We start from the raw sequence: 105,934 nt of genomic DNA, 5'->3' as shown, positions 1-105,934 counted from the left end.
CCTACTTCTTTCCCTTTGAGGTCTCCTGGGCTCTGATTATAGATGATAGAATCAGTGTAATCCATGTAAAAACCAAATAATGGAACACAGCAGGTCCTAGGAAGTGAGTTGAAACTGTGTTCTTTTTTAAAAAAGTGATGAGCCTGAATGTAATATTTCCAAGTGACAGGTGTCCACACTTCCACGGCTGCAGGCCACTAAGAGTTGAGGGTAGCACCTACTTGGCACTGTGGTCAGCTTTGTGACCCTGAGAGCTGGTCCCTTCACTAAATTCATCTTGAGTGGTTGGACCGTTGGATGTTCAAGAACTCTCTGCAGCCACACGCCTTCCCTGTGTTTGCATCACTACTGCCAAAAGCCTAACCTCCTTCTTCCAGGCCACCAGAATCCCATCCCAGCACCAGAGCCAGAATAGGCTCCCCCCCAGGAAACTGAGGTAAAGCCAATCTCTCAAAACTACCTAATCAAGGAACAGCACTGGCACTGGGGAATCTGACCATTGGGTTATTCTTTGGAGGAAAAAAGTCCTCAGGCCAATAGTGCATATGAAAGTGGCCTCCAAGGAGATGGGTGAAGATTCATAGGGGTCTTCAGGCTGTAAAGACTATGTCCGGGGGAAGACCAGATCATGGCCCATTAAACAGAGAGGAATTGTGTTCACCAAGAACCCAAACAGTAAACCCAGAGACACTTCTCAATGAGACAGCAATGGTTTTAGGCCAAACCACATAAGAGCGCTCATGAAAATCATTGTCTAAGATGGGGTAAAGGATGAACAGATAAAATCAGGATGGACCTGGAGATTATCATACTAAGTGAAATAAGTCAGACAGAGAAAGACAAATATCGTATGATATCGCTTATATGCAGAATCTAAAAAAATAATGATACAAATGAACTTATTTACAAAACAGAAACAGACTCACAGACTTAGAGAATGAACATATGGTCACCAGTGGGGAAGGGTAAGAGGGAGGGACAGATTGGAAGTTTGGGATTGACATGTACACACTGCTATGTTTAAAAGAGATAACCAACAAGGACCTACTGTAAAAAAAAAAAAAAAAAAATTAAAAATTAAAAAATGTCAGCAAGTGCATGCACACACACACACACAAAGTGGAGGTTGGGAGAGAGAGAGCTGAGCAATGTAGGACATGGAGATTGTTCAGGGTTCTCAGGGTTTGAGTTGAAGGCCATGGGCACAGTGAACTCTCCCCCGCACCACCACCAAGTCCCTAGTCAGGTCTGAGGCCCTGAGGTGTGGCTCAGCTGGGTTTTTAATTAGCACATTCTCTATCCAACACGTAATTGTTTGAAAGCCTCCGTGTAGTTAGAGTGTGCTTTGTAAATTTGTTTTGTTGCTGCTCTGTCTTATTGTATATGCACTGAGTACTGACCGACATGTTTTGTTACTTAAATATTAAAGATACTGTTATCTCACATTCGAACAGCTTCTGCTCTTTTTTCCTTAGCTTCAGAATGTGGAGGTGGGAGTCTCAGCACCTCAAAGCTGAGTACATCTCCCTGGGGTGTTTCTGTTTGCAGAATCTCTGTCTTCTCAGCAGCAGCCTGGCTCTCTGGAGGCCAGCCAGGGCTGATCCAGCCCAGTTAGTAGTTTCTGCAACTTGGGAAGCCTGAATAAAAAGGGATTCCCAGAGCTGCCAGGCATGCAGCGTGGGATCCAGAAACCAAGGTTAGCCTGTCTGACCCTGAGTGTGCCAGCCTGAAGTGTCTAATGTCATTGGTAAGCCCATGAGCTAGTAAAACAAGAGAGTCAACGCCTGTCCCCTTGAGGACATCAAGGTCTGGCTTGACCAGCTCGATTAGCCATACTCACTGAGGCTGCATCAGGCTATGGAAACAGCATGAGCTATAGAAGCAGAACATCCCAATCTCAAAGCCAGGCCGCACCCTTTCCCAGCTGTGTTTTAGCTTGAACAAAACACTTAACCTTTCAGAATCTCCGTTTCCTTATCTACAGAATAAGGATAATAAGGTTAATGGAATTATGTGAGTAAAGGATCTATTTAAGTGAAAACACCTGACTTGCACACCTTTAAGACAAACAGGGCCTTGGCTTGTGTAGCTAGCATATGAGGCCAGGATTGGTTTCAGGCACAGAAGGATCAAGGAATATGCTCAAGACTCTACCTTTTTCTGCTCACATCTCAGTTCTGCTTTCCTCTCAGTTGGTGTGCTTCTCAGGCAGGTTGTTCCCACAGGCTAGCACTGATGGCTGCTCATATTTCCAGGCAGAGACCATCTTTCAGCTAGGGAAACTTGCCGAAAAGGACGTATCTCTTTCCTGATATCTGTAGGAGAAAAAACTCCTGATAAAACTCATTGGACTATTTGAGTCATGAATCTATTCCTATCCAGGTATCCATCCATCATCTCTTCCTATAGCCAGAGCAGTGGTATTTAGCTTGGCCAAGCCTGGGTCCCACAGTCAAAACGTGGAGATGGGGACTTCCCTGGTGGCACAGTGGTAAAGAATCCGCCTTACAATGCAGGGGACGTGGGTTTGATCCCTGGTCAGGGAAGTAAGATCCCACATGCCGCGGGGCAACTAAGCCCACGCGCCACAACTACTGAGCTCGCGTGCCTGGACGACAGCCCGCGTGCTGCAAACTACAGAGCCCACGTGCCCTGGAGCCAGCGGGCCACAAGTAGAGAAGAGAAAATCCTGTGCCACAATTAGAAAGAAGCCCGCGCGACACAACTAAGACCCGACGCAGCCAAAAATAAATAAAATAAACAAATAATAAATAAATCTTAAAAAAAAAAGTGGAGATTTGTCATATACCACAAGACTATATCCTAAGGACCCAGAGTCCTTAGCAATCATGCCGTCATTGCTTTGCCTTGATTTTATTTTTTTTACCCCTTTGGTTGAAACTGAACTCCAAGAAAAACTTCAGAGGCACAACCTCTGAACCTCTCTGACCATTTACCAAATAGCACAGTAGTTACAGTACAGAGAGGGAAGATCTGGGAGACTTCTTTGGTTCTCACAGGAAACTGATAATTACAACCTAAAAATGGCAAAAAAAAAAAACAGACTTCACATTCAATCTTAAACAAGTGGGATTACCACACTGGATAGTAGAAAACTAAGGTTAAGGACATTTTGAAGACTCTGTGCAAAGACAGTATGTGCAAGTCATAATGTACAAGCTCAAAATGTGACTCATCACTGTTATCCATAAAAATCCCTGGGGAATCCCAAGGAGTGGGCTAGTGTTTTGCTGTCATTCATGTTGAGGTCCAAAAGAAAGAGGGTTAATCAATGTTTCCATGGGATGCCCAATTCTTTTACCTTTTTTCTCGGGTAATATTCAGCCCCATCCTGCCTCCACAGATATTATACAGGGTCAACCACTGCAATGACCACAATTTTTGCCAAAGTGCCTGGCATCTCAGAGTTGGAGCATTTCATTGGAGAGAGCACTGGACTTGAAATCCAGTCTTTGGGGAAACCTGAACTTCTGGTCCCAACTCCATGGCCAACCAGTTATGTGACCTTCAAGGATCAATCACAATGATTCACCAACATGTTTTCATTATTTTGTTTCCCTATTGAGTCCTTGGGATCATCAGTACTGCATTTAGTGCTTTACATACTTTATCTCTAATCCCCCAACAACCCTGATCTCTCCTCATCAACCTCCATCCTGTGACCAGTCTGAGTGGCCCAAAGCTCCCAGATACTTGTCAGGAACCACACACTCGCAAACATACACTCACTGATACTCACACAGATTCAGTCAGCTGTATCTCTGGGTGCTCAGCGGCATCCACAGTTTCTTTGATTTTTCAGTTCTCAGGCATTTGCATACACCTCAGAGCTGCTTTTGAACTATTCCATTCGTCCAGCTGAAGTCAGGCTGATTTATCATCCTTCCCAATCCACCCTGAGGAAGGAAAGGGATTATTTTCTTCAGAATAGCCCAAATTAATATGAAATGAGTAAAAGAGGAATTAGGAGTAGGGATAAACAGAGTTTCCTTTGGGTTTAGTATTTAGTGTAAGACACTATATCATGGAGACAAAATGTCACTAAAGTTCTTCAGAAGTATTCAAATCCTATTCTGGAGCAAAAGTATTTAATTTAGATACAGAAAAAAGGGTCTAACAGTTATGGTTTTCAGTATGCATACCACCACAATACTCAGTACTAAAGGCAGCTACTACCTAATGATCAAATAAGATGAAAACCCTTAGCCACCCCTACTATCGGATTGCTAAAAGAAATCAGAGATTTCTTCCTTGGAGAACCTTCCAGGGAGAGTTGGGACCTGCCTGGAGATGAGGAACGTACAAGTCCCTTCTATAGAAAATATCATATTTTGTCTTATCTTTTAACTTAGATTTTGGGAGGAAATGTAAAGATAATGTAAAACCTAATATGAAAAAGGCTAAAAATATTTGTTCTTTAATCCAGCAATTCTCTTTTTTTCACATCCTCTAAGGAAATAATCATAAATATTTATGCCCAAAGATATATATCAATTGTTTGTAATAGTGAAACTGCATCATCCTAAAATCCAGCTAGAGGAAGACTTAAATAAATAATAGTTTATACATGTAAATTAATACACAGCCATCAAATTCTTAAGATTTTTTAAAATATTAATTCTTTTAAATAGTGCATTGAAAAATGCCCTGGAAAGAAATATATTCCAAAATATTTTAAAGTGGTTGTTTTTATAGTGATATAATGATTCTTTTCTTTATTTATACTTATCAGTACTTTCCAAATTTTCTTCAATGAGAATATCTTCATTTCCTATCCAGAGGAAAAAAACAAAACTAAGAACTTATGGAGGATCAAAAACTTGAAAATAACATCCAGAAATGGCACAACAATATGAATATACTTAACTATACACTTAAAAATAGTTAATATGGTAAATTTTATGTTATGTGGGGGTTTTTTACCACAATTTAAAAATAATAATAACATCCAAGCAGGAAGTCCACAAGGGCAGGTGCAGCCTGTTACCTGGAGACCAGACCATCTCAGACAGCTTGGAGGGAGGAAGCTGATAAGTCCTGGCTGAATAGAGCTCTCTGTTTATTCTGAACCAATAAAATAAAATGCTTACGAGCCCAGAAACTGGACCTCTACTGAATTGTTTTAGTTTTTCCCCTTTGGAGACACTTTGGCATTCATTTCTCCATTTCATCACCTCTACTCAAACTTGAAGATGGGAGACAGAGACCAACACCCTGATAGTGGGCAAGGACCAGAAAAGAGTCAGGGGGAGCTAGAACAAGTGTTGGAGTCCACACGCAGGTTTAACCTCTTTCTTTCTCCCCAAGGCCACACGTTTCCACCCCATTGGCCTCCCTGGTTCCCAACGCCTTTTTCTGGACAAAAGGACCAACTCAAAAGAGCAAGGACAAGCTTGCTGTGGGGCAGGTGATCTAATGTTGGCAGGTGGCCTGGACCTCCACTCTCCTGTGTAGGGAAGTATCCAGAGCAGACCATCAGTTCCCAAGCCTTCAATACCTGACACACATCAGACCTGCATCTGGGAAAGAAAGGGCTTGGTAAAAGCCATATGTCTTGTATCTAAAGAGGAAGACTTTAGGGGCCTCAGTGACTTTCTCAGGGTTTCTAAAAGATAATCTGAATCTCAGTTGGTGTGTTACCCTTAGACTCCACTCAGAGATGTTATGCAAAATTTAGTAGCCTTTTTTTAACTGGGAAAGTGAAGTTTCAGAAACCTAGGCTTACATAAAACTGAAGAAAACAAACTAAACTCCCCTTTCCTGAACAGACATTAGAAATTAAGAGAAAAGCATTGATGGCAGAACTGAATGATGATGAAAGATCTCTTCGAGCCTTAAAAAATATATAGAAAATTACTAATATTAATACTACTATCAGTATCATCTACTGAGATCTAGTAGATCTCAGACATAGCTTCAGGCCCTTTTTGTACACTAGCTCCAATCCTCAAAATAACTCAAGAGACAAGTATCATTATCCTCATTTCACATATGAAGACACCAAGGCTCAGAGAGGTTAAGTGTCTTGCCTAAGTAAGGTGATCAACTGTCCTGGTTTGTCCAGGACTGTCCTGAGTTTAGCACTGAAAGTCTTGTCTTCCAGGAAACCCCTCAGTCCTCAGCAAATTAGGACATCTGGTCACCCTATGCCAAAGCTACATAGCTAATAGGAAAGCATGGACTCCAGCCAAGGTTTGTCTGGCTCCACACCTCACTCTCTTTCCACTATGCCAGAGTGAATCCCACTAAGGCAAAATACATACATAAATACAGACAAAGGAGGGAAGGAAGGAAGGGAGAGAGGGAGGGAGGGAGGACTAAGTCTACTTTAAAGGAAAAAGTATTTGCCTATGAAGCCAAGAAGCATAATACTTAAAACAACATACTGTAAAATTTCAATCTTTAATTCTCTAATTTTAAACAAAATGTCAAAAAAGAGCAAATCTATTGTAAATGGTGGACAGAAGATGGTGGGGATGGAGGAGGACATCAGGCTAGCTGTTCCCTCTGAGCTGACACATTCAGCCTCTGCAAAACTCTCAGTGTGCTGTGTGACATGGGCGCATTTTTAAGGCTGAGGAGACCTGTGGTGTGATGCCAGAGGGTCAGGGAAGGCCCAGGGCCCCCAAAGGGCACTCTCTGCAGGTGAAATCCCTGATCCCTCCAGTGGTGACAGCCAAAAGCCACCCAAAGGTCACCGAGATTGGGTTTGGGCTGAGGCACATTTCACCTCAACACTAATCTTATGTTAGAGCTCCCCAACACACTGGGTTCTGAGTCAGTTTCCATCAATCGAGAGTTTTTCCATTCCTTTCTTGTCTGAATTGGAGCTGGATGTGACCTGCTCACTCTGGTCTCAGGTTTGTGACCAGTCCAGGCTTTTCCTGTTATCAAAGCTGCCACCCTTAGCCCTTGTTGACAATAAAAAGCTTATTTATTTTGTTCAACAATCCAACTTGAATTTCCCCAAAGAATTTTTTGAAAGGTAAAATATCAAACATATTAATCATGTAGGACTTTGCCGCCCATACTTATTGCCCAAAGGAGGACAGTTGCCATGGCAATGGCTCTGGTAAGGAGGATGGAGTCTGGCTGAAGGGTGAATAAAATACAATAATAGGGCATAGGCCACCCAGCTAGCCCCCCTTATGGTACTGGGAGTGTTTGCCCAAGTCTTAGGAGTTAAGTCATAATTAAGAGAGAATGAGAGAAAGAAAAATGTCCAACAAGCATTTTGAGGGATGGGGGTGGGGCGTCAGAATGGGTGGGTGTATGTGACTGTGTCTTCTCCTGAGGGCTGGCAGAACCCTCCCACCACTAGCCCTTGTGCAGACAGACCAGCCCCATCCATCTGCAAAGGGGCACAGCCAACGGGGCAGAGAGAAGCCAGTGAAGGGTTCACTGGAGAGTTGGCATTGGAATGACCCTCCTGGCCTCTCTGGCAACATACTCCAAGTCACTACCGGGTTCATTCTCTGTGACCCAGTGGTCCCTTCCTGGAATCTGCCCAAAGGAAATCATCCTGACTCTTAAAAAAGCTTGTTCTGTGGCTAAGAGAACCATCAGCTGAAGGTACTTGGTAGTACTTTTGATAGTATTATCACACCAGATATATGTCTTTCCATGTGCAAGAAATGCTAGTGAAAGTGGTGGGAGAAAGCTGAACAAAAATAAAACTTTACCTTCTAAAAAAAGCAAAATTCAGCCCCTATGGAGAGAATAAGTTCTCCACTTGCAGAATTTGTAACATTTCCGTGCACCAACCCGCATTCTCATTACTGCCAGGGCTGTGCCTATAAAAAGAATATCTGTGCAATGTGAGGAAAAAGGGTTTGTTACCAAAAACCACCAGCAAACATCTGTCTAGATGTATTGATGCAGTTGCTGGCTTTCAGTATGATTTTACTTTCTTCTTGGACTTTTCAAGGCATAACATAGATGTTCAAGTTACAAAATAACATGTTTTAAGGCAAATAAGTAAGTTTAAAGCAGGGGAGTTGATAGGTATTCATTCTTCCGCCCTTAAGAAGTTGAATAGCAACAATGTAACTAGCCTTCTGCCTTAAATTGTTATTTTCCTTACAACCATTTTATTGAACTTGAATAGGTGGCAAATTTAATGGAAAAAATTTCCTGCTTTATTTGCACTTTTTATTTAACATTATTCATATGATTCTTATTATCCTCTCCCTCTATTATATTTACAGATATGGCAGATGTGAGCAAGAGACTATTAATATTTTGCTCTGAACTTGGCATCCAGACTTAATATTCTCCCCTCATTCCCTTGTTGGTTGCACAGTTCTTCAAATCAACAGTTGCTAAATTAGTTGCAGTTTCACAGGGTGTTTAAATATTTGAGACCATTGTTGCTGAATGGTTGCTTGGTAATCAGTGCAGACCCAAATCAAACACAAGTTGTATTTATGATTTTTTAATTTGTTCTTGAAGCCAAAATGTCAATACCTTTCTTTCTTTTCTTTTTAATTTTTTTTTATTGAAGTATTGTTGATTTACAATGCTGTGCCAATCTCTGCTGTACAGCAAAGTGACTCAGTTATACATACATACACGTTCTTTTTTATATTCTTTTCCGTTATGGTTTATCACAGGTTATTGAATATAGTTCCCTGTGCTATACATTAGGATCTTATTGTTTATCCATTCTAAATGTAATAGTTTGCATCTACCAACCCCAAACTCCCAGTCCCTCCTTCTCCCTCCCCTCTCCCCCTAGGCAACCACAAGTCTGTTGTCTACGTCTATGAGTCTGCTTCTGTTTTGTAGATAGGTGCATTTGTGCCTTATTTTAGTTTCCACATATAAGTGGTATCATATGATATTTGTCTCTCTCTGACTTACTTCACTTAGTATGATCATCTCCAACATGTGGCATCCATGTTGCTGCAAATGGCTTTATTTTGTTCTTTTTTATGACTGAGTAGTATTCCATTGTATATATGTACCACATCTTTATCCATTCATCTGTCGATGGACATTTAGGTTGTTTCCATGTTTTGGCTATTGTGAACAGTGCTGCTATCAACATAGGGGTACATGTATCTTTCTGGTTTTTTGTTTTGTTTTGTTTTGTTTTGTTTTGTTTAACATCTTTATTGGAGTATACCTGCTTTACAATAGTGTGTTAGTTTCTGCTGTATAACAAAGTGAATCAGCTATACATAAACATATATCCCCATACCTCCTCCCTCTTGTGTCTCCCTCCCACCCTCCCTATCCCACCCCTCTAGGTGGACACAAAGCACCGAGCTGATCTCCCTGTGCTATGCGGCTGCTTCCCACTAGCTATCAGTTTTACATTTGGTAGTGTATATATGTCCATGTCACTGTCTCACTTCATTCCAGCTTACCCTTCCCCCTCCTTTCATATGAGATCAAGAACACAAGAAACACCCCACATAGGTCCAAATGAATACACTGGACTTCAGAAAAACATGACACACATTACCTTGAGTTCAAACTGTCATGAAGACCAGGAGAACAGTGTTTATCCATGAGGATGTACAATGTAAATGAATCCCACTCTTCGGGAAAGTTCTTTGAAGTAGAAACCAAATTTTTTTTTCTTTGCCTCCTCCTCTCTCCCACCAAAATAGATGATAGATGATTGATTGATAGATAGATAGATAGGTAGGAACAAAGCGGGGGGAAGACTTTGGGCACAAAGAAGTTCAGTGCAGCATTGTTTTTAATTCTGTAAAACTGGAAAAGGGAAAACAAAAACCTTAATCTTAACAGCAAGGAAAAAGTTAAACTATGATGCAGTAGCACAGTGAAATATAATGCAGACAATAAAATGATGTTTAAGAAATCATCGTAACATATGGAGAAATTCTCATCCCTTCATGTTACAAGAAAAGGTAAAATTCATCATTGTAAATGCAATATAATTTAATCATAGGGAAAACATGTAAGAATCTGGAAGGAAATGCATCAAACTATTGACAGTTCTTGTCTTGAAGTGCTGAGACCAGGGTAAGTATATTTTCTTCTATTCCATTTTTTCCAAGTTTTCTATAACGGGCATGTAATTTTTATGTTTGCAATAACAATCAACTCTTTTAAAAACCCAATACCTCTCTCTTACCTCATAGCTATTCCCAACCCACATTGCTCTTGTCTACTTCTACTACAGAGGCTGGAAAATGTGAAGTAGTCACTTTTCCAGCCACCTCTGTCTTAACAGAAGACACTTGACACAATTCTAGCCAATAAGATGTGAGTGGCAGTCTGAGCCCTGCCTTTCCCCCTTCCTCCTCCTTCTTGTCTAGAATGTAGTGTCTGAGGCTGCATCAAGCATCTGGGAACCAAGCTGGATAGGCCAAGAGACTCACAGATATGCTGGCTGTAACACTGTCCGGTACTGAACCAATGCCAGCAGCTGAGAGTTGTTAAGAACATGATGCAAAGTGTTGGAGAAAGCTGTGCAGCAGCAAGGCCAGGAGTAGAGGTTCTCACCCATTAGATTCATGTGGTGAGATTTTTGTAAATACGGATGCCTGGGTCCTGACCCTGGAAATTCTGATTTAATTGGTCTGGGCTGTGCTCTGGACAACATGATTTTTTTTAATTCCCCAGGTCATTCAGCCAGAGTTGAGAACAAAGTTCTGGAGGCATATAGAAGATGAGGTCTGAGACAACATCCCACTACCCAGTGGTTCAGACTTCCCATTATGTGAAACCAATAAACCCCACTGTCACTGGATTTTCTGTTACTGGAAGTTGGATGTATTCCTAACTGATGCAATTGTACTGCTTCTTAAGGCTGGCCCAAATGTGTGAAAACATGAGCAAAAAAAATTTCATAGCACATAATAGTCACATAGATATTTCTCCTTCTCAGTGTGGACTTTTCCCCCTTTGAAATCACACCCAGGTAGAGACAGATTTATGAAGTATGTAAAAGTACAGTTTCATTGCCAAGAGAGAGCCCCCAAACTTACAATTTCATGCCCTCTCATTCCTTCTATGCCTCCATTGGTATTGCCCCCACTGCGGAAGAGACCAGGAACTACGGCAAAAATCCCACATCACATCCTGGCCCAGCCCCCAGGCTCCCTCCCCTTGATGTTAGCACCTGGCTATACGTCTGAACTGTAATACCTTAATACTCAAAGTATGGTCCATGGACCAGCAGTTTTGGTATTGTAACTGAGCAGGACCCTCTAAGACCTTCCCAGGAAAGACCCCTCCCCCATATCCTTTAGCTTTAGCTCTTCTCTGAAGTACCTAGATAGTAGTATCTGACGCACATTTCCTGAGTTGTTTTACAGATGCTAAAACCACCACCGAACGGAAAAAGTTAACTACTTGATGACCATGAGCACATAGCCCCCTGACCTACTGGTACCTAAGGATTGATAATGTTAACTCCTGTGACCCTGCCCTGTTACCTCACCATCAATCACTCAATCAGAGAATTGTGCACAAACTGATCACATACCCTGGGACTCCCCTCCCTCACCTGGCCTTTTAAAATGCTTTGCTGAACCCATCAGGGAGTTCAGGTGATTTGAGCACTAGCTGCCCTGGACTCCTGGCTTGGCGCCCTGCAATAAACACTGCACTTTCCTTCGCCACAAGCTGGAGACAGTACACTGACTTTACTGAGCATGGGACATGGCAAGTAAATGGGACATTTACATGGCAAGCAGACCCAAGTTTGGTTCCATAACAGTATTACCTGGGAGCTTGTTAGAAATGCAGACTCTTGATGCCAATCCCAGACCTACTGAATCAGAATCTGCATTTTAATAAGATCCTCAGGTGATTCTTATGCTTGTTAAAATTTGAGAAACCCTGCTGTAAGAAAGCCCTAGAATTGGGCTTCCCTGGTGGCGCAGTGGTTGAGAATCTGCCTGCCAATGCAGGGGACACGGGTTCGAGCCCTGGTCTGGGAAGATCCCACGTGCCGCGGAGCAACTCGGCCCGTGAGCCACAATTACTGAGCCTGCGTGTCTGGAGCCTGTGCTTGGCAATGAGAGGCCCGCGCACCGCGATGAAGAGTGGCCCCCGCACCGCTATGAAGAGTGGCCCCCGCTTGCCACAACTAAAGAAAGCCCTCGCACAGAAACGAAGACCCAACACAGCCATACATACATACATACATACATACATTAAAAAAAAGAATGTAAGCAGACAAGAATAGCATTAAAAAAAAAAAAAAGAAAGAAAGCCCTAGAATTAATTATGTTTAAAGTAATGGTTCTCTCTCTAATACACTCTCCTTTTGGTTCCTCTTTTGCTGTTAAAAAGAAATGGAGGAGGGGAAGGAAGAAAGGACAAGAGAGAGGTAAAGCTATCACTGAGGCTGCTGTGAAAAAAAACCGAGTAGGACATGCTTGCCTATGTCACCAGTGGGCTCTCCCTCTCTTTCCCCTCCCCAGGCTAAGAGCAGGAACTTGAGACCCCTCACTCTCAGCCCTCTCCCTACTAGGGTCCATCCCAGGTGAATACTCCACCTACCCACCAGAGGGAATGGGAAAGGAGCATATTAAATTCCTTCTTTTAACCTTTTTGCTGCAGCAAGTGTGCCAATCCCACAGCAAGTCCTTTAGGGAAGTAAAATTTCAGACAATTTTGAAAGGAAAAAAATCACCACTTTTTGTGTGTATATAGAAGAAAGTAGGACCCTAGGGGAAATGAAGGGACCGGGATGAGAGAGGAGAGGGCAGGAGAAGTGGAGCTGAGTGGAGCCTATATATCCATTGAGGAATTCTCACACAACAGAACATCTACCACGAGGGAGATCTGTTTGCAGGAGGATCTGGGAGAAAGATTGCAGATGTCTATGAGACTGACACTTAGTTCCTGGCACACAAGGTTAAGGCTTTAGCAACAAGAGAGGACAAAGTCTGTCTCCAAAGTTATAAAGGGAGGGGTTATACATGGAGAGAGGAAAGTCACTCTGAGGCAGGAGAGAGGCAAGATGTCCCGATGTGGTCCTGGAACAGTGGTTCAGCATATCTGGTATAGAACGTTTTTAAGTCAGACACAGGTTGGCATTGTTCACCAGCCCCTAGGAGCTTATGCCAAGTTTTGGGCAGAGGAGGCTAGAACTGGGTGGGTGAAGTTCCACTTTGATGAGAGCCTCTCCCCAGCTCAGACAGAGGTAGTTAAGCAAACTGATGCTTGTGTCAGCTGGAGTTATAACCCTTGCCTCTCAGTCAATGAGGCAAGCTGAGCTGACACAGGAAGCTCACCCCCACACCCAGTTCAAACACATAGGTATGCTCTATAAAATTAAACAAAAATATTTTGTTACTCTTTAGCCAAACTGTGCTGGAAATGAAAAAAGAACTCAAAGGCAGAGTGATGAGTGGGAGTTGATGGCTCCCAGGGGGGTTTCCACTAGACATACATCATGGGGTTTGTATTTTAACCTCCTTTGGAAAGTCTCAGCCCCCACACATTTCATATTTGAACTGAGCTCACTGCATAAAGGGGAATACTGCCCTCACTGGCCCAAAAACACAGAAGAGATACGTGCCACTGATTGTGGACCAAAGATGGAAAAGAAATCACCTGTGAGAAAAATGAACCCACATTCTATGTTGTATACAGAACTTCATGTCTACAATCTGTGCTTCTCCACGTTTTTCTTGGCTTGGGGTTTTTGCCTGGCACAAAAATTATTACCAAAAGTCGTCTGGAGGAGCTTCCAGTATGGCTTAGAAAGCTCCTTCCAGACTGATCCTCCTGCAGATAACAAATATAAACGCTGTAAAAAATGGAAAAAGCAACGACCTGAAGCCACTAGAGAGTGAACAAAGTCAGGCATATTCTGGAGGGTAGTTTACACTTGGAAGAAAGAAAACTCACACAAAGCAGGTTTTTGTGGCTCCTAGCCCAAGGGAAGAACAGAGTTAGGAAGCAAAAAGCAGCTAAAACTCTATTAGAAAATCTATAGTCTTGGGGCTTCCCTGGTGGCGCAGTGGTTGAGAATCTGCCTGCCAATGCGGGGACACGGGTTCGAGCCCTGGTCTGGGAAGATCCCACATGCCGCGGAGCAACTAGGCCTGTGAGCCACGGCTACTGAGCCTGCACGTCTGGAGCCTGTGCTCTGCAACAAGAGAGGCCGCGATAGTGAGAGGCCCGCGCACAGCGATGAAGAGTGGCCCCTGATTGCCGCAACTGGAGAAAGCCCTCGCACAGAAACGAAGACCCAACACAGCCATTAATTAATTAATTAATTAATTTTGGTTTTTTTTTTTTTAATCTATAGTCTTTATAGACTGAAGAATCAGAGAAAAGAGTCAGGGCAACTACAGCCACTCTAACGTGAGGGGAGAATACTGGAAGAAAGACACCCAGAGGTGTAAGGTCTAAATTTTGTATGTAATATTTTCCCCAAATCTCTGAGTAAACTCTACACGTGCAGGGCTGACTAAAAACAGCTGCCTTAGGTAAAAAACTGAATGGAGATTTGAGCTGCCCCCCAGGAAACAGAGTTTGCAGTTCAAATACAAGCAAGTTAATTGTCAACTCAAACAAACAAACAAATCAATACTCTGGAAGAATATAGTAAAATCCAATGTCTCTAGAACATAACATTTACAACATCCAGAATAGAATCCAAATTATTTTACATGCACATGACATGACCCATTTTTAATAGAAAAGGCAATCAATGGAGACTGACTTCAAGATAACCTAGATGCTGGAAGTAACAGACAAGGATTTTAAAGTGGCTATTGTAACTATGCTCAAATACATAAAAGAAAATATGCTCATAATGAATGGAAAGATAAGAAATATCAGCAGAAATAGAAACTGTTTTCAAATGAAATTCTAAAACTGAAAATATAATTTCTGTAACAAAAAATGTATGAACTTATAATCAAAGTGGAGATGACAGGAAACCATCAGTTAACTTGAAGATAGATCTGTAGAAATTACCTAAGGACAGAGAAAAAGAACAGCGACATGTAGGACAATATCAAAAAGAAACAATGGAGGTCAGAAGACGGTGGTATGATATAATTAAGGTGCTGGAAGAAAAAACTGTCCAGCTAAAATGATATACTCAGCTCAATTATCTTTTAATAATAATTAAAAGTGAGTGAAGGCAAAATATAGTTTTCTGATAAAAGGAAATCATGAGAATGCATTGCCAACAGATCTACACTACAAAAACTGCTAGAGAAAGTTCTTCAGACTACAGGGAAATGATACCAGATGGAAACTAGGATATTCAGGAAGAAATGAAGAGCACTAGAAACAAATCTTATTAAATAGGACATAGTATATCACTAGATATAATGCAAGGCTCAAAGCCTGAGAATTTGAGACAATCAGTGCACTACATCCATCCTTCCACCACCACAGCGTTTCTGGGCAGCTGTCAGTGTTCCCACGCTCCCCCACATGGCTGGGAGTAGCAATAGAGCCACATTAAGAAGGATATTTCTCTTTCTGACTTACTTCACTCTGTATGACAGACTCTAGGTCCAACCACCTCACTACAAATAACTCATATATATGGAATCTGAGAGAAAAAAAAAAAAGGTCATGAAGGACCTAGGGGTAAGACGGGAATAAAGACACAGACCTACTAGAGAATGGACTTGAGGATATGGGGAGGAGGAAGGGTAAGCTGTGACAAAGTGAGAGAGTGGCATGGACATATATACACTACCAAACGTAAAATAGATAGCTAGTGGGAAGCAGCCGCATAGCACAGGGAGATCAGCTCGGTGCTTTGTGACCACCTAGAGGGGTGGGACAGGGAGGGTGGGAGGGAGGGAAACACAAGAGGGAAGAGATATGGGAACATATGTATATGTATAACTGATTCACTTTGTTATAAAGCAGAAACTAACACACCATTGTAAAGAAATTATACTCCAATAAAGATGTTAAAAAAAAAAGAAAAATATATCTGCTGATGTACAAAGAGGAAACACAAGAGCACTGAATAAGTAATAGTAATAGGCAAACCTTGGCAGTCTTTAAATCCGATACTAAACCAGGAAATTCTTAACTTTGAAAACTTAATTGAAAGAATATTTTCGAAATTGTTACTTTACACATTTGATACAGAGGTGGAAACTTCCAGGATGAGAATTTCCTCACAATCCCCATATCTCAAAGGTATCACTGCGTAGGTCTTTAGGTGATAAACAAAGGCAGTATAGAAGACAAATAACAAACCAATGGCTATTCTCTGCATGTCTTGTCTCATATTAGGAGATAGTGTCAGCTTTTTAAAAATCTGTTTTCATTTTATACACATCACCAAGCTATTGGTCTGTTAGACATCTCTTCTTGTGTTTTGATCCCTCTGTTTTGTGTGTTAACACTGAATATTTTGAGCAACACATGGGTTTCTTTGTTTTGTGCTTATGGATGAAATGTGTATCAGTAAGAACAAAGTCAATTTCATAGTCCTTGGTTCTCAACCAGAATGTGCTAAGGAATGGGAGGCTTCTGGACTCCTAGAAGAATAACAGCCAAAAAAATGTAATTTTATGCCTAGTACATTGAGTTGATTGATTGAAAATATCTGCTAACATAATTTATTCACTCTAGGGTGATGGTGGGAGAATTATGTGTATATATGAAAGTTGTAGGGCAATAAGACTTTAAAAGAAATGAAACTAAATTCACTCTGCTTTTAATCACCTAGAAACTTTTTTTAAAAAGTATTACAAGTGTCAATTACTCATCATAATTGATGGCAAATAGTTGAACTCTCCTCTCCCTTTAAGCATATTTCTCTCCTGAATGTGGAAGAAAAGGCTTTCTGAAGCAGCAGTCCTTATGTTAGACACCCTCAAGGGAATTATTATAGCCCCTGCTGCTGACAGTTTAACCGCAGAGCAGTCACTGAGGAATATGGTTCACAGAGGAGGATGAGACAAAGAGTGTAAAGACACTATTGTGAAACCCAATAGCTGGCTGCCCTCTGGTTCTCCTGCTCTACCCTGATTTCATGTTGCAATGGAATGGAAACTCCAAAAATAGGCTAAACATGGGGCACCTACACTTGGAGAGGATGTGCAACACTTTAACATTCTCTTTCCTAAATGGAAGCTAGCTCTTCTTTCTATGAACAGGAGAATTGGCACTTAATTTTTTCTTCCCCAAATGGGTTTCATGTATATAATATACTTTCAAGATTCACTTGCATTCACTTATTGAACAAACATGTACTGAATATCTATTTTACACAAACATGTAGAAAATTTGCCATTAAAATAAAATAATTATAAACCATGTAGCAAAATATTTTTAAAATTTTGAAAGGAAGGAAGGAAGGAAGGGAGGGAGGGAAGGAGGAAGGGAGGAATGGAGAGAGAGAGGAAGAAAGAAAGAAAGAGAAAGAGAGAGAGAGAAGAAAGAAAAAAGAAAGAAAGAAAAAGGAAGGAAGGAAGGAAGATAATAGCCTGAAATAACTGAAACTATAAGGTCCCAGAGCAGGTACTCCATATGGATGCATCCACATCCCAGCATACACAAGCTTCCCTCACTAAAACATCTTTCACTAAAATTAAGCTCACTATCAAAAATTATAAAGCATGTGAGGAAATAAATCATGATGAGAAAGTCACCAGATTTGAAAACCAAGAGAAATCAAAAATCAAGATCTACAGCTAATAGAAAAATATGAGGCTGTAAAATAAGGACACTTTAAATGTGTCCCCAAAAAAAAGAATTGGGAAAAACGAACAGGTGGTATTTTAAAATGAACCAAATAGAAATGCTGGAAATTTAAAATATAGTCATTGATGTAAGAATCATAGTCAGGTTAAATAATGGACTAGATATAACATGGTATCTCAGAAGAATGAGTAAACGAAATGACTCAGAACAAGAAGAGAAAGAGATGTAGTGCCTAAAAAAGATTTTAGATACATGACACACAAGATGAGGAGCGTTAACATTCACTTAATATGGATCCAAGGGACAAGATTAGTCAACCTGGAGGAGAGGAAATGTCTCTAGAGCTGGAGAAAGACATATTCTCTGGTATGAAAAGCACACTGCTTCCTGAGGAGAATTAAGCTATACTTAGGGACATAGTCATGAAAATGCAGAATATTAGGAATAAGAAGAACATCTTAAAATAAGTAAAGAAAAAATTATTTATTATAAATCCATGGCAATGAGACTGACATCAGTACCAAAAAATGCCAGAAGACTTTGTAATCATATCTTCAAAGTTCAGAGGAAAAACAGTTGTCAAGCTAGAATTTTACAACCAGCTAAACTATCATTCCAAAGTAAGGGCAAGATGAAGTCTTTCCAGGGACCAGCATAGAAGATACTGGCCATTCCAGCTGTCATTGTGCTCAGGAAACACAATGTGACTGTGTGAGCCACACAGAATTCTCCCAGTGGAAAAGGGTCAGGTCTGAGGAACTAGAGGTCTTGTTGACTCTATCAGGTGGGTATTGCCAAGCCAATACTACTGAGGATTATATCCAGACACTTAAGAACAGGTGGGCCTTGAAGAGCAAGCATCATCTTAGCTTTAGTGCTTTTTACCCACCAAAATTACTTCATTAGTTTGAGAAGTACAAAGATAACACATTCTAGGTAGGCAGAGGGACCAGCTAAATCTACATTGTGCTCAACCTGGGATTCAAGCATATGTGGATATCCTGGTCAAGTCTTTTTGTATGCAAGGAGCAGAAAACCCACTGCATGATTTGGGGCCTCTCTGCCAGCTGCTTACTCCTCAACTAAAAATGGTTGCCCCACCCAGATCCAACTCTGCATGAACTTTTAGTTAAAGTATCTACTACAATCTAAGCAGAACCTATGTTTCTCTTAGTTTAAATTCTTCTCACGAGAGAAAATCTGACTGACCACTAACCAATGAAAATTTTGTCATCCTCTGTGAAGGGTGCACCTCTGATCCAATCAGTTCTGTCCCTGTAGTAGCCTTGGCTACTCAACATCCGTCCTATTACCATCACTTTTTCTTGCTAAAGAAGTATATCCACCCTCCATCCTATGGCCCTTTCCCCAGCTCAAAGGATATATTTTGATCGGCCTAAGTCAATCATAGTGGCTCATTCCCCTTCCCAGGGATTGGTTTAGGGAATGGAGAATATGATCCAGTTTTAACTAGTGATTTATAAAGGAAAGTCTGTTGGAGGATTCTAAGAAAAGATTTCTTCACTTCCTAATGAGAAGACAGCAAAACCTACAGACCCATCCCCCAAATACACACACACACACACACACACACACTCACACACACACACACACACACACACATTCTTCCTCCATCTACCATAACCATGATTATATGTGATGACTGGAAACACTGAAGCCAGGTTGCTACCAGCCTGAAGATGAAGGAGAGCAGAAGAGAAGCCTAGGGAAAGTGGAAACAGAACTCTAATTTTGCTCCTCATTTACAGACATTCCATCTCTGAACTCTTTGTAATGTATGATAGTTAGCTTCTTTATTGCATAATCAAATTTCAGTTGGGATTTACTACTACTTAAAGCCAATGTATCTTAATTAAAAGAAACATGGACACCCATGCCAGGCTTTCATCAGAGACCTTGAGTGGGTACAGCTCCCAAAGAAATATCCACTGTGCCAAGTGGGTTTGGTAGACTTGAGGAGCATAAGGAATGAAGTATGTCCTAGAAAATCCCATCTCAAGAGAAGAAAAATGACAAAGAACAGGTTTACTTCAAGCATGAGTAGGGATGATTCTGGATGCAGTGTGTAATTTTGATTGTCCTCTAATCTAGTGTGCATAGACTTGTGTCTGAATTCTAGGGCAAATGCACTGCAAAAAGAAGCAAAACATATTAATGGCTACAGTAGTCCCTCCTTATCTGCCGTTTTGCTTCCTGTGGTTTCAGTTACCACTGGTCAACTATGGTCCAAAATTATTAAATGGAAAATTCCAGAAATAAAGTCATAAGTTTTAAATTGTGCACCATTCTGTGTAGTGTGATGAAATCTCATACCATCCCACTCCGCCCCACTCCATCCTACTCTGTCTCATCCAGGAAGTGAATCATCCTCTTGTCCAGCGTATGCCACCTATTAGTCGCTTAGTAGCCATCTTGGTTATCAGATCCACTGTCATGTTATCACAGTGTTTGTGTTCAAGTAACCCTTGTTTTATTTAATAATGGCCCCGGTGGGAAGAGTAGTGTTGCAGGCAACTCAGATATGCCACGGAGAAGCCCTAAAGTGCTTCCTTTAAGTGAAAAGGAGAAAGTTCTTGACATAAGGAAAGAAAAAATATGCTGAGGTTGTATATTTATGGTTAGACTTATGGTTAGAATGACTTTCCTATCTGTGAAATTGTGAAGAAGGAAAAAGAAATTTGTGCTAGTTTTGCTATCATACCTTAAACTGCAGAAGTTACTGCCACAGTGCATGATAAATCCACTTTTATTAGTATACTGTTATAAGTGTTCTATTTGGTTATTAGTTATTATTTAACAACAATCTCTTACTGCATCTAATTTATACATTAAACTTTATCATAAGTATGTATGTATAGGGAAAATATAGTATATATAGGGTTAGGTACTCTCTGCGGGTTCAGGCATCCACTGGGGGTCTTGGAATGTATCCCCCATGGATAACGGGGAACTACTGCAGTTCACTAAAATCTTAATGCCATCCTGAGAGGTTCTAGTAGCTTTGGTGCCATGACCTAGCTGTGTCAGGAGACTAGAATGAAGCTTCCTTGGAGGGAAGAGGGGTCTTTGAATCTTTGTACCAAATGGGCACAAACATCTCCCTCTTTGGAGCCAGGGACAACAATCATTGGATCTTAAAAGTCTAGATTGATTCCAACTGGCTGTGCTGAGAAGGACTCAGGCATGAGAGACTGCCATGGTCAGTGAGCAGTGTCTGTCATGCAAGTGGCTGGGGACAAGCAGCACCCACGTCACACTCTCACCCTCCCGAATCCCTTCCGAGACCTCAGCCAACCGCTCCTTGCATAACAGGGAAGGTGCACTCCCTCCAACACCCCACATCACGCATTCAAAAATCTTATATTTTATTCTTTATGCTCTTAAACAAGGATACACTTACAAAAGTGCACTGTCTCCAACCAATTCAGGCACTGTTAATAATCCTCCAAGACCAAGAGCCACTCTCATCACTTTTATTGTCCCTTGCCAATCTGCAACTTGACACGCCTCAACTTGCTATTTCTTGAAGATCAACAGCACTCCAACCTAGCGAATTTTACTTCAGAATTTTAGTATTATTGTTATTTTTATGATTTTTCTTGTCTTCCTGCTTCATCCTAAAGATTTTAACCATGAGTAGCTTTGACATGCTTCAAAACTGCTTTTGTTCTTTCAGGGAGCTTTTGGAGAGAGTCCAACTTCACAACGTCCCTGTGAAACAAGGCCATGGAGAATCCTTTGAATTTACTTCCTCAAATATTTCTTGAGTACCTACTCTGTACCAGGTGCCATGGTAGACACAAAGATGAATAAAGAAGGAAAAGAAAGTGCCACTTGTTGAGATTCTGCTGTGCTATGTAATGTGCCAATACCATGCCAGGGACTTGGAAGTGCTTCAGCTCATTTCATTTCCATAGCAACCAGCAACCTCCCAAAGCATTATTATCACAATTAGAGCTGAGGAAACTGAGACTCAGAGAGGTAACATGACTGGTCCAGTCATTCTTCTAGTGATTAGAGGAGCTGGCATTTGAATCATGTCTGTCTGACTTGTGGACAAAAAATGTCACCTGCCATATCAGTAAACAAAGGATGTTGGGAAGACCAATCCATCAGCCACTGCAGTCCCCGAATGTGCACCCTACGGGGATTCAGGATGGAGAAAAATAGGATTACTGGCCCTAGATAGCTGAGGTGTCTATCAAAGGAATGATTTAAATGAGCCCAGATTCTTGCATCTTCCCATATATAGAAAAGTGCTAAATTCATTAACCTAAGATGTCTGGTTTTCTTTAGTGGTAATCTTTTGATGCTCGTCTACCTGGGTTTTTTGTTTGAATTTCTGTATATCCCGGCTCCTCCCTTACCTCTTCAGATCTGTCCCTCAGAGCTATCTGAGAGCCTGTCTCCAGGGCTTAAGTCCTCAGTAAAGCTAACGAATAAAACATAATTCTCAACTTTTAGGTTGTGCACTTTTTTTCAGTCAACAGACTCAAAGCCCATTGTGTTTCAATGCACCAAGACAAGGGACCAAATGAGAAGTAAGGCTTAAAGGAAAGGGGGAAGAGGGGTCCTGGGAAATTTGGAGCCAGAGAATTTCCTAGCAGGCTGTACGAAAGTAGGCCAGTTACTAACCTCTCTCAGCCTCAGCAGCTCAGTCAACACGGGCTAACACGTACCTTGCAAGGTTGTTGTGAGGATTAAAAATAATACGTGTAAAGCATCTAGCACATGGTACTAGTCTATAAAGAATAATTATTGTTATTCACAGCTATGCAAATTACCATTTCTCAGAGAGGCAGGAGCCATTTTCCTACACCCCAAGTTCTCAGAATTTGCAGTGGGTATGAAATCTAGGACCTAAGTTAACAGGAATTTGCTATATGGCTTTGAGAAGGCATATGTTTGTCTCAAGAATCTCCAGAAAGTCTGTAAGAAGAGAAAATCCCAAATCAGAGGCAAAATCAAGTCCTCATTCAGGGCAGACACTGGGCAGGAATGCCAAGAGAACCCACCATAGTTCAAGCCTGCTTGTGAATTTGCGTGAAAAGTGAAAAACAACATGACCATGGATCTGGCCCCATGGAATAGCCATGGGCATCTTCAGTGAGAAGAAGGCCATTATCTAAACTGCTTGGAGTCTCACCGCAAATCTTTACAGAAAGACACAAACTCACATTGGATCAGGCTTTTGTGGGTCTCCAGGGAATGCTGACTTTGTTAATGTCACCACAAATGTGTCCCTGAATGAGGGAATTGACAGGACACCTGTCTCTGCATTGAAACCTGATTAAAGCAAGTCCAACCCCTACTATTCTCTCAGGAGTCTTCACAGTTTCTAAGCTGTTTAGTCCTTTGTGATTTGGTCATTTCTATGGCAGGAAGATTTCATCCTTGATTCTTCTAGTGATAATCCATCCACAGCACAGCATGACTACTCAAGGAACAGGCTGCCTCCCAAATAGAGAGGATTGACTGGGTGGAAGGACTTGATAGGAACTGAAAATGCATCCGCGTGACACCAAAAGCCACCCTCACAAATAAGAATTTTTCCCTACCTCCTGTCACTGATGCTGTGAATTCTTCTCTGGAGGAAGAGAGGCAGGCAGGTGGCATCCCAAACTGTTTCATGAAAGAACCCCTCAAAAAGAGGGTAATAGTGGAGATGCTGAGCCACATTGTGAATATACTAAAAACTACTGACTTGTACACTTTAAAGTTGTGATGTTTATGTTATATGAATTATATCTCAAAAATATTTTTTTTAACATTAAAAAAAAAAAAACAAGAGAAGTTCAGCTTTGGGAAACTTGTCCAGGAGGCCTGGAGGGCCCAGACCCAATCAGAGCTCCAGATAGGGGCTCTTGTGCACGTCACGTTCTGCTCTGTAATACATCTGTATTTGCTGTAATGTTTTAAGGGTTAAAATTATTTGCCAGTTAAAATGCTTAAGCTTTATCCCCTCAGATATTTAAATAAAATTGATAACCCAGGAAGATGTGCCTTAGTTTTCCAGGGGTTTGGAGAACCTTGTGGCAACACCACTTGCTTGTGGGCTTAAGAAGCATGAGAAGCCAGCCAGGCTTACCAAAGTGTGATCCCGGGTGTGGATCTCAGGATGCTATCCCAGTGCCTATGAAAACATGTTGTCTGTCGTTCCAGTAAACAACAAATGCTGCCCACCATCAAGCCATCGGCCACTGCAGCCACCCCCGTCAGTACTCTATGAAGGGAATTCTGGATGAAGGAAAACAGGATACTGGCCCTAGATAGTTAAGATGCAAATCTAAGGAATAATTTCAATGAGCCCAGATTCTTGCATCTTCCCATACATAAAAAAGCACTAAAATCATTAACTTGAGTCGTCTGTCTTTTGTGATTAGCAGTAATCTTTTCATGTTCGACCCCATGTCTGGTTTGTCTTTGCTTCTTTATTTTTTCAGCAAAAACTCCTATATAACCTGGCTCCTCCCTTACCTCTTTGGATCCGTTCCTCAGAGGTATCTGAGAGGCTGCCTTCCCAGGCTTTAGTCCTCAGTAAGGTCCCCGAATAAAACATAAAACTCACAGCTTTTAGGTTTGCACTTTTCTTCAGTCGACAGTCCCAATATGTGATTCCAGGGTGTGGATCCCAGGGTAGAGATCCTTGCTGTGGACTCTGGTCTGGTCAGGTCACTCAGAACATTCATTTCCTCTTCTGTTAAATTAGGAATCCAGCACCTACTGTACTATGAAACACACCCAAACCTATGTATATATAAAACATATATATATGCTTTGTCACAGGAATAATTGGCAAAAGACAAAACAATAATGACCACAACAGCCCCCAAAACATCATTACACAGACATTCATAATCACTAGAGGGTACCTCCAGATTTGAAAGAGCTTATCCAAGGCAAGAGACCTCCCCCAGGTGAGCAAAGAACAAACATTTAATGGAAGATTGCCAGTTGAAGCAAGAAAGAAAAGCTCCTCCATCCAGTAATGGAGCCCTGTGAGGCCAAGGTCAGGGCAGACCTCTGCAGCTGGAAGAAACATCCTTTCCTCATTATGGGTTCAGGCTGTAAGTCAAGAACAAAATAGTTGCTTGTTTTCACAACAGTACAGATCAAATGGTAAAAGAAGTGATTATACCAGATAGAATATTTAAATTAGAGGTCCATCCTCATCCACCAAACCAGAACTCAGCACAACCTAGCTTCCTTCCTGTGTCCAGTGTGCAGGGGCCTAGGGCTGACGCTACAAGCGCAAATGTGGGTGTGGTCACCGTCGTGAAGAGGTGCGCAGGAGCGATACATGGCTTAGGCCTGAGCAGGCAAGCGGCCCAGGCCTCATGGGGCCCTGCTCCTTCAAGTGCCTTCCTGGACATTTTCTAAGCACCCCTCAGGGCCTGGAACTGGCTGGGGCCAGCAGTGCCGTCTGAGAAGACACCTCAAGCCCAGACCAGGACACAGAGAACTCCATCCCTGTTTCTTCCCTTCTCAGTGCTGACTCTGTACCCTGGATGTGGGGTTGGTCGGATGCCCAAAGTAGCTCTGGAACATGTGCCTACATGTCCCCAGTTTCAGACCAGCAGCCAGGCCAGCAGCTCACCCTTCCTACTTAGTACAGTATTTCTCTGTGAGATCATGCAAGATTGGGCCCCTAAAATGGTCTTAACATGCTGAGTTGGGGTGACACTCACATATTCCACAGAATAAGTTCAGGGCCCGTGTGTCAACCCTCCCCCCTCCCCCATGTTCTATGCTCAGTGCCGCCTCAGATCTACAACATCGGACAGCAGCAGGTGTCACAGCAGGATCCTATGTATCCCCAGCTGCTGGCACCCAGGGAGGTCTCCCAAGCCCTCACAGGCTCCATGCCACACGCCCAGCGGTCCTCTGGGGATGGTATCACCTACATCCCTGAGGCCTCTTGAGATTGCCGCTCTGCAACACCAGGGGGCGCTTTAATTGATGTCCTCGCTTGCTCCTAATCCATGTGGCGACACTGGGCTCTCCTGCTCAGTCTTCCCCCACGGTAGAGGACAGAAGGACATGCCTCATACAAGGTATGTGCCTCGCTTTTCTCACTCCCCTCACAGGCCCCTCGTCCATCCTCCCTGCAGGCAAAGGTGTGTCTATGTTGAAAGAGATCACATCCTATGAAGGCAGTGATTAAAGCCTAAAAATTTCAAGAGAAGACGTGGTCAGAAGATGTGGTCTAGGGACTTCCTTGGTGGCCCAGTGGTTAAGAACCTGCTTGCCAATGCAGGGGACATGGGTTCGAGCCCTGGTCCGGGAAGATCCCACATGCCGCAGAGCAATGAAGCCCATGCGCCACAACTACTGAGCCTGTGTGCCACAACTACTGAAGCACACGTGCCTAGAGCCCGTGCTCCACAACAAGAGAAGCCACCGCAATGAGAAGCCCGCACACCGCAACGAAGAGTAGCCCCCGCTCGCCGTAACTAGAGAAAGCCCGCACTCAGCAACAAAGACCCAACGCAGCCAAAGATAAATTAATTATTTTTTTAAAAAAAAGAAGATGTGGTCTACCTTCAGGTTAAAACATTCCAAATGGTAAAGGTAACAAGACCAGCGATGTATCATTCTCATTTTCCTGTATACTCTGGGTAAGATTTGTTTTTGTGCTCCTCAACCACGAAGCAGGCAACATTTGAGAGAGTCATTGGAAGCCAGTATTCACAGGTGGCCTGATGCAGAGGCAGCATCATAAGCAGTGATATCACCATCACTAAATAGCTGATATCAGGGAACTGCGGGAATGAGCAGATCTATACTGTTTCAATACAAACAGCCACAGCAATGGGAGCAATAACAGCATTGCTACCTTTTCCTCATAATGAGCAGTATGAAATTAGCCAGGAATGGTGCATTTGACAATAAAGAACATGAAGAATGTTTCCTGGACCTGAACAGGATGAGATGGTGCCAGAACACTACAGAGAGTCTTCACATGCAGCAACTGGACAATAAACAAATCCATAAGTACCTCTTCTCCACCTATTTTTCTATATTGCCAGCAATAAATCACTATGTCACACGAGCCCATGCCCGTGGATTTTAAATTCTTTAAAATTAATTTAAAATTTAAATTAACTGCAATTTCTTTGCCTTAATCAAATAGTTTTCGTAGACAGCTTTATGAAAAATATTTGCTCAGGGCCCTGTACACCCGAGAGGTTCCCTGGGCAGGAGTGCATCTTTCTAAGGTAGAGGAGGAAGGTTTGTGGGAAAGAGCTGGGCAGAAACATGCTTGGGAAAGTGCATTCAAACCTGAGGACAGGAGAACCTGGTCATGAGTGGAGACTTTTGTCCCCTTCAACTCATATTTATTAGTCCCCTAAGAGCCTCCCCAAATGGAATAAAAATAAATTTTAAAAAAGAAAAATAAGCACAGTAAAGGTTTGAAAACTTGAGGCTAATGTCAAGAGGAAGTATAGCAAGAACAGTAGTTGCTAAAGCAAATTGCCCGACGTTCAAACTCTCCCTCTACCATGTATAGTCATGTGACCTTGAACCTATCTGAGCCTCAGTACTCCATTTTGTAAAACGGGGGAATAACAGCAACTCTCAGCAAGGTACTTATTGTGCAATAAGTGTTCCATGAGTGTCAGCTGCTATTATTTGTTTGAGGAAGGAACTAGCCAACCATATGCAGAAAAAAAAATCCTAGATCAGTTTCTATAAAGTCCAGTTAATTATCTTTATGTTTAGAATACTGTAATTTTTAAAGTTTTTTAAAGATATAAATCCTCCGACTTAAAATCATACTGTATCTTAATAAAGATAGAAAAAAACAAATGAATCCAAACTTACAAACACAGTGATGAAAATGTAGAATTGCAGAAATAAAGAGAACATCTTAAACTTAAATCAAGAAAAAAGACAGATTGACTACAAAGCAATGGCATTTGGAGTGATAATAGATTTTCTAAAACACAGTGGAATCACATCTTTTAATGTAGTGATGGAAAACAATTATCCTACTTCTCTATACCTAAGTATTCTATCATTTAAGAATGAGAATGAAATCTTTTTATTTTCCATTTTCACCGACTCTAATGCCTTGGGGCCCCCAAATCAGATCGTCACCCTTAAACCCCTTCTACAGGGAAACTCTCAACCACCTATGTGACTAAAGAATGTATTGAGAATGCCTGAATCCACATCTAGAAAGAGAAATATATACACGTTCAGGGAGTATTAAAACCAAGTATAGGGCTTCCTTGGTGGTGCAGTAGTTAAGAATCCGCCTGCCAATGCAGGGGACACGGGTTTGAGCCCTGGTCCGGGAAGATCCCACATGCCGCGGAGCAACTAAGCCCGTGCACCACAACTACTGAGCCTGCACTCTAGAGCCCGCAAGCCACAACTACTGAGCCCGCGTGCCACAACTACTGAAGCCCGCACGCCTAGAGCCCGTGCTCCACAACAAGAGAAGCCACCGCAATGAGAAGCCTGTGCACTGCAACGAAGAGTAGCCCCTGCTCACCGCAACTAAAGAAAGCCTGCAAGAGGCAACGAAGACCCAACACAGCCAAAAATAAATAAATAAAATAAATTTGTAAAAAAAAAAAACAAAACAAGTATATTTGCCACCTAGCCTGCAGCAGCTGTTGAGCAGAAATCATGTGATCATTTATACACAGCCACACTCCAAATATTGATGCTCCAAACCCCTATGCCCTTGACTAATAGGAAGTCCCATTCTTTGCTGCAGTACCCTCCCTAAACTCTTCAGCTCTCTCAGAATTTACATGCGAAACCCAAATGTACCTAAATCTACCCATCTGTGGGTCCCAGGGAAGGGCCGTTCTTTCCTGGAGTGTCTGGAATGCCCCACATAAACGCAGAGCCTCCACCTGACCCGCCCTCAGCTCTCCCCCTCCCGGTGCTCTGTGATCTGCCGCCCCCTGCCGGTCTCACTGGATATAGTCATCCCTTCCCCTCTGAAGTCCAGACTACCATTTTCTGGCTTATTCCAGGCCACCTTCAAACTACTGTCTACACCACTGCAAATTTCTGGCACACCACCAGCCTCTGGCCTCGGCTGCTCCTTTCTCTCTCTCCCCAGAATGGGGCTGCTTTCCCTTCTGAGACCTAGTTCTCTCCAGTGCTGTGTGCCCCTAGTAATACAGCTGTGAACCCCATATTTCCCAAAGGGCTTTTTTAAAAGTCATTTTGTTTCTGCTATACATTAACCACAAAAGAACTAATTCCAAAGCCAAAAATAAAAAAGACAATTACGTGAAAAACGGCTCAGAACCATGAAATAGATGCTGATTATAAATATAGGCTTCAGGCATTATGAAATGAGGCAGCTCTAAATCTTCAAAGAACAAAGAGAAAGCAAGAGGCTTTTCTAAATATCAAAAGGACTTTCAGGTTATAATTAGTAAATTGACTAACCTTTTTAAAGGTAAAAGTGAATTTCTAAAGCCTAAGGCATTCATGGGATTATACAATACTGTAAGTCTAGAAGATCAGCTCTGCCAAGCTTCTCACTTCACAAGTGAGAAAACAAAATGTTACGTGACTTTCCCAAGGTCACAGAACAGGTCTGTGGCTGTCAGGATTTGAATCAGTGCTCCTAGCTCCCTTCTTCAGGCTCTTTCCACTCTGTCTACAATAGAAGCTGTGTTCACAAATGAGTGACAATCCCCAGAATTACATGGATAAATATACAATGGTGGTGGTTGTGGAGGTGGTGAAGGTGGTGATGGTGGTGGTGATGATAGTGGTGGTGGTGATGGTGATGGTGGAGGAGATGGTGGTGGTGATGGCAGTGGTGGTGGTGATGGCAGTGGCGGTGGTGCTGGTGGTGGTGGCAGTGGTGATGGCGGTGGTGGCGGTGGCGATGGTGGTGGCAGTGGTGGTGGTGGTGGTGGTGGCGGTGATGGTGGAAATGGTGGTGGTGGCAGTGATGGTGGAGGTGGTGATGATGGTGGAGATGGTGGTGGTGATGGTGGTGGTGGTGGTGGTGGTGATGGTGGTGGTGGTGGTGATGGTTTGGTGGTGGTTGTGGAGGAGGCAGAGGTAGAGGAGGAGGTCGTGATGGTGGAGATGGTGGTGGTGGTGGTGGTGATGGAAGAGGTGGTGGTGGTGATGGTGATGGCGGTGGTGGTGGTGGTGATGGTGATGGTGGTGGTGATGGTGGTGGTGGTGGTGGTGGTGATGGTGGTGGTTGTGGAGGAGGCAGAGGTAGAGGAGGAGGTCGTGATGGTGGAGGAGGTGGTGGTGATGGTGGTGATGGTGGTGGTGATGGAAGAGATGGTGGTGGTGATGGTGATGGTAGTGGTGGTGGTGTGGTGGTGGTGATGATGGAAGAGGTGGTGGTGATGGTGGTATGCATATGTGATGGAATATTGAAGAGTAGGGGACAGACAGTTCAAGGGCAACTCAAAGGCATGTCAGCTGAGGCTGAGATTCAGTTATGACTGGGTATATCTAACAGACTGATGGAATGAGGCCTGGGATGCAGCAGGTATAGGCAAATCAATTAGATGTATCTATAAACAAAATGAGAGACAGTACAGCAACTGAGGAAGCAAAAAGGTCATAAGGACTTTTCCGTGTGGGATTGCCCTGTGTGTTGGATACTTCTAGGATGGGGAAACTTCCTGACAGTAAGTCTCCTTGAGAACACAGGTTGTGGAAACCCATTGGTATTTGTTGATTGCCTTTTTGGTGCAAGACTCTCTGCTAGGCCTTGGCAACACAAGGGTAAGCAGGAAAGCAGGACAAGTCCCTGCTCTATACCTATCTTCAAAGGTTCTTGATTTTTGTTTTTTTAATGATAGGAGAGTTGCCTGGCTGAATAAGACAATTTGCCAAGTCCTGCCCACCTGTCCTGAGTGGTGGTGTAGGCTGGAAGAGCCCTGGTTATCTCTTGCGGAAAAGTCCACATGTCATTGAAAAGTCCTCATGAGCCATCCACTCTGGGCCACAGTGCCACTGTGTGGTAGGCACCCGTGGGCTGATCCTGCGCAAAATAAAACAAGCAGTAGCAGCTTCTAAGCCAACATACCACTTCTGGTCAGGAATTCAAAGCACTTTCTCTGAATAACTATTGTGCTGAACCAAGGCAAAGAAAAGGCTCTAGAATCTTGGGGCTCAATGGACCCTTAGTGATTGGCTATTGGGCCCAAGTTCTCCTCTGTAAGATCTCTGACTGTGGTCAAATCATGGCATCAGTAAGCAGAGGGCAGCAGCTCTCTACTCCTTCAGACCATCCATTTATTTGATCCATGATGCTGATGGGCTCTGTTGAGTATGGAACACATCTCCATTTCTACAAGAGCCTAACACTGATCAGCTATTGCAGCAACTATTCAGCTCATTACCTCATCCCGGTTCAGGTCCTCCCATTCACCCCCCTCAGGCCTTTATCCTGAGTCCTCTCTATCCCTTGGGAATATGTTTCTTTCCTTGCTTATGTTGGTTCTTCTCTCTTGTCTTGTCATCAGATGTGTCTTCATATGCTATGAAGACACTCCTGGCACAATAACTGACTTAGAATTGGCCCAGTTCGGCTTATCAGATGGGGAGTGTCTGCTCTCTGTAGAAACAGGTGATACAAGGATCAGCGACATGTCCTCCTCCCTAAAGAACTTAGCAAATGTTAGTGCCTGGCAGCTCTGTCTTCTTCTGTCTATTATTCTAACATGGAACCTGCACCGTTACCTCCAGGGAGACAGGTATGTAAATGAGACAGGCATGAGAACAGACATAGAATAGGCCATGCAGGTATGAATGATTCTTTCCACATCCCTTCCTCTTAGAGGGGACTTGGAGGATCTCAGTAGCTCCCCTCAGAAACTGGCAGGGGACACACACAAGGAAGAGAAAAAAGTGCAGAATCACAGCTGAGGTTTTGTTGACTTTAGAGTTTGCTTTACTTCAATTCCTTATAAACTTAGAATTGATAACAGTGTGTAAATCAACTTATTATAATATGTCATTTCACTTTAGATTTTCCAAAATTGAAAATGGTCTTATGTGTATCTCATTTTCACAACACTATCAGATTCCAGCCATGAGATCAAAGTATCTTCTACTTCCTAAATTGTGGGTTCAGATTTTTAGGCGGTAAAAACCTTTTTCAGGTTGTAGCCATCAACCTATTATAAACTTCCAATCATTATCATCCTTACATGCATAAGTTAAGCTCATTATTGAAGTTATCTCAGAAGATACAACTCATTACATTTTCTTTTTTTCTATTGAATCATGCAATCATGTAACATATGGTCCACAGATACAAACTGTGGTTCCCGAGTGCCAGGCTAGGGACCAGAGCTGGTCCGTAATCAGGTCTTCATTCGTCCACCTCGTTTTGAAGTGAATGAAGAAAATGAGGGGTGCGTGTCATTGTGAGGGGCCTATTCTTGGGAAGTTAGGTCTTCTAGTCTAAGAGTAACTCAATCTTATTCATCTGGTATTAAAAATCTTTTATAAAATAAAGGTGCTAGTGTGTTAACTGTTGCATACTTTCTTTCTGTTGTGTTCTTATTGGCAAAATAAAAGCTGTTAACCTCGAATCACCTGAAAAACATTTTGTTAACTGAGCCTACGGCACACTGCCACCCCACACTACCAGGTATTACGTTCCCACCCTACAAAGAACCAGCCTGATGGGAATCCAGAAAGAATTGTGAGATCCAGGAGGATTTGTGAGAAACGGGACGCTGTACTTAGAAGTATTCAAAAGACACCCAATTAAGGACCAAGTTAGAGCTTTGACAAGACCCAACTTCAAATAAGAGTTGTAATTAGTGTTCATGAAGGTGCACGTGGGAGCCATCCATATTTATTTGTTTATTCATAGATGGGGATCCGGATGCCTTCATAAGAATCTGATATAATTTCAACTTTGAAAAATAACTAATAATAAAATTCTGAGAGATAAAAATAATTAGGGTATTTGCATCCTGCTGGATGATAAATTTTAATGATTAAGAACTGTGCAATTCCAGTGCCAAAACCGTCAGATTAATGGAATAAATAAAAAGTCCAGAAACAGATCCAAGCACATACAATAATTTACATTTGATAAAGGGGATATTTTTAAAAGTGAAGAAAGGATAAATTGTCAAATAATGATGGTGAGACCACTGGCTAACTGTTTGGAAAAAAATAAGTACCATCCCTAACTCACAGCTAACACCCTCCCCCCACAAAGTCTAGGTATATTAAGTATTCAAACTTTAAATTTTTTAATAGAAGTAAAAGAAAATATAGATGAAAATGTATGAATATTGGAATGAAAAAAGCCTTTCTAATGCTGACAACCACCAAAGGCAGACATTATAAAGGAAAACATCAGTTAGACATATAAAAACCTAAAAATCTCTCTGTGGGAAGGAACCGATAAACAAAATTAAAGACAAAAAATAGCAGTATGACAATGGATTAATATTTTCAATATATATAAAGTCTTATTTATATAATAATATATAATATATATATTTTACTATATTTACATTTTATATATTAGCAATATGTATATATAAAAGCAATATGAAGCAAATTAAATAATAAAAATGCTATCTCTAAAAATCAAAAGTAAAACGAAGAATCAAACCAAATTATACAGCCATTCAGTAGCATAACCACAGAGAGAAACTATTGGAAGTGATTTTAAAACATAGTAATTTGACTGGGCATCCCTAGTGGGATACACCCTCAGGACCCCAAAACTCCAAAATATAACAGTAATAAATTTTAAACTGTTTTTAATATTCATATTGTGGACAATAAAGTTGGTGTTGCTATTCTAAGACTGCGATTGTGCTGTTAAGAGCCAAGACTCCTGGAGTGGAAGAAAAGAGATACAAATAGATATTAGATCAATGAAATAAAGTAAAAATCCTGTAGTCCTGAATTTGAATGGGAAATATCAGTAGGAACTTATAATACATTTTCTTACTTGTATTTCCTGTCTTTGCTCACTGAAAGGGCTTAGAAGTAATGACAAGACCAGTGGTAATCAGGACCCCACCGCACCCAGATGGTGTCTGTAAATATCATCTTCCTCTAAAAGAAACCAGGATTTCCCCAGAGAAATTACTAATTTCAGGTCTGATGCAGGAAATGTATGCTATGAGCCTGGATCTTCTTTCATAACAGATAGCAAGGAAGCTATCAGACTGCTAAGGTCATTCAAAAGGACCCAGGAACGAACAGGAAGAAGCACCCATTGGCCAAAGACGACGAGCTCAGCATCAATAAGGATAACAACCACATCAATTTCAACAGATCAAATATATTTAAATGTATGAGTTCATATGGTTCCCATGGAGTATAGAAGGAAACCATCTCATTATTTTGAAAGGAGAAAGAATCAAACCCTTAGCTTCCTTATCTATATAAACTGTATCTTAAGGCAACCAGACAGTTCTATTTGGGGAATTTCTCCTTACAGAAGCTTCCCAGCTAGTAAATGCCAAAGGAATGATAGACTATCATAATCTTGGAAATCCCTCATCAATAGATGGATTTAGGTAATGGTCCTCAATATATCATCAATGCCATCATCAACACCATAAAAAGAGGGAACCAGATGTTATGTGCCTGTTGCTGGAAGTGCACAGTGCCACCTACGAAGTGTTTTGTCTAAAAAGAATCGAAAAATCAAAAAAGTTGAACCCGATCAAGTATTTAGATCTAACTACAATTTACAGATAGTTCAGGGGAAAGAGGAATGCATTAAACACCATCACAGTGATGTAGTCAGCAAAATCGAGACCAGGGGAATTCTCCAAGGCAAATAACCAAATTTCTTTAGCAACAAAAAAAATAATAAGGATTGTGAGGGAGAAAAGGAGGGAGGGAGGGAAGGAAGGAAGGGGAAAGTGGAAATGAAATCTATGGATTAAAAGAGCCATAAACATGTATAGGAAAAGAGAGGACATGTGAACACAGACACTGGATGACGTTTAGAAGATATTACTGAGTTTTGTTTTAGTGGTGGTGGTAAAGTGGTTATTTTGAAAAGGAAGTATACTTTAGAGATACATATGGAAATATTTGTAGATAGAATAATATGATTATTCAGGAGGAGATTGGCAAGAGGTTTGCAGGAAATAAGTCTTCACGTGTTGATAATTGTTAAAGCTGAGCCGTGAGGACATCAAGGCCATTATACATTCTCTCTATTTTTATATATGCTTGAAATTTTCCACAATAAAAAGATAAAGAGGGACTTTCCTGGTAGTCCAGTGGGTAAGACTCCACGCTCTCAATGCAGGGGCCCTGGGTTTGATCCCTGGTCGGGGAACTAGATCCCACATGCATGCCACAACTAAGAGTTCACATGCCGCAACTAAGAAGGCTGCATGCCACAACTAAAAAGGTCCCGTGTGCCGCAACAAAGACCCAGCGCAGCCAAAATAAACAAACAAACAAATAAATAAATAAATAAATTTTTTTTAAAGATAAAGAAAAAACAACAAGGAAAAGTTAATTACATCAACTGACCCAAGAAAAGCACTAAGAACATAATTGGGCAATTTATAAAAGAAGAAATAGAAATAATTGATAGGAAAATGAAAAAAGAAATCCTTTCTTAGAAGAAAACTAAAAAATGTAAATTTTTTAAAAGGTGAGGTTTCGTTTTTCATCTATCACATTGTCCAAACATTTAGAGGTGAATGATATCCCCTGGTGGCAAGGGAATGCGAAAAGGAGCTCCCCAAACACTAGACTCTATGGCTCAGGTTTTCTGGAGAGTGTTTATGTAATGAAAATCCCGCTAAATACATGGTGAGGGACTTCCCTGGTGGTGCAGTGGTTAAGAATCCACCTGCCAATGCAGGGGACACAGGTTTGAGCCCTGGTCCGGGAAGAACCCACATGCTGTGGAGCAACTAAGCCCGTGTGCCACAACTACTGAGCCTGCGCTCTAGAGCCCACGAGCCACAACTACTGAGCCCATGCACCACCACTACTGAAGCCCTCGTGCCTAGAGCCCGTGCTCTGCAACAACAGAAGCCACCGCAATGAGAAGCCCGTGCTCCGCAACGAAGAGTAGCCCCTGCTCGCCACAACTAGAGAAAGCCCAAGCGCAGCAACGAAGACCCAACGCAGCCAAAAACTAATTAATTAATGTAAAACAAAAAACTTAAAAAGATTAAAAGAGGAGAAGAGAAATAGAAAAGAAAAAATATATATGAAAAAGGAATACATGGTGAGGAGCCAGGTCAGATCCCAGTCATACCGTTTACTGGAGACAGGATTCAAAGCAAGTTTAACTGCTCTGTGTCTCACCTCCTAGTCCTAAAATGACTGTAATAGTAGCACCTCCTCAAAGAGTTACTGTCAGGTTCAATCAGTGAATTTTTTTTTTTTTTTTTTTTTTTGTGGCCGCACCACACGGCATGCAGGATCTTAGTTCCCCAACCAGGGATGGAACCTGTGCCCCCTACAGTGGAAGCTCAGAGTCTTAACCACTGGACCGCCAGGCAAGTCCTCAGTCAGTGAATATTCGTAAGAAACTTGGACCAGTGCCTGGCATATAGTGCTGGCTTTCATTTCGATGTTGGTCCAGCAACCTCGCTTCTAAGTTCTTATCCTAAGGAAATCTTTATTTAGCTCACAAAGATGTATATACACATTTGTTTATCATTCCATGATTTATCAAAGGCCCAAAGTAGAAATGCCTGGCTAAATAAATTTTTGTAATCTTTACCTTGTGATACTATGTGGCCATTAAATATAATTATGTTGATACATGCGTATTGATTGTAAGGACATTTATAATCTATTTTCAAGAAGGAAAATCAAGTTAGAGAAGAATAAATATAGTTGAACTCTAGGAAGGAGACATATGTATGTTTTTAATCAGTGCATGCATACCTAGTAGTTGACTCTGGATTTGGGGGTTATTCAAATTTATTTTTCTTTTTGATTATCTGTGTTTTCTAATTTTTCTACATCAATCTTACTGCTTGGATAATTTTCAAATAATTTACTATGTTACATATTGTGATGGTTAATTTTATGTCAGGGTCAACTTGACTAGGCTAATGGATGCCCAGTTAGCTGGGAAAACTTTATTTTTGGGTGTGTCTCTCAGGGTGCTTCTGGAAGAGATTAGCATTTGAATCAGTAGACTGAGCGAAGAAAATCCACACTCACCAGCCTGGCTGGGCATCATCCAATCCACTGAGAGCCCAAATAGAACGAAAAGGCAGAGGAAGGATAAAGGACGATTTAGCTCTCTCTTCTTGAGCTGGGACGTCCATCTTCTCCTGCCCTTGAGACTTGCAACTCCTGGTTCTCAGGCCTTCACACTCCAGGACTGAGAAGCTTTCCTGGTTCTCCAGCCTGCAGACACCAGATCACGGGACTTCTCGGCCTCTATAACTGCATGAACCAATTCCTATAATAAATTTCCTCTTCATATATCTATATCTATATCTGAACCTATACCTATATCCTATTGCATCTGTTTCTCTAGAGAACCCTAATACACATATGTTCCAAAGTTCTTATAAATCTTGCCTCCCCAAAATTTTAATGTATTTGAAAGTAGGGAGGGGTAAACAGCATAGAAATGCAAAACTAATACGTGAGTCTCCAGAGTAGATAAACACATTTGGAGACATAGAACTTAATAATGCGCATTCAGGAACAGAGTCATTCTTTACAGGTGATTATCACCAGCATGTGTAAGCACATGCAAAACACATGGGCACTCACATCTATTTCACTTGGGTCCCCCTGAAAGCGGAGCCTGAGGCAAGGACTTGGGTACAGGTTTTATTTATTTCAGAGGTGTTCCCAAGAAGCAGAAGCGAGAGGATGAGAAAAATGAAACCAGAGGGAGAAAGGCCAATAAAGGGTGTGTTAATAAATTGTAACTGTCGCAGGAGACTGGGATTCACTCCCCCTGGGGACTTTGAGAAACTGCAGAATTAACCTCAGAACTGTCCCACCAAAGCATGGGAAGGCTGGAGCAATTACTCACCAACTCCCACTCCACCTTGGGTGTGGGCTGCCCTCGTAGAGACAGCTCTCCAGCATTTGCAGGCTGTACCTGCAAGTAGCCTGTGCAACCTCCCACCAGAGACAAGCCTGAGGCCGAAAAGCAGAGGTCCCAGAGCGCATTGTGATGTGGGGGACCGGCATCGGTAGTGCGCTCAGAGCTACGGGAAACCAGCATGTGGCAAGGGACCCCCCCAAGCACCTTTTTACACCTTCCTTGCCCAAAGCCTGTGAATAAGAAAGCATAACTTTGTCGGCAGAACCCTGAGAGAGGGATGAACTGCCCCCACCACTCCCCACTCACTGTCCCTTCCCCTCCTCACATGCCACTGAGATCCTGGTTGTACACCTTCTCAGCTGTTCAAAGGTATGAGATCCACAAAGGGAACTTACTCCCCAGGAGCTAAGGGGTGGGCTGGCCCGAGTCCCACGCAAGGCCCTTCATAAGCTGGGCTCTGGCCTCACTGAACAGCCTGGTACCATGATACCCCCAAGCCTCCTTTGCCCCAGATCCCCTTTGCCCTCTGCAGTGCCTTTCCTCCTCACTTCCCCTGGTTCCTCCTGCTAGAACTTCAGGGCTTAGCCCAGGTATCAGGACCATCCAGAGGTCAAAAGAAGCCTGGATGGAGGGCCGGGGAGAGGGACAGACCCGAGGTAGTGGGGAGAGATAGGTGAGGCGAGATTGGCCGCGAGCTGAGTTGATAACGGTTGAAGTTGGGTGTTGGGAACGTGGGTTCATCACGCTATTCCCTCTACTCGTGAGGCCTGGAGGTGCACGGCTGGGCTTCCCTTTAGGGAAAACAATGGCTGTTCAACTAGGTCTCACGCTCCTGGGCACTCCAGCCAATGGCCAAGCAGGCTGGGGGCACGAGGTCCTGGCCATTCCTGCCCAGTGTGGACTCCCTGGTGGGTAGTGCCTGCTCTGGAGCTCCCACAGGGTTGGCGGAGATGTCAGCCGCAAGGCGGTCTGGGGCTCCCCCTGCCCACTCCTGCTTCCCGCTCTCCCTTCTCCCACAGGGGTCAGACCTGCATTGCACGTGAGCGCTTTCCCTGCCCGATCCGGCTTCCTCCGCCGGTGTGACTCCCCAGCAAACCGACTGCAATCCTATCATCTCCATCCTGGCAACTGCACCCCAAAGGCCCTAAACTGACACAGTTGGGGTACACACGGCTCCAGCCCCCACCCAGCCCCTGCTAAAGCGCCAAAAACAGGAAGAAATACCAGAGAGTGAGAAACATTGTGCTGTATTTAAAGGTTTACAAATAATAAATTAATGCTTTTCAAATTAAAAAAAAAATACAGTAGTTATATACATAACCTAATTTTAGAGATAATATCAAAAATTTAATTTGTGGTCCTTTGGGGATATGAGGCCCTCCTTCCCTCCCACCCACGAGCAGGCCCTGCCAGACATCAGCTCTGGGAAGCTCTCCAAGGTCACCCCAGGCTGCACTGGGCGCTCTGTCTGTGCTCCCATAGCATCCTAATCTCTGTCAGCAGATTATGACCCTGTCCTTTTCTCCCCCCATCTCTGCCTCTACCCCAACTCTGCAGTGAGAGGCTGGAGACCTCAGTAAATGGCTCTGGGTCAGTCAGTGAATGACTGACTCAGGCAAAAGTCCCCAAAAGGACCCTATAAAAGACCCATCTCTACAGTGTTCCTGCAGGTTTACAAAACGCTCCGGACTAGAGACCAGGTGTTTCCTTTCAGTCTGGAGTGAACGTGGAGGTGGAGGAAGGGTGCTGCTCTGAGGTCCTGTTACAACCCTTTCTCAAGCCCTGGGACCCAGGGGCACTGCCAGGGCCCCTCACAGGGGGCGGGAGAGATCATATCCATCTTCTGCTCTGCTTCTCTCCAGGGGAGAAGACCTCTCGGTTACTGGTGAAGACAAGAGGCCCGGCAGCCCCATCTGTTGGGATGGACCGTGAGCCAGCCCCACCCAGCTGGGCGACAAGGCTGGTCCTCTGGCCGCCAGGCTCTGGGGTGGGATCACCAGCCAGGGACCCGGGGCTGACCAGGGCTCCAAGAGCTGGCACCAATCTTCTCTGGGAGCTTCGAGCGAGGCAAGGGCTTTGGTTTCTCTCTCTGGTTCAAGTCCTGGGGGAGATCTTCCAAGGAAGAGATCTCCAAGTCACTCTCATCTTCAGAAAGCTGCAGGGAGGGGAGGGGGAGAAGTAAATGCATCTGACAAGGGAGGATGGACTTGCAGGACAGACATGGGGACAAAATGCAGATTTGGAAGAAAGCAGGAGGGGGATACTTCTCCTCCTGCCTTCTCATTTCCCTGAGAACCTGCTTCAGAGACCTGGGGTCACAGCAATGCAAACACCCCTGAAATTCCACTGGCCACACCAAGGCAAGCTCCTTGGAGAGGCCTGTAGCAGACCAGGTTGCTCTTGTTGTAATTTAAACTTTGTCCAGAATTTTTAACTGCCCACAGTGATGGATCTGGAAGCCTAGAGCCTCAACTTCTCCAAATTCCTGAGCTGATGCGCCAGGGGCTAACATGTCCACCCCACCTGCCACAGACTTCTTGTCTAGGGGCTGGGGAACACTCTGACCATAGGAGAATGAGGGGAACTCGAAGTGCCAGGAATCTTTCAGCCTGGAAAGGGTCTGGGCTGGGGCCAACTGAGGAGCCCAGAGTGGGCCAAGGTCCCAGGCTGTCCTGGAACCAGAGCCACGGTCACCACCACCCCACTCCCCACCCCCCGCAGAGCTCTCAGTGCCCAGGCCATTTGCCTGGAACGTAAGGCCAACCAATCAGAAACCACCAGGGCCTGGGCGGCGAGCAGCGCCTCAACCTGCTGAGGGCTGTCGGTGTTCTTTCACAACATGGGAAAAAAAGGGATGAATACTTTTAAAATCATTTAGACTCATTACTCGCAAACACACATGGGCTGCATAATAAACCAAAACATATTATGTAGTACAAGGTAGGTATTTGGGGTTGGGGGAGTATGCTAGGGAGAACCAAAAAGTGATGGCCCACTCCTTCTGAATTTTAGGGCAATAGCACCCCAGGATGCACCTTTTTGATTGAGAAAGGAGTGTAAAGTAACAAGAGCTCGAAATGTTTCTGCCTAAGACAGCAACAGGAGTATGGAAGTTGTTCCCTGATGGGGGGCGGGCAGCGAGGAGGACGGCCTGACGGGAATGGTCTGGGAGGCTGAGCATCTGAGTTCTAGATCTGCTGGCAGCTGGAGCCTGAGAGAGGCAAGGCCGTCAAGACATTCTTAGTGATGAGGAATGGCCTTGAATATTTAGTCTAAATATCCCCATTGTGTGCTGTGGCCTACTCGGATGTGCTGTGTGTTGCTACTCCAACACCCCACCCTGTGAAGCTATCTGCTCTGCACACAGCCTTGCGCTGGGGTCCTCGGGGCACGACGGAAGGGGGAGGGGTTGGCTGTGGGATGAGGCGGAGCCGGCAGACAGCAGCTACTGCAGGAAGCCAGACACAGAGCTGGGTCCAGGCTCTATCAGAGGCAGGAAGTGGGAGCGTGAGTGGCCCGGAGACACAACCCACTGAGCGGTTGTTCGTATAATGAAACAACAAGCATTGGAAAGTGGCCAGCCCTCTACCCGTGCAAGGGCAGAGGGGGCAGTGAGGTCACCCGCAGGGTCGCACTAGGGCCCAGGCTGACGCTCGCTGGACCCTCCCTCAGCCCCCACCCCAGGCCCCCAAACTCAGAGCTGGCTCTGTAGGGAATTGCAGGGCAGCCTCCAAGGTCCTACAGCCTACCTGGGGCTTCCCTCCTGGCACAGCAGCCCTCTGTGGCCGGGCATTGGGCTTGGAGAACAGACTGACCTCTCCAGCAGGCTTCTTGGCCGAAGCCTCCAGCTGCTTCTCATGATTTCTGACCATCGACCGCACCAGTGTTCCTGGAAGGCAACCAGGGGGAAAAGCCCAGAGTCTGAATGCATCATCCTTATGGGTCACATCCAGGCTCTGGTGTGGATAAAGGGAGCATGGAAAAGGGTCAGGAGGAAGAAGGAAGGGCAAAAACAGTAAAAGAGGGGCAAAGAGAGAGAGGCCCAGGCCGGCGTGTGCTTGGAACATCCTGTAAGTGTACTGTGCACTTAAGGACACCGCCGGGTACCCAGGCTTAGGAAGCTGCCCTTCCCTCTCAACGGGAGGGAGGCCGGGAGGAATCCCTGCTCAGTTGGTACCTGAACTGCAAGACTAACGTGCAGTTCCTCCTCCAACACCTTCACAGAGAAACGAAGAAATATCATCAATATAAATTCGCACAGGAGGGCTGCGGGCCAGACTCGCTTTCTGTGAACTCCATGCAAGAAGGGGGCTAAGCAGTGACTACGTTATCAATGGACTCTGGTGACATGGGAGAGCAAGGTGGATGTCCAGACCTCAGGACTGGCCAAGAAGCAGGGAGCTGGCCACGGACTTCCAGGATTCAAACATCTGGGGCCTGAACAGAGGTCCGGAGCTACGACAGCCCTCAGCTCATTGATTCATTCAAAAACTGTTTGTTAAGGGCCTAATGTGTACCTCATCCCTCATTACCCATCTTGTCCGGAAACCTCATTTTACAACAAAGGAACCGAAACCCTTCACACAAGCACACGCAGGGAGCAAGTGACAGAGGCTGAAGCATGTCCGAGGACTCCAGACTCCCAGTTCCTAGATGTTTACACCCTATCATCTAGCCTGGCAGGTCGTCGGTACTTCTCCAGAGATCTGGTTCTGGTGGTCGATAGACTGGCAGGCTTGGAACACACTGTAGACAAGATGAAGTACCGCAGACTCCACGGACACTGTGGACGTGGCAGATAGAGCTGGGCTTACACCCCAGCGCTTCCACTTACTGACTTTGGAAAGACAAAAGTTCCATATTCTTTCATCTTTGGCTAGAAAATGCAACTGAAGCCAGAAGCTACAAGCCTCTTAACATTTTTATAAGAAAACCTTCCTCTCCTGAGGAAGCCAGCCCACCTGAGCCCTTGCCAGGCGTCCGGGCGCTCCCCTCCGAGGTCTCGGTGTCAGACCAGCCCCAGTCATCCTGCGGCCGGGGCCCCAGCCTCAAAGGAACTCTCGGGGGCTGGAGGGACGCATGAGAGCCAGCATCTGCCTCCGAGTCCTCTTCAGAACTGAACGGGGGCGTACTGCTGAGGAAGAGAAGAAACGGGCGGTGTGTGGGCCGGAACAAAGACGTTCAATGCCACACTTCACCACTTGCAAGCTTGTCTGGTTTGCCCAGAGCCAGCCCTGCTCCCTGCCTGGGCCCAGACGCCAGCCAGGAGTCATCTGGAGAGTGGCAGACCACACCAGCTCCGTCAGCAGATGAAGACCCAGCCCCTCCAGCGTGGCCACCGAGGCTTGGGGACAGGTGAGTAAGGGGAGGGGAGGTGTGTCCTGGCTGGGAGCAAAGGACCCCGGTCTCTTCATGGGAGCTAGGGCTGGACCGCACCTGAGGCCCTTCCTGTTCACTTCTGCCTCTGCCCCTCCCCTGTCTGCAGAAGCCTGTAGGGGGCCCAGGACAGGGCGGGAGCCACACCACAGACCCGGGGTGAGCGTAGAGCCCGGCTCACCTCAGCCCGGGCCCCAGGGAAGCCGGGGTGCTGGAGGGCCCAGGCGCTGTGGAGCCAGGAGTAGGGGTGGGCCCCTGAGCCAGGCCCGGGCCGTGGCTGTCGCGGCTCTGAAGAGGTGACACGGGGGACTCTGCCGGCTTGGATGACTGTGCCACGTGCAGGGTCCTGGCCTTTGGCTGGGCCTCTTTGGTGACCGGTGTGCTCTGCTGGCTTTTGACTAGAAACACAGGTAAGAGTGAGTTTCGGAGCATACCCATCTGGGCCCTCGAGCCCGAGAGGATGCAGAAAGAGGCTCCACACACGGGAAATGGGCAAGTCACTCTGTGCAGAGTACCGTAATAATCACAGCGGATTTAATAACTTCCCCCACCACAAGCGTCCTGCTGCTGGCCAGACCTGGGGCCGGGATCCACAGTTTCATCAGAGACCAAGACAGCAGCTGGTGTTCCAGGGTCATGGCATCGTTTCGGGAGACCCGCGGGAGGCAGCAGGTCTGAAGAGGGTCCAACATGTCTGCAGCTCCCCCGACACAATCCTAGAAGCTGGCCTCGCCAAGGCCACCTACTCCCCTCTCCACCCAACCCAAGCGGCTGCTGCTGGAGTGCAGGCAGCCCTGCAGGAAGGCCCTGCTGCCACCAGAGGGCGCCGGTGGACCACCTGGGCCAGCGAGATCCACACACCCTCCTCCCAGAACTCGGCTTGTGCAGGAGGGCTTAAGGCAGGCAATTAGATACAGTCCCTCCAGCTTGCGAATCACGTGGGGTGGGCAGTAATGCAGGATTGGCAGTTTTTTTATGGAAAGAGAAGAGGAGAGAAAGTGCATCACAGGGAGTCCGAGTAAGTACTGTTTCATCAAACTCTTACACGTGTGGATTGAGCCACAGCATAAAATGCATTTCTTACTGTAGTTCCAAGTTCGAAAAGACGTTCAAAATGCACAGCTCTCGGAGAATGCATTTACACAGAAGTGGGGTTTCTAGGAAAGCGTAAACTGAAAGGAGGGTGAACTTGCTGAGGGAAAATAACAACAGCTACAGTTACTATGCACAGACCAAGCTAAGCACTTTACATCCAACATCCATTTAGCCCCAGACAGGCTTCCAGGGATTCAGGAACTTGCTCAAGACCCACGATTCCATGGAAGTCAGCGGCAGATGCAAACCCAGGTCGTCAGTCACCCCAAATCTAGGGCTCTTGCCACTGCCTTGGCTGCATCCCGCAGCTTTGCCCCAAAACAAAAGAGGCATACTCTGAGCAGAGACGGGAGGTGAGCTTTCGTACAGCACTCATGGGGCCTAGAAAGAGAACATGTGGGTGCAGAGCTGGAAGGAGGCCTACGAAATGCCGAGAGGACAGCGCTCACCTCACCGGTCAGTGACGGGCCCTGGGGAAGGGAGGACCCAAGGCCAGGGAAGTGGAGACAGAAGGTGGGGGCCAGGGGAGGCTCCCACTCCAGGCTTTGGGACCAAGCACTGGAGGGGAGGGGAGCACCTTGAAGAGCAAGAAAACTTTCTCTTCTTTTGGAAACCAGGACTCAGAGGGGGCTTCCATTCACCCTCCCTCGGGGCCCGTCCCCTCTCCTCCGAGCGGCCCCAGCCCGTGCTTGGCCCTGTCACATCACCTAGTCCTGGCTGGTTTCCAGCTGAGGGAGCAGGCCCCGGCCCAGGTCAACCTCAGCAAATACTGCACTCAATTAAACAAATTAGGAATGAATGAGCATTTGAGGCAGAGGGTTATGTGAAAGGCAGGTTAGCAACCAGGACAGATACCCTTCACCCTGAGATTTCTGTACAAGACTAAAAACTATCCTTTCCTTAGAGCTTTTAAGGCCAGAAGTTTAAACCAAATATGACAGAGTTACCCAGATCATCGACACAATTTTTACCATATTCTCAAAGCAACTGTCCTGTTCTCTATTTAACATTTTTATATAAAATGACACTTTTAAACATAAAGTACCCACTTCATACTTATGCAAGTAATAATTTCCATGAGCTCTCAGGATTGCCATGCTAGTAATATTTTTCCAATGTACATGAAGATAAATAAAGATTAAATCTTAAAATTATTGATGCACGTACCAACTAAAATCAACCCTCATAGCCCCCAGAGGTGTGTGGACCACACTCTGGAACCTTCCTTTGCATACAGAGCTCAGGTTGGGGCCTGCCTGGACACAAGGAGACAGCAGAAGCGACGTTCCTCTGGCTGCACACGTCCATGACCGAAAGGAGCTGGGGCATCACCCGGCCTGTGGATCTGAATCTAGAGATGGGGGCTCCTGAGCCAAAGAACACAGTTGCCTCGCTCCCTGCGTGCCCTGAGGACAGAGCGCGGAGGGTCCTCGCCCACATACTTCAGCCCTCCACAAGACCCACAGGGCCTTTCCTTGTCACAAATTCCAGGGACAAAGCAGCGGCTGGACCCGGCCCAGGGGACGTCTGAGTTCTGAGGACTTGTCCGCCTGCCAAACTGGCCCAACCGCTGCCCCAGAGCCGAGTATTCACTTGATGGATCCTTGCCTCCACCTGCAGCCGCTGTGCTGACAGGCCTGGTTTACAGAGCCACAAACAGAATAGGCTGCTCTCTGTCACGGCAAAGCTCAACTTGTGGTCCAAGCAAGTAAAACAGTGCAGAGCGAAGCTGCTGAAGGGGGCAGCGCGTCGGAGCAGGGCCAGCTCAGGGCTGAAGCACAGCTCTGGTCCTCGTTCTCCTCTGCTTCCCTGAGGGACTCTGGTGCCCACCCCACCCCATCCACAGACTCTGTTTTTCCAACAGAAGACTTTTGGACTCAGCCACCTGGGAGGACCCTATCGTCTGGCCCTTCAGAGCAAAGCCCTGGATGTGGACGGGGGGATTACGCACCCCCTTATACGCAAACAAGCCTGCACCTTCGCAGGTCACAGCCCCGAGCAAACCCACTCGCCAGCTCACCTGGAGCCTCGCCGTCTGGCTGGGACACCGGGGCCCTGTTCCACTGTCTCTCCTCCTTCACTCTGCTGCTGGCTTCCTTGATGAGCTTCTCCCTCAGACTCAGAAATTCAGAAAACCTCCCCGCCTTTTGCTCCCGCTGGGCTCGCAGGAGGGACTCCAGGTGTCGGAGGGTGTGAGCAGGGATTCCCTTTGCATCCTAGAAGACACAGAGGTTCCCTCTGGAGATGGGCTCCCCTTCTCCTTCCCTAAGCCTCTCAAAGCTGCTGCTGGCCTGGGAGTGACTGGGATCAGTGCCGGTGCTTCTGGGAGAGGAGCTGAGCATTACAGCAGGGCGAGCAGGCTGCTGAAAGCAAGGTGGGCTAGGACGCGGGGGCCCCAGCAAAGCACACACAGCAGAATGGTGCCAAGGGGCTGCGCACCAGTCCATCGACATCAAGCATACAGGCTCAGGTGGGACATGCCTCTCCACCACCCGACCGAATCCTACAGTGGGGAGACCATGGCTTGCTCCTTTTTGTACCCCCAGGCACTATCGTTATGCTGGACACATTGTTCTCCATGGCTAACAAGGTTTGAAAACATCAACTGCAAAAAAACAAAGCCAGACACCCTTCCAAAACCTACTGGAACTTGCTTGGGCTTTTGACATCCACCTGGAGCCCATGAGAAATCATTTAAGATTAGAAAGAAATGGTTTAATCAAGTCTGAACGTAAGGCCAGAGTTAGATTGAGCAGTAGTTGAAAACAGTCAGTGACTAGGGGGCCTCCTTGCTAAATTAAACCTAGGGGTCTGGGGGTTTTTTTCTTATTTTATTCTATACACATAGTATTCTCAATGATGTGATGCTCAGCTGCTTTGATAACAAGGTGTGTTTTTTAATAATAGATGTCACTGGGCTTCCCCGGTGGCACAGTGGTTGAGAATGCACCTGCCAATGCAGGGGACACGGGTTTGAGCCCTGGTCTGGGAAGGTCCCACATGCCGCGGAGCAACTAATAAGCTCATGCACCGCCGCAGCTACTGAGCCTGCGCTCTAGAGCCCGTGAGCCACAACTGCTGAGCCCGCGAGCCACAACTACTGAGCCCACGTGCCACAACTACTGAATCCCGCGCACCTAGAGCCCGTGCTCCGCAACAAGAGAAGCCACCGCAATGAGAAGCCCGCGCACGGCAGCTAGAGAAAGCCCGTGTACAGCAATGAAGACCCAACGCAGCCAAAAATAATGCCTTTCATGATAATATGCATACTCTGGTTGAACACGGGCATGTAGGGACAACGGTGTTCAAATGCTAATTTGTACCAGCGTGTTCAGAGCCTGCTCCACTCACTGCCACCTGCTCAGTGGGCATGGCCACGTGTGCCACCGATGATGGACACTTCACCCAAGGGGCCCCTCCAAAGGCCACACTGAGCCAATTAAATTCCCTCTGTCAGAAACAGAGACACAGTCCTTTGGGGCACATATAGTCCCTTTGTCCAGGAGAAGATGGAACATCTTGTTTGATAGTTCCACTGAGACTCTATCCAATTGGAGAGGAGTAATCTGTCAAAGTAATATCCACATATTGCCCACCATCACACCTGGACCTTCAAGCTAAGGCACATCCCCTTATTATTCATTCCTATAGCATCCAATACCTCTCTTGCAGAGTATTTCTCACAATGGTAAGTTATTAAATTTCTGGACAATCACTGTTTAATATCTGAGTTCCCTACCATTTGTAAACTCCATGAAAAAAATTGTCAGTTCTGTCTAATTCATCATTGTATTCTCAGCATATAGTACACTACTTAGCACAACGGTGCTCAATAAATATTTGTTGAATATGTGAACAACAACAACGAAATAGAGACGCAGAAGAAAGTAGCCAATGAGTGGAGAGCACGGAGAAGTCAGGACACAGGGTGACATCTCAGGAAGCCATTGGAGGAAACAGAGAAGAGACCACAGTGCCAGCTGTGCAGGTTTATATTCCTGGATACCAAAGGTGTCCCACTGGAACAAATAAGATGAATAAGCTTACAATGTAAAGAACAATCGACCCTTTGTCGGTTTAAGAATGCCCTGTGTCTAAACGGTAGGTACCGGCCCTGCCACAGTGGCCCTGGAACTCACTCGCTTTATCCCCATGCTTTCCAGCTTCTCCTCCAGGGTGTCCTCCAGGACTGGCCTGAACTGCTTCAGCAAGGTGGGGTTTCGACTGAGAGCTGCCAGCAGCTTCTGCTGTCCACTGCGGGAGTCCTCCAGCTCTGCAGCACAAGACAACCACCGAGGTAAGCCTGGGTGCCCGAAACCTCTACTCCCAAAGCCACACGGCACCCAGCCAGGGATCCTGGTCTCCAGCCTGTGCACCCAGGGCCACCAATCCCCTCTGAGTGTCCATCCCCGGGTCCTTCTTCTCCTGGGAACCACTGCTGCAGACTCCCTACCCACCTTCAGGATCCTCATCCCCTGCAGGTCTGGACCTCCAAGATCTGGCTCAGTCCTGTCCCAGGTTAACCGAGAGATCTCAGGCTTTTGACTCACACTTGAGTCCTGACAGCAGTTTGTTCCCTGGGCTCTGGTCTTCACGCCCCACGCCCCCGCCCCAGTTTTATTGAGATATAATTGACATACAGCACTGTATAAGTTTAAGATGTACAACATAGTGATTTGGCTTACATGCATGATGTATGTATACATATACATACGGTGGACCGATAGCTCCCTGCTCCCCTTGGGCTTACTGCCTAAATCAGGGGCTCTCCCTCCAATTGTATACATCAGAATTGCCTAGGTTTAAAGTGCACATTCCCTGGCCCCATCCTCCAGAGAGTCTGATGCCATAGGTCTGGGGAAGGGCCCTGGAATCTGCATTTTAACTTCCCCAGATGATTCTGATGGAGATGAGCCACAGACTGCACCTTGAGAAATACCGACCCAGAGGGTAACAAAATAAGCAATTACAATAAAATGTGATAACTGCTACAAAGGGGCCATCCCGGGTGAGTCAGGGAAGGCCTCCCAGAAGTGCTCTTCAGGTCCAATGCCGGGGGCCACTGTGGTTACAGAAGGACCAGCCTTTTGATTCACTCAGTAGACTTTTACTGACAAGTAATATGGAGCTTGAACAGGCCAGTGCTGAAGACACTAAAGAAAACCCTCAAGGAGCTCACAGTCAAGGCGATGACCTTAACCCTGGCTGCTTATCTGAATCACCTGGGCTCCATCCCAAGCTAATTATATCAGAATCTCAGAGGGTGGGCCCCAGGCCTTAAGATCTGTTTGTGAAACTCCCCAGACCTAACAACAGCCACGCCTGAGAACCAGCTGTTCTAGAGCAGCGGTTCTCGAAGTGTGAGCCACGGCATCGGCACCACCTGTCACTTATTAGAAACGCAGATTCTCAGATCCCAGTCCAACCTACTGAATCAAAATTTCTGGAGGTAGATCCCAGCAACCTGTGTTTTAACAAGCCCCCCACTGCCCCTCAGGGTTGACGCTCTTCCATAAAGTTTGCACAGGGCATGAGCCCCAATTTTGGCTGCATGTTGAAATCACCTGTGGAGCTTTAAGTACTCCTGATGCCTGGGACGCCCCTCACCGTGTGCTGTGATTTAGGTAGCAGGGGACTGGCATGGTCCTCCAGAGAGCTGCAAGCAGCCTGGGAGATTCTTCGTGTGCAGCCAGTTGCAGAGAGCCACGGGCCCCGCAGCGGTCCTCAAACTAGAGCAAGCCCCAGAATGCCCTGGAGGGCGGGTGCAGACAGCGATGGCTGGGCCCTGCCCCAGAAGTTCTGATTCGGTCTGTGTGGCATGGGGCCGAGAATTTGAAAATTTTGCATTTCTAACAAGTTCCCAAGGGATGCTGCTCTGCTGGTCTGGGACTAGGAGAAGCAGACGAGCAAGTGAAGAGGCACAGCACAGCCTGACAAAGGTCTGGGTCCTGCCTGCAACAGGACGGGGCATGGAGGGGGCGGGGAGAGGTCTCCCTAACTCGCCCTTCTCAGCCTCCTCCTCCTCGAACTCTACGCCCCCACTGGAGGATTTGGTTCATCCCCACTCTGGACCTTGTGTTACTCAACGTTACATGGAACTCTAATTTTTGCTACTATATCCCAAGGTTAAACGCACTGGGTGGGGAGGGAGGTAGCAGAGGACCGATTAAGTAAATTTTGGTTCATCCATCCAATGGAATACTGAGAAGTCCTGAATAATTAATGCAGCAGCTCTATATAAAGGGATTGGAAATGACTTCCCAAATACGTTGTTAAGCAATAACCACAGAAAAATATGTATACTGTGCTCCCGTTTAGGAAAAAGCAAAAGAATGCATACATCTATGTGCCTGTGTTTGCACCAAGTATCTCTGGAAAGATGCGTGACAAACCATTAACGATGGAATCTCTGGGCGGAGACTGGATGGCCCGGCAGGAGGGAGACCTACTTCTTACAAAGTAAGAAGCAAAAAAAAAAAGCAAAAAAAAAAGCAAAAAGATGGCCCTTTTGCTTTTCTTTCCTTCTCCCTTCCTTCCTTCTGTCCTTCCTTTCTTTTTTTTTTTTTTTTTTGGTCAAAAGCATAGATTACTGTCTCAAAAGTAAACTATTACTTTAAAAAACAAAATAAAACACCCCCCAATGAACTCTTTGGTGACACCAATAAAACCCTTTCCTGGGTGCATCTGTTGGGTGGCTCTGGGATTGTCACATCACAGCCTGGCTGGGCAGGCAGGCCTGGTCAGCAGGTTGGCTGTGAGCTCTCTGATCTTTCCTGGGAGCTCCTTCTCCCTGACCCTCTCAGGAGAGTCTACTTTTTCACTTCTCCTTTGCATTCCCTGGAAACATCTGGTTGAGAGCTCGGCCAACGGAGTGAATAAAAGCAGCAGGGACCCCGGGCTCTGCAGAGGGCGCCGAGGAGGATTCCTGCACATCAGTTAGGTCCTGTGTGATCTGTCTGCAGCACGCTCGCCACGCAGAATAGAACCGCAGAGGTCATTTTAAGCCAGCGCAGGGAGGCTGCATCCACTGCTCTGGGTAGTACCAGGCAAGCGGTGGGGCAGGCACCAGGGACAGGCTATGCCGCAGACACCGCGCCGAATCCTGACTCCACCACCTGCTGGCTCTGTGACTCTGGGAAAGTCACTGACCCTCTCTGAGCCTGGGTGAACCAGCAGGCTGCACGTTAGTACCTGTGTGTAATGTGCCTGGCAAGCACAGAGTGCTTAAGAAATATTTATTTCATGTCCCTAGTTCCCCTGACCCAGACTCAGGTAGCCAGATCCAGTTAAGTAGGGACAAACTAAACAATGAAGAGGGCGGCTCCCAGGGAAGAAGATGGAGCCTCACCTTCCTCGGAAGAGTCCTTCTCCGTGTCCACAGGCTTCGGGCCCTTGCGGATCCCTGAGGAGAGGAGGAGCAGTTAGTGTCTCCAATGCCCGGGACACCCTCCCCGCCATAGAGGAAAGCACGGGGCAGCGTGTGAGTGCTGGCCAGACACAGCAAGCCCTCGAGTCGGTCCTCTAGCAGAGAGAGGCCGGATGGAGCAGCGGCCACAACCATGGACCCTGGAGGCAGAAAGATCAGAGTCCTCGTTCCAGCTCTGCCCCCCAACTAGCTGCACGCGACACGGTAAGTCCTTGATCTTCTCTAAGCCTCGGGCTCCTCATCCAGAAAGTGAGGACAATAATACCCGCCCCACGTTAAATCACGGGGACAATGGATTTGAAGTCCATGGCACACAGCTCCTATTAACGGCACACACCCCAGCCCCAGCACCCAGGAGATCAAGGCCATAGGAATAGTGCCTCTCTGAACTGGTTGCGAGGCTGGGGAAGAAATGTCTAGCCTCGAGGCAGGGGACGGGGGAGATGTGTGGGTCTGCAAGGAGAGGCAGAAGGGAAGCTACAGGCATAGGGCAGGGGAGGCGGGGTGGAGTAGGAAGGGCCAGGTTTCATAAGCAGTAGCGGTCCCCTGTAGGTTACTGTCGCCATTTAGACGCCAGCGCCTGTGTCCGTCAGACACACACAAGCACGCACACCAGCACGCCGGAGTACCCAGGAGCCGGAGGGCGTACACTCCAGACAGGCCACATTCACACAGATTCGCAGAGATTTGGGGTCAACTCGCTGCACGCTGGAAACAAGGTAAAGCTGGATGGAACTGAATCACAGGCATGGTGAATTAGAAAGAGCTTGTTCGGGAGCCCTGCCTGCTCCATCCGTCACTGCCCCCAAGATCCTCCCTCCCGGCTCCCACCTCATGTCTCCACCGTCCTACAGAGACGAGCAGGCCAGGCAAGAAACCCTGCCAGCTGCATGGAATGCCTTCAGCACAAACCTGGGCTGGAGCCCTGTCTGTCCCAGAAACAAACATCTTCTCACCCTCCCCCACCCAGCCAGAGAGCCTGACGCTACAGGTCCCTGAGCTGCTGCCACCAGCCTCGTCTTATACATTGACTGGTGGGGGACAAGAGACAGGAGAGGCCAAGACGATAGCCACGATTGTTACAAACCGCCCCGTACAGACTTACCCTCCACCTTCCTGAGAGACATGGTCTGGATCTGCAAAGATGTGGAACAGAGCAGGTTACAGCCAGCAGGGGACTCTGCTGTGAGCGGTGGCTCTGCCTAGTTCTGTGAAGAAGGGACGGCCAGTGTTCCCATGCCAACCACTGGGAACTGGAGGGAGCTCAGAGTACTCTGCCCCAGCCCCGCAATGGCACCAAGGGTGAACAGCAGCAGCCAAGATGGCACCATGCTCCACTTTCCCTTGGTGAGGAGACAAGAATGCCCCTCTTCAGAGAGGGACTGTGGTTTGAAGGGCAGGAGCCCCATACAAGCAGAGGGGGGCAGGCACACAGGCAGTACTGTCGGTATAATTGGTGGAAATCAGCCAGGGCAAGGGAGGCTCCCCTCCTGCGATGTGGGCATCTGAGCTGAGTGCCCCCTGGGAGGGAGGAGGCATGATGTGGACAGTCACCGACTCTCTGCTCAACCCCTCTTTTCCAGGAAGCGCTTCTTCTTCCTCCTTCCACATAGCTGCAGACAGGACAGCCCCTTGTGGCAACAAGCCCCCACACCACAGCCAGGTTCGGGCAGAGAATTCTGGACTGGTAACATGGGAATTCAAGAGCTCTTGACAGCCAACTGGTTTGAGTTTTGGTTGTCACTGTTTATTTGCTTGCTTGTTTGTTCGCTTGCCATGTAGGGCAGACATGGAGTGGAAGCTGACCTTCAGAGTAAAAGAAAAAATCGAAGCAGATACAGAGAAAGGAACAGAGACACACAGCAGAGGAAAACTCCTGACTACACTCATGTCTCTGGTCCCAGTTTACTCCTAGACTTGGCTGCACCCCTGCCTCGAGCTCTCTGAGACACCCTGTCTACCCTTATGACAAATCCCCTCTTCTGCTTAGGTTTGAGTTGTTTTTCATTACCTACTGATGAATGACTCATACAACGTCCATTTCTAACTATTCCTCCTTTGCTTACCTCTACCCTAGAAAGTATAAAGCTAATTATTCTCTTTCTAACCTTCCTTGCAACTGTAGTTGCCCATATAACAGCTTTGAACAGTAAAATATAAGTAGAAGTCTTGGGAAAGAGCCTTTTCATCAACTGCTTCCATTAGATATGACTGTGATGGTTGGGGCTATGGCAGCCATCTTGCAACTATGAGAGTCAAGCATGAGAACAAAAGTCAATATGCTGAAGATGGTAATTTAAAAAAAGAAAAAAAGAAAAAAAAACAGAGTCTGGGTTTCCAATGGCATAATCTTGCAGCTAAACCAAGGCCATCAACTGTCACCTCTTTTGGTGTTACAATAAAAATAAACCCCTGTTAACCTATTCTGCTATGTTTAGCCAGTGGGCTCCTAACTGAAACATCTGCAAACAAGCGTTCTGGGTAACATAAGGAGGAAACCTCCAGACTGGACCTGAGGCAGCCACAGCTGTGAAGAGTTAAGTGTGTTGGGGAAGAAACAGTAAAAAGAAAAGCAGCAGGGCCATGGATTAATAAGATATGTTGACGGTGAAGTATAGCTGGGAGAAAAGAAAGGCACAAATAGCAAGAGGTACAGAACAGTGGATTAGACAGTGACAGTGGGTGCTCAGCCCAGGGAAGCTGTGTGGAGGGTGGTATCAGACCCATGACAAAGGACCTGAGGCCACAGGAGGGCCCAGCTGGGGATAGATACACGTCTCCACCGACCTGGGGCTCAGAAGGGGGAGCTGAGCCCAGGCTGGGCAGAGAGTGATCCGCATTAGATGAAGAGTCACAGGGGCCAGTTCTAGGAGAGGGTGCTTAGTGAGTGACGCCTTTTCATCACACTAGTTTATCTGACAACTTCATCAGAGGCAGTCAATTTATGAAAAAGGAATTAGTTAAGAAATGATGCCTGAGAACACAGTGAAAGGGGCACACGCTTTGCATTCCACCTGCCTGGCGAGGGTTGAATCTCACCCCTGTCATTTATAACGTGCCCCGTGTGGACTCGAGTGAGGCGCTTAACTTCTCCTGCCTGTTTCATCATCTGTCAAATGAAGATGGGGAGAAGGTAATGTCTACCTTGAAAGGCAGCAGTGAGGCTTACACGGAGGAATAAGCAAAGTATCAACCAGGTGCTGGTCCTCACACGGTCTCTGGTGGTACCGTGAACCCACTAACACCGGACAGCAGGCACGTCTTCAGCATCCTCATCACTTTCTGCCCCTCAAATCTGAGGACTCTTCTCTCTCCTCAAAGAGTCTGACTAATGAGACTAGTGCCGATAAGTCCAGAAGAATCTAAGGAAATCCTCGCAGGGAAGAGGCCTAGGGCTCCAGGTCCTGGCTGGGAGGAGGGACACACCTACCATCTCCTCCTGGGAGGCGATGAGCCTGGTTTGTTCCTGGAGCTGGGCACGAAGGGCAGTGATCTGGCGCTGGGCCTGGATTGCTGCTTTCCTCTGATCCTGAGACAGGGAGGCCTGGAGCCTCTCGTTCTGCTCCTGCAGCTGGTGGCACAGGAAGGTCAGTCAGTCACATGTCTGCAGGGACCTCTGAGTGCCCAGCGCCTGCGGGGCCTGCACCTGTAGGCAAACGCTGGTCGGGGTTTCACCTGAAGCAGGTGGAGTGTCTCCAGACCCGGGCAGGTGGCTTTCTAACAAGACTGACTTCCTTCCCATTTGAGAACATTTCAAGTGGTGCCTGAGGAGAAGTGAGAATTGAATGCAGGTCCCTAAGGTCAGGGCCAAAGGCTCCCTGTCAGGTGTGCCACCCACTGAAGGACAGTCAGGTAAGTTGAGGTCATTCGAAAATCATCAAATGGATGTTTTTAGGTGAAGACAAAAGGTGAAGGAAATGCGGTCTAAGAGCAGAGAGAAAATGACACTATTTATTTTTAAGTAAAACCTCTGATGTAAGAGCAGAGAGAAAATGACACTATTTGTTTATCTTTGCATAAAGAACCTCTAGAAGAATACAAGAAAGCAATAAAAGTGGTCACCTGTGGGGTGGGTGTCGGGGACAGGTAGATGGAAACGGAGCGGAAGTAAGACTTTACTCCATGTACCTTAATACAGTTCTTCTGCTTTTGGAACAAACTTGAATGCATTTCCCATTTTTAAATGTTTCAAATAAGATAAACCCATCAGATGGGAATTACTGGAACAGGGGGAATCCATCCTGCGCCAGACTCAGACCTAAGCACCTTCACCTTCTGAGCTTTCTGCAGCAGAACCTGGGGCTCCTGTTAACCGGCTTCCTCCTCAACTTGCCTCCTTGTCAGGGACATTTTTAGAGAAGCTGTTTTCTCTGCCCTGGGGCCTGTTGCTCTCTGCCCACTGGTCTCAGTGTCTGAACCCTTCCATTTGAGCTGCCCGTGAACTATCACTGAGGTCCACAGCCACCAGGGTCTCTCCTGGTTGGAGTTTCAAAGGAGGGCCCAAACACAGAATGACCAGGCAGCTCTCTGAGTTTTACAGCACAACCCTCCTTGGAGCACCTTACGGGGTCACTGCAGAGGAAACCACAGAGAAAGGATGTGTTGGATTCAGAAGAGAAGGCCTGGAGGCCCATGCTCCCTGCCAGGGAAGCTGCTATCTGGGCGGCCGACCCCTCTGTGTATTGATGGGGGTCAGCAGCCAGGAACAGTATCAGCAAAAAATTATCTGCCAACCAGTTCAAGGTGGGGGCTGAAGGATGGGGAGCTAAAAGATGAGAGGAGGTCGTGGGAAACCAGGCTCCCCAAAACGGTCCAGTGAGACTTACCTCTCTCTTCTGAGCTGCATGCTCTTCCTGCAATGCCTTCATTTTTCTCTTCCATTCTGTTTTCTGAAAAAAATTAAATGCTTATCAAGTGGGCCCCTCTAGATATTAAAATATACTATAAAGCTACACGAGTAGTAGAAAAACCAGACAAAGATGGGGAAAAAATAGAATCTTAGTCTGGGGGAAGATGGATTATTGACAAATGGTGTTCAAACAAGTAGTTAACTGCCTGAAAAAAAATATGAACTTGGATCCTTATTTCATATCTTAAACGAAAATAAATTCTAGGTGGTCAAAGATTTCAACTTAAAACATGTAAGTGACGTCAGCAAGATGATGGACCAGGAGGTCCCAGCTCTCAAAACACCCACAGATGAGACCTTTTTATGGGAGCCTGGGAACCCAGCTGAGAGGTCCCAGCACCTCAGTGAAGCAAAAAAACCCAAGAATAGACACACTGAAGAGGGGAAGAAGAACAGTTTTCACCTCACCCGTGTCACCCCTCACCCAAGGCGGCACAGCTCAGCGCCAAGAGAGACCCCCTCAGCCCACAATCTCTCCCATGGGGACAGTGAGAGCAAGTGAGCACCCAACTGCCCCAGCCTTGAAGGATGCTGCCCAGGACGCCCACTTCTGCCTCACCCCACCCAGAACTCAGGGAATCAGCACAGCTGACTCGGCTTTTGGTCCTGGCATACGGATCTCAACACCAGCTTTAGACCCTACTGGCTAGCTTGTGGACAGCGGAAGGTGTGGAGGAGGAAAAGTAAAAGTGTAGACTATTTGTATGCAATCAAAGTTAAGTTGTTTTTGGCTTAAAACAGAGTGCTGTAATTATAAGATGTTTTATATAATCTAATACTAATCACAAAGAAAAAACCTGTAGCAGATATACAAAAGAGAAAGAGAAAGGAATCAAAGCATACCATGACAAAAAAATCATCAACTCACAAATGAAGACAGCAAGAGAAAAAGAAAGGGACAAAGTAACTACAGAACAGTCTGAAAACCATTAACAAAATGGCAATAGAAAATCCTTACCTATCAGTAATTACTTTAAATTTAAATGGATTAAATTCTCCAACCAAAAGATCAAAAGTGGCTAAATGGATTTTTAAAAAAAGATCCAACTATATGCTGCGTACAAGAGACTCAGGTTAGCTTTAAGGACACACATAGGCTGAAACTGAAGGGATGAGAGAAGACATTTCATGCAAATGGTAAACAAAAGAGAACAGGGTACCTATACTTATATCAGACAAAATAACTTTAAGTCAAAAACTGTTACTAGAGACAAAGAAGGTCACTACATACTGATAAAGGGATCAATTCATCAAGAGGATATAACGACTGTAAATATACAGTCAGCCTTCCATATCCATAGGTTCCACATCTGTGTATTCCACATCCATGGATTATAACCAACCATGGATTGAAAATATTTGGAAAAAAGTTCCAGAAAGGTCCAAAAAGCAAAACTTGAATTTGCCTCTTGCTGGCAACGATTTACATAGCATTTACATTGTATTACAATATTTACAACTAGTTACATAGAATTTACATTGTATTAGGTATTATAAGTAATTAGAAGTAATCTATAGATGATGTAGAGTATATGGGAGGATGTGCAAAACATAAGGGACTTGAGTATCTGAGAATTTTGGTATCCATAGCAGGTCTGGAACCAATCTCCTATGAATGGATACTGAGGGACGACTATATACTCACTCAACATAGGAGCACCTAAATATATAAAGCAAATATTAACAGAACTGAAGGGAGAAATAGAAAGTAATACAATAATAGTAGGGGATTTCAATACTCCACTTTCAACAATGGATATATCATCCAGACAGAAAATCAATAAGTAAACAATGGACTTGAACAGCACTATAGACCAAGTGTACTGAACAGACATACATAGAAAATCCCGTCCAAGTAGCAGAGTACACATTCTCCTCAAATGCCCAAAGAACATTCCCCAGGACAGATCACACGTTAGCCCACAAAACAAGTCTTGCCAATTTAAGCTTGAAATCATATCAAGTTAATCTTTTCCAACCACAATGCTATGAAACTAGAAATCAATAATAGGAGAGAAACAGGATAATTTACAAATGTGTAGATATTAAACAACACATTCCTGAACAAATAAGAAATCAAAAGAGAAACAAAAAAATAACTTGTGACAAACAAAAATGGAAACACAACATACCAAAACTTCTGGGATGCAGCAAAAGCAGTTCTATGAGGGAAGTTTACTGTCATAAAATTTTACATTAAGAAAAAGGAAAGATCTCAAATAAATAACCTAACTTTACACCCCAAGGACCTAGAAAAAGAAGAATAAACTAAACCCAAAGTTAGCAAAAGGCAGGAAGTAATAAAGAGTAGATCAGACATAAATGAAATAGAGAATAGAAAAACAATAGACAAGATCAACAAAAGTAAGAGTTAGTTTTTGAAAAGATAAACAAAATTGACAAATCCTTGGCTAGATTAAGAAAAAAAGAGAAGTCTCAAACATATAGAATCAGAAATAAAAGAGGAGACACTACAACTGTTATCATAGAAATGCAAAGGATTACAAGAAATGTCTATAAACAGTTACACACCAATAAACTGGATAACCTAGAAAAAATAGACAAGTTCCTAGAAACATACAACCAACCAAGACTGAATCATAAAAAAATAGAAAATCTGAACAGACCAATAATGAGTAGGGAGATTGAATCTGTGGTCAAAAATCTCCCAACAAAGAAAATCCCAGAACTGGATGGCTTCACTGGTGAATTCTACCAAATGTTTAAAGAATTAATGCAAATTCTTCTCAAATTCTTCCCAAAAATTGAAGAGGAAGAAACTTCCAAACACATTTTATGAGGCCAGTATTACCCTTGTCAAATGCCAGAGAAGGACACTACAAGAAAAAAAATTATAGGCCAATATCCTTAATGAACATAGATGCAAAAATACTCAACAAAATACAAGCACATTAAAAGGATCATACAACATGATCAAGTAGGATTCATCCCCAGGATACAAGAATGGTTCAACATACACAAATCAATACATGTGATACACTACATTAACAAAATAAAGGATAAAATTATATGATCATTTCAATAGATATAGAAAAATCATTTGACAAAATTCAATATCCTTTTATGATAAAAAAAAAAACTCTCAGCAAAGTGTGTATAGAAGGAATATACCTCAACATAATAAAGGCCATATATATGACAAGCCCAGAGGTAGCACCATACTCAACAGTGAAAAGCTGAACACTTTTCCTCCAAGATCAGGAACAAGACAAGAATATTCACTCTCACCATTCTTATTCAACATGGTACTGGAAGTCCTAGCCAGAGCACTGAGACAAGAAAAAGAAATAAAAGGCATCCAAATTGGAAAGGAAGAAGTAAAATTATCTGTTTGCAGATGAGATAACCGATGACCTTACAAATGGAAAATCCTAAAGACTCCACCAAAAAAAAAAAACTGTTAGGATAAACAAATTTGGTAAAGTTGCAGGATACAAAATCAGCATGCAAAAATCAGTTGTATTTCTCTACACTAAAAACAAACTATCCAAAAAAGAAATTAAGAAAACTATCCCATTTACAATAGCATCAAAATCAATTAAATATAGGAAAAAATTTATCCAAGGAGGTGAAAGAGCTATACAGTGAAAACTATAAAATGTCAATGAAATAAACTGTAGAAGACAAATAAATGAAAAGATATCCCATGCTCATGGATTGGAAGAATATTGTTAAAATACCCATACTACCCAAAACAATTTACATATTCAAAGCAATCCGTATCAAAATTTTAATGTCATTTTTCACAGAAATAGAAAAAAAAATCCTAAAATTCACATGGAATCACAAAAGACCCCAATTAGGCAAACCAATCTTGAGCAAGAAGACAAACTAGAGGCATCACTTCCTGATTTCAAATTATATTACAAAGCTACAGTAATTAAAACAGTATAGTACTGGCATAAAAACAGACACACAGACCAATGGAACAGAATACGAAATCCAAAATTAAACCCACATATGTATGGTCAACAAATCTTCAACAAGGGCACCCAGAATACAAAATGGGAAAAGAATAGTCTCTTCAGTAAATGGTGTTGGGGATAATGGATATCCACCTGCAAAAGAATGAAATTGGACCAATATCTTACACCATACACAAAAGCCAACTCAAAATGGATTAAAGACTTAAATGTAAGACCTGAAACCCTAAAACTCCGAGAAGAAAACAGGGACATTGATCTTGTCAATGATTTTTGGATGTGATACCAAAAGCACAGGCAACAAAAGCAAAAATAAACAAATGGGACTACATCAAACTAAAGTTTCTTTACAGCAAAGGAAACCATCAACTGATGAAAAGATGACCTATGAAATGGGAGAAAATATTTGCAAACCATGTATCTCATAAGGAGTTAATATCCAAAATACAAGGAACTCATATAACTCAATAGCAAAAACCAATCCAATTAAAAATGGACAAAGGACTTGAATAGACATTTCTCCAAAGGAGACCTACAAATAGTCAACAGGTATATGAAAATGTGCTCAACATCATTATTCAGCAGAAAAATGCAAATCAAACCACAATGAGATTATCACCTCATACCTGTCAGAATGGCTATTATTTTTAAAACTAACAAAAGATAACAAGTGTTGGCAAGGATGTGGAGAGAAGAAAACATTTTACACTGTTGGTGGGAATGTAAATTGGTACAGTCATTCTGGATAAACAGTATGGAGGCTTCTCAAAAAAATTAAAAACCAAGAGAGTTACTCATTTTCCCAGGGGAATCTCCCATGTATCCATGAGGTATACATGTTAATAAACTTGTTTGTTTTCCTCTTATTAAAAAAATTAAAAACAGAACTACCATATAATCCAGCAATCCCACTTCTTGATTTTGATTCAAAGGAATTGAAATCAGGATCTCAAAGAAATACTCACACTCCCATGTTCCCTGCAGCATTATTCACAATAGCCAAAATATGGCTACACTTACCCCCAAATTCAATGAGTTATATACATTAATATATACAGCTTTTTACATGTGAATTGTACCTCAATAAAGTGACATGTATGAATGAATGAACAGATGAATGAATGAGCAAACAAACAAAAAGAAAACACAGGAATATTTTCTTTTTCTCTTTTTGGCCACACTGTGCAGCTTGTGGGATCTTAGTTGCCTGACTAGGGATTGAACCCGGGACCCTGCCAGTGGAAGCATGGAGTCCTAATCACTGTACAGCCAGGGAATTCCCATGATTATTTTCTTTTTAAATCTCAGAGTGGCCATAAACAAAAGACTGATAATCTGATCATTTTGACCACATAAACATTATTAATTTTGTATGGTCAAGACCATGATAAACAAAGTTTAGGATGACTAGGAAACAGGGGAAAATAGCCACAACAACAGCAACAAAGGGTTGGTTAATTTCCATACGTTATACAAACTCACAAATTGGTAAGGAAATCAACAGAAAAAATAGGCAAAGGATGTGAAAGAGTTCATAGAAAAAGAACGGCTTTTTTAAATGTGAAACTTGAAACATCAAGCAGTGGAAACGCTTTACCTCTGCTAGTTAAATGTTAAGCTCTTTCTTAACAGTCTTGGAGAGCAGAAGCAGGACAACATGATTGAACGACTGTGCCAACTGCCCTTCCTTGCCATGGAACTATCAGTGATACAGACCATATGTAACTGGACTGATGTAAGGTTCATCCAGTGGAGGCCAGGCCACCCCCTCCCAGCCCATGAGAGCAGATTGTGCATAAGTCTTCCCAGTTCCATATCCAGTGACCTCACATTAGCAGCATGAAATCAGCCATGGTGGGAATATTTACACCACAGAAAATGGCAAATGCTACAAATCAAAGCTTTTTTAGTTCCAGACAACCGGTTGTTAAGTATTTAACATCACACCATCAGACCCATGCCAAATATCTTCAAAGCCAGAAGACTGTCACACTTTCTAAGAATTGTTTTCAACTGGGTTGGAATCAAAATGAGGGCAAGGGCATCCAGTAAGATACACGGCTGAATGTATTTTGAAAAAAATCCCAGGCAAATCTGACATTGCACACGTGTATGTCACCAGCCGCACCTGAGAACCCTAAGAACCCTACTCTATGCTTTCATGAATTGGCAGAAGGTCTGAAAATATAGAATTTTGATGTCTTTCAACTTCCCTAAAACCATAGAGCAAAACCGACAAACTCTGTTGGAAGACAGCACGGTTCCCTCCTGGCTCTGGGAAGAAAGGCACGGGGCATCGGCTCACCTGAATCTCCATCTTCTCCTTCAGGTCCCGGAGCTCCTGAGCCTGCCTGAGTCGCTCCCCGGGCTCCTCATCCTGCAGAGACCCGAGGTTGGACTTCAACACCTTGTGGGACTGCAGTGCCTGCAGTTTCTGAAAAGACCAGGGTGCAGTTTCATTCAGATGAAGATCTAATCGTGATGTTGTCTTTTATACCCAGAGCGGTGTCAGAAGGGCACACCTAACCCCAACCACAAAGCCCCAACCTGAACTCACTAGGTATCTGCATGCCTGCAAACATTCACACAAGTTCACACTCCCCTTCACTAGTGTTCTCCTGAGAGCTCAGTCCTTGTGCAGGAGAAGCAAATTCCCATGGAAGAACAGAATTTAAGACTGTCATTTCCATTGCGCTGAAATTCTGCTGTGCTTCAAACCCGGAACTTGCCTGACAGCTTTCCCATTTCTTCCTCAGTCTCGACTAGGCTGAAGAGAATCAGACTATCTGAGCCTGGAGGAGGGTCTCAGGCACTCCAGACCACTCCCTGAGGACTCCTGCCCTTCTTCCCACAAAGAAAAATCCTGGCTGTCACCAAGAAGGCCTGGCTTTTCACAGCTTGCAGTCATGTCACCAATGCCTAGTGCTTCCCAAGCTAATAGTGTATGGTGTGAAGGAAAAGGCATGGAAAAGTGGATCAAAGACAAGGTGCCCTTCCACCCCCCTATGGTTATATTTTTAAATATATCACTACTGCAGTGACAAAAGCAATTATCTCCATCTCTATTACTATATCAAACACATAAGCCCTATTAAAGCTTTAGAGAACAGTTAAGTCCCTGAGTTTAACTTCTCACTCTTGCTAATCTTTAACTCTTCTCAATTCCTGCTAAAGCAATATTGGGTCCAAGTGTTAACCATTTCTAAACCCCTTGAATATTTTTGTAGAGTCAAATGCTTTATCAGATGTATGCACAACTTTCGGCCCCTGATGTGTCACTTCTGTCTTCACACTGCTGCTTATGACACACCAGAGAGCTGGCTTTCTTGGCATCACAAACCTTCATGGTGTTTTCCTTTCAACTGGGGTAAAGTGGACTTACAGTGTTTTTCACAATCACTCTAAATGGAATCTTATCTGTTTCCCCATCCCCCAGAATTTTTAAAAAATAAATCAACAAGATAATTATCCAACTACACTGAGAATTTTGTATCCAGTTTGGTTCCTATACTTTAATAAAAGTGAAATAATAAAATGTCAGGTGAGAGGAGATGGGGGGGGGGAGACACACAAACACAAAAATACAACAGAAGCCATCCTATAGGGGAAAGGCAAAAAAAAAAAAAAAAATGGATGTTCCAGTTTAGGACAGTGTGATCCAAGTTAAAAGGAAACCATGGATGGTAGTAAGAGTTACATCCTCATTTACCACAACCCAGAATTCCCTAACCAAAAGTAACCTTTTGATTTTTGAAGACACGGTTTATGAACAACAACTCCAAATTCAAATCAATACCTAGGTATCTAACGTGTCTAGTCAGGGAGCACCATGTCAGGGGAAGCATGGGAGTCAGGGAGGTTCAGATGAGCTCAGAGAGGATGGGTGTGGAGCTGGGGGTTAGGAGTGTGGCGTCCACATGGCGGAGCAGCATCTCGTCCTCCACAGATCATCCCTGTCCACCCTGGGGGAACATTTAGGAGTGGGAGGACCTGGGTCGCTATCGATACACACACACACACACACACACACACACACACACACACACAGAGCTCTCACTGCACTCCCACCGCCCTCCATCCTCGGCTTTCCGTCTCAGATTGAGACCACCAAGGCTCCACGCATATCCTACAACAATCCCCTTCCAGAAAAGTTGTCTAGGTGTTTCTTTAGGCAAAACACGCAATGATCATGAGAAACACTATTACACAATTCATTTTCAAATCAAGAAAAGATTCTCCTTGATGTGCAGAGGACCAACAAGAGCTAAATACATCCTGAAAATACTTCTCCTCAAACATTGTCCCTGATACAGTTTTAGTTATACAGGTTTATATGGGAAGATACAGTCCACGGATAACTTTAATAAGGTTTTCTTGAATAAACTTAATAATATATCCAGTAGAAGAGCAGGGGCTTTGAAGTTTAAGGAGCTGGGTTCAAATCCCAGCTCTACCTCTTAACAGCTGTGTGACCTTAGGCAAGTTATGTGACCTCAGTGTCTTCGTCTGTAAAGGAGGAATGATAATAGCTTTTTTTTTAAAAAAAAAAAAAAAGAACTTTATTATTTTTTTTTTTTTACTTTTTGGCCACACTGTGCAGCACGTGGGATCTTCATTCCCTGACCAGGGATCCCTGCGGTGAAAGCGCGGAGCCCTAATCACTGGACTGCCAGGGAATTCCCTAAAAAAAGAACTTTCATAAAGAAATTAATAAACTAATGACACACCTACCTTTAGAATGTTATAGTTGTTTGGTTGTTATGAGGATTAAAAGTTAGTGTATATAAAGTACTCTGCACAGGGGCTAGAAAAGTTTCAGTAAATGTTAGCTATTATGCGTGACCTCCACAGACCCCAGCAGAGAGCCTGGCCTGTAGCCAGGGCTCAGCAAGTACTTGTTAGAAGAAAAATGCATTCATTTACATTTTGCCTCATTTCTTGTGCAGTGATGAAAGCCCTTTGCGAAAATAAGGATAATATCTCAGGAGCTCTTGCTATATGCCAGATAATGTTAAGTGCTGTCTATGTGTTAATTTAACCCTTTCAGAAACCTATCCTACAGAAAAGAAACTGAGGCACAGGAAAGTTAGGTAACTCGCCTAAGATCACACAGCCCGTATGTGATGGAGCAGGGATTCAATCCTGGGCACTGGCCTCTAGTATCTGGCCTCACAGTGTATTACCCACCCTCAACGGCAGATGACAGAGAACTAGTACACACAAAGAAATGAATTTTGAGAACAAATAAGCAGGTTTTCAACTAAAGAACTCTGAGAAGCCTTTTAGGTTGGGTACCTCTTCTAGCGTAGAGTTCTGGTTGGCAACACTTTTAAATTCATCCCAAAATAATTTTTTGAGCTTGTCTATTTCCCCGTAGAGCTTGGCCTGCTCTTTTTCTTTCCATTCATCAAATTCTTTCTTAGCTTCTGCTTCCCTCTGGCGAGTGACCTCTGCTTCCTACAAAGAAAAGCAAGAATAAGAGAATCATTAATTCCACATTATGACAAATATTTACCGAGAAACTGCTAAGGCTCCTTGTTTGTGCAAGCCACTATGGAGACCCAAAGAACATTCATCCCACAGTCCCCACCGTTGGGACCGGGAGTGGGATTAGTCTTATCTGAACCGTAAAGGCCCTTGAGGATGGGGATCACGTCTTTTCTCTCTTTATATTCCTCACAATGCCTGGCATAGTTGGTGCTCAGTAAATGCATGCTGAGGGAAGGAGTGATGAATGAATAAATGCCAGAAGGAGTGAGGTAAGTTTATGCATTTTCGTTCTACAAATATTTACTGAGTACCTCCTCTGGGCTGCCTTTGGGAGCTTATCCAGTCTTTGTCCTCAAAAAGCTAACAGTATATTGTAAGAAGTGAAAATTCAGGTTCAAATGCTCTCAGAGGGTGCTAATGCAAGAAGCTGCAGCTCTCTTTTGGCCATACAGGTCTGACCAAGTAATTGAATTTTCCTTGCCAAACTACCTAAAATCATTTAGCACATCCAGGAAGATGCCATCCTAGCTCTGACTCCCGCTCTATGAAAGAGCCAGAATTTTGGCCCTGTGGGATGCGAGTGCATCATGGGTCTCTCGGCTAGTCTGTGACCAAGCCCCCTGCCGTTTCCTCTCCACGCCCACCTGAAGCTGCCACTGCCTCTCCGCCGCCCTCTGCGCTTCCAGCTCCCCTTGGGTCCACTTCAGCTTGGCCCACAGCTCTTCCAACACCTCCTCCACTGGCTGCTCCTGCTTCTTCTGCTTTCCTGTGGGGTCCACTCAAAGAGAGGGTGACAGCGTAAGTCAAAGTCCGTGGAATGTATACCGTCACACCTCAGTCTGAGTACAGCTTTGCCACTTACATTGTACACTGACTTTGGGCAAATGACAGAACCTCCCTGACCCTCTGTTTCTCCAAACTGGAAAATGGACATAGTAATAGCACTTAACCCAGAGTTATTGTGAGGATGAAATGTGATAATGCAAAGGGCTTAGCGTAGTGCCTGGCAGGACAGCTCAATCCATGTGAACTATTGTTGTCATTTAAAATAACTATTTTGACAGTACTAACACATGGCAATGTGAATGCAAAATCAGCAGAGTAAGAGAAGCAGAGTACCAAATAGTGTGTACACACTGATTATTCATACAAAGAACATATCTACGTACCCTGACAGCAATCAGAGGGGAATTTAAAATAGTGATAATAATTGTAGTTTTAAGTTCACACTTTTCAGGAATATAGTGTAGTTTAAATGTGTGGTTTTAAATTTCCAATGAACAAAAGGCAGCATGCATTACGAAGAAACCTTGAATTACAGAAGAATATTCTAACTAAATCACATACTGATAAACTAAGAGTTAAGGGTTCATGAAAAAGACACCAATTGTACTTGAACATTTATTACTTTTTAAAGTACATTTAGAGACTATTAGATGGTACTGTTATTGAAACTTTAACCTTTTCTTTGAAAAGAAATATATGGCTTTTCTCAGATGGGACTTTTTAGAAACAAGCAACTTTTAGATGCAGTGTAAATTAATTTGGGTTAATTAAGTGATCTGAGGTGAGTCTGGAATGGGAGGGCTGGGTTATCTGAGAAGCCAGCTGCCTGACAATAAATTAATGAACATTAACGTAGCAAAAGTTGCCTTAAGAACATATTTTTCCTCTCCCTACAGCACTTTACATTAAGGAAATAACAAGGAATATGCACAAAGATTTATGTACAAGAATGTTATCATCATCTGATTTATAATAGGAAAATTTTTTAGTAGCCCACATAAATTGAGAAATAATTCAATTGTGAAATATATTATGATCACCACATGATGAAATACTATTCAGCCATTAAAAATCATGTTTTCAAAGATGATTTACTGACTTTGGAAAGTGTGATATATTCTTAATTGAAAATAAGCAGTGTCAAAACTGCATCCTATATGACTGTATTTGTATAAAGAAAAATAATGACTGCGAACATACCAACATATTAACTGCAGGTGATATTGTCCACAGTTTTTATTTTCTCTTTTCTACCTTTCTGTATTTAAATTTTCTATATCAAAGGCATATTTTTTCCAATTTCTTTATTGTGATAAAATATACATAACACAAAATTTACCACCTTAGCCATTCTTAAATGTATAGTTCGGTGGTATTACAAACATTCATAATGTTGTGCAACCATCACCACCATCCACCTTCAGAATACTTTTCATCTTGTAAAACAGAAACTCTATACTCACTAAACACTAACTCCCCATTCCCCCTTCCTCTAGCCCCTGGCAACCACCATTCTACTTTCTGTTTCTATGAATTTGACTATTCTAGGTACCTCATTTAAGTAAAATCATATAGTATTTGTCCTTCTGTGACTGGCTTAGTTCACTTAGCATAATACCCTGTTGTAGCATATTGCAGAATTACCTTTCTTTTTAAGTCTGAATAGTATTTCTTTGTATCTATATACCACACTTTGCTTATCCATTCATCTGTCAATGGACATTTGGGTTCTTCTACATCTTAGCTACTATGAATAATGCTGCTATGAATATGTGTACAAATATCTCTTCAAAGATATATATCTTTATCAGAAAAAAATATTTAATAAGTGGAAAATCTGTTTTTCTTTAGCAGCCTCCAATGCAGAACCAAGAAGAATTAGATATATAACAAATGCATAGTAACTAGGTGAATTGTGCTGTTTTAAAACTCTGTTCTTTGAAAAAGAAATTAAAATAAAGGGAAAAATATTTTATTCAATGGGATTTTTATATTTAATTTATATTACATTTTATCACATTATATTTTCATATCTATATTTATTTTACGTTTTAACAGCTATTTCTTATTGAACCTCAAAAAACAGATATAAAGTATGCAAACCTCTTAATGGGAAAAACATACAGCCTTGCTACTCGTTTTAGAATTTGAAACAGTAAAATTACAGTGATTAAGTCATAATAAGCTCATGACATTAAAAGAGTCAAAGAATTGGTCTGACTGCTCATTAAGCCCAGTTAAGCTTATTCATAGTCAGCACCAGAGGACAGCAAATTCCAGAAGGCTGGGAGGTAAGGGCCCTTCAAAGTCACTCTGTCTGACTGCCCCATTCACAGTGAAGGACACAGAGGAGGAAACACTGACCATGGTCACATAACAGAAGGGGACAAAGCTAAGACTAGAACCTACCTGTCTGACTCCCAGCCCTTTTTCTCTAAACACGTGGTCAGAAACCTTCCCCGCCCCACGTGGGATCCCCCCATCCTCAACTGGATGGTGAGGTTCTGAGGGCAGCTTTGGTGGTGCACATGCCCCTCACCCGCTGAACACAAGCCCAGGCCCTTGCACAGTCCCAGGAGGGCCACCTGGACTCACCACCTTCCACCACGCCCGTATGTCTGCGCTGGATGTGGCCCCGGAGAAAGGTGGCATTCATGAAGGTCTTGTCACACAGGTGGCACTACACAGAGGGAAGTAGTGGGAAGTGCAGGATTAGCTCACCTGAGTCAGCCAGGGATTCTCCCTCTATCAAAACTCTCATTCCTTGGGACTCCTGGGCTGCTTCACAAATGAAGAGTTTGATTTACTGAGTAAGGCAGTGACTGAACCCAAAATATATATACTATATATTTTATCCCCCCCCAATATATATATATATATTTTTTTTCTTTTTCTGAATTTTAAAACACTCCCAGTGCCGTGGGGAGCTAGGAACAATGATTAGTATCATCCTTAGATGATACTAAGGAATTTTTGTTGGTTTTTCAGGGCATGATGATGGTATTACGTTTATGTTTAAAAGTGGGATGGGAGTCCTTGCCTTTTAGAGCTACATAGTGAAATATTTACAGATAAACTCATATGACTGATACACTTCAAAATAATACAGGGGTGGGGAAATTGGGTAGAGGAACAAATGCGACAACATTGGCCATGAGTTCATAACTACTGGGCTGGAGAGTGTGAAGATGAGGGTTCATTTTATTATTCTCTCTACTTTCGTATATGTTTGAAATTTTCCACAATAAAAAGTTTTTTTTCAAAAAACACCAATGTCCAAGTCTCACCCAGAGTTGAGAACCACTGGAGCAAAGGGTAGTAAATATAACATCTGAAATTCCACTTCACTCTCCTCAAGCATTTCAGACAATGCCAATCTAGCAGATCATTTTTTCACTGTAAAACTTCAAAATTCTTCCAACACGGCTTTGCAGGCTGCCATTGCTAGTCAATTAGAGTAAGAGGGCAGATTATTTGCTGTCTTTACACAAAGGCAAATGTGACATAAATTGCCAATCGTCGCCCAGTACCAGTTTTCCCTTTTACCTTAGCAATAGAAACCTTGATTTTTAGCTGACTGTGAGGCTAATGAGAATATATGTCACCTCCTCCCTTACAACCAGGTGTGGCCATGTGACTAAATTCTGGCCAATGGCATGTAAACAGAAGTGGTATATGCAACCACTTTTGGGAGGTGTCATTAAAGAAAGAGCCATGCTATTCCTCACCCTCCCTCCTCCTGCTGAATGGAATGTGCACGTGAGAGGTGGAACTCAGGCAGCCATCTTGGACCAGGAGGCAGAAGTCACACAATGAGGCTGGAGAGAAACACATCCAGAACTGGGTCCGCGATTACATGCCACCCCTGGATTGTTTACCTCTAAACTTTGTTCATGAGAGAGAGAAGTAAACTTCTATCTGGTTTAAACAATTATAATTTGAGGTTTCCTGTCACCCACAGCCAAACCTAATCCAGATGGATACAGTCTGGGTTGACGGACTTTGCCCACTCCTGAGTTCTAAAGTGACACATGAATTTCTAGTTGTTTGAAGGAATATCAGCTAGGGGGGCAGGGAATATGTTACAAGGCATCTTATTACAAATTATAAGCCCGTCCCCTCATCCCACCCTTCCCTGCTTCCCCTTTTCCACCCCAAGCAGCACACTCACAAACCAGGCACCAGACTAGTCCCTCTACCATGCCAGCTTTGAACCTGGGAAAATGAGATGTTGGCATTGCAGTGGCCCAACTTGCTGCCACACGGACAGAGTCTTTCTGAGAATGGAATCCACACTGACAAAGAACTGTCAAGAGCTGCAGAGAGAGAAACTAGATTCTGGTGCCATCACCTAAGTCCCACCATAACCCTGGATTTTTCAGTTAAATTAACCAATAAATTCCTTATTGGCCTAAGCCAGGTTAGACTGCTGTTTTGCCATTTACTACTGGAAAGGTTCTGACCCTTTTATCATAATTAACATTATATTAATTATGTCAATTACCATTCAATCCACTAACATCATGTCCTAATGACTCCTTCTGTCCACCCACCCCCAAACTATGAATTTCTGTTAAACCTGAACCAGCATGATTTGCATCTTCATCCTCAGAGCCTGGCAGAGGGCCGGGCCACCGACAAGCTACTAAAGGGTAACTGTCCCCGATCCACCCTTTCCATAGAAAGAAACGCAAATGCTCAAATGCCACTCTGGGGAATGAACTGTCACTTGGCTGACTGATAGAGTCACTTTTCCAGAACGGGCCTGGCTCTACCAGTCCCCTGTCACACACCTCTTACACACACCTTTACACATCACACTCTCTACACACACACACACACACACAGCCTTCATATATACACACGCTCTCCATGAATACACACACCCTTATACACACACAACCCTTCATTCACACACACACACCATAAATATATCTTTACATGCACACTTCACATGCGAGCACGTTACTCACCACACACTCTACATACATACCTACACATACCACTCACAGATGTACCCTCCAATCACAAACACATCTTAGACACCATCCGTAAACACACACACACACCCTGCATACATTCACACATGCACACATGAGACATGAACTCATACACACACCTGCGACACATGTACAATCTACACACACACACACACACACACACACCATAGACTCGATGAGACACCCTGGGGCCCTCTGGCCACCAGCGGCATCTCTGAAATCTGCTCCCAGCCCCAGGGAGAATGGCCACAGCAGCCTCAGGGGCCAGGCAGTAGTGCCGCCGGGGGGGCCGGTGGCCGGGCCCACAGCCCTCCCGGCGGCCCCGCCCGCAGGATGCTCACCGCACGGTAGCTGTGGGCGCCCGTCTGCAGGAGCAGCTGCTGCAGGGCGCTGATCATCTTGCGCCGCCGGCGGCTCTCCTCCCGCACGCCCCTGAGCTCGTCGGCCTGGCGGCCCAGCTCCTGCTGGCCGCGCTCCTGCTGGCCCAGGCTGGCCTGCAGCCGCGCCTCCAGCTGGGCCACGCTGGCGCTCAGGCAGTCCTGGCAGTGCAGCAGGTACTCGATGCTGAGCTGCGCCAGCCGCAGCACCTTGAGCAGCGCCGGGTCCACGGGCTGCCCGCAGCGGCCGCACACCTCCCGGTCCAGGTTGCAGAAGGTGACGCTGACGATGGTCTCCTGCAGGGTGGCCACGTCCAGCTCCCGTGCCACGCGGTCCACGTCCAGGGCGCTAATGCGCCTCCAGTCCATCCTCTCACGGCGAGGCTGGAACTTGAAGGCGGGGAGAGTGTAGGCCGCGAAGAGGGGGTCGCTGAGGCCCTGGGCGGTGGTAGCGTGGGACTGCATGGACGGGGGGAGCCCTGGGCTGACCACCGGGGAAGGGTGCCACCAAGACCACGGCAGCAGGCACAGGAGCTGAGAGAGGGCCTGGAAAATGAGAAGAGGGTTGAAGTTAGGCCTGGTGCGTGTGGCTCCATGTACCGCGCTGGCCAGCAGGAGCCTGTAGTGTGCATGGTGTGCACTGACACAGCCAGAGCAAGGGTGTGGGCTTTATAACACACAAACGTGGATTCAGATCCTCAGCCTTGAGCAAGATCCTTTACATCTTTAAGCCTCCGTGTGTATTGGGGATCACGGGGCCTCCTCTTCAGGCTTGCGGTTAGGAATGAGGCAGCGAAACACCCAGGCCAATACCTGGCACATAGCAGGTCCTCAGTGAACCCCCCGCCACGCCCAAGTCCACTGTAAGAGTGCCTGCCAGAGGGCTTGGTCAGGAGGGAGCTGTCCAATGTACAAGCAGGTCTTTCTGCAACCCTACATTGACCTCAGGATGAAGTCTAATAACTTGCCACGGGAGGCAGAGTCACTTAATGGTGGACATTAAGTGGCTCTCCTTCTGTAATTGCAACACTTAATGGAGGGGTGCGCTACAGTTCCCAGTTTCCCCAGCTGTAAGGTGTCATCAGTATGACTATGTTCTCTCTAGTGGGATGTGAGCGAAATGATGTTCACCCCTGCCACGGGGTGGCGCTCAAGAGAGCAGCCGTGTCTCTGCACAGAGATTGTGCTCAGTCCACAATGGTCTGTTTCAAACCTCATGGTTTAGAAAACAGCTCCAGTTTGTTGTTAAATGACTCAGATTCTACTCACCACTCTCTTGTTAGACAAAGAAATTGTTCTCTTTGGGGAGTAACTTGACAGTAGCAACCGGAATTTAAAATGAACATTCCAGTACTAAGAATTACAATCTGTTCTACAGATAAACTCATACAAGTGTGCAAAGGTGCTTGTGCAAAAATTGTCATTGTAGTATTATTTGTAATAGCAAGTTACAAGAAAAGTACAAGAAAGCAAAGTACAAAGTACAGTGGGGATATGAATGGTATCTGTATACGATGAAATACTATGCAGCTATTGATAAGAATAAGGCAGTTTTTTATGTACTGATTGATATGGAATAATGACTATATATATACATATACATATATATCCATTTCTGTTTAAATAATATATTAATATGACATTTAATAATAATTAGCAAAAATAAAGGAGATACGTATATCTCACATATGTATGTGTATATGTATTATATATACACATATGCATAAATATATATATCTCACATTAGGATGTTGCCTATGAGGCAGGAGGGAAATGGGAATGTGAAATGGGGATAAATAAATAAAATAGACAGATGGTGCATGGGTAGGAGATGGATAGATAGACAGACAGATAGGTCTTACATAGACCAATGATGATAATGATATATATATAACATACACATATATGAATGATTCATATTTGTTATTCATATATAATCATAATTAAGTATACTGATTTATTATCCCTAAATATGGTTCATTATCTATATTTTTTAATAAGCATAGACAATTTCTAGAATAATAAACAAGCTGTTAGCAATGGTTATATCTGGGAAGTAGGAACGGAGATTAGAGGACTTTTATTTTCCACTCACCACCTCTCTATACTATTCAGTTCTATGCGTCATCACCTATTACTTTTATAATTTCTTAAAGAAAAATATACAATTTCTGCCCTTAAAGAACTTAGAATCTGACTGAACAGGAAATACATGTGACCCTATTCAATCAAGTTCTTTCTAGATCATGTGATTTACACTTTCAAGTACAGTAGAAAGTCAGAGAAGAAAAAGGTCATTGACCTCAGGAAGCTGAAAGGCCTTGAAGAAACAGTCAGGCTCGGTTTGCAAAGAGGGGAAGGCCTCCAGGAAAGGCCCCTGAGCGCCCTGAGCCTGTCTTCATCTGGGAAAGGCAGCAGTGGGAGGTGACAAGCCTGCCCCCACCTGCCCTGGGGTGCTCTGGGGACTGAAGGAGAGGCAAGGGAAGGGCGCTCAGTAAGAAAACCGGCCGCAGTGCGGCGAGTGCCAGCCTCCAAGCCAGACACACACTCTAAATGCAAACCTACCAACAGGTAGAACTATCCTCACTTTACAAACAAGGAAACTGATGTCTGGAAAGGTTAAGTGTCTTCCCCAGGTAGGGAGGCCAGAGCTGAAGTACAGCTGGAGGTGCATCTGGCTCCAAAGCTTGTGGACTTTGAACCATCCAACATCGATTCTTGAGGCTATTCGTCCTAAAACTTTGCTTGGATCAGATCAACAAACCTTACCCATCGAACTCATTCATTCATTCACTCTCCCCCTCCCCCGCTCCTTTAGAACATGCCTAGGTTGGCCAGGCCCGGTGCCAGGCACTGGGGCCACCGAGATGCATTAATCACACACCTGCCCCCCAGCCCCCTCCTCGGCAGCTTAGCATGGCTCCTTGCTGCCCCAGTACCAAGTGCAAACCCCTTAGCCTGGTCTTGAAGCTGCCACAGGATGCCACGGACCCACCTTTTCCGTTTCAGCTCCAATGTTTCCCTTTCCCAGATACTCCTCCCAACACATACTCCAGAAACAAAACCATCCAGCCACGAGCATCCCCACCACGGCCATGAGGAGAAGACCAGCTCATTCCTCTTAATATGTCACATTATTTTTAAAAAAGGAGGCAGGTGACATGACACTCACCATGCTCAGCTGCAAGCTCTGTGTCACCGGAGCCTCAGAGACAATTGCCACAACAAGCTGTGCTTTGGAGCACCAGCATGTTACCAGGTGTGCTGTGGGCCAGGGTAACAGGACACCTGCTTCCTGATCTCCCACAGACCAGGAGCTCACCTGAGAACTCGCTGTTTAACTATTTAACATTTAAGCTTTGGCCTCAGATGTTTGCCCACAGTCCCCTCTCTCATAATAGGGCCAAGAATGTTCCACCAGCCACTCTCTCAGCTCTCCTCCCACCTCTTCGAATGTCCCTTCCAGCCTCTTCCTTGAACAAGGAAGAGCCTACTATCCTTGCACCCTTCCTTTAAGGCAGGGTGTGCCAGTGCCCCTGTGACAGTCTGCTGTTCACCCATCACCCATCTCTCCCTGCACACTCTCCCTGGGGATGAGCTCACACGTACCCATAGCTTCAGCTACCACAGGCCTGCTACAGGCTGAGCCTCAGCCACTCCCAAATCTCCTTCTCACAGGCCTGTCTCTTGGGACCTTCAGACTTAGCCTTCCAATACTGATTATACCAGAAATTGCAAATCTAAATTCCACCAGGACCAGGAAGGTACTATTAAATGTAGGAAACATGCCAGGTGTAAGAGAAACCAAATACAAGCTTGATGATAAGTGGCAGCTGATTCCCGATCTGAGTGTCCGAGATACACGTGCGCAGTGGTTCTCAAAGTGTAGTCACTGACCAGCAGCATCAGCGTCAACTGGACACTCGTTAGAAATGCAGATCTGCAGACTAACGGCTTCAGAACCACTGCAGCAGGGAGTGTTGGGATAGGGAGCATTAAGGACTGTGGCAAAATGGGAAGTGCGTGCCCTGTTTACAAGGGGCAGCACCACTGAGCTTCAGCCATATGGGAAGTGATGTTCTGTGTTCCTCGTGGGCTAATTCCAAATTCACTAAGTAGATATTCAAGCAAGTATGGCCAACATGGTGAAGTAGGAAGACCCCAGCTCACCTCCTCCCACAGACACGCTAAAATTACAACTATTTACAGACTGGCTATCTATAAGAATGACCTGGAGACTAGCAGAAAAGGTTTTCCCCAACTAAAGATATAAAGAAGGAACCACAAGATGGGTAAAGGAAGTGGGGACGCAAATTAGTCAAGACCCACACCCCTCGGTGAGCGACCCACAAACAAGAGGATAATTACAACTGCGGAGGTTCTCCCCAAGGAGGGAGGGGTCTGAGCCCCACCTCAGGGCCCCCCAGCCCAGGGGGTCCTGCACTGTGAAGATGAGTTCCCAGAACACCTGGCTTTGAAGGCCAGCAAGGCTTGCATATGGGAGAGCTGGCACCAGCCCTGGGCCCCGCTGGCCCCCACAGCCAGCTGCCCCAGGACTCAACCCCGATCACCGGGGGGCTGGCAGCCACCACACGAGGCAGGGCCAGCCACGCCTACCAGCACACTCACAGAAGCCAGCCCAGCCACACGGAAGGGCCCACTCAGCCCACATGGCTGGCACCCATGGAGCTTATAGCCCTGGGGACCAGAGGGGAGTGTGGTACTCGGCTCCATAGGACGTTTCCTACCTAAGGCCACTTCTCCAAGATCTAGAAACAAAACTGACCTACCTAATACATAGAAATAAACACAGGGAATTAGACAAAATGAGGAGACAGAGAACTATGTTTCAAATGAAGGAACAAGACGAAACTCCAAAAGAAATGAGTGGAGATAAGCAATCTACCCAATAAAGAGTTCAAGGTCATGATCATAAAGATGCTCCACAAACTCAGGAGAAGAATGGATGAACCCAGTAAGAGGTTTAACAAAGAGTTAGAAAATATAGAGAAGAACCAAACAGATCTGAAGAATACAATAACTGAAATAAAAAACACCCTAGAAGGGAATCAACAGTAGATCAGATGATACAGAGGAATGGATCAATGAACTGGAAGACAGAGTAGTGGAAATCACCCAAGGTGAAAACTAAAAAATAATTTTAAAAAACGAGGACCGTTTAAGAGACCTCTTGGACAAGATCAAGTGTACTAACATTCACAATATAGGAGTCCCAGAAGGAGAAGAGAGACAAAGGGGAAGAGAACTTAACTGGAGAAATAATAGCTGAAAATTTCCCTAACCTGGAAAAGAAAACAGACATCCAGGTCCAGGAAGCACAGAGAGTCCCAAACAAGATGAACCCAAAGAGTTCCATACCAAGACACATTATAATTAAAAACGGCAAAAACTCAAGATAACGAGAGAATCTTAAATGCAGCAAGAGAAAAGCAACTAGTTGTGTACAGGGAACTCCCCTAAAACTATGGCCTGACTTTTCAGCAGAACTTTGCAGGCCAGAAGAGAGTGGCACAACATGAAAAGATGCTCAACATCACTCATCATCAGGGAAATGCAAATCAAAACCACAGGGAGATATCACCTCACACCTGTCAGAATGGCTATTATCAAAAAGACAAGAAATAACAAGTGTTGGAGGATGTGGAGAAAAGTGAGCCCTCATGCACTGTTGGTGGGATTGTAAATTAGTACAGCTTTATGGAAAACAGTGTGGAGGGTCCTCAAAAAATTAAACATAGAACTACCATACAATCCAGAAATTCCACTTCTGGGTATTTTTCTGAAGAAAACAAAAGCACTAATTCAAAAACATAAATGCAGCCCTATGTTCGTTGCAGCATTACTTACAATAGCCAACATATGGAAGCAACCTAAGTGTCCATCAACAGATGAATGGATAAAGAAGATATAGATAGATAGATAGATAATTACTCAGCCATAAAAAAGAATGAAATCTTGCCATTTGCGACAACATCGATGGACATGGAGGGTATTATGCTAGGTGAAATAAATCAGAGAAAGACAAATACAGTATGATTTCACTTACGTGTGGAATCTAAGAGACAAAACAAATGAACCAAACATAACAAAACAGAAACAGACTCATAGATACAGAGAACAAACGGGTGAGTGCCAAAGGGGAGGGGGCAGAGGGATGAGTGCAATAGGTGAGGGAGATTAAGAGGTACAGACTTTTAGTTATCAAATAAGTCACTGGGATGTCATGTACAGCATAAGGAATATAGTCAATAATATTGTAATAACTTTGTATGGTGACAGACAGTAACTAGACTTATTGTGGTGATCATTCTGTAATGCATAAAAATATTGAAGCACTATGTTATATACCTGAAACTAATATAATATTGTAAGTCAAATATAATTCAATAAAAAATAAGATAGTCAAAGACCTCTATGAACTGTTTCCAAACTACCTTTCTAGCTGCATCTCCCACCTACCATTTACTTGCTGTCCATACTTTCATATCTATGGGCTATTTATTCATAGGCACTGCGGTGAGGTGGGGATGGTGGTGTGCTGAATTGGGCGATTGGGATTGACATGTATACACTGATGTGTATAAAATTGATGCCTAATAAGAACCTGCAGTATAAAAAAACAAACAAAACAACTAATACTAAACTTTCATTGGGTTATTTGTATGGAAATACGTTAATATAAATGTTTCAGACATTACATGAAATTTCTAAAAATCTTATATTTGTATTTGTATGGAAATATGTTAATATAAATGTTTCAGACATTACATGAAATTTCTAAAAATCTTATATTTGTATTTGTATGGAAATATGTTAATATAAATGTTTCAGACATTGCATGAAATTTCTAAAAATCTTATATGTTCTGGTATAATGTTATAAGTAATAATCCTAGTTATTACTTTAAAATGTATATCTCAGAAATAACTAATTTTCTTATCAACTGCATTATTATGAACTTTCATCAAATCTTTAACCGTGGTCATTTTTAAGTCTTTTGTCATTTACAGACAGTTCTGGGTGTACTCTGATGATTTTGCAAATATGTTCCTATAAAAGGGTTTCATCTTCAAGAAATTCATGGAAAAGACTCTGACAAGTACAGGTTTCTGGTAACTGACTGTACTGCTGAACTGAATGAATAAGCATTTTAAGAACTCTAATGAAAAACTGATGAACTCATAAAAGTACTAACAAAAGATGAAGATGAAAAAAAAAATTAATTACATGGGACTGAGTGAACTGATGAGGATGAGTATAATTTGTGTGACTTTCTGTCTGAATTTTAAAAAAAAAAAAAATCCCACAAGGACTGAGAGGCAAAGAATATACAAATCAATTTTCACTGCAAAGTAAAGGAGCTGTTACAGTGGAGGATTACTGGACTGAATGTCAATATTATGACATAGTATGAGTGTGTTTCATGTTTGGTAATTGCAATCAGTGTTGCTTTTGTTGTGGTCATCCATGTACAATGCTTGGTGTCAGTCTATTTATCTCTTGTAAAAATAAAATACAGTGTGTGTGTGTGTGTGAAAAAAAAAAAAAAATAAGATAGTCAAAGACCTCTATGAACTGTTTCCAAACTACCTTTCTAGCTGCATCTCCCACCTACCATTTACTTGCTGTCCATACTTTCATATCTATGGGCTATTTATTCATAGGCACTGTTTTTAAATGCTTTATAAAGAATAACTCATGTAATCCTCACAACAACCCTTCAAGGAGGTACTATTATTATCTAAGCCACAAAGAAGTGAAGAAGCTTGCCCCAGGTGCAGGAAGCAGGATCCAACCTACGCAGCCTGGTTACAGAGTTGCGCTCTGAGCCACTATGCCATGCTGCCTCTTGGGATAGACGGCCCTCCGCCACTTCCTTCTGCTTCTCTTGCAGGTGAACTCATGCTCAAGGCCTTGCTCAGACATGAATGCCACCATAAATACCTCCCAGGCCCACAGGCAGAATCCCTGGCCTCTCCCCTGGGCTCCCAGAGCACAGAGCGTACACTCCTTTGGTCGCCCTCACCACACTCTGGTCTGTGCTGGGTGGCTGTGCAACATTCATTCACCCATCCCACCAACAAATGGCTCCTGAGCCCCTACTAAGTGCCAGGCACCGTGACTGGCCCTTGGGACGGATGGTGACCCAGGCAGCAATCCCTGCCATTGTTTTTGTTTGTTTGTTTGTTTGTTTGTTTGTTTGTTTTTGGGTGCGTTGGGTCTTCGTTGCTGCATGCAGGCTTTCTCTAGCTGTGGCGAGCGGGGGCCACTCTTCGTTGTGGTGCACAGGCTTCTCATTGCGGTGGCTTCTCTTGTTGTGGAGCACGGGCTCTAGATGCGTGGGCTTCAGTAGTTGTGGCGCATGGGCTCAGTAGTTGTGGCTTGCAGGCTCTAGAGCGCAGGCTCAGTAGTTGTGGCACACGGGCTTAGATGCTCCGCGGCATGTGGGATCTTCCCAGACCAGGGCTCAAACCCATGTCCCCTGCATTGGCAGGCAGATGTTTATGCACTGCGCCACCAGGGACGTTACCCCTGCCATTGTTAATAAAAATAGTGAACACTTCTGGAACTGTGTGCTTCACACACAGTTATAAGACTTTGCATGAATTATCCCATTTGATTCCCACAACAACCCAGCGGACAGATGAAGAAATTTCAAGGTGAACAAAGAGGGCAAATGACTTTCCCACAATCACACGACTAGTTAAGTGTCGGGGTCTGGCTCCAGATTTTGTTCTCCAGAAAGTCAGAAAAATACACCGAATTACCCCCCAGAGCATTAAGTGCCAGGGAAGGAGCTAGGACAGGGAGCCCCAAGGAGGGGCCATACAGGACATTTCTGTCTCCCTTCTGCCCCCACCCCTGTCCCACCACATCCCCAGCTGTGAGCTCCGCAGGGGCTGAGACCATGGCTTATTCACATCTGTTGGATTCCAGCCCTTAGCATATTACCCGCAGCCCAGATTGCTATTGACCTGAATGGAATTGTCAAAATCTTAGAATATCTGCTTCAAGATTCTATATTCTCGGGGTCTTGGGGAACTGAGGCTATGGACCAACAAGAATTAGGATAAAGAGTAAGAATGGACTTAGGGGCACTTAAGTTGTACTCCTTGGAGAGAAACGCCGTTTAGACTTAGTAAAATGCTTGATTTGTTGACCATCTGTGTCCACAGCCGAATCCTCCAGGCCGCTAATGAAAGCTTAGAGGGCAGGAGCCCTTGTGGTGGGCGCAGGTTCATCAGCGAGTGTCCCACACTGACTGTCAAGAGGTGGCAGCAGTGTGCTAGCTGGCTTCCAGAGCAGCCCATAAACCCTCATGTTTACACTCTGAGCACAGTCTGTAAATACCCAAGGTGGCAGCCCCACTCCCAGTTATACAGAATTCTGACTCAGGGATCTGAGTTCCTGAGTTTTTACTAAATCCCAAAAGTATCACCCATTTTTGTCACTAGGACCCCAAGAGTTCAATTCTCAGAAGTCCTAGGGTTCTGACATCAAATGGTGAGCAGAACTGTGGGAATTTTTTTTTTAATTGGAGTAAAATTGCTTTACAATGTTGTGATAGTTTCTGCTGTACAATGAAGTGAATCAGCTATATGTATACCTATATCCCCCTCCCTCTTGGACCTCCCTCCCTCCCACCCCCCATTCCACTCATCTAGGTCGTCACAGAGCACCGAGTTGAGTTCCCTGTGCTCTACAGCAAGTTCCCACTAGCTATCTATTTTACACATGTTAGTGCATTTATGTCAAACCTAATCTCCCAATTCGTCCCACCCTCCTCTTTCCCCCCCCATGTCCACGTGTCCATTCTCTATGTCTACATCTCTATTCCTGCCCTACAAATAGGTTCATCTGTACCATCTTTCTAGATTCCATATATATATGCGTTAATATACGATATTTGTTTTTCTCTTTCTGGCTCACTTCACTCTGTATGACAGACTCTAGGTCCATCCACATCTCTACAAATGACCCAATTTCATTCCCTTTTATGGCTGAGTAATATTCCATTGTAATCGTACATATGTACCACATCTTCTTTATCCATTCATCTATCGTTGGACATTTAGGTTGTTTCTATGTCCTGGCTATTGTAAATAGTGCTGCAATGAACAATGGGATACACTCTCTGACAAAAAACACAGTAAGATCTTTTTTGACCCATCTCCTAGAGTAATGAAAATAATGGGACCTAATTAAACTTAAAACTTAAAAAATAATGGGACCTAATTAAACTTAAAACAGCAAAGGAAACCATAAACAAGATGAAAAGACAACCCTCAGAATAGTAGAAAATATTTGCAAATGAAGCAAGGGACAAAGGATTAATCTCCAAAATATACAAACAGCTCGTGGAGCTCAATATCAAAAAAACAAACAACCCGATTAAAAAATAGGTGGAAGACCCAAATAGACATTTCACCAAAGAAGACATACAGATGGCCAAGAGGCACATGAAAAGATGCTCAACATCACTAATTATTAGAGAAATGCAAATCAAAACTACAATGAGGTATCACCTCACACCAGTCAGAATGGCCATCATCAAAAAATCTACAAAGAATAAATGCTAGAAAGGGTGTGGAGGGTTCCCTTTTGGAACCCTTTTGCACTGTTCGTGGGAATGTAAATTGATACAGCCACTATGGAGAACAGTATGAGGTTCCTTAAAAAACTAAAAATAGAGCTACCATATGACCCAGCAATCCCACTGCTGGGCATATACCCTGAACTGTGGGAATCTGAAGATGATGAGGATGATAGCAGCTATCATTTATTAAGTATCCGTGCACCAGGCACTGTGCCAGCCTTTAATATTTCTATTTCTAGCCATCATACAACCTTGTATGCAGCTATGATTTGCCTCATCTGATAGATGTAGAAACTGAGGCTCAGAGAAGCTAAGGGACCTGCCCCAAGTCCTTCAGTTACTAAGTAAGGAAGCCAAGATCCAAATCAAGTTCTGACTCCAAAACTTCTGAATTATGCCAAACTACCTCCCAATGATGATGATAATACAAAAATCCTTTCCCATTTTGTAAATTACAACACCTGAGATTTCTTGACCAAACTGCAAGGACTGAAAGAGTTTACAGCAAATCACAACAGGGTCTCTGCTGGAGACCCTAAAGTCTCCCTGTATCCTGGCAGAACTTAGCCAAACACAACTCAGCTCCACAGCTTGGGTCCTGGTTGGTATGCGCAGAAGACAAAGCCAAATGAGAATGCTGCTGGTTACCTGGAAACCACACATCCCAGAGGGCAGGCACGCCGTACTTTCTGCAGACTGAATTATCAGCAGACTTCTTTTCCCACATCTGGGAACAGAAACACAAGGCAAAAATGACTCACTGTGGGACTTCCCTGGCAGACCAGTGGTTAAGACTCTGTGCTTCCACTGCAGGGGGCGCGGGTTCAATCCCTGACTGGGGAACTAAGATCCCACAAGCCGCATGGCGCAGTTAAAACAAAAAAAATTAAAAATAAATAAATAAAATGACTCGCCGTCATTAGGAAATCTAGAACTAGTAACCATCTCTAGATGTTTTGATGGGTCCCAGGAACTTCCCAATCCTAGACCATTGTCACGAATTAGTGGGACCCAAAAGAATATTTACGCTAGCATTCCAAACTCACTTCATTATTGAAGAGACAGTTTCTACCTGGGGCAATCCCACAGCCAAGAAAGCAAGCCTGTCTACCACCTAGCTTTGCACACTCCCAGTGATGGGATGCTCACTACCTCACAGGCAGCCATTCCACAGTGAAACAACTCCTGGAAATGTTACAATTCTTCTGAAACCTGCCCACCTATAATCTGTCAAAGAGAACATCCACAAAAATGACCAAAGAGCTAATTTTTTTAAACAAAATTCTGGCTGATTTTTTTAACATAAATTAACAGATAGACTGCACCACCACCGCTGCCACCTTGCTGTCTGTTCTGCTTCCTCTAGAATGCTGCCAAGCCACGAGGAGCACTTGGAGGAGTCAAGCTTCCAAGGCAGCTGCCAGGCAATCATTTACAAGCCTGCCCTGACTCCCAGCTAACTTCAGCGGTGCTGTCCCAGGAGCTCAGGCGTGTCATTAGTGCTAATTGTTCTGGCTGCCAAGGAAACCCTCGCACAGTTTGCAAACAGGCCGTGCACACACCGTAGGCAAGGGAGCACTAGAGACCCCAACAGAGACAAGAGTGACCCAGGAGCTCTCCTGAAGCACTACCGTTACAGACCTTGTTCTACTTTGTTCTCTGTTTCTGCTGTTTTCAAAAGAAAGGAGTCCCTCTTTCCACTCTTTCTTACCCATAAAGTAGCAAGAGAGAGATCCACTCCACCAGGCTCACAGCTCTCCCTTACACCAGGTCTCCCATTTCCTCCCTAGAAACTTTGGAGATATTTTTAAGAGATGATGTCCTTGGTTTGGTCAAAAGCCCATTTTAAGTTTTTGCCACAAAAGGATTTTCTTAAAAATAAAAATGAGAGGTAGGGATTTGACTGATGTCTCTTCAAAGTATTTTAGAGACGACTACATACTGATAAGACCTATCTTCCCAGGTGCAAAATTGTGAAAAACCAACACTAGTTTTCACACCTAAAAGAATAGCAGTTTAGAACATACTGGTGTTTTCTTTCCCATGGAGAGGGCATTGCTTCTTGGTAGAGTTTCTCCAGCTTCGGAGCCTGGGACATCAGACCCCACAAAATCCTCCCTAGAGGTAGGAGGCCTAGTGACAGATGGCACGGCAAGCGGTTAACCCTGTTGACCAGGACTGGCCCTCCCTGCAAGGGGCCCACAGGGAGCTTCAGAACAGCCCACCAAGTTGTCCCCTTCCCTCCTCCTGTCAATGTCAGTTGAACAACAAGCCTTTGGACCAAATTCCAGCTCCCTGGCAGAACCCAGGTATGCCGCACAAGTGAGTTCAGGTTTCTGTGCCCAACCTGAAGCATGTAACTTCATGCGACCATTTTATCAAGTTGGATGGTATCCAAAAAGATTCCCACGTGAGGGAGAGGTCTCCAGAGCGTCGGTGCTGACAGAGACAGACAGAAGACCGCTTATCAGCCGCTTGACTGGAGAACCGGCCTTCTCTAGGTGGGGCTGTTCTCACTGGCCAGTCCTCAGCTCTAGGGGCAGGTGTGAGGGGCTGTGACAAAGGAGAGAGACCACCCACCTTGTCTGTGGACAGAAGTGTAGGAGGCCACAGTCAGAGCACCTCACACTCATCAGGCCTCTCTTCAAAGTCCTGTTAGATACCACATTTCAAGAGACCGTGCAGGGGCAGGCAGGCCCTGGGCCTTAAGGAACAGGCCTGGGTAATCCCTGCCCAGGCCCCCCAGACCCGTCCTCTGACCCGCCTTCCGGACCCTTGTCCCGTACCCAGCAAGTTCCCCCGGCCTTTTATCTGCAGCCACCTCGAAAGGAAAATACGGTGGCTGCCTCCTGCTACGCTCCAGCCTCGCAGTGCAAGGCGGAGGAACCAGAGATGCTAATCTGTTTGTTTTTCTCAATAACTCATCTCATTGCTAAAAGATCCCCCTTTTCCTACAGAACGCAAAGCAGCAACCCCACCCCCGCCCCCAATCATTTTACTTTTTTCAAAAACTGAAAATCCGAGGCCGTCCTCCCAGCTAAGGCCAGTCCTGCGGGTTCAGTCATTCTTGCTCCCCTCCGGGTACCTCGGTCCGGAGCCGGCCAGGCGGGAGGCCGCGGGTCCCGAGGCGCAGCTCCCCGCCTGGACCCCGCAGGGCGCCCGAGCCGCTGCTGTTGAACCCCCTGCGGCCCGCGGCTCCGGTCACTCGGACTGCACGACGCTCCCCAGCCGCGCCCCTCCCGGGCTGCATTCCTGGCATAGCTCTCCCACGCGGCGCGGCTCACCTGGGGGTCCCCGGAGCCTGGGGGGCGGGCAGAGGTCGCGAGCTGGCGGCTCCGCTCCGCCGCCCCGGCCCAGCCTCCCGACTCGCTCCACCGCCCCGGACCGAGGCCGTTCCCGGAATCCTCGCCGCAGCGCCGGCCTGGGCTGCTTCCTCGGCCCCGAGTAGCGCGGGCTCTCGAGGGCGCGTGACAGAGCCTCCCGGCCACCCAGTGCTGCCAACCTGCGGGACCCGGGACACAGAGGACCTTTGGCGCCAGCAGCTGGAGGCCCGGGGTCTCTGATGCCTCCCGCTCCCGCGACAGCCGCCCCACCCCACCCCAAAGAGGGGCGGAGCCTCTCCCTAGCCCCTCTGGGACGAGCTATTTTTAGGCCTGTTACTGAAGCGGGAAGGAGGGAATGCCATGTTTAATCCGTCAGGAAAATCCGGGATCCTAGTGAGTGGCTCCCAGGCCTTGCTGAGAGGCGGGGACGTCTTCCCGTACGTCTTCCCGTCTACACAGACCGGCCTGCTGAAAGCTGGGGGCAGTTGTAGCCTCCTGGGCAGACAGCCCTGCCCCACCCGTCCTAAACTAAAGGGACCGTCTTGGTTTCTGATCCGAACCCATGCTGGTCCTTTGAGTAAATCCCAGGTCTGTTCAGATGGCAACCACTTTCCCTCCGAACTCCCAACCTTCTGGCCAGCCTTGTGGATCCAGCTGGGAAACCCAGAGCCAAAGAACTCTTTCTTTCTGGATAACAGTCTCTGACCCCTTCCTATAACCATCTGTTGCTTTACTGAGACTCAGATTTCTGGGAATTCTTTTTTTCCTTAAGCCTTCCTCCCACCGCAGCCTTAATCTGCCAAGCTGTGTCATGGGGTATTCAAAACAAAATTGCATGGGAACAAGCGTTGGCAAGAATGTGAAGAAATTGGAACCCTTATGCACTGCTGTGAGAATGTAAAACGGTACAGCCACTGTGGAAAAGAGAATAGTGGCTCCTCAAAAAATTAAACATGGAATTACCATATGATCCAGCAATTCCACTTCTGGGTATATACACAAAAGAATTAAAAGCAGAGACTCAGACAGGTATTTGTACACACACGTTCATAACAGCATTATTCACGATAGCCAAAAGTTGGAAACAACCCAAGTGTCCATTGACAGATGAATGGATAAACAAAATATTATATATATATTATATACATACGTATATATTTCAGCCCTTAAAAAGGAATGAAATTCTGACACATGCTACAATATGAATCAACCTTGAAAATGTTATGCTAAATGAAATAAGCCAGACACAAAAGGACATATATGATTCCACTTATGCAGCGTACCTAGTATAGTCAGGTTCATAGAGACAGAAAGTAGAATGGTGGTTGACAGGGCTGGGGCGGGGAGGAGGGAATGGAAATTATTGTCTAATGGGTACAGATTTTCAGTCAGGGATAATGAAGAAGTTCTAGAGGTGGATGGTGGTGCTTGTTGCACAACAATGTGAATGTACTCAATGCCATTGAATGGTACACTTGAAAATGGCTAAAATTGTAAAGTTTATAGAATGTATATTTTACCACAATTTTTTAAATGTAAAAAAAAAAAAAAAAAGTGGGTGGACAGGGGCGAGGCCCAAGTAGGGATGACTGTCAGCCAACAGCTCTGATGGGGAGTCCTGTTCCTCCTCTGCTCTCCTGGTCGGGGCACCCCTTTCCCTCCAGGACTTCCTGCAAGAGGGCAGAGAAGAATCCAGGCTGTGGAGTCAAAGACGCATTTAAATTCCACCTTCCCAGGCGGTGTAACCCTGGGAAGTCACTTACCCTCTCTGTAAAATGGGGAAAATAAACTCTACCTAGCAGGTCATTATGAGAACCAACTTAGTTAAAAACATCTCAGCCCAGGGCCTGGCAGTCATGGGTGTGTCCTCCCAAGTTCAGTCAAGTGTCAGGGTTGGGAGCATTTGTTTCTCAACTCGCTTCCCTGAAGTATACAAAAAGTAGCTCTGTGCACGTGTGTGTGTGTGTGTGTGCGCGCACGTGCATGTGTCATTCCCACCAGCCTCAATTTCCCCATGTGGAAATGGGTGCCATCTTTTGCAGGGCTGTTGTGAGCAAGTGAACTTGACATTCACCCAGATCCACCTTCTCGGTAATGCCAAAAGCAAAAGTCTTTAGACTCCTTCTTCAGCTGACCCAGACCTCGCATGCGTGGAACCCGCACACCCTCCCTTTACTGGGCCACAGTTTGACATTTAATACAGCCAAGAGTTACTGAGTGCCTACTACGTGCCAGGCTCTGTTCTAAGACCCGAGGAAACCAAGAGTTTATAGAGGACTAGATCACTTAGCACTAGGAAGCTGTCACCTTCTGCTGTGCCACCTGTGCCACAACACACAAGATTTGGTGGCACGAGTGGGAACAGGTGTATCATCCAAGACACAGGAACAAGCCAAAGGAGACTGGCCCTAGTGGGCTACTCCCGGGGACATTCCTGTCACCCTGAGCAGCTGAGCCGTAACTATTGGACGGACAGAATGGTGGGTTCTCCATATCTGTGGTTTCCATTTTGCCCTGTAGCCCCTCACCTCTTTCTCAGGCCAGTGCCAGATACCAGATCTCTGACCAGCACAGACACCGTCACAACTTATCTCCTTCTTACACTTAGGGATGTGTCAGGAAACAGTGGGACGTGTCTGCTAATTGAGGGTCTACTTTACACTCTAGTGAGCCCATAGTAGTAGTGCCCTCTGCTGTCAACTGCTGGCATCACACCTTGGAAGTCAGCTCCTGCTCCAGATCCCACTTTCCTAAAGGGCATATGAGGTGTAGGGAACAGGTGTCTCAGTGCTGGGATGCTGGCCACTAATGGTCCTGGAGGTGATTTTAGGTCAAAGGTGTATTGTTGAGTTTTCACAGTATTGATGTATAGATAGGCAGACAGGCGTATAGTTAGAAGGGCATTTTACATAAAAACCTGGTTTGCTGGTTTCTTCTTGAAAAATCTGAGAATCTAGCAACAAAAGGCCCACATTCTCACATGTCAAGAATCAACTGGAACTGAGGGGGAACCTCTTCCCTAGGCAGAGCTTACACTCTAACCCATTCCCTGAAAAAGATCACTTTGAAGGACGTCTGTGCACTTATAAAAAGACCTCTTTCCTCCTCTTTTGCAAAATGAGAATGCAGGGTCATTTTAACCAGGACCCACGCTCTGAGTCTTGAAACAAACACTAGGTGGGGAGGGCTGAGACAGACTGCACAAATTGTGACAAAATAGTAAAATGTTTGTGCCCTTGATATACAAAGACTAGTTAAGTCACTAAGAAATAGAAAAACAATCCCATAGAAAAGTGAACAAAAGATTAGGCAAGTCACAGAACACAAAATTATACCAATTCAACATGTGAAACACTCAACCTCACCAAAAGTAACATAACAATTAGAGACATTTTTAAACAATAATATTGGCTAAAATTAAGTAGCCTTTTGGCACTGGTGAAGGATGGGAAAATGAGCGATTTCAAACAGGCTTTTTAAAAACAATTTTGCAGCACACATCACAATTTAAAGTCCCCAAAATGTGGTAATCAGGACTACAGTATTTCTTGTACGATTAAAATTAGAATCAATTTAAATGTTCACCAACTGGGGTTTAAGTAAATAGATAATGATATATCCTACAATGAAACACTCTGCAGCCCTTACGAAGAATATATCTTGGTATGTTAATGAAAAAAAGGTGTCCAAGACAAATGTATTGTTAAATTACAAACTGACATAATAATATGTATTATATTAATCCATTTATGTTTTTTTAAACTATACAAATGAGAAATTCAGGGGTGATATTCAAAATATTTAACCACTAAGCTGACATAAGCACTAGCACGCTGGGGCCGGTCTTCACGCTTTAACATATTCTTTTTTTTTGGCTGTGCGGCATGCAGGATCTTCCCCAGCCAGGGATCAAACCCGTGCCCCCTGCATTGGGAGTGTGGAGTTGTAACCACTGGACTGCCAGGGAAGTCCCCATCTTCACCCTTTAGTTGCTGCATTATGGGGGTCCTAGCGGGGAAGAACTAGGGCAGATGAGGCGATAGTGGGGGGCTACTTGGAGGCCTATGGCCAAGACTTTTTACAAATAGCATGGATATATATGCAGAGAAAAGTGAGAGACATACCAAACTTGACAGTGGTACAAGAGAGACTTTCACCTTTTCCTCCGTACAATCTTACTGTTTGAAATTCTAAGAACGAGTGTCAGATTTGGAAAAAAATTAACATAGGGGAAAACACCAGCATGGCCTATTTTCAAAATGTATCATGATGTAAACGTGTGGCTTAGACTCACCGAAGGCCAGAAGGAATCCAGGATCATCTGGAATCCCAACCTTCTTACCATTCACTACTCATTTTACTTTGCCCAATACCCCCTTCACCACCATGTTTTCTTTCCAGCTTTATTGAGAAATGATTGTCATACATCACTGTATAAGTTTAAGGTATACAGCATGATTTACATATATTGTGAAATGACAACCACAGTAGATTCAGCTAACATCCATATTCTCATACGGATACAGTAAAAAGAAAGAGAAAAAGGAAAAAATATTTCTCCTTGTGATGAGAACTCCTAGGATTTATTCTCTTAACAACTGTCCTATATATCACACAGCAGTGTTAGCTATAGTCATCATGTTGTACATTACATCTCTAGTGCTTACTTTTTTTAATCATATACGTTTTAACCTATGCATTTTTTCCCATCACCACCAAGTTTTGAAATATTCTTTTCTACTTAACAAACTGCATTTATTAAGTAATACATTATTAATTTATTCCCCCCATTTTATTAAACAAAAACATTTTGCTGCCAGGTAAAACTCCCTACAAATGTCAAATTATCAATATTGCCACAGTGAATTCATACAATCACAGCCCAGCATAAAGAAATGTGACATTCAGGTTGACCTATTTGGTCCCATCATAAAACAGTTCATATATTTTTGAAATATTGAAAATATTTCTAATTAAACCCTTCCAAACCCTAGGGACTGGGAATGTTAGTTGGAGGACCATTTGTCATGCATTCTCCAGATGTGGAAATTAGATCCAGCGTGTGTGACCCTGCTCCTCCCTCAGAGGGCTAGCCCTAGGAAGCCTCACCTGTGGAGACACTCAGGTGAGCTGAAACCCAGCAGGGGTTCTGGGGACACAGGTCAGAGGGCAGCCATGGGGAGTAGCAGCAGGCCTCAAAGTCTCACTCTGGTGTCAGGCTGGACCTAAGAATCCAGAGCAAGTAGCTGGGAATAAATAAAGCTGGGGCAGGAGACATGACTTGCGGGTATTTTTTAATAAGACAGTCAGAACAGTGATTCTCAAAGGGGGAAATATCAGAATGAAAGGGGATGGGTGGATGTCATTTGAAAAAGCATCCTAATTTTATACATGGAGAAAAATATAAACTTATGTTTCTGTTAAAGCAACTACCAAAAAGAAAGTTCTAGAAAATCTTGGTTGTTGAGTATTTGTAGAAGAAATATTAATTCTCATACCTCCTAGAAAGAGGAGGTAAACTTTTATGTGACTGTAGAAGGGCCAGCAGTTTTTAAAATGTGAATTTGTAATTTGCTTTTATAAGCCAACTGGGGTAGAGTAGGGAATAGCAGACACCCTGGGGAGCAGAGGACACTATCCCGGGGGGGATGTGGGCAGTCATTAAGATGTAAGTACTAGGGACCTGCAATGGACTGAATGTTTGTGTCCCCCCAAATTCATATGTTGAAATCCTACCCCCAAAGTGATGATATTAGGAAGTGGGGCCTTTGGGAGGTTTAGGACATGAGGGTGGAACCCTCATGAATGGGATTAGTTCCCCTATAAAAGGGACCCCAGAGAGCTCCCTTGCCCCTTTCCACCATATGAAGATTCAACAAGAAGTGTGCCATCTGCCACTCAGAAGTGGATCCTCACTAGAACCCAGCCATGCTGGCAACCTGATCTGGGACTTCCAGCCTCCAGAGCTGTGACAAATAAATTGTTGTTTTTTATAAGCCACCCGGTCTATAGTACTTTGTTATTGCAGCCCAAGCTGATTTAGACAGGACCTTGTCTGCTTGATCCAGCAGCATCTTCAGCATCTAAATCAGTGCTTGGCACACAGAAGGGACTCAATTAATATTACTGACTGAATGAATGTTTTAATGAATATCAAATTCAGGACTAGAAATCAAGTCTCTTTTTTCCCCAGCCAATTCTCTAACAGATCCTGTAATTAATTTTACAGAAGTAAATATAACATGTAGCAAAACCGTTAGCTGCCTATCCTAACACCCATTTTCTCTTCCTCCTTGAATGTCCCAGCCTCTCCTGCAGCTACATTCTGATCAATGAGATGTAAGGGGAAGTGTTATATGGTACTCGCAGGAAGTCTTCATAAGATAAGGGAAGTGCACCTTTCCTCTTTCCTTCATCCTGCTGCCTGAAATGCAGAAATGATGGGCTGGAGATCAAGCTGCCATATGGACTATGGGCAGGATGGCAAACAGAAAGATGGAAGAAGCCTAAGGTCCCTGATGACTGCAGTGACCATACCCACTCTGATCTGCCTGCCTTCAGACTACTTTTACGTGAGAGAGAAATGAACTTCTATACTTCTACGTCAATGGTCTTTGGGATTTTTCTATTATAGACACAGAAAGCCCACTCTTACTGACATGCGCGACCTGCACTTTCCCCCCTGCCAGCAGGGGGCGCCGAGCCCGCCTCTATGACCCGGGGCACGAGTGTCATCCTCGCTCAGCTACCGGGAGCTCCACCTCCTCGGGCACCTCTAGGACTTTGGCTTCCGGACAGGGGCAGCAGCGTTGCTGTCAGTGCTCAGTCTCCTTAGAACCCACTGGGGTTTCAGCTTGAGGACAACACCAGGCTGCATCCATGCGGACAGGAGCACAGTTTTCTCAGGACCCTCCCAGGGAGGTCCCACTGGGAGAAAAAGGTGAGGAAAAAGTGAAGAGAAGTGAGGAAAAGTGGGGAGAGACTTCCTGTGTGCGACTGACTGCTGGGGGCTGGGGGGATCACTCTTCAGAGGACCCAGGAGAGAAGGGTCTGGATGTGGAAAACTGTGGGGTTTTAGTCCCTGTTGTGTGCAGTGTAGACTGTGTCCAGTGTGGTTCTTTGGTGTGTGGTGTCCAGTTTTCCTGGTGCTGTTTATTGAGGGGACTGCCCTTTCCCTGTTGTATGTTCGTGGCCCTTTTGTCATAAATAAACTGATCACACCCGTGTAGATTTGTTTCTGGGCTCTCTGTTCTGTTCCTCTGGTCCGTGTGTCTGTTTTTGTGCCAGGACCACACAACTGTTTTGGTTACTGTAGCTTTGTAATATTGTTTGAGGTCAGGGAGCGAGATGCCACCAGCCTGTTCTCCTTTCTGAGAATCGCTTTGGCTATTCCTGGTCCTTTGTTGTTCCACACAAATATTAGGATCCTTTGCTGTGTTTCTGAGAAATATGCCATTGGAATTTTGGTAGGGATTGCTTTCAGTGTGTACATTGCTCTAGGTAGAATGGACATTTTAACAATATTCATCCTTCCAACCCATGAGTGTGTGATATCTTTCTATTTCCTTGTATCTTCTTCAATTTCTTCATCAATGTCCTAAAGTTTTCAATGTGCAGGCCTTTCACATCCTTGGTTAAACTTATTCCTAGGTGTTTTGTTCTTTTTGATGCAGATGTCAATAGGATTGTTTTCTTTTTCTTTCTGATGGTTCATTATTAGTGGTTAGAAATGCAGCTGTTTTTTGTGTATTGACTGTCACTTTACTGAATTCCTTTATTAGTTCTAATAGTTTTTTGGTGGAATGATGTGGAAAATTGTAACTGTAACTGATACGTGGGTGAGCCTCTGCACGCCTAGGGGAAGTGGAGATCAGGTGAAAGCCTGGCACTCCAGGGAACTGGCCAGTTCCACAGTGTAGCACCAAAGACCCAGCATTGGCTCTATTTGTTACCTGGGCCCTGCTCCCCAGTCACCGAGCCCTCTGGACCTTGAAGCAGGTCCCTGTAAGTCTTGGGACAGTGCTTATGGTAGAGATTTTCCACCAGTGTGTTGCTTCCTCTGACCACAGCCCTCCCTTCCTGGTTCATATGGTTCCACAGATGCAGCGCGTAGGAGTCGTTGAAGCTCGGCTCTGTGTCCCAGGCTTCATAGTAGCGCCTCCACTCTAGAAAGGAGATGGGGTAAAATCTTTGGGGGTGTAAGAAGGAGAAGTTTAAACACTTGAGGTCGCTCACCTCCTGGAAGTCTCTGAGTTTGCACCACACTCTCAAAATCCTCGTCATCAATTCGGGACCCTGGTGGCCCCAAATATTTGGATTGTAATTTTCCACAAAGTTTTCCATGCACTGCCACAGGAGAGGGTGGTGGGGGAGGAATCCAAACACCCCATTACTGGAGAACTGAGATGTCTGTGCAGCCAGAAAGTTGTCCTCGGGGATGGGTCTGATGGAGATGACATCAGTGTCCATGTAGACACCGCCGTACTTCCAGATGAAGGCCAGGCGGGATGCATCTGAACTGACATGGAGCCAGTATCTCTCTGCGCTGCTGTTGATCTGCAGGAGCAGGTGCAAATTAGCCCCCAGGCAGGGGAAGAGGGAGGGGTGTCACAGCAGGAAGCCAGGCACAGGGTAGCTGACTAGAAAGCAAGCCAACTTCCCAAAAATCTATTTGCCAAAAGCCCAATATTGCAAATTTACCAAAATTACCTCCACCCAAAAAAGTTGCCTTTAAGTGAAAAGTGTACAGCAATCAGTATCAATGGGAAGGTTTGAGCAGCTTTTAAAGATATCATGAAATTGTTTTTTGAAAAAAGCAGTAGAAAGCTGAAACCCAGAAGGGATTTCACAATGAACTGTATGAGTCACTTTCAGCAGGATGGAAATTAACCACAAATATGAAACTGTGAAGAAAGAATTTTTTGTAAGTCCTAAAAGTGCTGAGAACTGATAAAAATAAACAAATATGAAAATATAAGATAGATTAATATCTATGCTCTTTGAGAAATTGGTAAAAGAATCTTAAAATGCATCCACGCCTTCATTCACTAATTAATTCCTTTAATAATATTCATTGAAGGCCTACTTGCTATTCACCAAGCTCTAAGCTGCTAAGGATACAGCAGTGAACAAACAGATAAAAATCTTTACTGGCAGGAGATAGACAACAAACAAATAAATATATCATATGTTGGGTGTTCATAAGGACTATGAAGGAAAAAAAGTCAGGCGAGGGGGCTACGAAGGGCACAGGATGGAGCATTATCTTATCTTGGGTTCGAGCAGAACGTTGGATGAAGTGGGTGGATGAACCATGCTGGTATCTCCGAGAAGAGGGCTCTAGGTAGAGGAAACAGCAAGTGCAAGGGCCCTGGGGCAGGAGCACACTCACTATCTACAGGAACAGGAAAACAGCAGTGCAGAGTAGTGAAGGGAGAAGGGTGGGAAACCAGATCAGAGCGGGGGCAGGGGCAGGAGTGAGGGAGGATCCCGTAGGCTGGGGTAAAGACTGAAATGATTTGGAAGGTTTGAAAGAAAGGAGTGATGTGATCTGAATTAGTCTAAAAGGGGTCACACTGGGTGCAGTGTGGAAAATAGATGGGGGCAGGGGGCAAAGGCAGAAGCAAAGAGGCAAGTTAGGAAGCTGTTGAAATAATCCAGGCAGGAGATGATGGTGGTTTAGACCAGGGTGACGATAAAGGAGATGAGAGAAGTGGTCAGATTCCGGGCACACGGTAAAGATAAAGCCGGTCAGGATGTGCTGATGGATTGGATATGGAGCCGGAGACAGAGGAGTCAAGGATAACTGAAAACGCTGAAATGTGAACAAAACAGAAATTGACTTTGAAACGAATAAAAATAACCCATTATAAATGCCAGTGTTCCCAAATGGAATGCTAAAATTTTGAATACAGAAAACACAGTAGATTTTTCTGAATTTAAATATGTTGATTAAAAGATTAAACAATGACCCTTGGCTTTTGACAAAAGAAACATTTTTTTAAATTCTACTATAAAACCAAACGAAAGCAAGTCCGCTAAGACTTTGCAGAAATCTTCACCTGAGCTATTAACATCATTATATTGTATACAATTGCTGAAAACCTCATGAATAATAATAGCTAAAATTTATCAATAACTGTGGTGGTGTGATGAATTGGGAGATTGGGATTGACATGTATACACTAAAATGGATAACTGATAAGAACCTGCTGTGTAAAAAAATAAATATAATTCAAAAATTCAAAAAAAAGTATCAATAACTGTTCTAATCTCTTATAATCTACACAAATCCTCAAAAATAGGTACTACTATTAGTCCTATTTTTCAAGTGAAAAAATTAAAAGGAAAGACCAAGAAGTTCAGTCATTCATGCAAGGTAAGAGAGGCAGAGGTTAGATTTTAACCCAGGCAGTCTGACTCCAGAGACCCACTTACTTTCAGTAAAAATAAGTAAAGTTGATTATTTGGTAAATTGGTGATTATTAGTGAACAGACCCAGGTATCAAAAGCTGCAGAGAAGGAAGGAAGCCTACCTTGACGTGGGCATTGGACTAACATCAACGTAAAACACAAGGCTTGCCCGGAGGTTAGCACCAGAAAGGGGATTAGGATTCTGTTTGCTCATTCCCTCCCCACCCCCTCAGTACTCATCCCTGGGCATCTTCAAGGGCTACAGTTGCCCAAATCAGTGCAGCAAATCCAGCGGTCACCAGCAGGTGATGGCACGCTAGGTCATCCTAACAGCTGGCCACCAGCTATCCTATTGTAGCCTAACTGGGGCAGAAGATGCCACAGCCCGACTCCTCCAAGGTGCAAGTGTGTCCCCCACCCAGGACAGCCCACTCAGTCCCCAGGTGAATGAGAGAGGGTGGAACAGGAGTTTTCTCTCTTTTTATACAAATATTGTAGTAGGCTGAATAACAGCCACTCAGTGGTCCTAATTCCTGAAACCTGTAAATATTACCTCCTATAGGAAAAGGATCTTTGCCAATGTGATTAAATTAAGGATCTTGGGACTTCCCTGGAGGTCCGCGCTTCCACCGCAGGGGGCGTGGGTTCGATCCCTGGTCGGGGAACTAAGATCCCACATGCCACACAGTGCGGCCAAAAAAAAAAAAAAAAATTAAGGATCTTGAGCTGAGGAGATTATCCTGGATTATCATGGGCCCTAAATGCCACCACAAGTGTCCTTTAAAGGGAAAGGTAGAGGGAGCTTCACACAAAATTACAAAATTCCTAAGAGCCCCAGGAGTTTCTTGATCATATCTCAATGTAACCCAATCTCATACAGCAGCACCCACCTGATCTTTCATGAATTTTCTATTTACATCATTTTCAAGTTAAATATTGCCTAATTTCCCCCCTTAGGTGCAAAAAGGTTTAACATAGATGGGTTTAAAACTGTCAGTGAAAAATGAATGGTCTATACACCTAGAAAAGATGTAGAAACTCATTCAGTTAAGAATAGTCTCAAGAAATCCTAAGAAATAAGGTGAAAGCAAAAGGCAGCAGGGTAAAGATAAGCCTAAATCAAATCTCTTCTGTTTCCTTGAATCAGGACTCAACACCGTAGAATGAAGACCAGGCAAGAGTCGAAAGATCTGGGTTCTAGCCTATCTCTGACAATCTAGCCTTACCCTCAGTGTACCCATCTGTAAAATGGCTAGATTGGACCCATTTTCTATGGTCCTTCTCGACACCGACATTCTGAGATTCTCTGAACACTTACTTGAGTGTACCACGAAAACAACGGTGTGTCTTCAAACAGGCTTTTCATATCCAAAGGGAAGAGGAAAACATTGTCTATTGCTGAGAGGAGGGAAAGGGCCGGGGAAGTGGAGTTTGGGGGCAGCTGCATGGAACTGTTGAGCCCTTTCATAAGTAACAGCACAGGCTGCTCAGGGTAGACCTTGGCCGCCGACTCCACAGCACAGGAGACCAGCGGGGATAGCTCCGTTCTCTCTGAGGTCTCTAGGAACACGATGCTGTGCCCGTGGCCCAGGAGGGCTTCCAGCTCCTGCTGGGACTTGTAGGGAGGCAGGTGGGGGAAGAGGCAGCTGGACTTCAGGGTGAACTGGTAGAGGAAGCCACAGGCAAGCAGCAGGATGACCAACAGGGCGAGCTGAAGCTTCATCAGCATGTCCACCCCTCTCTCCCGTCCTGCTCCCTAAAATCAACACTATTAATTAAAAATTATAGTCACAAAACCTGATAAAGAGAGCACACAAGAAGATGATACCTGAATATCACTTTCAAGCTTAGATTTTTTTAACTGAAGTATAGTTGATTTATAATATCAGATTACTTTCAGGTGTATAGCATAGTGATTCAGTATTTTTACAGATCATATTTCATTAAAAGTTATTACAAAATAATGGCTATAATTCCCTTGCTAAACAATATATCCTTGTTGCTTATCAATTTTATACCTAGTATAGTTCATATTTCTGAATCCCCTACCCCTGTTTGCCCCCTGGCCCCTTCGCTCTCCCCTTTGGTCACCACTAGTTTGTTTTCTCTACCTTTGAGTCTGTTATGGTGTTGCATGTGTGTTCATTTGTATGATTTTTTACATTCCCCATGTAAGCGATATCATACAGTGTCTATCTTTCTCTGTCTGACTTATTTTAGTAAGTATAATATTCTCTAGGTCCATCCACGTTGCTGCAAATGGCAGAATTTCATTATTTTTGTGGCTGAGTAATAATTCCATTGTATATACATATGTATATATCACATCTTCTTTATCCATTCATCTTTTGATGGACACTTGGGTTGCTTCCATATCTTGCCTGTTGTAAATAGTGCTGCTATGTACATTGGGGTACATGTATCTTTTCAAATTAGTGTTTTTGTTTTCTTTGGTTATATACCAAGGAGTGGAATTGCTGGATCATATGGTACTTCTGTTATATTTTTAGTTTTTTCAGGAACCTCCATACTGTTTTCCACAGTGGCTGCACCAATTTACATTCCCACCAACAGTGTATGAGGGTTCCCTATTCTCTACCTCCTCGCCAACATTTGTTATTTGTAGACTTTTTGATGCTAGCCATTCTGACAGATGAAAGGTGATATGTCATTGTGGTTTTGATTTGCATTTCTCTAATAATTATAAGTTTTGATTTTTTAAATTCTAAATAAAATATGATCAAATCAAATCCAGCAATGTTAAAAAGAAAGATGCATTGATTAGGTTTTATTTGAGGAATGTAAGGATGATTTGCAATAGGAAAATAATGAATTAATAGGAAAACTATTAATGAAATGCATTATTTCCACAGATTAAAGAAGAAAAGCTGTATGATCATTTTGGCTCAGTAGATGCTAACAACAGCATGCTAAAATTTGACATCCATTCACGCTTTTTAAAAAGCACAAGGAAACTTTCTTAAGCTGACAATGTCTACCAGAACATATAACAATGATCATCCTTAATGTGAAGCATTTGAAATATCCCCATTAAGACCAGGAATATGACATGGATGTCCATTATCACTGTTACTTTCACCGCCATTCTGCTAAGTCTAACCAATGCAGTGAAACAAGAGAACATAATTTCTACTATGAATATTAGGAAGAGACAAAAATATCACTAGTTGTAGAAAATGTGATTGCCTACCTAGAAAACCCAAGATAACTTACCAAAAAACTAATAGAACTAAGAAGAAGCAAACTGAAGATTAAATAACTTGCCAAGATTACACAGTTAGCGGAGCCATGACTTTAAACTAGGGTCTACCTGTCCCCAAAGCTCAGGCTCTGAGCAGTTACCTGCAGTATCACCCTCTCCTTCACCATAAGCTCTAACTCCAGCCAACTCCAGGACAGCAGAGATCTCCATTCATCAGTAGTCTATTTTTTGCTTTACATGTAACTCTTTCAGAAAATACAAATCCAGTAAATCAGAGCTTACCTTCTAGCCAGAAACTTGTAGTTAGCCAATACCTGCCGTCTTAGCAATGATGACAAGATTTTTCCTGCTACGCTTTCTGATGAATCACTACCTAACCTTCAATTCAACAGTGCTGAAGGAAGTAAATCATTGGCAGAAGATTATGCCAAACACAAGAAGTTCCCAGGAAACTCCTCCCTTTGCTAAGTTGCCCTAAGCACAGAGACTTGCAGATCGTAAGGGGTTCACATGATTTTTCAGGTGACCTACACAATAATCCTGCTGGTTTGTGGGCCTATCAGGAGGGTTACAAGGCAACAATTTCACCTGAAGAAAACTGTATAGTAGCACAATCCTGGCGCCAACAAAGTGTGCACCTAAGCAGTTTGGCCTCAGTCAAAATCATGGTCAGAGACTTGGGGAAGTTCCTTCACCAGACAACCCTGTAACTTGGTCCAAGCTTTGCAAACAAAAGATTTTGTTGAAAGAAAAGAAAATCCATCTCCACAAATAAGTAAGTAATGTAGAAACACCAGCAGTCCAAGGGCCTGGTGATCTGGAACGAGAATTGATTCCCCGATTTCAATTATGGTGGCTTCCCTTTGCCCAGAAGTCTCCGCTGTGGGATGTGAGCTTCCTCCCCATCTCACGAGGTCAGCGTCACCACCCTCCACTGATGTGGTAATCCCCACATCTCCCAAGATAGTGTGACTCTCCTGTGGTCTGGTCCCTATCACCCCTGACAGGCACGCTTAGTAATCCTCTTTCGAGCCATCCTCTGCTCTGTCTTCACCCAGAGCCTTCTCTCAGCCATGAACAGGTATCCACAGAATGCTCTGGTGTGAACAAGGAGGTTCCCTCCTAAGCAGACTTTGGATCCTGATATAGCAGCTCCTACATCAAGGGAAGTAAAGCTGTCCCACTTGTCGGTGGCTTCTCGTTTTCTATGTGCCCGAGGTTCTCCAGGAACAGCTCTTTGGGTCTCCACACACTCCTCTTCCTTTTGGAGCTGAATTTCTTCTCTGGACCTTGTCAATTCTAGGGTCAGGGTACCTTGGCATTTTTGCAAAAGTTCCCTGGCACTGGATAGATTGGTCGTTCTTTCCTTATGGAGGGGCAGAGGAAGCAGAGCTCCTGGACCGCACTCTGGGGTAACCAAAGGACTCCATTTGTGGGAGTGGTACGTTCCTAGTGCCCACATTTCAGGTGGGTCACAGATCCTGGTGCCTTCTAGCTGCTTGCAAGATAGCCAACACCATCAAACAAGTGGTCGAGGCAGAGAGCAGGGAAGTAGTTGGTGATCTTTGTCACAGGGATGAAAGTGAGCATTAGCGATGCAGTGAAATACTAAGCACAAAAAGTAGGACCTGTCTGACCAAGAACCAAGTAGAGGGTGTGATGAAAAGAGCAATGAGCTTGGAGTCATGCCTCTACCCACTGTAGCCAAGAGTACCAGAGCAAGTCCTGAACCTGCCCAGAGCCTCGGCTCCTCTGTACAGTGCTGACCTCAGGCTCATTGTGAGGATGAAAGGGCTCTATAAGCCAAAGAAGCAACTCCCACTTTCCACCAAGGATAAGAGGAGAAAAAATGGAATACTATTACTGTAGATGGCCTGGACTCCCTGATGACAAACATCAAGTCGTTGTTGTTTTCAGATGAATAAAATCTGCTTCCCAGTGAACAGCTGAGAAGGAAATCCTCAGCCCCGTGTGAGAATTGTTGAGATGTGTGCAGAAGTCAGCAGTCAGCCTCTGGTGCCTGGGATCTTTTTAGGATCACAGCCTGATGTCCTTGCTGAGTCTTTCCAAGGAGGCCTCCTGTCATCTGAGGCACTCTACCAGGAACGTCCCAGGGACCCTGGATCCTTTCAGCCTTCCCTCTCGTGTTCAGAGCAGAACTGCCTTCCCTTCGGTCTGCTCCCTCTTCTGCCTTCTCTGGCCTGTACCACACTAGCTTTCTGTCTGTGCAGGCAGATGCCACAGCAGCAGCTCCTAACCTGGACTCCACAGATCCCTAGAGGCTCAAGGATAGGTTTCAGGAGACCCTGGACCCTGAAGCCATAGCTTTCATTAGTACCTTTACCCTGGATGCCATTTATCCACAGCGTCTCCTACATATCACCTGAGGAATGTCCCTGCCCTTTGACCCTCCGTGACATTAATTCTGTTTAAAATTCCCACAGATATCTTCACCATACAATCTCAGGCCTTCTTCAACCAGCCAAGCAACCCCTAGGAACCTCAGTACAGATATCTGAGTAGAGATGTACCCAGAGCTATTTACCTTTAAGCAATGGATGGGTCTGAATACACTGGTGACAGTCACACATGCATCCAGGTATTATCTACTTTCCTAGAGTTTAGGTCTCCTGTGAGAGAGCTCTTACTTCCTACATTGCAACATAAGCCGGACTTGGTCAATCCAATGGATTATGGAGCCTTGGTAATTGTTGCTGAGTGATGAGACCTTAGGAAACGTGGATTGGTTTAGCCCCAAATAAATGAACAGGATGGGAAAAAATTCTGAATCCGTTGTTCTTTCTATTGTATTTTACAATGCTGTTCTTTGGATGTTTGAAGCTAATACAAAGAAAAGGCAGTACCGGGAAGAAAATCAAGGAACCAACAGAGATCTCGGCACTCGCTGGCCCTGCAGATAACCTCTGATAACCTCGGTTGGAAATAGTTCAGTGTTTGGATCTAGACTCCCTCTGCTATAAAGGACCCACTGTGTCAAGAAGGAAACGTTAAAGGAATTTTTAACAATAAATGTTTGTTGCCTACAATTACACGTGAAATGCTACCTCTCAATTCTGCAGCTTCTTTGAACTACAATTTACTGCAAGAGGAAATGTTCAAGCCAACAACCCTTATCCTGTTTTCTTTGGAGCTGTTGGAACCACAGTTCCGGTTTTTAACATTTGTTAAACAAGTGGGACTGATAAGATTGTTAAAGCATTCAGCCATTCGCAGGGCAAAACAAATACACAGAGAGTAATAGCTTATCAACGTTGCCAATTCCTTTCACCACTCTTCTGATGCTGAAACAGAGACTGGAGTGTTGGGTTTCCATGACAAGAGAGGAGACCACTGGACAGAGGCAGTTCACTGCAGACTGAGAAAGAATCCATAGCCTAACCCTTGGGACACATTGAGGAGTGACATTATCAACATCAAATCTGGAGAAAAAAAATTTTTTTACTAAAAATCAGTGAGTTCATGCCAGAGTAAAATCTCCTTGTCCCGTGGCAATATTTTAAACTATTCTTCATTTCCAAGAAAAAAATGCTTCTAGCCTTGTGTTTCTGGAGATAATGGTTTTTGTTCTCCACACAGCCATACTAATCAAACATGCTTCTGCTAACAAAACCTTATATAGCTACCAAGAATGTGCTTCTGGGTTTATTCTGGATATTACTCTCTTCACACATGTAATTCTCCCCCTTTTTAAATTTACTTGCAGATAAAAGAAGGGGTGGGGGAGAAGGGCAGGGAGATGAGGGGAAATAATTGTTCTCAATGAATCAGTTGTGCCTCAGACGCCACTCTTCCAGGTTGAAGAACAGGGTCTGCAAGAAGCCCACAGAAGTCAGTGCAACCAGTCTGATCATGGAGGGCTGTTCAAAGGGGCTTTGCCATTAACTTTTATAAGTCAGTGCTTAATTACTTCTTCCTGTAAGGAATTGGGAACATCTTGGAGCCACCTACACCAAGTGTCCACATGACACGGGTACCTTTATAAAGACTGAGTGGCCACGAGAATGAGCACTTCCCATTCTGGCTGAAAGAAACTGTTATGGACTGAATGTTTCTGGCCCTACCCCCCAACCCGTACCATCACCAAAATTCCTATGTTAAAGCCCTAACCCCCAATGTGATGGTATTTGGAGGTAGGGCCTTTCAGAAACCATCAACCTTAGATGAGATCATGAGGGTGGGATCCTTATAAAAAGAGGAAGACAGAGATCCCTCTCCCCATGAGCACGCACAAGGAAAGGCCATGTGAAGACACAGCAAGAAGGTAGCTGTCTACGATCCAGGAAGAGGGTCCTCACCAGGAACCCAATCTGTACCTTTATATTGGACTTCCCAGCCTCCAGAACTGTGAGGAGTAAGGGTCTGTTGATGAAGCCACCAGTCTGAAGTATTTTGTATAGCAGCCCAAGCTGACTGAGACAGACCTCACAGTAAGCTGCTTCTCTCTGATCTCCATCCATATGCTTTCCTGAGAATCTGTTTTTGCAGTTGGAGCTGCTCTTTAAGGTTTGGAGAACTGAGACCAGGCCTCCAGTGGGGAAAGGGCAAATTCATCTGCAACAGAAACCCGTAACAGGTGGAAGTGTCCTCCTTACCTGAGACCTCTCTGCCTTCCCTTCCTCTTGTCCTTCCGCACACCCCACAATCTGTCCTCTTGTTATACCTTTTCTATTTATTTATTTATTTATTTATTTATTTATTTATTTATGGCTGTGTCGGGTCTTCATTTCTGTGCAAGGGCTTTCTCTAGTTGCGGCAAGTGGGGGCCACTCTTCATCGCAGTGTGCAGGCCTCTCACTATCGTGGCCTCTCTTGTTGCGGAGCACAGGCTCCAGACGCCCAGGCTCAGTAGTTGTGGCTCATGGGCCTAGTTGCTCCGCGGCATGTGGGATCCTCCCAGACCAGGGCTCGAACCCGTGTCCCCTGCATTGGCAGGCAGACTCAACCACTGCGCCACCAGGGAAGCCCATACCTTTTCTATTTAAATGGAGATCCTTGGTCTCCCTTATCTCAGTGCCTGACAATCACCATGCACCCACTACCCAAGTCAAAAATCAGGGAGTCATTCTTTTTTTTTAATACTCTTCTTAATTGAAGTATAATTGATTTACAATATTACATTAGTTTCAGGTGTACAGCATAGCGAGTCAATATTTTTATAGATTATATTCCATTTAAAGTTATTATAAAATAATAGCTATATTTCCCTCTGCTGTACAATATATCCTTGCTCCTTATCAATGTTATACATAGTAATTTGTACCTCTTAATCCCCTACCCCTATCTTGCCCCTCCTCTCTTCTCTCACCCTCACTGGTAACTACTTCTTTGTTTTCTATATCTGTGAGTCTGTTTCTGTTTTGTTATATACATTCATTTGTTTTATTTTTCAGATTCCACATATAAACAATATCATACAGTATTTGTCTTTCTCTGACTTATTTCACTAGGCATAATATTCTGTAGGTCCATCCACATTGGTGCAAATGCTGTGGAATTTCATTCTTTTTATGGATGAGTAATATTTCATTGTGTGTGTGTGTGTGTGTGTGTGTGTGTGTGTGTATCTCACGTCTTCTTTATCCATTAATCTGCTGATGGACATGGGTTACTCCCATATGTTAGCTCTTGTAAATAATGCTGCTATGAGCACTGGGATGCATGTATCTTTTTGAGTTAGTGTTTTAGTTTTTTTCAGATATATATACCCAGGAGTGAAACTTCTGGGTCGTATGGTAGTTCTATTTTTATTTTTTTGAGGAACCTCCATACTGTTTTCCACAGTGGCTACACCAGTTTACATTCCCACCAACACTGTGCAGGGGTTCCCTTTTTTCCACATCCCCGCCAACGTTTGTTATTTGTAAACTTTTTGATGTTAGCCATTCTGACAGGTGTGAGGTGATGTTCCATTGTGGTGTTTTTTTTTTTAACATCTTTATTGGAGTATAATTGCTTTACAATGGTGTGTTAGTTTTTGCTTTATAACAAAGTGAATCAGCTATACATATACATATGTTCCCATATCTCTTCCCTCTTGCCTCTCCCTCCCTCCCACCCTCCCTATCCCACCCCTCTAGGTGGTCACAAAGCACCGAGCTGATCTCCCTGTGCTATGCGGCTGCTTCCCACTAGCTATCTATTTTACATTTGGTAGTGTATATATGTCCATGACACTCTCTCACCCTGTCACATCTCACCCCTCCCCTTCCCCATATCCTCAAGTCCATTCTCTAGTAGGCCTGTGTCTTTATTCCCATCTTGCCACTAGGTTCT

General features: G+C 44.5%; 2 protein-coding genes across 12 annotated transcripts; both read right to left on the bottom strand.

Moving 5' to 3' along the window:
• Positions 1 to 38,890: 38,890 nt before the first annotated feature.
• Positions 38,891 to 86,253, bottom strand: DZIP1L (DAZ interacting zinc finger protein 1 like). Of its 11 annotated transcripts, none has more exons than XM_059920253.1 (18): positions 85,767 to 85,913; positions 85,262 to 85,333; positions 83,330 to 83,408; positions 72,028 to 72,609; positions 69,282 to 69,366; positions 66,545 to 66,678; positions 65,706 to 65,867; positions 62,716 to 62,844; positions 56,384 to 56,446; positions 54,988 to 55,128; positions 52,663 to 52,693; positions 51,480 to 51,533; positions 48,271 to 48,404; positions 46,152 to 46,347; positions 43,218 to 43,434; positions 42,622 to 42,794; positions 41,410 to 41,549; positions 38,891 to 39,815 (listed from the first exon to the last, which is right to left on the bottom strand). In XM_059920253.1, the coding sequence occupies exons 2-18, from the start codon at positions 85,312 to 85,314 to the stop codon at positions 39,654 to 39,656; spliced, it is 2,535 nt and encodes an 844-aa protein (XP_059776236.1). In that variant the 5' UTR covers positions 85,315 to 85,333; positions 85,767 to 85,913; the 3' UTR covers positions 38,891 to 39,653. The 11 variants fall into 11 exon arrangements, with proteins under 11 accessions (XP_059776236.1, XP_059776237.1, XP_059776241.1 ...); XM_059920254.1 differs by lacking the exon at positions 85,767 to 85,913 and adding an exon at positions 85,681 to 85,737; XM_059920258.1 differs by lacking the exons at positions 85,262 to 85,333; positions 85,767 to 85,913 and adding an exon at positions 85,966 to 86,253.
• A 7,692-nt stretch (positions 86,254 to 93,945) lies between these two features.
• A4GNT (alpha-1,4-N-acetylglucosaminyltransferase) lies at positions 93,946 to 98,146 on the bottom strand. Its single transcript, XM_059921910.1, has 2 exons — positions 97,736 to 98,146; positions 93,946 to 94,560 (listed from the first exon to the last, which is right to left on the bottom strand). The coding sequence occupies exons 1-2, from the start codon at positions 98,144 to 98,146 to the stop codon at positions 93,946 to 93,948; spliced, it is 1,026 nt and encodes a 341-aa protein (XP_059777893.1).
• Positions 98,147 to 105,934: the final 7,788 nt, after the last annotated feature.

This window comes from Balaenoptera ricei, chromosome 4 (genome assembly GCF_028023285.1).
Source record: "Balaenoptera ricei isolate mBalRic1 chromosome 4, mBalRic1.hap2, whole genome shotgun sequence".
In the NCBI taxonomy this organism is placed as follows: Eukaryota; Metazoa; Chordata; class Mammalia; order Artiodactyla; family Balaenopteridae; genus Balaenoptera; species Balaenoptera ricei.
This window is presented reverse-complemented; position numbering and strand designations above follow the sequence as displayed.

Coding starts and splice junctions, on each gene's coding strand:
- DZIP1L (XM_059920253.1), bottom strand. CDS start 85,314: ATGAGTGTGAGGTGCTCTGACTGTGGCCTCCTACACTTCTGTCCACAG. Junction 72,610..83,329: donor CTGGGATGTGTGGTTTCCAG/GTAACCAGCAGC, acceptor CTCATTTTCCAG/GCCCTCTCTCAGCTCCTGTG. Junction 66,679..69,281: donor TACGGGCGTGGTGGAAGGTG/GTGAGTCCAGGT, acceptor CCTCTCTTTGAG/TGGACCCCACAGGAAAGCAG.
- A4GNT (XM_059921910.1), bottom strand. CDS start 98,146: ATGCTGATGAAGCTTCAGCTCGCCCTGTTGGTCATCCTGCTGCTTGCC. Junction 94,561..97,735: donor TGTTTTCGTGGTACACTCAA/GTAAGTGTTCAG, acceptor CTGCTCCTGCAG/ATCAACAGCAGCGCAGAGAG.